Below are 144,179 nucleotides of genomic sequence, written 5' to 3'. Positions count from 1 at the left end.
GAAGTTAAGTCCCATAGTGCTCAGACCCATTTCAACCATTTGTTCTAAAACCACTATTCTGACAGCAATCTCTGAAAAATGAAAGACAGCCTTAGTAATATGGTTTATGAAACTAAATCTTGTACGGATGTGGGCACAAACGTAGTTTCCAAGACTGCCATGAAGAAATCTTTAAAAGGACTTATTGCTGTTCACATACAGGTAGGTTTCAGTAACAGAGAAACTCTAGTTTGTTCTGAACTCATGCAAATTTTAATCAGCATTATAATAGTTTCATTAAACGTAGGAGAAAAGGGTCCAAAATTCTTGTGAAGATTATCTGGTAAAAACCGATTCCTCAGCGCTATGAAGGGCAAAAGAAAGTGGTGTGACAAAAAACAAGCAGATGTTCCATTACAACTGCAGAAGAGTCAATTTCTGCGTTCTAGTGTTCAAATGGTCCCCCTACTGAGTTACTCGTTGAATGAACTTATATAGTCTCCTCGTCTCTCATCTTCTGTTTGTGACTTTGACACGAGTACCAGAACTATTCTTGTGGAACTGGTTCACTATCGATTCGAATGAGAATAATCCTATAATAAAATATTCACTATAAAATATGGACTCTTGCCTTTCTCCTCATAATCAATCCTATCTTTTATTTCACTAGTTTCTGTTACTGACGATATTTCCAGAAATCGCCTTACAAAAAAATCCTTAGCTTCTTTCCATTTTACTTCACTGACTCTTACTCTATCTAGAATGAACCACCGCATTTCCATTTCCAGATCTCTTAGCTCCCGTACGACATTAAGCCTTCTGATATTCTACGCTTGAGTCATAGGATGGTAGCCTCTGGTGTATAACTTTGTAGACTGTAATAGGTGCCATACTGTATAAAGCTGTTTAGTGAGTGAGGACAGTATATTTATCAGCGAAACAACACAGCTGGTGTGTCCTGACAATGAACGCATGACTGATTGCTGTCTGATTTAAATGTTTGCGACTCTGATTCTTATTAATATTTATTTGTCAATTTATGTTTTAAAACTGTTGAAAATAGAAGCAGACAATACATCAAGACACTGTGTGGTGCATAATAATGATGAGCGCTCTTTGACGCTTCGTAGAATGAATGATGTGCTCAGCCTGTGTGTGGGACAGTTGGCAAGAATCCGTTCAGTGGTTTGCGCTGTAATCAGACACTGTGGTGAGTAACCCTCAGCTCAGTTGTTGAAACAAACCTGAGAACGCTCATTATGGTATTGACCCTAAGAAGTCACACGGTTTATCTGTCTATGTAACTGCATGTTTGTAAAAATCTTTATATTAACCTAAATTTGAGTATTCTATATATTCTCCTATATAACTTGGTCAATTTCAAACGTACATGCTACTTGCTTACTACCTGAAAAGTAGCTTTGTGGAGGTTCAAAACATTTACCTTCCATAGATGTGACACAGATGGAGAGGGTGAGAGCAAATATTCGACAACAATCGATGTTAGTATTATTGGTAATTTGAAACTTTCCAAGACATCAAATTACCTTCCATTAGAAAAGTGGAATGCGCTTCACGAATGTGATGCAACTCCCAAAATGGTAAAAAGCAGCAGTCACTCGCCGTTTCCGTTCTGGCTTTATTAGATCAGATCCAGCTTTCGGCTAGTAACTAGCCATTGTCAGTGCTAAAAATACAAGAAGTACATAGTCTTAACATAGAATACAAAACTTACAGCTCGTGACATTATCTATATCGCTTGTACATTAAATTACGTACCAGTATTTCTGAGTTGTAATATATGCCCTATGCCCTAGTACTTCTACTCCTGTTGTACAGGCTCCTACCTGAGTTCATTAAAGATTTCTGTGAAATTATTGTTCGCTTTGCAGAGAATAGATCGGTTGGTTTTGTCGCACCTTTTATATGAACTATGTAATACGTAAACGACGATTGTTTGCTGCTCTTTATAATTTCGAAAGTTCCAACAACGCTTCAGTCGTAATAGTAGAAGGGAGTTTTTGGGCAGGGGTGGGGAGTATATTACAGTGACATACGAGCATATCTTATCTGTAACTCCTGATGCAAGTTTCACAAACCTTAACACACATATCTCTTGCTGTCTGAAAGGAATTACTACAACAGTAAGACATACCTAACACTCCCAGAGCTGAGGTTATGGACGGAAACGTGAAATAAAAGCATAAATCAGGAACACCCGAAGCATTTTCGGCCCAATTTGCTATATATATGACTCATTCGTGATCTTATCCAGGCGGAATTACAAGTTTCCTCAGGTTACCGGTGGAACTACATGGAAAAAAATGGTTCAAATGGCTCTGAGCACTATGGGAATTAACTTCCGAGGTCATCAGTCCCCTAGAACTTAGAACTACTTAAACCTAACTAACCTAAGGGCATCACACACATCCATGCCCGAGGCAGGATTCGAACTTGCGACTGTAGCGGTCACGCGGTTCCAGACTGTAGCGCCTAGAACCGCTCGGCCACCCCGGCCGGCTGAACTACATGGAAAAATTAGCTGCATATATATATATATATATATATATATATATATATATATATATATATATATATATGAAATATGTGTACAAATACGTGTGACATGTGTTAAAATATATGCGAAATATATACGTGTGTAAAACGTATGTGATATAAGCATACGCAGGCAGTGCCGCGCCCAAATAGGTAGTGTTTGCATAAAATATCCATTATTTAGGAATCTGACACAATGACGCGTATCTCTACCAGGTATGTACAACAAACGCATAGAGTAACGGTGGTCTAGGATAGCCTCTATGACTAGTGAGCAAAACGTCCTCAGTCTTGAGTCCAAACTTATCCACTGCTTAGATTTTGAATAAAAACTATCAGCAATGGCGGTTGAAAACATCCGGCATATCAATCTCGTTCTGTCAACGACCTTGACAAAGAGTGCGCGAGAGCAGACAGAGGTTCATGTCACTCCCTTGACTTTGGGGTAGGAAACTGCTTCTACAAGACGAAAGCATCAGCAATCATCAACGTCGTCAGGATCCATAAGGCAATGGATACCACTTCCTTAAAGATACATAAGGAGTATCCACTGGTTAGGTGGATTAGAATCGTAAAAGTGCCATAATAATCGCTCCATTGGATAAAGATTCTGTATTAGTCCCCACTTGATCGGAAATTTAAAGAGCCTGCAAAAAGTTATGCTAAAGCTAAATAAAGGTATAGTAGGGTGAAGTGAAACGGAAACAACACAGGAATTTCTGGTCAGATGAATGTAGAGTAATATCAACAGCAGAAGAAAATTGTATGACTGCAGTAGTATTCGTCTCGAATAGGAAGCAAAGGCAGAAAGAGAGCTACTATTAACAGTACAGTGACACGGTTTTTCTCATCAGAATCAAGAGAAAACCAACTACGACAACAATAGTGAGGTATATATATATCGATATCGCAAGCAGAATAAGAGAGAGAGGAAGTATATAAAGACACGAATGGATAATTCAGTAAGTAAAGGTAGATGTAAATGTAATAATCATGGGGGACTGCTATACGGTTGTAGAGGAATGTGTAGAAGAAAGGGTCACGGAAGGATCTTGGTTTGAAGCAGGAGAAACACTAACGCACTTCTGCAACAATTTTCAGCTAGTAATGGCAGATACTCTGTTTAAAAATCACAGTTAGTGGATGTACTTGGAAAAGTCCTGGATACACGGGAAGATTTCTGTTGGATTACAAAGAGGCAGACAGAGATTACGAAGTCACATGTTAATTTGTAAGGCGTACCCTGGAGCAGGTAGGCTCAGACCACAATTTAGTAATGATAAAAACTGGACTGAAGTTGAAGAGAATCGTACGGAAGACTCAGTGTGGTATTAAATGGGATGCTGAAATACGAAGGAACATTCACAAGCGATTCAAGTTCGCTGAAGAAGTAGATTCTGCGATCAGGAATACCACGTAGGCAGTTCCGCTGAAAAGTAGTAGACACCGCTAAAAAGTTCAAACACAGATGTTGGAAGAACAAACATAAGCACTGGAAAGGTAACTGCGAAGAGACCTTACGTAGCAGAAGAAACACTTCACTGACTGACGAAAGAAGAAAGTACACAAAGGTTCAGAGAAAGACAGGAATGCAGCAAAGTAAATCACTTAGGGATGAAACAAAAAGGAAGTGCAAGCAAGCTTAGGCAAAATGGCTGCTGGAATAAATGAAGTAATTTAAAAAGAAATGAACGTCGGAAGGAATGAGTCAGAGATGGAAAACTCGAAACAGCCTTTGGTGAAGTTAAGAGAAAGGCCGACAACATTAAGAGTGGAGTGGGAATGGCACTGTTAAACGCAGAGGTGAGAGTGGATGGATGTGAGGAGGACACTGAAGGCCTGTATGATGGTACGCAGGAAGGGGGGGGGGGATGGATTGTATGATCACGTGATAGAAGCAGAAGTTGACGTCGACATTGAACACACAGTATATCCAGTATTAGAAGAGCTTTGGGAGACTTGGGATCAAAGAAGGCGGACGTTGGTAGTAAAACGATTATTCAGGCTAGTGTATACAATCTATGAGATGGCCGACATCCCATCAGACTTTCGGAAACATATCATCCACACAATTCCGAAGACAGCAAGAGCAGATGAATTCGAGAACTATCGCACAATCAGCTTAACAACTTATGCATAAAAGTCGCTGTGTAGAATAATAAAGACTAGAAAATGAAAACAAAATTGAGGCTCTGTTAGGTGATGTTTTGTTTGGTTTTAGCAAAAGTAAAGGCACCTGAGGCAATCCTAAAGCTGCTACTGATAATGGAAGCGATTGCAGAAAAATCTAGACACGTTCATAGAACTTAACAGAAACAAAAAAGTTTTCAAGAATATGAAATGGTACAAGAGTTTCAAAATTATGATAAGAATGGGAGTATGTTAAACGGAAAGGTGGGTAAAATACCATTTTTAGTAGAAGCAGGAGGGAAAAGTAAGATTGAAAAATCAAGAACGAAGAGGGCCTCGGATTAGAAAGATAGTAAGATGTGGGTGCAATCTTTCGCCCCTACAGTTCACCCTATGTATCGAAGAAACATGCATCGAAGAAATAATGATGTAAATAAAAATAAAGGTTAAAGAGAGGGATTAAAATTCAGAGTGAAACGATATCAGTGACAAGATTCGCTGATGACGTTGTTATTCTCCATGAACGTGAATAAGAATTGCAGGATCTGTAAAATGGAAAAATCGGTCTAAATAGAAAATTGTGAGTTGAGAGTAAACCGAAAAAAGGCTAAGGAAAGAGAAATAGCAGAAATGGTAATAGCGTCAGTTGGTGATCACGAAGTTAATGAACTCTGCGACGAAGAAATTTCTGAGAATGTACATTCAGAGCACAGCAACGAATGACAGTAAATCATGGACTGTGGGAAAACCGGAACAGAAGAGGATCGAATTGCTTGAAATGTGATGCTAGAGAAGAGTGGTGAAAAATACATGGAGTGATAAAGTAAGAGATGAGGAGGGGCTCTCCTAAGAATCGGCGAGGGAAAGAACACATTGAAAACGGTTACAAGAAGAAGGGACAGGATGATACGGCGTGTGGCAGGACATCAGAGAATAACTTCCGTGGTACTAGAGGGAGCTGTAGAGAGTGGAGACTGGAAACAGTAGCAGAAGACAGAGATTGGAATACATCCAACAAATGACTGATAACGTAGCGTGCAAGTACTCTGTGAGATGAGAGATTGTTTTAGGAGCAGAAATAGGGGCAGGCAGCATGAAACCAGTCATAAGATTTATGAACAAATAAATATATAAATGAAATCGAGTTAATTTTTATACTTTACTTGATTAATGGAAACTGACATTTGATGATGCACTACGAAATTAGAGCGAGGCCGAGGTTGAAGACCGGCCGCTATACCAGAAAAAAACTAAGCCACGTGAGGCTCAGCGGACATTATCTCCCAGGCTGATTCCATTTCATACCAACAGCCTACGCAATCAAAGAATTTGTAAGTGGAGTGTTGTGGTTAAATACATTTGTATTGGGAAAAGCAGCAAATGCCACATGTGACACACTGCTGTGAGCAGCGTATATATGGGTATATACGGATTCCGAAATACATATTTTTCGAAAGCACCATCATCAAAGCCGTAAATACATAAGTGTACAAAAAGAAAAAAATTACTTTATGTATGGGTAATAATACTCTGATAAGTCTCTCCAAGTTGGCAACCTGAAACCGCAATAACTTGTAACACCTCCGATTTATGTATCCCACTCGATCGGGATCAGATAGCAGTCCAAATAAATATTAATTAATGTGACCGTGTACCTAATGGGGCTGGCAATCGGATTTGACTGCTACGGAGTTGTTACATTCCATTTTGTCCTTCTCAAATGCTGTAATAATGAAATGTCTGGTGACAAGAAGAACGCCAACATAGCTTCACTAATCAAGACCTATATTCGTCTCAAAAACACAAGAAAAAGGAAACAGCCACTGCCTTTGTCATACATATTTAATAACGGCTAATCTCAGCACAGGCTTCCTCGCTATTCATTATCGTCACACGCAAATTCAATCACTGTAATCCAACACTGCAATCCAACACTGCAATCCAAATTATGCCCGCGCGGTAGACACGAAACCAAGAATATCGGCACAGAAATGTCACTGATCACTCCCGTAATTGTACTTCTTCATTTTCCCGTATTATTCTAACACAAAGGGGTTAAACCGCGGCGATGGCCACTCCCTTTGTCGGTAAGCCTTGTATTTCAGCAACCGGCCTCCACACGGCTCGGCCCGCAACCTGGGAACTGACTTCAACTCACACTCGCTCTCGCAACACGACACACTATCGATTGTTTGCCCTGTCGACCTGTGCCGAGTGCAAACTTATAGTAAGGGCCTACGGACCCCTTACATCCCCGCCCTCGAAAACTTCTTTGGAGCCTCCGGCGTAAAAGAATCGGCAAGGAAATTAGACTTTATTGCATCTGAACAAAACACACAGTGTAAATAATTAATGAAATTACAATTCACTAAATAATCCCTCGACTGCGGTAGTGGGTTGCCTCCACAATAATTTCTACAAAAAGGTTATTACATCTCATAAACATGGCATTGTCCAAATTACAATTTTTTATATCAAACAGCAATAGTCCTCTATAGTCCAATATTGAATGAAATACACAACATACAATCAAAAATTATTACTTGAACACATGACATATGAATTATTATACTACAAATTAGTTGTTACAGGTTTTATACCCATTCTCAGGTAATCGTCGATATGAAATATGCAATTCTAATTATAATACATCAGAAAACACAATGTAAATAAACATTTTCCTTTTTGACATGTCCGTTTAACAACTAAATGTTCTAAACATGTCCTACCCAACTACATCAAGGAGCTTGAACACTCTCATTTCAGACATTTGCCCTAATCGAGTTCCCCTTCCTCATCTGGGTTATCTCTGTTCTCGTGTGAGTAGTACCTTTTCATGTTTTCCACATGTTCCTTACCATGCACTCTCTTTGTCCGTGCATATTCCAACTCCACAGTGTTAGGATGACCAATTTTTATAATCCTGTACAGTCCCTTATAAACGTGGTTAAATTTATGTATTTCAGAGTTTATTTTCTTTGATTTTGCATGAACCTTTACTAGTACCAGGTCTCCCACTCGGTAAGTTATCGGTTTCACTAGCTTGTCGTGTCTTTCCTGTCTTTTTCTAGCTTTCTCCTTCACACTTAATTCCACTAGCTCCAATTTCCTTTTCCCAAGTCAATGAACTTCCTGGTGGGTAGACTACCAACTCACGAAAAATACTCTCGGCTTCTTGATTGAGCAATACTTCACATGGTGCAAACCCTGTAGAATCATGTGGGAGGTGATTCCTGACCCGCTCAAATTCTTCCAGATATTCTTTCCATGAACCATGCTTCCTATGACAGTATGTTCGGCATAAACGGTTCAATTCCTTCATTGTTCGTTCTGCTGGGTTAGAAGTTGGCCTATACCTAGAAATGGCAATTTGCTCTATTCGGTGCTCATTTAGCATCTCTGTCCACTCCTTTGACCTAAATTGTGACCCATTATCACTCAAAATTCGCTTAGGAATACACACCTTTTGAAAATAGTCTTTCTCAAAATGGTTAATGATGGCTCTACAAGTGGCTTTCTTCAACGGGTAAAATTTTATGTACTTGGAAACCAGTTCTTCCACTACTAAGATTTGTGTGTAATTCCCTCGTGAGGCAGGAAGTGGCCCAAAGAGATCCACTGCAACTATGTCCTTAATTGCTGTTGGTACAATTGGATGCATATATCCTTTGTGCTGTACTGTAGTTGTTTTAGATTTTTGACAGGTGTCACATGTACTCAGTACCTTACGTATAGGCCTTCCCATGTTGAATGCACAATCTAACTTCAACTTTTCCAGACACTTTGCGCTTTACTATAGTGAGTATACCAAATTAATTTTTCTACCACATGCTCAGGCACACAGAGTTTCCAGTTCTCCTCACTCTCCTTGTTTCTTTTATAAAGTATCCCATTATGAATATAATAAAATGTGTGAATCCTTTCCTCTCCTGCACACCTGTATTTGTTTTTAATTGTCTTTAATTTCTCGTCCTCGTTCTGTTCCCTGCGCACATTCTTTAGGAACTTCCTTATGAATTCTTCATACTGTACTCCCTTCATCAGGTTAATCCCAACTCCTTCTCCTTCTGGCCTGCCCACCAACATTCCTCTCGAGTCAGCTGGTAATCTCGACAAAGCATCAGGTATTATATGTGTTGCTCCTGGTTCATAAATTATCTCGAAGTCATAGTCCTGTAATGCCAGGGCCCATCGCGTTAGTCTGCTATGCCCCAACTTGCTTGTGGTCAGAAATGTAAGGGCCTTATGGTCAGTCACTACTTTCACATGCCTCCCGGCCAAATAATACCGGAAACGCTTAAAACCCCACACAATTGCCAATGCCTCCCTTTCAGTAATCGAATTTTTCTTCTCCCAAGCATTTAAACTTCTGCTACCGAACGCTATTGTTCTTACACTCTCACCATTTCCGCTCCTCTCCATTTGGTACAAATGTATTCCTAGTCCATAGTCACAGCTGTCTGTTCCTAAATAAAAATCCTTGGAAAAATCCGGGTGGTATAATACACTCCTGGAAATTGAAATAAGAACACCGCGAATTCATTGTCCCAGGAAGGGGAAACTTTATTGAACATTCCTGGGGTCAGATACATCACATGATCACACTGACAGAACCACAGGCACATAGACACAGGCAACAGAGCATGCACAATGTCGGCACTAGTACAGTGTATATCCACCTTTCGCAGCAATGCAGGCTGCTATTCTCCCATGGAGACGATCGTAGAGATGCTGGATGTAGTCCTGTTGAACGGCTTGCCATGCCATTTCCACCTGGCGCGTCAGTTGGACCAGCGTTCGTGCTGGACGTGCAGACCGCGTGAGACGACGCTTCATCCAGTCCTAAACATGCTCAATGGGGGACAGATCCGGAGATCTTGCTGGCCAGGGTAGTTGACTTACACCTTCTAGAGCACGTTGGGTGGCACGGGATACATGCGGACGTGCATTGTCCTGTTGGAACAACAAGTTCCCTTGCCGGTCTAGGAATGGTAGAACGATGGGTTAGATGACGGTTTGGATGTACCGTGCACTATTCAGTGTCCCCTCGACGATCACCAGTGGTGTACGGCCAGTGTAGGAGATCGCTCCCCACACCATGATGCCGGGTGTTGGCCCTGTGTGCCTCGGTCGTATGCAGTCCTGATTGTGGCGCTCACCTGCACGGCGCCAAACACGCATACGACCATCATTGGCACCAAGGCAGAAGCGACTCTCATTGCTGAAGACGACACATCTCCATTCGTCCCTCCATTCACGCCTGTCGCGACACCACTGGAGGCGGGCTGCACGATGTTGGGGCATGAGCGGAAGACGGCCTAACGGTGTGCGGGACCGTAGCCCAGCTTCATGGAGACGGTTGCGAATGGTCCTCGCCGATACCCCAGGAGCAACAGTGTCCCTAATTTGCTGGGAAGTGGCGGTGCGGTCCCCTACGGCACTGCGTAGGATCCTACGGTCTTGGCGTGCATCCGTGCGTCGCTGCGGTCTGGTCCCAGGTCGACGGGCACGTGCACCTTCCGCCGACCACTGGCGACAACATCGATGTACTGTGGAGACCTCACGCCCCACGTGTTGAGCAATTCGGCGGTACGTCCACCCGGCCTCCCGCATGCCCACTATACGCCCTCGCTCAAAGTCCGTCAACTGCACATACGGTTCACGTCCACGAAGTCGCGGCATGCTACCAGTGTTAAAGACTGCGATGAAGCTCCGTATGCCACGGCAAACTGGCTGACACTGACGGCGGCGGTGCACAAATGCTGCGCAGCTAGCGCCATTCGACGGCCAACACCACGGTTCCTGGTGTGTCCGCTGTGCCGTGCGTGTGATCATTGCTTGTACAGCCCTCTCGCAGTGTCCGGAGCAAGTATGGTGGGTCTGACACACCGGTGTCAATGTGTTCTTTTTTCCATTTCCAGGAGTGTATGTCTGCACCATATAGCGCTTCCTTGATATTCTCAAACTCGGTTTGGCACTCTGCACTCCAATGCCACGGCTTCCTCGCCTTGGTCAATTCTCTCATACTCGGGGCATTAAGTACAGATCCTTTGACAAATTTTCTATAAAACTCACAATCCCCAAAGAGTGCTCGCAACTGCTTCTTATTATGGGGGGTCGGAAAATTTCTAATAGCCTCCATTTTACTAGGATCAGGATAGATACCCTCCTCGGATATTATATGGCCCAGGAATTTTATCTTTGATTTGCCAAATTCCGACTTGTCCAGGTTTACAGTTCCCCTAGTGGTTTCAAAAGCTGCCAAGATTGCATCCAATCTATTCAAATGTTCTTTCCATGATTCGCTTGCTATTAAGAGGTCATCCACGTAGACGGTGACCTTTTTAAGTAACTCCTCGCCTAGTATCTTATCCATCGCTCTTATGAATTCAGACACTGACACATTAAGCCCAAATGGCAACACTCTAAATTGATAGCACCTCCCTCCATAAGTAAATGCTGTATACTGGCGGGACTCTGTGGCCAATTGTATTTGCCAGTAACCAGCAGTTAAGTCGATACTACTAAGCACCTTTGCTCCTCGGAATTTTTGAATCAGTTCTTCTATAGTCTCAGGTTTGTCCCACTCCGGCTCGATGATTTTGTTCACTGTTTGTGCATCCAAAACTATCCTCACCTTTCCATCCTTCTTATCAACAACAAATGGGGGGTTGTTATGTTGACTGTTGGCCCTTTCTATAACACCAAGGTCCATCATCCTCTGTATTTCTTCATCTACTGCTCTTCATTTCGCCTGGGGAATGGAATACTGTTTTATATTGAACGGTTTATGGTTCTTTATCTTTAGTTTACACTCCACCCCTTTCATGATACCCGGTCGTTGAGAAAATACCTTACAACGCCTGTATAATACTGTGGCTAATTTCTGCTTAGTCCCCTCATCTAGGTGTGTCATCGCCTCCAACTTTTTACTGATCTTATCCTCTTTATGTCTATCCTCTTGTGCTAATCCCTCAAGGTATATCAACACTTCTTCTTCTAGTTCCTCTTCCCCATATCCCATAGTGGGTCCCTCTTCATGACACAAATTTATCCTTCTGAATTCCTCCTCTTCTTCGATTGCACTCCCCTCAGCAAACTTTAATCTCTTCTCTTCTCCCTTTCTTCCTTTGACCTTGATAGTACCTTCATCAAAACTCACTACTGCATCAACTTCATTCAACCAATCTATCCCAAAAATAATTGATGTGTTCAATCCAGCCACCACCAAAAATGTTGCTTCGTATTCTTCTCCCTCTAAGGTGATCAACACTTGTTCTTTAATAGGTTTACTCCTTGCACCCAATGCATTCACAATTCTCACTCCACTCACCGGGAAACTAGGCAAGCTACTGTTTGCTTTTAGTACCTGTTCATATATTCTCTTGGATATTGCACATGCTTCACTTCCTGTATCGACTAATGCCTCGATATTCAGTCCACATAGCTTGATTCCTATCATGGGTAGCATGGGTTCTTTGGGAATCCTACTTCTTTCTTCCAGTAGATCTTCTCTCAGATATCCAGCATTGTCGTGTCTTACTAGGTTTACTCTGGTCCTTGTAGTTCTCACTCCTGACCGGACCTCATCTGGAGTGTCATTCAGTTTTCCGGTCTCTCCACCTCTTCTATATGCACTGTGTCATTCATTCGCCTATCCCATCCTCTCTCCTGATCTCTTGGTTCTTCACTGCTTCTCCAATCATTTCTCCATTGCCGTTCACCACCATGGTTCCTGTACCTATGGCCACCACCTCTTCCTCTATAATTAGACGAATTATCAAAATGATTCCTTGGGTCATTACTTCCCCCTCGGTTTTGATCATTAGCTTGATTGTGTTCGTGGGATCGAACAGATTCCAACTGTTCCAGTATTTCCATCAAGACCTCCCTATCTTTAATTAGGCTCCCGGATACAGTTTCTTGCATTCTCCGGCTCATTCTTCTTTTTATTGCTGATATCATTACGTTGTTCCAAGGTCTCGTTCAATTCCCACAAATGTTCGGCAAACTCTCTCAACGTTCCTCTCCATGTACTAAGTGACTTGCGGTGGAGTAGGTCATCAATTGCTGCACACTGATGACTTTTGGACCAGTATTTCTTCAAGAATTCCTCTTCAAACTGATCATAACTAGTAGTCCCTTCCTTCTTCCTACTCCCCAATTGAAGGCCTCACCTTCCATTCTATCTATCGCAAATTGAATCTTGTCTGAGTCTTTAAGATGTGCTGGGAAAACTCCTTTTAACCATTTCATAAATATCATTGGGTGCAACCCTCCTTTCGGCCTAAATTTCTGCCCTGTGTTATTTTGGACGTACCGATTATCACTGCACATCAAGGTAACGACTCTACCTTCCTCAACGGTTAAAGTGGCATTGTTAATTCGTTTATCAATTTCTTCTGTCTTGCTCTCCAATTGCTGCACTCCCTGTTGTAATTGCCTGACCTCCATTACAACCCTCTTGTTATCCTCTTCTCGTTGCATGGCTATAGCATTTCTCAGATTGACAGCCAGTTGGTTTTGCCTATCTCCTATCTCCTTAACCACATCATTGCATTGTTTCTGCATTTGCGTCACCTCGGCGATCCTTATTCGGCTTTAGTTTCTTCAACATCGGCTTCTATCTTTTTTGTCAATTTTCCTTCCATCTTCTCCATGTCTCCCTGGACTTGGTCTATATTCCTCTCTCTCTCGTCGATGTCCATCTTCAGTCGTTCTTGTAACTCCTGCATTTCCTTCTTCAGATTACATTCCATCTTCATTTGTGATGTTTTGATCTCTTGTAAACCTTTCTCTAATGACGTGTTAGTTTCTTGTAAATCTTCCTTTAATGATTTGCAAAATATTTCTTCCCTTTCTCTAGCTTCTTGTAAACCTTTCTCTAATAATGCGTTATTTTCTTGTAAACACTTTAGTGATTCTCTTGTTTCTTGTAAACCTTTCTCTACTGATTCTCTGAGACCTTTCTCTAATCATGCGTTATTTTCCTTTATTAAGTCTACCAACATCGACCACTTATCTGCATCCTCTGAAACTGACTTATTTCTCGTCGTTTGTCCCGGTGTCTTGGGATAACTAGTTGAATGTGCTAATGGGCTATCTAATGACACTCCATAATCACTGATTCCCGAATCATCTCTGTCTTCCTGTCCTATCCCTTTCCTTTCAACTACTGTCTCACAAACCTGCTTATCTTCAGTAGACATGTTTGGTTTATTTTTAATGCACAGGCAAGTAATATAAAATAACCTCTAGTAACCCAAAACACTCCTAATTATCATGAAACTAATCAAACAGTACCTGCAGTATTTTCAGTTAATCCCAAAATTGATACAATACGTATGAATACTGAACATAACAACTCTCAAAACCTAATAATTTCAAATATCACTTCTCATATACACAGTTCATGTAAAATGTTTTAAATAAGATAAATCACACCACTCATAAAATCCATAACTGTAAAATCCCCAAAAACAATGAGCATATCTGTATAATTACCATTTAGACAGCGCAGTGTGCATAAATAAGTATGCTATATTTCAGAGTATGTTTCGCAAACTTTTCCGAAATTACTGTAATTGGGCACTTTTCCTAATGTGAAATTCCGTTTACCATTGTTTATTTACCACGAAGACTGCACACTACAATTTAATGTTATGTCAACGAGTCGTCTTCACTCACCAACTGACGTTACCACGAGTTGCGCTGTTTTGACGTTTGAAGTGGGCGTGGCGCTGTACTGCTGCCAGAGCCACGTGAAGTCGCGCTGAAGATCTGTGGCGAGTCATCGTAGTTCTCCGTCGACCGCTCCGTGGCGCTGCAGGCCAGCGTAGTTTGCAGTTTGGCCACTAGATGCTGGGTCGGCGCTCGGTGTCTCGAAGTCACTCTGCTTGCTGTGGCGGGACGTCGTAGTTCTCAGCCGGCCGCTCCATGGCGCTGCAGGCGGGCGTAGTTTGTAGCTCGGCCGCTAGATGCCGGGTCGGCGCTCGGTGTCTCGAAGTTGCGCTGAAGACCGTCGGTGTAGTACGTCCGTACTTGAACTACTCCTTGCACAGGTAGTTGGGATGACGTGTGAAATCACCTCACGAATCGAAGCTCTTTGGCGCAGCTGCTACAGGGGTCTGCGTGATGTCACTCAGCAATTGCATCGCCACATAAATTGTCGTCTGCATAACAGTTTATGGGTCCCCATGAGGTTTGCCCGATTTTCACTATTCAAAAGGCAATTTCATTCAAAATATTACCACTAAACACTTCTTTAAAACTTTCGTGACGAATTCTTAGTTCGTTTTGCTGTTGTAATGTTCACACGTCTCTTTCTTTAGTGTTCACTTTTCACAGTTTTTCGTGCGGATTTACGAATTTGCACATTATAACTAAGTTTATCGACACTATTATTCTTATCTAATATGGCAAGAAAAAGCAGTTTAGTCACAATCGTAAGATGCTATTACTTCGTATTGTTCAAAAATGCACTGATTCTTGTCGCGATTTTATAGTTTATGCTCTGTCCAGATCCAACATTGAAAAATATTTTCTCGTGTTAAGCAAGATAAAATTACCTATTGTTCTTTACTATTCTTCCGAAAATTGCACTTGTCCTTCCACGGTAAGCCAAGGGTGTAACATCTCCGATTTATGTATCCCGCTCGATCGGGATCAGATAGCAGCCCAAATAAATATTAATTAATGTGACCGTGTACCTAATGGGGCTGGCAATCAGGTTTGACTGCTACGGAGTTGTTACATTCCATTTTGTCGTTCTCAAATGCTGTAATAGTGAAATGTCTGATGACAAGAAGAACGCCAACACAGTTTCACTAATCAAGACCTATATTCGTCTCAAAAACACAAGAAAAAGGAAACAGCCACTGCCTTCGTCATACTTATTTAATAACGGCTAATCTTAGCACAGGCTTCCTCGCTATTAATTATCGTCACACGCAAATTCAATCACTGTAATCCAACACTGCAATCCAACACTACAATCCAAATGATGCTGGCGCGGTAGACGCGAAACCAAGAATATCGGCACAGAAATGTCACTGATCACTCCCGTAATTGTACTTCTTCACTTTCCCGTATTATTCTAACACAAAGGAGTTAAACCGCGGCGATGGCCACTCCCTTTGTCAGTAAGCCTTGTATTACAGCAACCGGCCTCCACACGGCTCGGCCCGCAACCTGGGAACTGACTTCAACTCACACTCGCTCTCGCAACACGACACACTATCGATTGTTTGCCCTGTCGACCTGCGCCGAGTGCAAACTTATAGTAAGGGCCTACGGACCCCTTACAAACTTCTCTAACATCACCAACATAAATAATTGCGTCCATTTATCATTTTTTTCTGATCTGTAATTTCTTTTTTTGTATCTGTAATTCCGGTAACATTGGTTTCTTTCCCAGAAATCTCGCTAATCAATTCTCCTTCTTTGCCTTTTACGCCCCTCATAATCTATGTTTCTAACTTTATTGTGTCCTTAAATCCAAATCGTCATTTGTTCTTGTCTTTGTAGTCATCGCAAGCTCCGTGCAGCTACTCTTCTGAGGTTCATGGGTGAAGTTTTTGTGTGTAAGGGACACCAGCCTTCTGCACAACCCCCAAAATGGTCGACCACGGACTTTCCTCTCAGGGTTATCTTCCCGTAGGAAGAGATGTTTTCACTATGACTAGATGTCTCTCGTGCATTACATTTATACAACCCCTAGAGGCAGGAGTACTTCACCCAACAGGTCAGCCATCATGGTGATGTACATCTCCGCCCTCACTGCCACTGAAGTCTTCGCCGCAGCTCTGGCAAGCCGCCGCCCCCCCCCCCCCCCTACGTACCATCACCTGCCTCAGGTGAATCAAGGTGTCTTAACAAGATGTTACTTCTCCTCATCCGTCTTCCCCAGCCGGGCTTGGGACGGTTCAAATGATGCAAATGGCTCTGAGCACTATGGGACTTAACTTCTCAGGTCATCAGTCCCCTAGAACTCAGAACTCCTTAAAACTAACTAACTAAGGACATCACACGCATCCATACCTGAGGCAGGATTCGAAGCTGCGACAGTAGCGGTCGCGTGTTTCCAGAATGTAGCTCCTAGAACCGCTCGGCCACTCCGCACCCGTGTCCACGCGTACGTACAATTAATAGTAATGACTGTGGAAAATTCTATATAAGTCAAAATAGATAGAAATATTTAAATTAGGTATTGCGGACATACTAGAAACAATGACACAAACTTATCCACAGTCTTCAACCACATGTTGACAGAAAGAACAATATTAACCAGATCGCCAATTCTGCACATAACACCATTGGCCTGTAACGCCGGAAATGCATATCCTCCTATTTCCATCTATTGTACTATTATTTTTTTTCCTTGTTTTGTTACCTCAAGATATGACATTTCTGTCTCTTTATATATTGTAATTGTTTTACTGTTTGTATATATATATTTATGCACTTATGTCGATGTATAATTGGTTTGTTTAGTAAATATTATTTGTATTTTTACGCTAGGTCTTGCCTAGGGAAAACTGCTATCGAACGATTACATCGATGGGTCGTGTGAAGAATCAAAATGTGTAGGATCTTTGGTAGTGTTAACTCTGCCGCGTGGAGCGCGGGCAGAGGGAGTCTGGCTGGAGTAGTGAGTGGAGCAGGTGTGTGGTGTGAAGCTCCCGCGAGTTGCCGCGCTTTCGGGGTTTGGCAGCATGTAATTGCGCTCGACTTGCGATGACATGGTGTCGCGGACAGGAAGCATTAGCTGGCGCACATCAAGAGCCCGTTTCGTCTGGTGACCGTGTCGAGAAGGCGCGCCAACATCCAGCTTCTGCAACAGCGACGGCCGACAATGAGTGACTGTCGCCACATCCTCGATCGACGGCTTCAAACCTTCAATCAACCAACAAGGAAGACTGGAAGCACGTAAAGTTTTAGAACTGTATGGCAGACCTCAGCTTTTCAAATTGTTCCATTTGCCTCGCAAAATTACAGCAACTTAGCAGGAACCTTTGTTGCTCATTGTCCCAATTGCATTACCAAGCAGGGTCCCTTCCTTTTCCGAAATGAACCCAAGTGTCGTTGAAATTCAAACGCCAGCATAATTCCATTTCAGTGCTTTAATTTCAAAGTTCAGTTAAAGTATTCATAGCTGGCTACAATACTTAGATTACACAAGCACAAATTAAGAGTGCTAGTTTTGTTACCATATTTTAGCTTACCTGTGACTGCAGCTCAGCTTGGTACGTACTAAATTTTACTATTGTTAATTGTTCAGAATCATTTAATTCAAGTTCAAAGTTAAATCTCTTATTTCTAAATTGCGTAGATTCAAGTAGCTTTTGAAATGATTGTTGAGGTAGTCCAAGACTAACCGTGTTTTACTGAATTTCGATGTGCTTCAGAAAGAAAGCTCACTATTAACTTCAGTCACTAAATTAACTTTCGATTTTCCGGTTTTATTAATTCTTTTGCTAAATTAAGTCAGAGTGCAGCGAAAGTTATTACTTCTGACAAACTTTCAGTTTTCACACTACACGTGTCAACCTTCAGTTGCCACGCTTCTAGTGCTAATTATATGTGTAGTTACCTTTCTTTTTCAGTTATTATAGTAATTGTCCTTAGGACTGGCGACCGTAATTTCCCCCAAATCTCAAATATCTAATTGCCACTAGTTAATTGTTAACGTAACGGCCGCACATTTACTTTCTTCATTAACTTTACCCCTTTTCAAAATTAATTTCCACCAGTTTCATTTGCATTTTTCCTTTCATTTAGATGTAACCCTTTCCTCCCTCTTTACCGACAGATTAACTTCGGTGACGATTGCTTCTTCCCAAATTTCCAATAGGTACACGCGGTTTAATTTTTCACTGTCATTAAGGTCGATAAGTGAGGGAGAGGTTACACGTGGCGACCTGGTGACAGGACAATCTTCAGTTTTGAGGTTGTTCTGGACACGAATTTTGTATGGTGCAAATCTCGTAACAAAGTACTGGTTACGTACAGGCCGTTACGTCAGCGAGAATAAGTAGTGGGAGTAATCCTAATTATATTTGAGATTTGGCATTTATATTGAAAATTATTAAAATGAGTGAAGGCAACAATTGCCAAAATTTGGTAGACTTGGATACGGTACAATCGGTCGAACAGTGGGAAACGCGCACTGCGGTACCCATTGTTCAGGGGCAGGCGGCTAGCATGAAAGACGCGACCGCCGAAACGCAACAAAGAGCAGAAATGGAATTCCAAACTTTAGAAAATGTTTCGGAATCGGAAGTGAAAATCAAATCTGAATCCCTTGATGACGAATACGGGGGGACAATTAAAGAGGAAGCCGCTACGGAAGTAAAACCGGTAGTTTCCGGGAATTTAACTGATTTATTGAATGTTTTGATTAACGAAATCAAGAGTCAATCGGCCAAGCAAGAAGATCAGGCTGCCAAGCAAGAAGCTCAAGCTGCCAAACAAGAAGCTCAGGCTGCCAAGCAAGAAGCTCGGGCTGCCAAGCAAGAAGCTCAGTCTGAAAAATTTGAACGGATGCTAGACAATCAGAACAAAGCTATTAACGTTGTTATCAACAATGTTGGAGTTGTTAACACAAAAGTTGATAAAATCAAAGAAGATATTGTTGTAATTAATACCGAAATCGGTAATCTTAAACAGGAAATGATAGGCGTTCAGGCGGAAATTGCGAGCATAAATACTCGTTTTAATTCCGAAATTAGCAGAATCGAGAAAAGTGTGGGAGAATCAGTTGCTCCGATCATCGAGAATAAGGTGACGGAACAAATTCAATTAGTGAAAAAAGAGGATCAAAAGAAGGTGGAAACTTTAAAGGCTTTAGTATCCGAAGTAGATACCAAAGTGACGAAGCAGGCTAATACCTGCGAAGAGAAAAAAAGGGAAGTAGAAACGCTTGCGACAACCACCTGCCAAGTAATTACGAGAGTGTCGGAATTAGAAAAGAAACTTGACGAAAAACAGAGCTATGTGCCAATCTATGCACATAGTTCGGAATTGTTGACGAAAGAGGAGCGGTTCGAACCCTTGAAAAAAGGCGGTATACACGCGACGGATTTCATTAAGAATTGTGAAAGAGTTTTACCCAGATCATGGACTGATGAGAGAAAAATTAATGCGATTATTGATGTGTTGGCTGGTGATGCCAAGCGTTGGGGCTTAAACCTCAACATTACGAACCTGACTTTTGACGAATTTAAAAATTTGTTTCTGGCTGAATACTGGTCAGAGCAAAAACAGCAAAGTGTCTGGCGCGAATTTGTCGTATCGAGGCCTTTCGATGCGAATTCGCGCGGTTCGATGAAGGAGTTTTGTGAGGGCTGGATCCGCAAGTTGGAATACCTGCGTGATCGCCGCACGGAATCCGAAATAGTCTGGGAACTCTACAAAAAGCTTCCAGATGATACAAAACGCTACGTAGGAAGCAATTACAGGACAATAAATGATTTCCTGGAAAGAGTGGAGGACGAGGACAATTGGCGCAATAATCGCGACAGTGGTAGAGGCCGTGGTAACAACAACGGGTACCACAGCAACCACAACAACGATAACCATGGGAATAATGCATACCGCAACCATGGCAGCAATAACAATAATGGTTCGGACCGTAATAACAATCGGTACAATGCAAATAATAACAGGAATGACGGAAACCAGTATCATACTAACGTGATACGGGCTTCACAGAATAGTAATAACGCCAGAGGGTGTGATCAGCCGCCTCAGCAGCATCCGAGGAGCGTATCTGCTGGGACGAGACAGGGAAACCATTAGCCGCGCCGGTGAGGGGCCGACCGGGCGTGGAGAAATTTTGGCGGCCCAATAACAGGAGAAAACTCAGGTGTCGTCGTTATGAAAATTCCGTATGGAATAATCAACGGCGGGAGAGTGTGCCAGTGTTAAGAGAAAGGAGTGCGCCCACAAGTAGTAGATCAGCTGTAGACACGGCAGTAGAAAATACATTCACTGTCAGTGAGAACAATTTAAGTAGTGTTCCGGAAATCGATTATAAAGTGGCAGCTGTAATACCCACAGCGGAACTGGAGATTGAGTTTAAGAATGATTCGCAAGTGTTGAGAGAAGATCAGATGTCGGATAAAACGTCCGCCATCGAGCGAGGGGATGCAGAGAGGGATGAGGTCTGGTTAAGGCAGTTCGGTCGCTTATACGACGAACTAAGAGATTATAGGGGCCTGTATGGGAGAAGTGTTTATGGGGAGCACGTGCAGGATTTTCAGCGTCTCGTCCCGCAGGAAGATAGTGTTTGTGAAATGATAGAAAGTTCTGGCCCTAACCGGCAGACTTTACTAGAAATAGTTGATGTTAATGGGGAGCACGAGCAAGATTCGTCGTGTCTCGTCCCACAAGAGTTGGATGTTGAAGTAGTAACGGAAAGTTCTGGCCCTAACCGGCAGACCTTACCGAAAGTAGTAGTGGTAGAAGTAGCCGACCCATCCGACGCAAACCTCCAGTTTAAACATTGCGAGAGTATTAAGGAGAAAGATTACGAAAATTTTAGTGATAGCCGGACACGATTGGTAGAAAAGCACATAGATTACGGCGTGTATGAGGTTAGAGCTGACGTTATGCGGTCAGACGGTAGCAGTGTGGGTTGCGCAGATCCAGAGGAAGTAATTTCAGATGCGACTGGGCACATTCCTCCAGGTAGATTGGCAGATGAGATCAATCTGGCCAAAGAGAAATCAACAAAGGCGACAATTAGTGAATTGATAGCAAAGCAACACTCACTAGTTGACAAGTTACAGGAAAAGGTTTCGGTATTGGAGGCGAAGCTACAGACTAAGCCTCAGGACAAACGTGTTGAAATTAAAACTGTATGTGAACAGAGGCTGAAAAAGCCGCCAGACAAGCCGAATTTAGGATCAAAGCCGGATGGTTTTTTCTGGAATGACCTGGATATAGACGAGGATTTACTGTGGGAAAATAATGAAACAGTCGAGGACAAGTGTAGACAGATAGTAGTGTCTGTTAATATGCACGACCTACAACTAAACGTGTTGATTGGCACCGGTGCAGAATTGAGTGATGTATTGGGGAAAATACTTGAGTTACTGAAAGACAGACCCGGCATCGTAGTTATGCCAGTAACAGGAGTGAAAATTATCGGTGCTACTGGGAAGGCCAGTAAACCGGTCACAAAGCAGATTTTTGTCAACTTCGAGATATGTGGGGCACGATTTGAGCAAGAGTTTGTCGTCGTGCCAGACTTAACTACGGAAGTAATTATCGGGTTAGATTGGCTATTAAAGTACCGTGCAGTGATTAATTGCGAAAGGAAAACTTTGACATGTACGTCCCAAGATAAAACAATAGTAGTTAGTTTTGACGAGGCAGGAGATGGTGTGCAAAGGCAATACCAGCCTATACACATTGTTAACTGGCCGAATGGTATTGACGTAGGTATGAATTTGAACTACTGTAATGTGAGGAATCTCGGCATTGACAATAGTGTAGAAAGTGAATTGGAAAGTATTGTAGACGGTGTGTCAAACGGAACACACGAACAAAGACGAGGCCTGTATGAAGTAATAATGAGGAATAAGAGTGTGTTTTCAGACAAACCGGGACTTGTGGAAGGATATAAATGCAAGTTGCATGTAATTCCGCACGAACCATTCTTCGTGAGACCGTATGCTATACCGCTGTCCAAAAAGGAAGCAATGCAACGGGAGATAGATAAGATGATCGAATGGGGAGTGATTGAAAGAAGTACGAGTCCATACAATAACGGTTTGGTCATTGTAGCAAAACGGGATGGTAGTGTGCGTATTGTGATTGACGCACGCACATTGAATAGGGTCGTTCAACGCGAAACAGACAGACCAGAGAGTATGGAGGAGATTTTGCAACGTTTTCATGACGTTAAGTTCATGACTAGCCTCGATCTGACGGCTAGTTACTGGCAAATAGAACTCGAAGAAGAATCTAGGCCATACACCGCCTTCTTGTTTGCGGGCAGGTGTTATCAGTATAGAGTACTGCCGTTTGGACTTAATATATCTGTGTCCGTATTCATCAGGGCCCTAGATAAAGTGCTAGGACCGGCTTTGAGTTCAAGATTAACTGTATATGTTGACGACCTATTGTTGGCCAATGCCACTTGGCATGACCATTGTGACCTGTTAGATGAAGTTTTTAGAGCATTGCGCCGTGGCGGAATGACTCTAAAGCTAAAGAAATGTGAATTTGTGAAGCAGGAACTGAAATTTTTAGGGCACGTAATTACCACTGCTGGTATTACGAAAGACCCAGAGAAACTAGAGGCAATAAGGAATTGTCCTCCACCCAAGTCTAGGAAACAGTTAAAAAGTTTTCTAGGGCTCACAGGATTTTACCGTAAATTTGTAAAAGGACAAGTGTTTAATGATGAAAATTTGAATAACCTCTTACGCAAAAATGTTCCGTTTGTGTGGACTGACGGATGTCAGACCGCTTTCGAGAGATTAAAAGACGAGTTGTTAAGATCTGACATACTATTTCATCCTGATTTATCGCTACCCTTCCATCTGGGAACGGATTCGTCGAATTACGGGGTGGGGGTAGAACTGTTCCAAGAGGTTGATAAAGGAGAGGATAAGAAACACCGGACGATAGCGTTCGCGAGTCGAACTTTATTAAAAAGTGAGCGAAACTACACGATTTCTGAGAAAGAGTGTCTCGCTATCGTGTGGAAATTCAAGAAGTTCAAGGGCTACCTTTGGGACCGAAAGATGATTATTCATACGGACCATAAGGCGCTCACTTATCTGAAGAATTGTAAATTACTTCACGAAAGACTGACTAGGTGGTCGCTGTATTTACAGCAATTTAACTATGACATCTATTACGTAAAAGGGACCGACAATTGCGTAGCGGATGCGCTGTCGCGGTTGCCCGAGTCTAATCAAGAGATATTGAAAGATGAGTCAGATGGAGTGGTCAAATTATACTATTTTAAAGAATTTGAGGGACGTAAATTGATAATGAACGTCTGTAAGAATCTACGTTGTCATCAGAACGAGGACGGTTGTTTAAATATGGTGAAAACCCGATATGACGAAAGGAGTCCAGAAGAAGAAAAATTAAGGAAGTATTACAAGATATACGATCATATCTTGTACATACGTAAGGGTGAAGATAGTAATATTTGGCGGGTATGCTGGCCCACCAAATACGTCACGGAAATAATAGACTACTACCATTTGGCGTATGGTCACTGTGGACCTAAGAAATGTACGGAAAAGCTGAGTGAAGTAGCGCATTTTAACAACATGTTAAAACGCGTTACTGACAGAGTGAAAACTTGCGATTTATGTCAGAAGGTGAAGGTTACCAACTGTACGAGTCGTGGTCCTATGCAAAGTATAAGGCCTAACGACACCTTTGAATTACTGTGCGTGGACTTGTACGGACCTTTGCCCAAGTCATCAGGAAACTTTGCCTACATTTTAGTAGTGCTAGAAGCTTTTTCCAAGTTCATCAAACTATACCCGATTAGGAAAGCTACAGCCAAAGCGGTCTATAGCAAGCTTGTGAACGATTATTTTGTTCATATTGGTAAGCCCAAGGCGATTCTATCGGACAATGGGGCACAATTTACTTCTAAGTTGTAGAATGAAGGCATGGAAAGTAATGGGGTCGAGGTGATCCATATTTCAGCTTATTGTCCGGCTGGGAATCCCGCTGAGAGGTATATGCGCGAGCTAGGCCGACTGTGCCGTACCTATTGCCATCACAACCATATAGCATGGGGCAAATATGTAGCAATATTTGAGAGAATTATGAACACCTTGAGACATGAATCAACGGGATTTTCTGCAGAGGAAATCCTGTTGGATGACAGAAGTAAAAGTTTAGTGGAAGAGATAATCAAATTCCCTCCACGGATTGACATTAGTATTGGTGTGAAAAAGGATCGTTTGCGAGAAGTAATGAAGCTAAAAGCCGATGCTCGCATACGTCGTCATGACGCTAAAGCGCGTTTTGCTAAGTTTGCAATCGGAGACTTAGTACTTGTAAAAGCTCATGAGAAATCGAGCGAGTTAGACCATGAAATCTCTAAATTTAAGTTTGTTTATAATGGACCATATAAAGTCATTGGTATTGATGTGTTGGCAAATGTGCCAACACCTTGTAGATAGAGGAGGCCGAAATGCACGCTATCTAACGCAGACGGGCGTGAATTCTGGAACAGGATAAGTAGTGAATGGTAGCAAGAAAAGTACGTTGCTTTGGGAATACTTAACTTTTATATAGTCCTTTGGTTTACAACGTTCTTGATGAGACATTTCATACGATAACTATCAGACTATGTAAAGCTAATGGCGCCTTGCTAGGTCGTAGCCATTGACTTAGCTGAAGGCTATTCTAACTGTCTCTCGGCAAATGAGAGAAAGGCTTCGTCAGTGTAGTCGCTAGCAAAGTCGTCGTACAACTGGAGCGAGTGCTAGTCCGTAACTCGAGACCTGCCTTGTGGTGGCGCTCGGTCTGCGATCACACAGTGGCGACACGCGGGTCCGACATGTACTAAATGGACCGCGGCCGATTTAAGCTACCACCTAGCAAGTGTGGTGTCTGGCGGTGACACCACAGGTATACCTCACACAAATGCTTATTGCTTAGAGTATCCAAGCTCTGGAAAACTATTAGGTATACGGAACATTGTAGACTTGAAATTGTACCAACCAAGGATCGATTAATACCACACAATGGGTAATTTATACAGTATGTAAAATAGAGTGTAAGATTTAACGATTTGCTAGATTACCATGCTTTTGACTGACCAAGGTCATTAAAGAAGTTGTAATTAATAAGTAATTAATTTTGATTAATCAATTTAATTTTAATCAATTTAATAATGATCTAATCAACTGAAAAATCCAAGCTGCTAGTTTAAGTTTTCAGCTGAGTCACAGTAGATTAAGGAATGTAAATATGATTTTGTAAATAGTTGTAAGATTTCATAAATATGTGATTTACCAGTCATTGCCGAAGTACTTAGACGCTGTTTTAAGTTTCAGGCTAGTACATGCGTGTGATGATGGACAGTGTTGAGTTATCTACTGAGATAGTGTTTATGGACTCCTTGAGATTACTCGGGAGTGAGTTTTTCCGAAAGAATTCAGTGAAACGGACGTTCTGGAAACGCCGTCACAAGGGCGAGTGAGATCAAGCATGCCGCACACGCGGGCGCCACAATACTGGCGAGGCGAGCCGCTGTCGGCTCTTGTGCCGCTGTTGGCTCTTGTGCCGCTGTCGGCATTCTTTGCACTTGCGAGTACTGAAGGCGGAATTGTTTTTCTTTCTGGACAGCTGAAAGAATTTTGCTATTAATATTTATGTTATTGTCGATCTGCTGTACATTATTTTCTTGTTTAGCGTTAAATAGATTCTCGTGACGAGAATATTAATTATGAAAAGGTTATATAAAATGTGTAGTCTATTTAATTATTTATTTGCGTATTTTGATCTACCTGTTTTTATGACCATGCACTCTAATTAATTTTGCAAATAGTATTCCATTTCTCATAGTGTTACGAATTTTAATGATTTTGGAATAGCTAAACCATTTTCTATATTTTCTATGAATTTTAATATGTTGTCAACCTGTTTTATTTTGTGCAAGATGACAGAGTGGAATAAGATTAGGAGTGTCTCCACTCAATTATTATGGTCTAAAAATTGATTTATGGTTAATTAGACGAATGCTAAATTTTGTTGATGTTTTGAGCATATGCATTTCCGCTGTTTCTTTTTTGCGACATTTTCTGAGTCTGTTTACGTTACACGAACATCCTCAGACAATGTGGGGCACGTGTAACGCCGGAAATGCATATCCTCCTATTTCCATCTATTGTACTATTATTTTTTTTCCTTGTTTTGTTACCTCAAGATATGACATTTCTGTCTCTTTATATATTGTAATTGTTTTACTGTTTGTATATATATATATATTTATGCACTTATGTCGATGTATAATTGGTTTGTTTAGTAAATACTATTTGTATTTTTACGCTGGGTCTTGCCTAGGGAAAACTGCTATCGAACGATTACATCGATGGGTCGTGTGAAGAATCAAAGTGTGTAAGATCTTTGGTAGTGTTAACTCTGCCGCGTGGAGCACGGGCAGAGGGAGTCTGGCTGGAGTAGCGACTGGAGCAGGTGTGTAGTGTGAAGCTCCGGCGAGTTGCCGCGCTTTCGGGGTTTGGCAGCATGTAATTGCGCTCGACTTGCGATGACATGGTGTCGCGGACAGGAAGCATTAGCTGGCGCACATCAAGAGCCCGTTTCGTCTGGTGACCGTGTCGAGAAGAAGGCGCGCCAACATCCAGCTTCTGCAACAGCGACGGCCGACAATGAGTGACTGTCGCCACATCCTCGATCGATGGCTTCAAACCTTCAATCAACCAACAAGGAAGACTGGAAGCACGTAAAGTTTTAGAACTGATTGGCAGACCTCAGCTTTTCAAATTGTTCCATTTGCCTCGCAAAATTACAGCAACTTAGCATGAACCTTTGTTGCTCATTGTCCCAATTGCATTACCAAGCAGGGTCCCTTCCTTTTCCGAAATGAACCCGAGTGTCGTTGAAATTCAAACGCCAGCATAATTCCATTTCAGTGCTTTAATTTCAAAGTTCAGTTAAAGTATTCATAGCTGGCTACAATACTTAGATTACACAAGCACAAATTAAGAGTGCTAGTTTTGTTACCATATTTTAGCTTACCTGTGACTGCAACTCAGCTTGGTACGTACTAAATTTTACTATTGTTAATTGTTCAGAATCATTTAATTCAAGTTCAAAGTTAAATCTCTTATTTCTAAATTGCGTAGATTCAAGCAGCTTTTGAAATGATTGTTGAGGTAGTCCAAGACTAACTGTATTTTACTGAATTTCGATGTGCTTCAGAAAGAAAGCTCACTATTAACTTCAGTCACTAAATTAACTTTCGATTTTCCGGTTTTATTAATTCTTTTGCTAAATTAAGTCAGAGTGCAGCGAAAGTTATTACTTCTGACAAACTTTCAGTTTTCACACTACACGTGTCAACCTTCAGTTGCCACGCTTCTAGTGCTAATTATATGTGTAGTTACCTTTCTTTTTCAGTTACTATAGTAATTGTCCTTAGGACTGGCGACTGTAATTTCCCCCAAATCTCAAATATCTAATTACCGCTAGTTAATTGTTAACGTAACGGCCGCACATTTACTTTCTTCATTAACTTTACCCCTTTTCAAAATTAATTTCCACCAGTTTCATTTGTATTTTTCCTTTCATTTAGATGTAACCCTTTCCTCCCTCTTTACCGACAGATTAACTTCGGTGACGATTGCTTTTTCGCAAATTTCCATTAGGTACACGTGGTTTAATTTTTCACTGTCATTAAGGTCGATAAGTGAGGGGGAGGTTACAGGCCCTGTAGCGAAGTGAAGCAGATGATGCATGGATATGAAGCTTAAAAGGATCTTTGCCGCTGTCGGCATAGTAACTCGTGTTTATTCTCATATAGTTGTTCTCTAAAGTGAATGTTTTGTGAGGTAAAAATAAAATAGTGTTTTGAAGAAACCCTTCCGTGTTCTTCAACAATAAGTACATACATAGCGAGTTTCGAAAATGGTGACCAATAAAGAAAGAATCAGAGAAATATACAGGGTGAAAGGTATTTAAACCGACAAACTCTTGGAGGTTGTAGGGGACATCAAAACAAATATTTTCCCTAATGTCATTTTTTCCTATGAGGAGTATTTAAACCGGTAGAGGAGATTTCTCTGGCGACAAATTAATTAAACCGACAAAAAAGTCCAGAGGGGACGTATCTGTGGATCGAGCAGGCCATGGTACAGGACCACCTCTGCCAATACACGTTTCTGGGAACCGTCGGTCCAGGAATCGACGCACACGACGACTGAAATGTGCCGGCGCCCCGTCATGTTGGAACCATATGCGTTGTCTTGTAGGGAGCGGGACGTTTCCCAGCAATTCTGCCAATGGTCTGGTGAGAAAACTGTGCCTGCCATTTAATGGCCTAGGTAGCAGATACGGCCCCGTTAAACAGTCCCCAACAACACCGACCCACACATTAACGAAGAACCACACTTCATGAGCGCTAGTAACTGTGGCATGTGGGTTATCCTCACTCCAAACATGCGAATTGTGCATGTTGAAGACTCTATCACGCCCGAACGTTGCTTCATCGGTAAACAGCACAGAGGATGGAAATGTAGGATGCATTTCACAGTGTGCCAGGTACCACTGCGAAAACCGTGCTCTGGGTGGATAATCAACTGGTTCCAGGTTGTGGACACGCTGTAAGTGATTGACAATTGCTCTCGAAGGACTGTTCTTAGATTCGTCTGATTCGTCCCCATGTTACGTGCAATTGCAGGAGGTCCCCGTCCAGGTAATCTGCTAAACGACCCGGTCTCACGCAGACGTTGGTACACAGCAACAAAGGTCGCATGAGCGGGATATGGCGATTAGGATAGTGTTGTTGATAATCCCTCTGTGCAGCTCGTCCGTTGTGGTGTGCTACATAGTACGTACCAACCATATCGGTGTACTCACTCCAGGTGTATCGCTCCATTAGCAAAAAGAGACAATGCACTACTACACTGGTGAACAGCAGTTGCCTACAGCTGAAGAGCGTAAAACGGCCTCCCCCGGTTTAAATACTCCTCATAGGAAAAAATGACATTAAGGAAAAATATTTATTTTGATGTCCCCTACAACCTCCCAGAGTTTGTCGGTTTAAATACTTTTCACCCTGTATATCGTTGGAAGAAATCGATTCGCTTACCCAAATATCGGCGGCTAGAGCTACGCCGCAACAGCGTTTTTTACAGCCAAGAGAACCTACAGACACTGTGTATCGATAACGTCTAATGCGGGAACGGTCAGCTTCCGCCGTTCTGGATCACGAGACAGCAGCTTTGCTTCACACTGACTGATTGAATTTTCGGCAACTTAAAATGATCGCAAATACTGATAAATTCAATACAATGGTAGCACACTTGAGTTTGGATGTCATAGAAATGATAGAGGACGCCTTGGGATTACAAAACTGCGTTTTGATCAATGAGGCATTCATACACAGGATACGTTATCACCGGAGCTAAGTTTACGAAAAATTTTTCAGGCTTCTGTACAGGACTATAAGTGTCCGTCGCTGATACAGCCCTTCTCATTTTGGCGGGGCCGGATCTCTTTCTCGAACAATCCTTACGGGTGCTATGGTAACGAAAACTTCCGGCAAACGACTGTAGTCTACCGTCCTAGCAGCACAGACAAATGCGCCGTTACAGAACTTAGCCAAGACAGCAGACATTTTCGTAAACAGTTTAGGACATGCCTGTAAATGTGCAACAAACAACGCTAGACGAGGAAGGTCCCTGAGGCAGACAGGGAAACAGACGAATATAGTATGAATTCTGTAACAAACTCGAAGGATTCACACTTACATCGCACGCCAACAGGATACATTGTGGAACAACCGGCAGCACAAGCAGCCAGGTTCGATATGCAAGTAGCTACCAATCAGCAACAGATACGTAGCCACAGCGGGAAGCGCAAGAATACTGAAGCACAACCATCGATGGGGCGATGGTACTGGTATCACAAACGTTCTGCGGACCTTGCTCGCCAGTTCATTCAACCTTGCAGCTACATTAAATGCAAAGACGGGCATTAAAGGGGGAAAATGCTCGTCAGCAAAGACACAGGTACCTGGAACAGTATAAAATACCCTACGTTGACCTCAAGCAGTAGTTTCTAAGAGTTGTTTGTGCCCGACTAGGTTTCGGGTGAGAAATTTCGGGTGGACACAGGGTCAGAAAGCAGTGTCTATCCAAGAAAGGCTGCATACACAAGGAGAGCAACAACCCAACATGTACTGACGGCAGGCAGCAATTCGAGAATTCTGACATACGGCAATATGTGACTGGAATTACAATGAACCAAAATTTTCACCTCTCGTGGACTTTCGTAGTTCCCTCGTCCTATCAATGGCGTAAACTTTTCATACAGTTATGACGTCATACTTGATTTAGTAAACTGTCCATTAGTGCCAATCCATGTAGGAAAATTTTTTGTACATGGCTGGTGCAGCAACCGTAGAATGGTATCTTCTTGTAGAAACAGTAAAACAGCCAAACAGTTGCAAATTGGAAGATTCATTAAAACACCTTTACCATGGTTTCAACGTTTATACCGACAAACCTAAGAAACTTAAAAATAACGTCTCGTTACGAATACAAATTGATATTCAGACATACTGGATTACATAGTGTGGCAAAGATACGTTACAATATAGCTGAAAGGCTTCGTCAAATGTAAACGTTCACCTGCACATTTAATTAAAACATACACAACGTCGTTATTGTCATATGGTACTTCCTAATCAATATACAGCTAATGCACTACCCGTCACATACACAACGCTTGGGTTAAGGCCAGTTTCTGGCAACAGGGAGCAATAGTGGCGGGTGCCAGCAGGGTAGGCGATAGTGACTGAAACCTCATCATGCTAAACTTGCTTCAAAGATTAAAATTATGACATTAAAAACAGATTATATTTAGCTGTGTATATCTTCAAAATTAATAACATCGCATCAAATAGCAATTTACCATATAAAGAGAGTCATTATGGCAAGAACGAATTATGTAGAACTGAATACTGTAAGTAGAAGCAATAGCAAAAGGCACCAGGGTACTGAAGGGGAGAGAAGGGAATGGTGACAGGGGAGAGGAATGGGCGTATAGGGAGGGAAGGAAAGAGGGAGATGAAGAGAGATATTGGTGTGGAGAGGAGAAAATGGTGAAACGTGTATAACTCTCAAATACAACATATCTGGAAAAACTGTGAACATCGAACCTCTAGAATTATATGTTCCATTACAACGTAGAAGAAATCAAATATCACTATCATTTCCATGCGATGAAAATGATCACTTTGGATACAGAGCTATTTCTCTGCTACTTTATGCAAATAGATATCTGAAACTATTTCGAAAATGTCTTCTAGTTTTGAGTTACACCTGTTCATTTAAAATGTATCCATCTTTGTGACTAAAATGTTTAAAATCTCTAAGTCTTCTAGCATGTCAAGTCTGTAACCTTTACTTTCTTTACGCTAAAGTCCTAAATCCTCTAGTCTCTGCGGTGTGTGTTGGAGAAGAAGCAAATGATCAGCAAAAGCGGAATTGTAGAAGTTTCCCACACCTTTATTTAGCAGATGCTCTCCATATCTTACTTTAAACGGTCACCCTGTCTCCCCTCTGTAATAGCTAGGGTAGTCACTACATACAATTTTATAAACATCAAAGTTTGTGGAACGATCTTCTTGTGTTCTGATAGTATGGATTAATTTTTTTTTTTAGACTATTGTTTACAGGAAAGCAACTTTGCAGCCATATTTCTTACTTAACAGTCTACTTATCCTGTGCGATGTATTTCCTAGCAAATGAATAGAAATAAACTTATTACTCTCACTTCCTGTCTTCACAATGCTGTTACCCAAAGGTGAACAGTTAACAGCTGTTTTTTTCTGTTTTTTTTTTCTTTACCATATGATCGACCAACCTAGGGTTATATCCATTGTTAAATGCAATGTATTTAATTACGGATATTCCTTTTTGGAAGCGGTTCTAAAGAAGTGCGCCCTTCACTATGTATGTCACCCTGGGAAAAATCGGATTTATGGGTTTGTTGATGGCTTGAGTCAGTTGGAATGGTATTATCTGCAGAAGTTGGTTTACAGAAAATGTCAAAGGTGATTCTGTTGTTAAGTAACCTTAGTTTCAAATCCAAAATATTATGTTCGCTATTATCGTTCTGTATGTCTTTTGTGAAAGTAATTTTCTCTTGATAATTGTTAAAAGTATGGAATACTTTTTATAGATTTTGATCAGTGCCATAAAACGCAATGAATATATTGCCTACGTAACGGGCGTAGAAACAAACGAAAATCTTCAAACTGACATTAATTTGGAAAGAATTTTCTTCTAAAATCTAATATCTGCTAAAATTCCAGCTAAGGGACATCCCAGAGCTAAACGCAGTTGTTGTTCGTACAGCTACCCATTGAACTGAGAATAACTGTAATTCAACTCTGTCTGTATTAAAGTCGATAGTTCAGATATTTGTAACTCTGTTAATTTTTAGGTCACTAGATATTATTTTCAATAATTTTCAGAGTGAAATCTACCGAAACATCTGCATATCAACTGAGAGGAAGCGTCGCACCGTATAATTTTTAAATTTTTATTAAATCAGCACTGTTTTTAATAGAGAAGTTGTTTTTGAATACGAAAGTTCCTTTGAATTTAATATGCAAAAATCTCGCTGATTTGTGATGTATCCTGTTAACGATCGGGCGAATCGGGTGGTTTTCTTCATGTGCTTTGAACTGGCTTCTCAAAATCCACGGCTTTGGGTACAAAGTAATCAACTTTTTCTTCTGAGGTTTCTTCATGAGATTTTTAGTTGTACCTAAAATATTCCTATTTTCTTTTTGTAATTTACGAGAAAGATCATTAAAGATTTCAAAGATGCTATTTTCCTCAAAAAATACTGACGTTTTGGCTGTGTGTTCGCTTTTTTTGGGTGATAACAAGGGTATTTCCATTATCAGTCCTTGTGACAGAGTCTCAGTGTTCCTTCATTTACGATTGTTGCTAGTAACAGTGCTTCTTTCTTTCTGTTGCAAATGCTTGTTTTTAGCTAATTTTGTTTTTTGTTTCTAAAATTTCACTGTATTCATTAGCAGTTGCGGTCTGTTTCGATTTCTCTGTTTTAGTAGCATCGACACCATTTTTAAGATCAACAATAAAATTATCTACCTTCTTAGAGTCATGTAGCCTAGTGCAAAATTATGTTTAAAATCATAATCTAACATGCCATTTTTCATAATTTGTGATACGTATCACGCTTTCAAACAATTTATATTAACAATTATTGGCCACTGGTGTTGTAGAAGCACAGTCTGAGGAATTTACGTTCGTATCTGTCTTTAATTATAGTTTTACGGTTCAGTAACCAATCGTAAATACCACGCCACATACTGTCTACACGAAAGTTAAAAATGTCTTTAAATGCCGTACTCATTCTGAGGTACGCTTCTCCATATAACCTTTCTATATTTCTTATAGAGGTCACTAATTCTGTTACTCATAATCTTCCGAACTAATTTGCCTTTAATTACTGGTTCTTTGTAGCACCGCTTCATACTGACGCAAGTCTTGACATAATCAGGCGTTTCATGGAGTCTATCACCATGTTTTAGAATTCTCAGTGAAATGTCCATATTGGTAGAAACAGGCATTGAGACCTGGGCAGGTAAAAATTTTAAAGTTTTGTACATGCCTGGAACAGCAACAGTAGAATGAAATCTTCTTGTAGAAGCAGTAAAACAGCCAATCAGTTGCAAACTGGAAATCTGCACTATTCAGTTTTACGTAATTTGTTTTTACCACAATGACTTCCTTTAGATCGTAAATTACTATTTGTTGCGGAAATATTAATTTTAAAGATGTACTCAGTTAAATATGAACTCCATTTAACGTCAAAATCTTCATTTTTACCTGTAAAGCTGGTTTAGCATCATAAAATTTCAGTCACTGCCGAGCACCCTCCTGGCGCGTACCACTACTGCTCTCTCTTGCGAGAAGCTCTCCTTAGCTCAAGCGTCGTGTACGTGACGCTAGTGCAGTAGCTGTATGTTGATGAGGAAGTATCTTATGACAATAACTATGTTGTACATGTTTCAATTTAATATGGAGGTAAAATTCTGTATTTTACGAAGCCTTTCGTCTATATTTTAATGTTCCTCTGCCGCAACATGTAATCCAGTAAGTCTGAATATATTTCTGTATTCTTTACGAGATATTATTTTTAATATGCTCAGGTTGTCCATATTTTCCTTCTGAAGACGACATTTTTACAAATGTTGAAAACTTGGTAAAGGGGTTTCCATAAAGTTTCTAATTTGCATCTTATTGGCTTATTATTATTTCTGTAAGAAGATTTCATACAGGCGAAGCATTGTCTACAATGCCTTCCGAGTCAGGCTGGTGACCATGGCTTTACGCACGAAGATGTTCGATACCTCTTCCGCGTCATCTGCATCCGTATTCAATGTTGTAATTCCATATCCACAACGACGCGGGGTATACACGGGTGCACTACGCAAGAAGAGCTCACAAGGGAACATCCCCATCGCACCCCCCCCCTCAGATTTAGTTATAAGTTGGCACAGTGGATAGGCCTTGAAAAACTGAACACAGATCAACTGAGAAAACAGGAAGAAGTTGTGTGGAACTGTGAAAAAATGAGCAAAATATACAAACTGAGTAGTTCATAGGCAACATCTAGGACATAGGCAACATCTAGGACACTACGAGCTCAGGAGCGCCGTGGTGCCATGGTAACGTGAGCAGCTGCGGAATGAGAGGTTCTTGGTTCAAATCTTCCATCGAGTGAGAAGTTTAATTTTTCATTTTCAGTTTATGTGACAAACTCTTATGTTTTCATCACTTTTTGGGAGTGATTATCACATCCACAAGAAAACCTAAATCGCGCAAGGTAGAAGAATCTTTTTACCCATTCGGCAAGTGTACAAGTTAGGTGGGTCGACAACATATTCCTGTCATGTGACGCACATGCCGTCACCAGTGTCGTATAGAATATATCAGATGTGTTTTCCTGTGGAGGAATCGGTTGACCTATGACCTTGCGATCAAATGTTTTCGGTTCCCATTGGAGAGGCACGTCCTTTCGTGTACTAATCGCACGGTTTTGCGATGCGGTCGCAAAACACAGACACTAAACTTATTACAGTGAACAGAGAAGTCAATGAACGAACGTACAGATCATAACTATGCAAAAATAAAGAAAGTAAACTTTTCACTCGAGGGAAGATTTAAACCAAGGACCTCTCGTTCTGCAGCTGCTCAAGCTAACCACGGAACCACGGCGCTCCTGAGCTCATAATCTCCATGATGTTGCCTATCTTGCCCATGGACTACTCAGATTGTATATTTTGCTTTTTTTTTCATAGTTCCACACAACTTCTTCCTGTTTTGTCAATTGATCTGTGTTCAGTTTATCAAGGCCTATCCACTGTGCCAACTTATAACTAAATCTGAGGGGGGGGGGGGGGGGTGCAATGAGGAGGTTCGCTTGTCAGTATGGCTTTACAATTTGGTTATGACAGGCAATGTTACGACACTATCCATGGACGGCCCGTATTCAATGTTGTAATTCCATATCCACAACGACGCGGGGTATACACGGGTGCACCATGCAAGAAGAGCTCACAAGGGTATCTGAAAATATTTTGTTGACGCCGACATACGTAGAGAGGAACGATCATCACAATAAAGTAAAGGAAATCAGAGCTTGCACGGAAAGATATTTCGTTTTCTCCCGCTCCGTTCGAGAGTGGAATGACAGAGAATTATTGTGAAGGTTGTTGACGAAACCTCTTCGAAGCACTTGAGTTTATTAAAAAGTATCAATGTAGCTGTAGATGTACTGCGTGACTTCCCTGCACTTACGGAACCTGCAGTTGCCAGTTGGAAATGCAAACATTGCGCACAACATCGTGTCCGTAGCTCTCAAAGGCAATTTGTCTTCTGTCGGCAGTGACATTTGTCTCCAGAGAAGCTGGTCACAGTGCCGACCGTTTCGACTTACTACTTGAAACAGGCACTGGAAATGGTTCCGATAGCGCAGGGTCATGGTAAATTCACATGATTCCAAAAGAAGAAAAAACCTGGAGTATATGTTGTGATTACAGAGCATTTAGTGCACGGACAATTCCTGACAGTTATCCCATTCCTAACGTGGTGGAGTGAAATAAAATCATTAGTAGGTCAACAACATTTCGATAGATTGTACGAAAGTGTCTTCTCAGATTCCCATGGCTCCGGCGGATATTAAATAAAACAGTAGTAACCACACCTTTCGAACTTTTCGAATAACATTTCTCACCATTCGCCGTCAGGAACGCTGCACAGATATGGCAGAGGTTCATACACGAATTGCTACGGAAGTTGGCACTTGCATTTTGTTACTTGGATGACATTTTAGTATTCTCTACTTCGGTAGGTCAGCATGCAGACAATCTGCGACAGCTTTTCCGCCGACTGCAAGGTTATGGCATCATTTTAATGAAGCGAAGTGTGACGTGGGAATGAGTAAATTTCGTTTCCTGGGATACTTAGTGTCAGCGGCGGGGTTGGCACTATTACCTGAACAAGTCGAAGCTGTGCAGCAAATGCCTCATCCCAGTAAGTACAAAGACCTTCACAGATATTTAGGTATGCTAAATTGTTTAAGGAGCCACGTACCTGGACTGGTAGTAGCCCAGGAAGCACTCACAACGTTGCTCACTGGAAAGAATACTACAGGCGACCGGAAGATTCAGTGAACACACAAGGCCGAAACAGTGTTCTGGGACCTCAAGGAACATCTTTCACGGACAGTGCTGCTCGGACATCCAAAACCGGGCAGTCCTACAGCCTTTGTGGTAGATGCAACCCAGACAGTGTAGGCACAGCTTTACAACAAAGGCAGATGGGAAGCGGAATCCACATGCGTCCTTCCCTAAGAATTTGACGCAACAACAAAAATGGAGTACCATCGACAGTGAACTGCTAACAATATACCTGGCAGCTCGACATTTTCGCACAGCTATAGAAGGGAGACATTTTACAATCTTCACAGACCTCAAGCCCCTGGTTGTAATTTCGCAAAGAAACACGGAGCTTAAGTCACGGCGTCAGTACAGGAAAGTCGAATATGTAACTCAGTTCACAACAGATATACGGCATGTAGAAGTACAGGAGAATGTGGTTCCTGATTGTCTTCAAGGAACTGTGCCCGTCTACGATCTAATCATTGGGACAAATTAACAACCGAGCAGCATGTCGATCCATTTCTATGCATTCTTCTGCACGAAGGACGCACGGGAATACAACTCAAGCGAGCACCATTTCCAGAGGTCTCGGAAGAAATTTGGTGTGACGCTGCAAGTGGTTAACAGCGACCCTGTATTCCAGAACAATATCACCGGTAAGTTTTCGAAGTGTTGCACAACCTAACATGCCCAGCTTTGCAAGCTACAGTTAAGATGGTTGCTACATAAGTGGTGTGGCACCCTGGTGCAAAGAGATTGTCGGGCATGGGCACGCACGTGTTTAACATGTCAAGGGGCGAAACTGGAAGGCATGTGTTCGCACCGATTGGGCAGTTTTCGACACCTGCAGCTACGGTTTCGCTTCTTCGTGTGGATATCGTCGGCCCATTGTAGACATTGTAGACATGACAACAACAACTCTGTTAACAATCATCGATCAGTTTACAAGGTTGTAAACAGTGGCAATACTTATCGATATATCGACAGAGTCATTGGCCAAGGGATCGGTACTCACAAGGTTCTCCAGCTTCGGCCTACCTCATGTTCTTACCGCTGATCACGAAAAAATATTGGAGAGCCAATTATTCAACGAGCTATTGTTGTTACATAGCTGGATCCATCTGCGCACGACAAACTATCGCGTCTCCAGTAACGGCATGGTGGAACGTTTCCATCGCAAACTCGACTTCGCTAATTTGTAGTCCGTCAGAGTGGGTAAAAGCACTTCCTCTCGTTTATTGGGATTACGCACGGCAGTAAACGAGGACACAGTGCTCTCCTGCGCAATTAGTTTATGGCAAACAATAACGGGTTCCAGTGGAATTAATTTTACCAGACTCCATTGTTGTTGTTGCTGTTGTGGTCTTCAGTCCAGAGACTGGTTTTATGCAGCTCGCCATGCCCACACAGCAAACAGCTCTCCATACAGCAAACTAAATCACAGTTTTGTACGCAGCTTGCAAAACAGCTCAGTAATCTTATTAGTAGCGTACAACTAATCAAACGCACCTGACATAATAGAAAAGCAATTTGGGAACTTGTGATAAGGTCTTATGGGAACAAACTGCTGAGGTCATCGGTCCGTAAGCTTGCACACTACTTAATCTAACTTAAACTAACTTAAGCTTAATAGGACACACACACACCCATTCCCAAGGGAGGACTCGAACCTCCGACAAGGGGAGCTACGCGGACCGTGCCAAGACGCCTCAGACCGCGCGGCTACACCGCGCGGCAGTAGAAGAGCAGTCGTGCATAGGGAGTTAGAAATAACGTCCCATTTGTGGCTTCGGGAAGATGCAGTTCGTCCCCCACTTATTTCGTCGAATGGTGGTTCTACATAGTGATAGCAAGGGAAAGCCACACCATGAAAATCGATAAAGACAGAGAACAAGAAACGGTTACCATCGAGAGGCTCGAACCAACATACACTCATGCAGGGAGAAGGATACCCTTACTCAGCTCAGGGGACATCGCTTTCTAAGGAGGTAAAGGGCAAGCCGACGGATAGTTCCGTGGAACAGGTGAAAACAGACATCGAGCTCGACACCTTAGCCACCTGACAGGAGCAACCTACGCCTGCAACCACTGTTTTCGCGAGAACCAGTCGGCAAGTAACGTACAAGTTCCCTCAAATACCGGGAGCGCCTGGCTTTAAAAATTAAGGGGCATGGGACTATGGCGACGTCAAACAGACGATACATCACAAGTGAATAGTGCTATCTATGAAGTTTAAAAGGATTATCTTTGCCGCTGTCTGCATAGTAACTCAGGTTGATTCTTATACAGTTATTCTTAGAAGTGTGTGTTTCGCGAGACAAAAATAAAATAATGATTTGAAGCAACCGTTCCTATTCTCTCAAAGATCCAACAGTGAAATTTTTAGAAGAAATTGAAATATACAAGCACACACGCAATATACGGACAAAATTCGTAACGAACATACCGACTTAAAACAGAAAAATTATGCTGTCAATTTTACTGAAATTTTGGTATACGATACGAGATAAAACAAATTTACGTGGAATGACAACACCAGCGAACATGAGCTAAGAATTTTTTACTACCACACATAATTCCATAGAAGAATAAGCCAGTTATGTAATCATATCACAACGTTGACTTAGCTGTCAAACTTACGAAAAATGTTAAATAAGTCTTAACGAATATTGCTCAGCAACAAATTTCGCTGCAGGAACATTACATACCTACAATTTCATCTGCGCTACACCTACGGTACGCAGCAGTACAGGATATTAGATAGCGACAGCGTTAACGATGTTTTATGGTAGTGAGTACCACGACAGATACACACAAAATTGTTATTAGTTAGAAATAGATACAGATATATGCACTAACAAAAAATGGTTCAAATGGCTCTGAACACTATGGGACTTAACATCTATGGTCATCAGTCCCCTAGAACTTAGAACTAATTAAACCTACCTAATCTAAGGACAGCACAGAACACCCAACCATCACGAGGCAGAGAAAATCCCTGACCCCGCCGGGAATCGAACCCGGGAACCCGGGCGTGGGAAGCGAGAACGCTACCGCACGACCACGAGATGCGGGCATATGCACTAACAATTCCTAATGTTTCACGTAGCTTCATAATGGCCGTGGGCCCGTAATTAGCTTTTATGAAGGATGGGGCCCCTCTACGCCCACACCAACGTGGTGACCAAACCAAAAGTTCTACTGTCACCTCCGTATAACATGTTAGTTTTTGAATGAGGAGTCACAGGATGCGAGCTGTGATGTTATCCATGCGTCTGGGTAAGATTACTCATTAACGTGGTCCATCAGGAGATAGAAAGTGGACGAAAGCGATCGAAGGGTAGCGGTTGGGAGGGCAGAGGAAAAAAATATGTGCCAAGGTAAGCGCCAAGGGAAAAAAACCTCTGTGACAATAGGACGGATAGTAAGGCCAGTAGCGGCTTGCTATCTGCGACAGTGCATACAATGTGTGGTTATGTTAGTGCGAGGTATCGTGCGTCGTTACCTTTGTCGTTGCGGAAGCTCGTTGTGGGGATTGCTGCAGTTGCTGCGTCCCTGTAACAGTTCAAGGTCGTCATACATTAGTGGGCGATCGGTCATAAATCGGCTCACAGACGGTGTAGGGGGTGTGTGTGGCCGATTTGCGTACTGTGTACAATACGGTTTCCCTGCGGTTGCCTGTTTTTCGGCGGGTCGAGCATCTAGGGTTACCAGTAGTAGCTGTGTTGCAGGGGCTCGCCGGTACTGTCGTGTTAGCGTGCTATGGGCCATGGATGTTTAGTTCCTTGCCAATAGTTAATAAAAAGTCTTCGAATATAGCAGCATTTTCTCTTACTACACATGTCATTACAGAAAATATTCTTGTCGTTTTGGCCAGCTTACAGAGGAATCGTCTGCTGTAGCTCCCTATAGGAGTCTACTATGTGTAAGTCTCTTCATCTCTTTTTTTCCTTTACTGAGTTTCGATTCCCCCCGAAGGTGGCGGGCTGGCAGCAGCTTAGTACGCCGCTCTTCAGCCTACAGAATTTTTAAAACATAAGAAGAAGATAATACACAATAAAAGTAGGCGATAAAAACGGTGACATAAATTGTAAAATGGCGGAAAATTGTGAAAGTTAAACATAAAACAAAGGGTTGGCGATGCTAATAAGATACACAGGAAGCAGACAGGGAAAATAGTAGACAGACAATTAAAAAAAAAGAAAAACACGGCGACAGTCTGGTTTCTGACCACAACGCTTCGGAAAAGAGGAACAACACGTAACACTCACTTAAAATACTGCACAAAAAAGTCGGCACGAAGATGACACACCACAGCCAAGTGCAGATGTGGGGAACCTGACAGATGAGGGGGAAAAAAGGGGAGGAGAAGAGGAAAAACGAAGTGTGGTGGGGGTGTCTTATTACTGTTTTCTTCTTTTTTTTCTTTATTTCTTTATTGAGTTTCGATTCCCCCTGAAGGGAGCAAGCTGGCAACAGCTTAGTACGCCGCTCTTGAGCTTACAGAATTTGTTTTAAAAAGATGAAGATAATAAATAATAAAAGTTGGCGATAAAATCGGTGACTTAAATGTAAAATGGAGGAAAATTGTGGAACTTAAAACCTAAAACAAAGGGTTGATAATGCTAATAAAATACACAGGAAGCAGAAAAAATAATAGACAGACAATTAAAAAACACGCCGACAGTCTGGTTTCTGTTCGCAAGAGATACAAAATTCACACCCAGTCTTATTATTGCAACCTCTGTTCCTTTAATCCTGTTAACTGCATTTCATCTTACGAGTATAATGCCTTTTCAAGACACTACCTGCCCCCTTCAGCTAACCTTTGAATTCCTTCTCCGTCCCTGTTAGAATTACGGTGTCAACTGTTGCCCGGCAACAAGTTCTATTGCTGAGACATTCCATATCGACAATTTCGTCTGCGCTTGTTATTATTATTCTCCCCGAACTTAAAACCCTTTCAAGTATCCTTCTCAGTTTCCTTTACTGCATGGCCAATTTAAAAATTGAACAACAGGGACTAAACGCTACAACCCTGTCTCACTCCCTCCTCAACTACTACTTTCGTTTCATGTCGTTCAGTTTTCTTTCTGTCCCTTTTGTACATAACTTCAGAATTTCACCGAGTATACTCCATTCGATATTGCCGCATCATTAGCAGAAGTATAGCAGGGTGTCTTATTTCTTATACGGTGGAGTGTTGGAACGTGGCCGATCTGTCCGCGGCGTTAATTGAATGTGCGGCCGGCGTGTGCTATTGGCCGCTGCGTTCGGCGTCCATCCGGCAGCTGGCGCAGCGGTCGCGGTCAGTGAGTATGAGGCTCCAGCGACAGACGGGCCAGTCCCGGCTCCCTCCTGCGTGCAGCGGGAAGAGGCTGCGCGCCGGTTTGACACCCGCTCTCCAAAGGTAGGACCGAGCAGCGCTGCCGCGAAGCTGATTCGACACACAGTGAAGGACCTCCAATCGTACGGCTCATGTAGCGCGGGTCCAGAACTGTCAGGGGCGGCCTCGAAAACCACTGCCAAGTTTTTAGCCCTACGATTGCAGTAACTTATGAAACAGGGCATTTCTTACTTAATTTGGCATGTAACTTGCCACTGTAGGTCTAATAATTGTAATTAACTAATAGCTAACCTATAAATCATGATTTATTTTGAATAAAATGTATAGTAGTAAACTTTACGACGGTTTAGTAGCAACGTAACATTTTTCTCCTCCAAGTGTTCTAGGGTTAAGGGAAAAAGTGAAAATAGTAACACTGTTTAAGACTGTGTGTCCATAATTCCACTAATACTGGAAAATAATAGAGCATTGGCATAAAACTGTGTGTACTTTCAGGAAATTTTTGAGAACGCATTTGTCGTATTCCTACATTATTCAACCACGTATTACATATTACAAATTTGAAAACTAATTTCATTTACGTCTTACGAACTTTAACTACACTACTGCACAAAGATTGTTTTACGTCGTTACCAAAGCACGCCTAAAAATGATTTGTTTTTACACCCTCGCACCAAACTCGTGGACTACGAAGCCAATAAATCTGACAATCATGTTGATGAAGGTTTCTCGGGTATTCAGCCGGGTGGTAGCGTTGATATTTCGCGACGTTTCGGGAAGTGTCATACTACCCATCTTCTGACAATCATAACTCGCTTTAGTTAAGGCTGATGATAATACAGCTCCCCTATTGCTGTTTTTATGATCCTGCCTTACCTTCCTATCATTAATTTTAAGAAGCGTGTCTCTACTACACTATATTTTTATACAATGTTTCAACGCTTTTCTGTGAAGTACAAATGGATACTTCTATGTTTAATCCGTTCAGAGACGCGAGTGTGCTCATTCTCAGTGTTAAGGCTTCCAGTTCCCATGGCTCTTCCAACTGGTGACGCGCAATGTTTTGTAACACAGTCTTGTGGAGCGTGTCTAGAAATTTTGTACTTCCGACAGGTCTAAACTTAATACGTTTATCACAAAAGGCATTATACTATGTAACGTGAGCTCTATGGATACAGGTTAGTGGCCTGAAGCGGTGGTCAATTGTCAGTTATGCTTGCCGTCAGTTCGATCGATGTAAAAGACTTGAAACTCCATACTCTTCCCATTTACTGAATACATAAAAAATTTCGGTCAAAAAGCTCTTGTCACTTGGCCAGTCTGAGTATGTAAGCAGCCAGAGTTAAGTTCTGGCCCAAATGACTTATTGCAGTTTCTTCTGAGGAGCTTTATTATTATTAGTCATAAAACCCAAGCTAGTGCTTAAATTAGTGACATTATCTTCATATTTTGTATGGAAGTAAAAGAATGAATTTTAAAAAATACGAGTAAACATTTTTCACTAGAGGTCGTATTATTTATCATTTTTGCAGGCCCACAGTAACTTTAGACTGCCCCTAGTTCCAACAAAATAAGTCTGTTTGACGGCCGATTTACCTCTACAGCCAACACCACTAACTAATCAGGTACTTAACGAACGTTCGACAAAAATATCCACATCTGTTAAAGTTGTGCCGGCCGTAGTGGCCGATCGGTTCTAAGCGCTACAGTCTGGAACCGCGCGACCGCCACGGTCGCAGGTTCGAGTCCTTCCTTGGACATGGATGTGTGTGCTGTCCTTAGGTTAGTTAGGTTTAAGTAGTTCTAAGTTCTAGGGGACTGATGACCACAGCAATTAAGTCCCATAGTGCTCAGAGACATTTTTTTGTTAAAGTTGTACAAGCAATCCTTTAATAGGTGTGCAGCGTAGAGTATTTAACGAATAATAATTATTCTCACACTTTACCCAACACTCCTTGTAATCTGGTTTGCACATTACTGTTTTCGTCTGCCTCACATTTTTTCCCCTTTGTTGATCATTCTATCGCCAAAATAACTATGCTTGTATGCCGTACCAGATGTCATACTAATTAATTCTTGTAAGTATTTTCCATAGGCTTCTTTCCTCCATTACTATTTTAATTTACTTTTCATTTCGTATGTTATCTGTACTATTAATTTTTGAAATCGTTTCGTAGCATCTAGTATCACAACCTTCCAGATTCTCATAACCTTTGTTCCATTTGCTTAGGGATATGGTGTCTTTTACTGCAAGAACTTATTAATTAATTACGTATCATTACTTAATTACATAAGGGCTATTTTATGGAAATCCTTCTCCACGACAGGCATAAAAACTATAGTGCAATCATTGATTCGGCAATTCTGTATTACCTTGTTTTCTCATCTTCCACAGCTCTCATTCTCACTTATGTTTTTGGCCCAGTAAGTGCTTCAAACAGTTACCACTGTCTGATTTTACTGAGTGCGGTACTTTGTATTTTCTATTTGCAATTTCTCTTTTTCTCTGATATGAGCAGAAATCTGAGGTGGTTATTTCTTTTCCGTTCTGTTTCTACATTTTAATTTAATGTATGTCTTGTGATGAATTTTCTGAACCTATAACAGCTTTGGGATGAAGCTAGAGGCTATAAATATTCTTCTTTGTAAACACGATGTTGTCGTTCCAGAAAAGAAAAGCACTGCTGAAGGAGAAGATGAAGAAGAAGAAGAAGAAGAAGAAGATGAAGAAAAGGAACAAAATTATCCATTAATCTTCAACGCTCTTCTCTATTTCGATAGTTGGTGACTATTGTCCACATAGGTTTCTAGTCAACATCCTTTAAAATTTGTCGTTGGTAATAACGCAGTTTGTTCTACAAGCAACAAGACGTACCAAGAAAACAATCATATAAATTCTTCAGCTTGAGCTGGTCTTTGATTGGATGGATCGGATGAAATTGTGAAATATAACAATCATTATGCTCGTCATGCAACATCTCTGGAAACAAAGTACCTGTGGGTTTTTGATTTTCCCAGCTTTCATAATTTACTAATGGAACTGAACTACTAGTAAAATATTTAGACTTTTGCGCTATACTTTCATTAGACACAGTTCCGGCTGTTAAACACTCGTTAGGTATGGTTTTTTCCTGTCTTACACAAGGGAATGAAGTATTTCAAGTCACTGGCATGAATTAGAAAGTTATATTCTGACGTGAATGAAAACCACAGCTTGGAAGGTAACTGCGGAATGGAGAAAGATTAAAATAAAACTGCGGAAGATAAGAGTTCAAGTTTTCCTAGAAACTCACTATAATGAGTTACTTGTAACCAATGTATTCATTCTCATCTTATCACCCTTGAATATCCTTCCGAGAAATTTAAGAACATTATTTTTGAAAATTTGTTAGTGCAAGTTCTAGTATACGAAATAAATATCATCGTCTACGATTCTCAGAACGGAGAGTGTGTTTTCTTGAATCCGTTACAATATTACGTCAGGTGCTTTAGCAGTCAGTCATGCTTCTACGATGTGGCTTCTACGTCTCTAATTGGTGCTCCGTGTACTGTTGATCTATTGCAAAACTACGTGTTCGGTTTTATAGTTTAAGTAGCTTGTCTCGCCGATTTAAAGAAACGATTACGTTTACCCCACTTAACGGCTAACGTAGCGTTGTTCCACGTCGTAATGTAGATGGAGATAATGATATTTACTAATAAGGCGAGACGCGTCGCTCTGCCTGGTGTTCTGTAAACTAAGGCCTCGTAAGCAGCCTACAGAGACGAGACAGACGTCCGTCCTACATTTGAATACAGCACTGAGAGGTACATAAGTACTGAATACAACTTCTCTACCTGACTGCAGAACACATAGGCAGCTCCTGACTGAGAACCGATCTTTATTATTGGGAAATATTCAGGGTGTCCCAGAAGTCTTTCCCTGGCTAAAAATATGCACAAGGCACAAAATGACGCATAGACAAATATCTTTTATTTTGAATCGCAGGTAACATGTTTAAGTTTTGCACACACACACACACACACACACACACACACTTAATAAATTTTGACTACTGCTTGGTAAACCTGGTTCTTGACATAACTCCAAAGGAAGAAATCAAGTGGTTTTATATCCGGTGATCGCGGAAGCCAGTTTCTGGGACCGTCACGCCCCATCCATGTCCCAGGAAATTTTGTATTAAATAGGTTGAAAATTTCTCTGAGCACTATGGGACTTAACTGCTGTGTTCATCAGTCCCCTAGAACTTAGAAGTACTTAAACCTAACTAACCTAAGGACATCACACACGTCCATGCCCGAGGCAGGATTCGAACCTGCGACTGCAGCGGTCGCGCATTTCCAGACTGTAGCGCTTAGAACCGCTCAGCCACTCCGGCCGGTTATTACAATAGGGACGAACATATAACACCCAATAAGATGGCGCACCATCTTGTTGGAAAATTAAGTCCGGAATGTCCCGAACATGTGGCACAATAAATCACTGAAATATATCGAGATAGGAATTGGTTGCGATTGCCGTTTCACTGAACAAAACAGATCCGATGATTTTATTGTGCGTAAGACCGCACAACACGTTCAGCTTACGGCTCTCTATGACGATCTCAAATAACAGAGTGGGCATTCTCGGACGCGCAAATCCTAGCATTGTGTCGGCTGACCGTTCAAATAAAATGTGTCCTCGTCTTAGAAAAGGACACGTTTCAGATACTCGACATCTCCTACTCAGTCCGCAGAGCAACGGTAAAGTCGTAACAAGCACTGTAATCCGTTGTTTGGAGGGACTGCACGATGGACTTTATACGTTTTCACGCAGGGAAAAGTTGTTCATGTACGATACTGTACACTGATGTCTTCGGGATCTGCAACTCACGCGAGGCACTGCGGGCTGACCTCTTGGGATGCTTCATAAAGGCGACTCTGAATGTCTGAATTGTCCGCGCGCTAGATCCACGTTGCCTCTTCTAGGGAGATCACAGACGCTTCCTGCTTCCTTAAACTTCTCGAACCACATCTTGATGCTTTTAATTTTTGGTGCCTGTCTGTGGTACGCCATCTATATTTTTCTCTGAATTGTTTTTAGTGACTTTCTCTCGTGATGCAAGAGGACAACCTGGGCTTTCTCCTGGTTTGGGTAAACGTTGTTTGCATATGGTCCCCGATTTCGCTGTTATGTCACAGGGCGCTATATTAAACAAAATAACAGTAAGAATGTATGGGCATAAAAACTTGAATATACCACATGCAATTCAAGATAAAATGTTTTGGTCTATATGTCATATTTTATGACTTACGAATGTTTAAGTCAGGGAAGACCCGATAGTGACGAAGTAGTTACCATTCAACAGCAAACAACAGTATTTGTCAAACTGGAAGGAAATGCCTGTTTAGTTTAGTAATGTCATGCTCCGTAGATCATTTTCACTATTACTTTATCGATATGATGTGGAACAACTCAGATTACAGGATATATATATATGCACACACACATGAATAGTGATTAATATTACTGAAATCTTTGGTTCTACACATGCAACTACATTTAGAGGTACAATTTTTTTTACGAGTTTTGGAAGAGAAAGTCGTCCATGGAGTAAAAGTAGCTGTCCAAAGGAATTGACTTTAAGCTAGATTTAAAACTTGATCTGCTACCTGCCAGACACTTTGTGTTGTTTGGCAAATGAGCAAATATTTTTGTTGCTGAATAATGTACTCCTTTTTGAGCAACTGACAGCTTCAATAACGGATAGTAAAGGTCATTTTTTCCTCTAGTGTTGTAGGTATGAACATCACTGTTCTTCGCGAATTGAGATGGATTATTTATAACGATTTTCATTAGCGAATATATGTACTCTGATGGTTCAGTTAAAATACCTAACGCCTTGAATAGATGCCTACCTGACGTTCTTGGGTGAACATCACTACTTGTGCTCACTGCTCTCTTTTGTGCAATCAGTACTTTATGTGTAAGTGGTGAGTTAGCCCAAAAATACTATTCCACAAGAGATTATTAAGTGGAAATATGCATAGTACGTTAGGAGGCTGATCTGTTTATCACCAAGACTAGCGATTATACGAAGAGCAAAACAAGCTGAATTTGTTTGAGAAGCTCAGTAATATGCTTCTTCCAGTTCAAGTTGTCATCAATGTGAACACCCAAAAATTTGGAGAAATCTACACTGTTAACTGAGCCCTATTCATATGCTACATGAATTGCCGGTATGACTCTATTCGTTGTACAGAACTGGATGTAGTGAGTTTTCTCAAAATTAAAGGAGAGTCCATTTTCTGAGAACCACTTAATATTTCTTTGAAAGACATCCTTAACAATATATTCAGCGGCTTTTTCTGGAATGGGATTTATTATAGCACTCGTGTCATCTGGAAAAATTACTAATTCTGCTTGTTGAACAGGAAGTGAGAGGTCATTTGCATGAATGAGGAACAGCAGAGGACCCAAAATTGAACCCTGTGGGACTCCCTTTGTGATAGCTCCACATTCACTAGAATTTACCACCCTCCCAACATTATTTGAGTTATTCAACACAACGTTTTGCTTTCTGTTCGTTAAGTATGATTCAAACCAGCTGTGTGTGTAGCCTTCAATTCAATAAAACCTGAGTTTTTCTAAGAGTGTGACATGATCCACACAGTCAAATGCCTTGGAAAGATGACAAAAAATAGCAACAAACGATAATTTGTTATTTAGGGCTTGTACTGTTTGATGGGTAAATGTGTAGATAGCATTGTCAGTCGAGTAAGCCTTCCAGAATCCGAACTGTGACATGCTGAGTAAATTATTTTCAATTAAATGTGAGACTTCTGTTGAATATATAACTTTTCGAATATTTTAGAAAATGAAGTCAGCAATGAGACTGGTCTACAATTATTTAAGTCACTCTTGTCCCGTTTCTTATGAAGAGGTTTGACAATTACGTATTTCAATCTGTCTGGAAAAATTCCCTGTGTCAGCGAACCATTACATATATCACTAAGGACTCCACTTATTAAATTAGAACACCACTTCTAAATTCTGTTAGAGACTCCATCAACACCACATGAGCTGTTGTTTTTCAGTATATTTATAATTTCCTTAATTTCAGGGGGGGATGTTGGTGCCATTTCTAAAGGTCTAAAGCCCTGGGAATGACATTTTTAACATATTTTTTTGCTTCTTCAACTGAACCCTTTAATCCTATTTTTGCTGCTCCATTCAGAAAGTGATTGTTAAAAATAGTTACAACTTGTGAATTATCACTCACGTCATCATTTCTCTTCAATGCTATAGTATGCTGTACACTGTCAGGCTGCCCCGTCTCCTGTTTGTCAATATTCCATATAGTATTAATATTATTATCCGCATTATTAATTTCTGTCAGAACACATAAGCTTCTCGACTTCTTAATGACTTTCCTTGAAATATTACAGTATCTTTTGTAGTTAGTAAGTAACGTCGGATCCTGCCTTATTCTGGCCTCTACGTACGAGTATATTTCCCTTTTCCTATTACACGATATCTTAATTCCCTTAGTAATCCATGACTTACTTGATTTTGTACTGGATTTTTTGGGTAACGTTTCAGGAGAGCAACTCTCAAACATTAAGACAAATTTACAATGGAAGAAACAGAATTTGGCATCAGCATCATTTTCTGTGTATACTTCATCCCATTGTACGTCTTCTAATGTATACTGTATACTGTTCGCATCAGTAAGCATCCCTGCCTTGTATGAACCTATTTACCTCCATCTTACAACTGTAAGGTACTATCTCTGAGACCAATAGGTTTAAATGCGTTCCTAAATACCACCACTTTTAAATGAAACACTGAAGTCAATTTTCAGGCTAAATATAGAGCAGAGGTTTCACAAGGCAAATAAAATGGCTTAAGTACTAAATAACAATGTTATTGAAATTGTGCAGGATGTACGAAAAATCACAAGTCAGGTACCCTATTTGCGTCTGCGCCATATATTTTCTGCTGTTAATCAGCCAGTTCTAACGAGTAATGCTGTCATAGAACTTAGCAACGGGAAAGCTCTTGTCCTCAGCGGCCAGCCAGCTAGCGTATCCAGACAGTTTTACTTGGGGGAGACGAGAGAAAGAGTTTGGTAACGGAATAACGGCTGTTTACTAAAGAATAAATCAACGAAAATACATATGAAGAACTTCACTTACGTGCTTCATTATGTGGTACAAGTCTTTAATTTGAATACCAATCCGTCGGTATCTATGTACGACGTATCTGATTCGTGACAATATTCTGAGAGTGCGTGTAGACTGCAATGGTGTTTTTATGGCGTTAATGGTGATAACAGGCGAAATACAGTTTCAGCATGTGCCTGATTCTTTTCGAATAGCGTCAAGAGAGCGGCTCATCTTAAGTCATCTGTCACTTGTTCTCATTCCAGGAGACACTGGAGGTGTTTCGTATGTGACGCAGCACATTTCATTAAAGTCTGATGATCAGCAGTGATGCTACCGTCTTCTCTTGTGCATCACATATTAGGGTGACTTTTTTTTCAGTCTACATGTTCCGAATCTGCTGGTTCTGCGTCAAGCACCACGGAACAACCCACTCCAACGGCTTCCGCTACGGAAACATCACGTAGGCTCGTATCTGTACCATGCAGGCAGAGCTGTAACTTTTATGTCGATCTTAGTAGCTTCCACTGTTACTAATGAAACAGCCTACATTACACTTGTCCGTTCTCTCCTGGAGTAACCGTGCTTACCACATAGCATTAACGGAGGACATCAAACATGTAAAACTGAACTGAAATTACAATTAAATCAAGATCCTAAGCTGCCGACAGGAGTTTATATACATCAACTGGGACAGTTGAAAACGTATGGCCCGACCGGGACTCGAACCCTGGATCTCCTTCTTCCATGGCAGACGCTCTATCCATCTTTTTTTTTTTTTTTTTTTTTTTTAATTGTTCTGTAATGTTCGTAGCGTTTGTTCTGGGCTGACGTCATAGGACATATGTTCAAGTTCGTCGTTCATTTCTATGCTTAGCTTTTTTTTATTATAGAGGGCCAGCGCCTCTCTGACCGAACACGGTGAGCTACCGTGCCGGCATCCACCCGAACCACCGAGGGCACAGAGTATAGTGCGACTGCAGGGATTTATCCCTTGCACGCTCCCCGTGAGACACCCATTCCCAACTTAATGTCCACACACTACATTCGTAGTGCCCTTGCCCATAACACTCATTACTTGCAGCAGACAATCTTACCGAGTCCTGTAAGAGCTCGGGTAATGCGTGTGCATCCGCTCAAGTCAATGGCCGGTTAACCTTAGCTATATGAAGATGGTATCTATTCTTTCGGACATGTCCGAAAGAAAAGATACCATCTTCACAGAGCAGAAATAAGGTTAGCTCATTTTGTACAAGGAGTCCTCAAAGTCCTGTTGCCATTTTAAAAACTCATAACTAGGAATCTATTAGAATGAACCGTTTTGGGTTATTGTAAAAGGTTACCAGCTCCCAGGTTTTCTTTTTGTGCCTCAATTTTTGTGCCCTACACGTCTTTCGTAGAACTAAAAGATATTATACTCAGGTGACGAAAGTCATTGGATAGGGATATTCACGTATACAGATCGCAGTGGCATCGCGTACACAAGGTTTAAAAGGGCATTGTAATAGCGAGGCTGTAATCGGTACTCAGGCGAGTCATGTGAAAAGGTGTCCAACATAATTATGGCGCACGACGGGAATTAAGACTTTGTAGCTACATGTATGGGACATTCTATTTCGGTGATCGTTAGGTAGTCCAGCATTATGAGATCCACAATGTTAAGTGTGTGTCGAGTATACCAAATTTACCTCTCACCTCGGACAACGCAGTGGCTGACGGCCTACTCTGAACGACTGAGAGCAGCGGGTTTTGCATTCAGTTGTCTGTGCTAACAGACAAGTAAAATGCGTGAAATCACTCCAGAAATCAATACCGGCTGCACAACGAACGTATGCCAGGACACTACTGCGAGATTTGGTGTTAATGGGCTATGGCAACAACGACGCACGCGAGAGCCTATGCTAACCGCACATCACCTGTATCGCCTCTCCTAAGCTCGTGACTATATTGGTTGGAGCCCAAAGGACTGGAAAACAGTGGCCTGGTCAGATGAGTCCCGATATCAGTTGGTAAAAGATGACGGTAGGATTCCAGTGTGGCGCAGAAACCACGAAGTCATCGTTCCAAGTTGTCAAAACACTGTGCAAGCTGGTGGCGGCTCCACAGTGGCGTGGGCAGTGTTTTCATGGAATGAACTGGGTCCTCTGCTCTAGCTGAACCGATCGTTGAAGTAGTTATGTTCGACTACTTGAAAACCATTTGCAGCCCTTCAAGGACTTCATGTTGCCAAACAACAATGGAATTTTTATGGATGACAACCGTCATGTCACGGGGTCGCAGTTGTTCGCGACTGGTTTGAAGAACATTCTGCACAATTCGAGCGCCGGATTTGGCCACCCAGAACTCACGACATGAGTCCCATTGAACATTTATGGGACATAATCGGGAGGTGACTGCGTGCACATAACCCTGAACCGGCGACACTTTCGAAATTACGTACGGCTATAGAGGCAACGTGGATCAATATATCTGGCTGAGTCCATGCTACGTCGAGTTGATGCACTATGCCGCGCAAAAGGAGGTCCGACACGATCTTAGAAGATATCCCACGACTTTTGTCACTGCAGTGTAGTGTAGTGTTCTACTCATGTTCAGTCTGCATTAGAGCTTCAGCAGTTCTGCTTCTTATTTAATTCGTGTTGATGAGTATCAATGTCATTGACTGGTGTTGTGTGGAAGCGATCTTTCACGCAACCAAACAGAAGTCTAATGGCGTGGCGCTGAGAGAGGGCGTGGACAATGTGATGCACGAGAAACTTGACTTCTGGCGACTGCGTTGAAATACTGCTTGTACGCTGACAATATGTGCTTGAAACACAATGGAACGTCCACCCCTGGAAGGTCTTTCAAATTTCCACTCTCCTTTTAGTTTACGAACCACTTCATTACACTTCATTCTGTGCGTAGTGACGTGCTACAATGGCGTTGATAACTGTGCAGTATCGTTATGACAGATTTGGATTCTGCATAGTAAATGGCGCATTGTGTCTTGTCCTCACTCCAAGTCAGATGTGCAACAAAGGGCAAAGGCAAAAAGAACTTTAAGGACCACTAAGCGTTTTACAACAGACTCCCTACCCTAATAGTTTTACAAGTGAATAAAACAAAGACAGTTTTCGTTGCGCTGAAACTTTATCTCGAAATTTCTATTACCAATATTCTCCTCCTACGGCCAAAATTTTTTGCCTACAACGTAGATAGGGAGGAATGATGATCATGTTGAGAAAAAGAGAAATTAGAACTCCTAAAGAATTTAGTTCGATTTTCCGACGTTTTGTTCTAGAGTGGAAGGGCAGAAAAAGTCTCAAAGCGGTTCTGTCGAACCATCAAGTTTGAATAACAGAGCAGTGTGGTAGATGTGTGCAGATGCAGCTGCCTTCTAGGCCAGCAATAGTTTGTAACGTTGTGATTACACCAACGGCTTATGTGGTGGGCAGTTGCTTTGGGGTTCAGCTGGTCATGTGAGTGTTGTAAGTGAGAGGAGTCATTGTGCCCTCATGACCTAAAAAGCTGGACCGGTTCAACCTCTGTCCAGCCGTTGCGCGTCCAGGTGCCGGTGCGGCACATGTGAGCAGAGAATAAAAAGTCCGCTCACGACTCGGCAGTACTCGTTCATTCATCAGCCTTGCTGCTTGCGTAATAACAAACAACTGCTTCGGCCCGCAGCTCAAATCTACGTGCGCCTAAGGCGGCCGTCTGTAATGGACACTGTTCGTTTTCTGGCAACACTGTAACACTCTGCTAACATTCCGTAATCTCACTGGTGGAAATTTCCATAGGCTGCACCTCAGATTAGAGTGTTTTTTTCTTCTCTTAATGTCTTCGAAATTACTGTAGATCTCGAAATGTGGAAAAGGGAGGGAGGGGCGGGGAATGACGCAAAAAGACCAAAATAAGACAGATTCGGCATAGTTGCCTGTCACTAGCTGAGTGTTCTGCAAGAATATTCATCAACCAGTTTGCGTAAGTTTTATATTATTATTTTAGTCGCATATTGTTTATATCAGTTTTGATCTTAATTTACATACATGTTGATAAATATGATGGAACTGCAAACATACCATCTTCTCAGAAATTCATCGATGGAGTATGTTATCAAGCATAAATGACTTTAGTTCGTTTTTAAAACTTTTTCTACCAGCACCTTTAATTCACAAGGGAGTTGGTCAAATATTTTTGTGACTCACCACTTTGTTCTTTTTTTCTGAGAATAATTGAGGCTATTTTAGTTCCCAGTATTTGATTTATGAATGTTATTGTCATTTTCCAATTGCGCTGATTCTTCACAGCAAATTGAAAAGAGTCATAGTGCTGCAAAGTATTGGGGCCATGTTACCCTGGGAACAATCAAGATGGTTTAAGGACAAGGGTCGACCATTGATATCAAAGGTCAGTTTTCTCCGCTCTCAGGCAATTGTGCTTATCTTCAAGGCCACTAGTCAATATTCTTCGTGGGACAAGGTGTCCATGTTCTGCAGAAGTTAGCCAATTGCCCGTATCACTTTCATTAATGACCTGCCATAATTTATTAACCAGTTATTCAAATAGACGTATATCATCATGACTGGTTCTTTCTACCACCTTTACTTAACACCCAATTATAATGACTTATCACCCAAAAATAATGAATCTCCCCCACCAGCCCCATTGTACTACTAACCATAAGACTGATTCATCAGATGTGTTCCGTCTGCCCTAGTGGATGGCTCATGATGAACCATCAGGCAGACTCTTCATTGTGTTGTCATGTACCTGAAAATTTTAGCCAGTTTCGTTTCTTTTAGCAATTTGCAGCAGAATATTATGCCCAATGGGATTTCTGCGATGTATGACTGTCTTCTTCCATTGCTGTCGACAGTTTTGTTACAGTACTCCTTATTTTACAAATTGCCCATTTTTCTATATCATAAATATATGTTTAACAGTTACTACACAGCATTATTTGAACAAATACATTTCTAAACTACTGACAGCTGACTATAGTCTTTGAAATTAATGATTAACATCGATTCGATGTGTACTAACCTCATGCATAGATGTGTGTTAAAAATGGCCCATACACCATAAGGTCGCCTAAGAAGTGTCTGATACTAAGACGTTACTATAGACTTGTAAATAACGATGGAAATTATGAACTTTTCTGCAGGCTGCGGTGGTCTCGCGGTTCTAGGCGCGCAGTCCAGAACCGCGCGACTGCTACGGTCGCAGGTTCGAATCCGGCCTCGGGCATGGATGTGTGTGATGTCCTTAGGTTAGTTAGGTTTAAGTAGTTCTAAGTTCTAGGGGACTGATGACCACAGCTGTTAAGTCCCATAGTGCTCAGAGCCATATGAATTTTTCTAGTCATGCCACAAATGTGATAAATCACTTTTACCACTAGGATAGGAAGTGAGGAGGAGGGACTCACTATTTAGTGAGTCCTTTATTACATAGTGCAAATTTACATTATGGTTCACTATGGGGTGGGAAGGGTGCACAGCTTTTATTACGCTGACCTTTGTCCCCAGTGGCCGGTGACTGAAGTGGAGAGAATGGGCACGATACGCACCACCGAAGGCTTCCACCAGACATGCCTGTTGAAGCAGAGAACACTTTGCTCGACATTGATACCCACCCACCAGCAAGATAAGACTTTCTTCTGTGCTACATGTTCCACCGCCACTACAGCTCCCACGATGTGGTGTGCCAGCTTACATTGCCACATCCCACCAAAGTCGGCTGCAGATTAAGTCTCTAAAATAATTCTCTTAGCATGTCCACTGGTAACATCGCGCTGGTTGAGCGGAGGGGGGAGGGGAGGGGGGTGATGAGTGATGGAAGGCTTCCCACACAGGATTGTGGTGGATGGAGCAATGAATCCGTTGTGCCCATACCAGCCTGCATCATGAGGCGTGTCGCTGCTTGCTGTGGAGCCCTCTGCAGAGATTAAGACGTGTTTAATGAACATTGTATCGCTGTAGGTTCTTTAAATCCAACAATTGCATAATTACTTACATTGACCTGACAGTTTTTGTAACAAGACCAATCAGCAGCCATTTTTACGCCCCTGTAGTATATTTAAACGATTAGTTACGGTTATGCCAATATCATTGCTGTAGAGATCGTCAGTCCTCTGCAGGTCTTCCTGTGAACTGCTACAGCTCGCTGGCCTTGCAATTTTCCTATAGAGAACGGCAACCTGTCAACATCTAAATTCAAGTATCGATTGCTTTTGATGCTCATCCAACTACCTGCTTTGTTAGTGAAGAAGTAGGAACTCTTTTATAAACATAAGCAACTTCTGCTCGGACGAGAAAGCATTAAGAGCACGGTTGATACGTATATTTAACCTTTAAGCAACTGCTATCATTGTAGTGTCTATCTACTACGATATCTAATCAAAAATAAGTGAGTGACGGATAATAATAGTATCAATATTGTAGCCATCAGAGATCCATGCTGACCTACTTAAGAGTTGTCAGGTGCATTTTCACGTCTATTTCGGCGGATATTTGCAACTGGTAGCTGCAGTCAGATCAAACAAATACTGACCATCACATCTTTAATGCATGTATTGTTCTTCATTTCAAACAAAACTGGTATCATTTGACATTCGTTTATCGGTACGTATTAACAAGGAACTGCTTACGTATACTCCAAAATCCCATTGTAGATTAGAGTCTTTAGTATGCAAATAAGGTCTGACTAAACCATCATGTAGAACCGATAGAGGTACTCAAAGTACCCTCCGCCACACACCGTCAGGTGGCTTGCGGAGTATGGATGTAGATGTAGACGTAGATGCATAACACAGGTATCCTTGATTCCATGTTCCACAAAGCTTCTCCCAAACGGTGTGTGGTGTAATTTCTCCTTGTGATAATTTCGTGAGCCGTACCTTAGGAAGTAATATACGCCGCCCGGAACATAATCTCTGGGATTTTTTAACAGTGAAACCTCTCCGCGATACACAACGCCAGTCTCGCATTATATTCCACAGAAGTCGTACCGACTAAAAGAGATAGTGTCATCCCTCACCCGATCTATTAATCTGTCCTGGTAAGTGTTCTTTGCTGATGAATAATATTTCAAAATCAGTCAAACATATGTTCTGTGAGCTACTTCTTTCGTTGATGGATTAATCCTTCTTGAAGATTGCTCTCAACCTGATACTCGCCTGTGGCTTATGTAGTCACTACTCTTTGTCACTCCTAGGTATTTTTTGTAGGAGTTATTGTTCTAAGCAGTTGTGTAATAAAACAGTACGTACATACTCCGCAAGGCACCCTATGGTGCGTCGCGGAGAGTATCCTGTACCAATACTAGTCATTTCCTTTCCTGTTCAACTTACAAACAGAGCGATAGGAAAAGATTGTCTACATGCCTCCAAACAAACCCTGATATTTCGTATCTTCGTGGTCTTTACGCGAAATGAATGTAGGTGGCAGTAGAATCGTTCTTCAGTCAGAACCAGATTCCGGTTCCCTAAATTTTCACAATAGTTACCTCGAAAAGAACGTCACTTTCCCTCCAGGGATTCCCATTTGAGTTCCCGAAATACACTCCTGGAATTGGAAAAAAGAACACATTGACACCGGTGTGTCAGACCCACCATACTTGCTACGGACACTGCGAGAGGGCTGTACAAGCAATGATCACACGCACGGCACAGCGGACACACCAGGAACCGCGGTGTTGGCCGTCGAATGGCGCTAGCTGCGCAGCATTTGTGCACCGCCGCCGTCAGTGTCAGCCAGTTTGCCGTGGCATACGGAGCTCCATCGCAGTCTTTCACACTGGTAGAATGCCGCGACAGCGTGGACGTGAACCGTATGTGCAGTTGACGGACTTTGAGCGAGGGCGTATAGTGGGCATGCGGGAGGCCGGGTGGACGTACTGGCGAATTGCTCAACACGTGGGGCGTGAGGTCTCCACAGTACATCGATGTTGTCGCCAGTGGTCGGCGGAAGGTTATGAAAGGTCCCCATTGAACAATTATACATGACTGTGCTTAAACTGACACACAATATTTTGTTAGCGCAACGCAATCTGACTTTCAAAATTCCTACAAAAGAATGGCCCTAACTAACATTAAACTATACCTTTCACAAATCACTTACCTCACAAAAATCTTCGCTGCTCAAGCTACTGCAATACGCAGTACCGTAGGGGACCGCACCGCCACTTCCCAGCAAATTAGGGACACTGTTGCTCCTGGGGTATCGGCGAGGACCATTCGCAACCGTCTCCATGAAGCTGGGCTACGGTCCCGCACACCGTTAGGCCGTCTTCCGCTCACGCCCCAACATCGTGCAGCCCGCCTCCAGTGGTGTCGCGACAGGCGTGAATGGAGGGACGAATGGAGACGTGTCGTCTTCAGCGATGAGAGTCGCTTCTGCCTTGGTGCCAATGATGGTCGTATGCGTGTTTGGCGCCGTGCAGGTGAGCGCCACAATCAGGACTGCATACGACCGAGGCACACAGGGCCAACACCCGGCATCATGGTGTGGGGAGCGATCTCCTACACTGGCCGTACACCACTGGTGATCGTCGAGGGGACACTGAATAGTGCACGGTACATCCAAACCGTCATCGAACCCATCGTTCTACCATTCCTAGACCGGCAAGGGAACTTGCTGTTCCAACAGGACAACGCACGTCCGCATGTATCCCGTGCCATCCAACGTGCTCTAGAAGGTGTACGTCAACTACCCTGGCCAGCAAGATCTCTGGATCTGTCCCCCATTGAGCATGTTTGGGACTGGATGAAGCGTCGTCTCACGCGGCCTGTACGTCCAGCACGAACGCTGGTCCAACTGAGGCGCCAGGTGGAAATGGCATGGCAAGCCGTTCCACAGGACTACATCCAGCATCTCTACGATCGTCTCCATGGGAGAATAGCAGCCTGCATTGCTGCGAAAGGTGGATATACACTGTACTAGTGCCGACATTGTGCATGCTCTGTTGCCTGTGCCTATGTGCCTGTAGTTCTGTCAGTGTGATCTTGTGATGTATCTGACCCCAGGAATGTGTCAATAAAGTTTCCCCTTCCTGGGACAATGAATTCACGGTGTTCTTATTTCAATTTCCAGGAGTGTATCTCTGTAAGACTTGCTTGTTGTTCGAGCCTACCGATAACAAATCTAGTAGCCCGCCTCTGAACTGCTTCCATATCTTCCTTTAATACGAGCTAGTGCAGGTCCAAATCACTCGAGCAGTTCTCAAGAACGGCTGCCTTTGAGGTCTCCTTTACAGATTAAGTACACTTTCCTAAAAATTCTTCCAATAAACCCAAGTCAACCATTCACCTTCCCTACCACATTTCTCACAAGCTCGTTCCATTTCATATCGCTTTTCAACGTTACGCCCAGATTTAAACGACATGATTATGTCTAGCAGGGTACTATTAATTCTGTATCGGAACGTTGTAGGTTTGTTTTTTACTACTCACGCACAATGGATTACATTTCTCTACACGTACAGTTAGCTGCCATTCACCACACCATCTAGAAGCTTTGTCTAAGTTATCTTGTATCCTCATACAATGACTCACGTTCCCGTGCTGCACAGCGTTATCAACAAACGATCCGAAAATTGCTGCCCATCCTGTCCACCAGATCATTGTCTACAGAAAATAATAGCAGTCCTATCACACTTCTTTGGGGCACCCCTGACGATACCTCTATCTTTAGTGAACACTCGCCATCAAGGACAGTATGCTGGGTTCTTCAAGCCACTCACATACCATCTGGGAACCTATTACATATCTCGTGCCTTCGTTAACAGTTTGCAGACAGGCAACGTGTGAAATAGAAACAAACACCGTCTGGGCAGGCCTTGAAGCCCCAATGATACCGACCAGCCGCCGTGTCATTCTCAATCCTCGGTCGTCCCAGATGTGGATATGGAGGGGCATGTGATCAGCACCGGTGACCGGTGTCTCTACTTCTCAGTCAAGCAGCTCCCCAATTGGCCTCACAATAGCTGAGTGCACCGCACTTGCCAAAATCACTTGGCAGACCCGGACAGTGACCCATCCAAGCATTAGACAAGCGCGACAATGCTTAACTTCGGTGATCTGACGGAAACTGAGTTTCCACTCCGGTGAGGTCTTTGGCTCACCATGTCATATGCTTTTCGGAAATCTAGAAATATGGAAGTTGTGATTATTGAAGTTTTCCCGGCGTACTGAATGTTCGATGAGGATTCGGAATTGCAGCCGGATAATGTTGACTTCTTACCATAATATTTCGGCTGGCAATCGTCCACCCGTCTTCAGGTGAGTGTCTGTCACTCACTCAGTGATGGACACTCAACTGAAGATGGCTGGTCGTTTGTCAGCCGAAATATTATTGCAAGACGTCAACATGATCCGGCTGGAATCCCGAAGCCTCATCGAGTATGGAAGTTGCCTGTTGCCCTTCACCCACAGGTCGCAGTATAGCACGTGAGAAAAGCCCAAGATGAGTTTCGCAGAAGCAAGGCTTCCCAAAAGTGCGCTAATTCTTGGTCACCAGCCTTTTGGGCTCAAGGAAATTTGTTATATTCGAATTCAGAATATGTTCAAGAATCTTGTAGTAAACCGATGTTAAGTAAATTGGTCTATAATTTTGCAGGTCCCTTCGTTTATCTTTCTTATACACAGGAGTTATCTACGCTTCTCTCCAGTGGCTTGGGGTTTTGGGCTGGGTAAGAGATTCGTGATAAATGCAAGATAAGGGCCAATGCTGTACTCTTTGTGAATTGAAGACTTCTGCCCCTTTGTATGTCTAGTCCGTTACATTTATTTACATCTATTGGTTGTACCAACCGTCGATATATACAGGCGCTGCTGTTACCTACTCATAGATAACCGCATGACCTGTGATTTGGTTTTATATGAGAATCAACACGAATCCGTATTGTATGCACTCCGTTACCCCATAGTTCTACACCGTCAAAACACCTACGCAGGGAGGACATTTAGTGGCGTATATCGATTGAAGTGACACATTGCACCCTTATGCGGTAGAGTGGTACATATAGCAAACGGTATGTACGGCAAATCACAAAATCTGTTCACGACTTTTTCATATATGCATATAATTACCATCCCACACCGCAGTCAGTGACCGATAGACTGCGATCTGATGGCTTCTTAGAGAAGCATCCTCTTACCTATCCCGCAATTGCACTCCCTGTACTGTTTACAATACACACTTTAGCCACAACATTATGATCACCTATTTGAAAGCGGGTTGGTCGCCCACTTTTGGAACGCAATCCAGCTGTGATGCTGTGTGCCACTTGCTAAGTTTCCAGTGGAACCAGATTCCTACGCACACGTCACACACTTTCCGTAATTTACGGGCAGCTAGTTTTTGGGTGCGGAGCAGGCATCAGACAACGTCACACTTGGGTTTAATCGGTTTCAGCTAAGCCGAATTTGATGGCCAAGACATCTACGTGAGTTCACTATCTTTCTCCTCAAACCATTGCAGCACGATTCTGGATTAGTAACACTGACAATTATCCTGCTGGAGAATTCCACCGCTGCTGAGGAAGAAAATCAAGCATAAGGGGTTGCAGGTGGTCCCTAATAATGTTTACGTAGTCCACAGCCGTCATGATGCCTTCGATTACTACCGCAGTTCCCATGGGAGCCAAGTGAATGTCCCCAGTAATAAAGTTGTGCTCCCACCGTCCTGCGTCCAAGGCATGTATGGTGTATGTTACAGCAGCCGTTCATCTGGATGACGGCGTATCTAGGCACGACCATCGACCTGGAGTAAGAACCGACGGGATTCATCCGACCAAGCAACACTATTTTATTGATTCACGGTCCAATCTCGATGATCCTGTGCCCACTGTAATTATAAGTGACGATGTTGTTGGGTTGTTGGGTCAACAGGGGAACACGTAGGGGGTTCCCTGCTGTGGAACACCACGTTCAATGCTGTGCTTCAAATCACTTGTGTACTGTCCTCATATCTGCCACAGATCGACGCCTGTCCCCCGTTTTGGAGAGCTGGAAAGCCTCCAATCCCTATGTTCTGTGGCGAGGTGTGGACGTCAAACTTCTTGTCTCCTACTCGTCATTTCGGAATTTTTCAACGACTTTCCATAGATGCTCACGACAGTAGCACGCCAACATGCGACCAGCTTCGCCGTTTCCGAAATTCTCGCTCCCACGCACTGGTCTACCGCAATATGAATTTTGTCAAAGTCGCTTAAGTGGGCGTATCTTTGCATTTGCGGCTATTATCGACGCTATAACGATTCACCATTGGTCTCTGCTCCGCTTATGTACTTCTCTTACCGTGTCACATGCCCTCAACTCCATCAGGCAGCATATAAACTCGCGCTGAGCAGTGGTAACAATGTTTTGGCTCATAACTGTACGAGGGTTGTCCAGAAAGTAAGTTCCGATCAGTTGCGAAATGGACACCACAGTGAAAACTCGAAGCTTTGCACAGATGTGTTGGGTAATGTCCCTAGTATGACTGTCGGTCGCATCAAGACCCTCTTTTTAGTTGTGAGCGCACTGTGAGCGAGTAAAGGTGCCTAGAATAACGATGCCTCCCGCCAAATAGGAGAGCTGGCTGACAAGCTTCGCCTTAATGAATGCAGCCCACCTAACACAACTGCTACGCACCTCCTTCTGCATGGCAATTCTCCGCCGCGCTCTGCAGGGGCAGTGAAGACGCTCCTGCAGCCTTTTCGATGGGAAGTGTTCGATCACCCAAACACAGTCCTAATTGGCTCGTCCTGAGTATCACCTCTGTTCACATGAAACGCTGGATACGAAGACAACATTTGGGCGCAGGCTACGCACTATAGACCAGCGTAGAGCATTACCGGAAAGCACAGGCGGCTGCCTTCTATGACAATGGTGTTGGAAATTTGGTATAACGCTCCGACAAATGTCTAAGTCGGAGCGGCGAGTATGTAGAGAAGTATCTGGAAAGTGTAACTAGCTCTTGCAAAAAAATGTTTCTGATTTTCGCTGTGGTCTCCATTTAGTGACCGATCGGAACTTAACAATCCTCGTATATGACATTGTATACTTGTCCTATAAACCACTCCTCTTCATACAGTGCTAAAGCCGATTGTAACGAAAGTCACATGCTACATGCAACCGTACTATAGGTTACTTCTAGATATTTTACACAAGTTACTGTTTCCACCAATAGTGTAATCGTAAAGTACAGGTTTCTTCTCCTACACGCGATGCTCCATAATTAATGGAGTAAATGCATACAAATTAAAATATGTGAAACTTTAAGCAAAAATGTCTAGTAATTATGGGCTCTAAAATGCGTACCTGAAGAGTTGTTGGCATTTGTTCATGTTTCGTCTATTCTACTGAACAAGTGCACATGGTTCTGCAGGTATGGATTTTAGAGTCCATGCTCACTAGACTTCTTAAGCTGTATGCGCTCACGTCATTAGCTATGATACACCCATTATATGTACCTTATGTTAAGACTTGAGGAATAAGAGTAGTTGTGGGAATGGTAGTTGTTTAGAAAACTTTTCATATTATGAGCTATGGAGTATTATGGCTCAAATGGCTCTGAGCACTATGGGACTCAACTTCTGTGGTCATCAGTCCCCTAGAACTTAGAACTACTTACACCTAACTAACCTAAGGACATAATACACATCCATGCCCGAGGCAGGATTCGAACCTGCGACCGTAGCAGTCGCGCGGTTCCGGACTGAGCGCCTTAAGGAGTAATATGCACACTCTACAGTTCACCCTACATTCTCCAACACAATTAGGATGTAATAGTACCCTCCCCACAAAATTCTGTTACTTAAACAACTAGTGTGATAAATTAAATTCACGAGGACTGTAGTTTTAGTGGAATATATGTTGATGTTGAAAATATAGGGAAAGATGAATTAATATCTCTCTGGAGCAATGATCAAAATAGAACTTGGTGCTACGCCTCTGATGACACACTGCGTATTATAGCTGATCGACTCTTTTTCCATTATTACTCTATATTCGTCTGTCATGTTAGTTTTCGTCATATACTCCAGTTTTAGTTCTCCCTAACATCTCAGATGTCTTTTGCACACACACAAGACGTTAACTGGTTCAAATGGCTCTGAGCACTATGGGACTTAACTCCTGAGGTCATCAGTCCCCTAGAACTTAGACCTACTTAAACCTAACTAACCTAAGGACATCACACACATCCATGACCGAGGCAGGATTCGAACCTGCGACCGTAGCGGTCGCGCGGTTCCAGACTGTAGCGCCTAGAACCGCTCGGCAACACTGACCGGCCCAACACGTTAACTACATTTAAAAAAATTCTTTAGCAAGGATATTTTTAAGTCCATTTGGTACACCGATGTTTCTTCCAGAGACCTGTTTGATGTTCGGTTTTTGGGGCTCTCAACTGCGCGATCATCAGCACCCATACAAAGTCCCAATTTATACACAGTCCAATTCTTACACAATCAAATCTAGCCAGTGTCACAAATGATGATGATAACACAAACACCCAGTTCCCGGGCAGAGCATTCATGAAAGTGGTGAGATTGAACTAAGCAAACGTTGGGAATTTGTACGAACGCTGATAACCGCGCAGTTGAGCGCTCCAAAAATCAATAAATCATCATCATCATCATCATCTGGACCACAGGGTCCCGGGTTCGATTCCCAGCCTGTTTGGGGATTTTCCTGCCCGCGGCTCGTGGTCTAGTGGCTATCGCTGCTGCCTCTAGACAACGAGCTAGACCTGTGGATTGACGCTTTGTGGGAACCAATCACTATTTCGATAACATCTATATTTGATGGTATTGTGAAGAATAACGTCCTAAAGCGATACACGCTATAAACCGCCAGTCTATTTGTGACGTTCTTTTGGTGATTGTGATCCATGATTACAGATCTGTAATCATGTGTGTTTACTACTACAACCAACCTGCAACTTCGTCGTGAGCTCGATGCTGCTCTACACCTCCAAATCACCTTCTTAGCAGCGTATATTTACTAAAGTATCAGATTCGCCGTCTTTTTTAATGTGATACGTCACTCTCATCGGATTAGTGTATTATGAATTGTTTCCCCCGTGGAAAGAATTGCCGTCTGCCTGGCACCTGCGTTTCCTAATTTATTCTTAGGCAGTCATTACACTCTGGGTCTGTTTAGGAGCCTACTACTACGTATTTCACCGCTGTCAGTGATTTAGTAATTTAATAGAACAGTAGAGTCGCTCTTCGTCTATTTATATGCGCTAGCTACGTTTATCTGTGTCCAGGTCCAATTGTCAAACACCCTATTTATGTACCATATGTTAAGACTTGAGGAATAACAGTAATAACAGTAGTTGTGGGAAAGGGGAATAATACGTGTAATGTATAGTTCACCATACATTCTCCAACACAATTGGGATACAAGTCTCCCCCTCTCCTCCAGCCTCTAGATAGATACTGTGTTACTTACAAGGGAACCTCCCCATCGCATCCCCCTCAGATTTAGTTATAAATTGACACAGTGGATAGGCGTTGAAAAACTGAACACAGATCAATCGAGAAAACAGGAAGAAGTTGTGTGGAACTATGAAAAAATAAACAAAATATATAAACTGAGTAGTCCATGTGCAAGATAGGCAACATAAAGGACAATGATAACTGATGAGCGTCGTGGTCTCGTGGTTAGAGTGAGCAACTGTGGAACGAAAGGTCCTTGGTTCGACTCATCCCGCGAGCGAAAATTTTACTTTCTTTATTTTCGCAGAGTTACGATCTGTCCGTTCATTCATTGACGTCTCTGTTCACTGTAATAAGTTTAGTGTCTGTGTTTTGCGACCGCACCGCAAAACCGTGCGATTAGTAAACGAAAGGACGTGCCTCTCCAATAGGAACCGAAAACATTTGATCGCAAGGTCATAGGTCAACCGATTCCTCCACAGGAAAACACGTCTGATATATTCTTTACGACATCGGTGATGGCATGTGCGTCACATGACAGGAATATGTTGTCGACCCACCTAACTTGCACACTTGGCGAATGGGTAAAAAGATTCTTCTACCTTGCCCGATTTAGGTTTTCTTGTGGATGTGATAATCACTCCAAAAAAAGTGATGAGAACATAAGAGTTTGTCACATAAACTGCATCAAATGAATGCAACGGTTTCAGAGTCGCACAGTTTTCCCTGTGCTCTGTCAAAACATATGTTTTTTTTTACGTTTTCAAATGTTTCCGTGCGTAGACCGTCAAATTGTGTATACGTCCAAGCAAATCTGAACATGTCCTGGAATTTTGGAGGGCGAAGTTGATTATGTGTGAGTGCCTGAACTTTGATAATTATCTGAAAATAAAAAATTAAAATTTTCACCCGATAGAAGATTTGAATCGAGGACCTGTCGTTCCATAGCCGCTCACGCTAACCACGGGACCACGGCGCTCGTAAGCCATCACTCTCCTTGATGTTGCCTACCTTGCGCATGGACTACTCAGTTTGTATATTTTGCTTACTTTTTTCATAGTTCCACACAACTTCTTCCTGTTTTCTCGATTGATCTGAGGGGGGTGCGATGGGGAGGTTCCCTTGTTAGGACGCAGCTCAATACATAGATCAGACTACTGCTTATTAGTATGAAAAAACGCATAGCACCATCACCATAGTTATAAATCACAGATTAATACTATGCACTTTAGTCGTGAAGACGAGTGTCAGGATAAGTATAACATGTTTGCTTAATCATTACTCTCCATGCACATCTCTCATATCCAAAGTGTCATGTAAACTTATATGTATTTCTATACGTCACTGTAGTACCAGGGCACTTATATCACGTGGTAAATCTACTAACGAGAGAGAGACTGCGTGCACTACATTTACGAGAGTACGCATCCCAGTAGTAGCAATATGTGACATATGTGTGTTTTCTCTACATCCATAGATTTGAGTTACAAAAGCAGCACCGGCAGCAGTGGCCGAGCGGTTCTAGGCGCTTCGGTCCGGAACCGCACTGCTGCTACTGTCGCAGTTTCGAATCCTGCCTTGGGCATGGATGTGTGTGATGTCCTTAGGTTAGTTATGTTTAAGTAGTTCTAAGTCTAGGGGACTGATGACCTCAGATGTTAAGTTTCCTGCTGTTCGTCCCCTTTACGCAGCCAACAAAAGCGGCGTTAAAGAAATATCGACTAAACATCTGCTACACAAAGGCCACATAACTCAAGCTTGGACGCAGCACCTTTATGTTCATAAAATTTCGGGCTTTCGTAATTCTAAGGAACTTGGTTGAAAATATTTAAAGTTAAACTAATTAAGCTTTATTGCCTCTGGAACACGTTACAAAGAGCTATCAAGTTCGTATGTTATGTCAAACAGTTACTGGTGTAAGGTAATGACTGTTATTACTACACGTTTTCGACACGAAAGCAGCCAGAAGTTGACCAGTCTGACCTGACTGATTTTTAAAGTTCTGTGCAGTTACTGAACCAGAGCTATTGGCGAGCTACCACATAAAGTACTTCAGTGACCTTCCGGGATTTTTAAAATCATGCCACACGGAGTTTAAGTACGACAAGAGAGCCCACACGCATATAAGTTCCAAACAAAACCAGGTAGAAATAAAGAGTTTCATTATAAGTCAAGTAGTGAAGTTTCACTATACTTATGATAGGAGCACCGACAAAATGCAAGGTTTACTTCATGTTGGCAAAAAATTTGTCTACTGCGCTTTTACATTGGCGTGTACTGTAACAAAGTACCTGGGAGCTTTGAGATACAGCACTGTAGCACAAAGTACCACACAAAGCAAGGGACATGCTTAATTTCTATTGGATGATGATTTAAGCAGACAATCAGAGCGCTCTAGCACTCCACTACTCGCGGTAATTCCTAAATCATCCGATAGCATCACTACAGTGAGCAGTTTACAAAAGAGATTCGTAGCTATGAAACCAAATTCAGTTTTAACAAAATGAAGTGCAAAGTTTCCACATAAATTAAATACTACTTGGTTTAACACATACATTTCTTTTGGTTGCTTTTATGCTAAAGCATGCTCTCTAAGACATACACTGACCAGCCAGAACATTATGACCACCGACTTTCTGTCTCTCTAAGTCCGTCAGGCAATAGCAGCGTCACCTGGTGAGGGATGACGGCTAATCAGAAGCATGGACGGTGGATGTAGTATCAGTGAGCCTGCTGTCCGTGTGTAGAATGGGGAAGGCTCGCGTTCTGCCTGCGTTTGACCAACGGCAGACTGTGATGGACCGGAGGCTCGGCAGGAGCATTTCGGAAACTGCGCGACCTGTCAGGTGTGCGAGGAGTGTTGTGGTGAATGCCTTGAAAACGTGGCGAAATCGAGGTTAAACAAAGTGCAGACGTCGTGGGGTTGGGGGGAGGGGACGGGGGCACCCGTCATTACAGATGTCAGACACACACAGTGCACCGAACACTCCTAACGATGAGTCTCCGCAACAGACTACCCATGCACGTGCAAATGTTAATGCCAAGACATCGGCCACTACTATTGAAATGGGCACGTGACCATCGGCTCTGGACGTTGGCGCAGTGGCAGTGTCGCGTGGTCCGATGAATCCCGATAACTTCATCATGCCGCGGGGAAGGCACAAATCCGTCGATTTTCAGAGGAACGGCTTCTTGACACCTGTACTGGGATTAGGAGATAAGCTGGTGGCGGTTGCTTTATGCTACGGGGAACATTGACGTGGGAATCCATGGGTCCTCGGGGGGCTCGTGCAAGGCACCATGACGGCCAAGGAGTATAGTACGCTGGTTGCAGACTATGTACACTCCTGGAAATTGAAATAAGAACACCGTGAATTCATTGTCCCAGGAAGGGGAAACTTTATTGACACATTCCTGGGGTCAGATACATCACATGATCACACTGACAGAACCACAGGCACATAGACACAGGTAACAGAGCATGCACAATGTCGGCACTAGTACAGTGTATATCCACCTTTCGCAGCAATGCAGGCTGCTATTCTCCCATGGAGACGATCGTAGAGATGCTGGATGTAGTCCTGTTGAACGGCTTGCCATGCCATTTCCACCTGGCGCCTCAGTTGGACCAGCGTTCGTGCTGGACGTGCAGACCGCGTGAGACGACGCTTCATCCAGTCCCAAACATGCTCAATAGGGGACAGATCCGGAGATCTTGCTGGTCAGGGTAGTTGACTTACACCTTCTAGAGCACGTTGGGTGGCACGGGATACATGCGGACGTGCATTGTCCTGTTGGAACAGCAAGTTCCCTTGCCGGTCTAGGAATGGTAGAACGATGGGATCGATGATGGTTTGGATGTACCGTGCACTATTCAGTGTCCCCTCGACGATCACCAGTGGTGTACGGCCAGTGTAGGAGATCGCTCCCCACACCATGATGCCGGGTGTTGGCCCTGTGTGCCTCGGTCGTATGCAGTCCTGATTGTGGCGCTCACCTGCACGGCGCCAAACACGCATACGACCATCATTGGCACCAAGGCAGAAGCGACTCTCATCGCTGAAGACGACACGTCTCCATTCGTCCCTCCATTCACGCCTGTCGCGGCACCACTGGAGGCGGGCTGCACGATGTTGGGGCGTGAGCGGAAGACGGCCTAACGGTGTGCGGGACCGTAGCCCAGCTTCATGGAGACGGTTGCGAATGGTCCTTGCCGATACCCCAGGAGCAACAGTGTCCCTAATTTGCTGGGAAGTGGCGGTGCGGTCCCCTACGGCACTGCGTAGGATCCTACGGTCTTGGCGTGCATCCGTGCGTCGCTGCGGTCCGGTCCCAGGTCGACGGGCACGTGCACCTTCCGCCGACCACTGGCGACAACATCGATGTACTGTGGAGACCTCACGCCCCACGTGCTGTGCAATTCGGCGGTACGTCCACCCGGCCTCCCGCATGCCCACTATACGCCCTGGCTCAAAGTCCGTCAACTGCACATACGGTTCACGTCCAGGCTGTCGCGGCATGCTACCAGTGTTAAAGACTGCGATGGAGCTCCGTATGCCACGGCAAACTGGCTGACACTGACGGCGGCGGTGCACAAATGCTGCGCAGCTAGCGCCATTCGACGGTCAACACCGCGGTTCCTGGTGTGTCCGCTGTGCCGTGCGTGTGATCATTGCTTGTACAGCCCTCTCGCAGTGTCCGGAGCAAGTATGGTGGGTCTGACACACCGGTGTCAATGTGTTCTTTTTTCCATTTCCAGGAGTGTATATCCCTTCATGACGACCATATTTCCCCCCATGGTAGAGCATTTTTTAACAAGGTAACGCGCGATGTCAGAAGGACAGTAGTGGGATGGAGTGGTTCGAAGAACACAGTGGCGTGTTCCAATTGATTTAGTGCCCCCCCCCCCCCCCCCAATCTCGCAAGATCTGTATCCAATCGAACACATTTGTGATGTGATTGAACTTGGTATCAGAGTTGATCGCACATGCGGTGTTAATACCCTCCAGCAGCCTACCAAGGCCGCATTACTTCCATGCCAAACGTCGCCGCTGTTATCTATGCCAGAGGCGGACACTCCGGCTATTATTAAGGGTCATAATGTTCTGGCTGATTAGCGTACATAGCGATTTCTGACTGCACAAGGAAATTTCCGACACGTACATCATACATAGTTTTCATAAAATGAAACATCCACACTTTAAGTATGTCCTCCATACACTGTCTGTCTCTCTACAACACTCACACAAAAAACGTGACTGAAAGACAATTTTGAAATTGGTTAGCATCATGTTTGCACCTTTTGTAATTTATTTGGTTCAAATGGCTCTTAGCACTATGGGACTTAACATCTGAGGTCATCAGTCCCCTAGAACTCAGAACTACTTAACTAACGTAAGGACATCACAAACATCCATGCCCGAGGCAGGATTCGAGCCTTCGACCGTAACGGGCGCGCGGTTCCAGACTGAAGCACCTAGAACCGCTCGGACACACCGGACGGCGTAATTTACTTATTTATTTATTTATTTGTTTATCATATCCAAGACATCGCTTTCCAAGACATCAGATCTTTAAGATTACAATAAAGAGAAGGCATAAAACAATACAATACATAATAGTGATAGAAGCGAAGATTAAATACAGTAAAATACAAAAATACAGTAAACAATGTTCATTTAAAGGAGCTGGTACGATTGTGACTGGGATCACAATCTTTATATCCAGTGTGAAGCCCAGTAAGTTGCAGCTTTACGGCCTTGTCGTTGCTGTTAGTAGGTCCTGTATCGTGCAAGGTTCGTCCAATTCCCTGCAGACTAGTAGGTGGTGTGGGTTTTTCAGTTCTCCACATTCGCAGAGCTCGTCCGTGCTGATATAGCCCCATTTATTCGATTTTATTTGCATCGTGATACACCCGATCTTTATCTATTCAAGGAGTTCCAGATCGTGTATGGAAGTTCGAAGCCGTCTGTAGGTTCTTCCCTGGAGCTTTTTCCTGGTCTTCCCGGTTACGAGTTTCGCCACAGTTCTCGTCGTGCTTTGTAGAAAACTCTTGCGTGATTTAAGTCTTCTAAGTTAGGGGTAGTATCCAAACACTGAATGCTTGGGATCCGCTTCTTCTTTTTGTTTCTCGATTCCTGCAGCTGTTCTCCTTCTCATGTCCGGAGGGGCTATGCCTGTAAGCTGGTTTGCGGGAGATGGGTGGAGTCACTAATACGCGTCCTGTGTCATCCAGAACTATATTTACTTGTTTTGCATGGGTGGAATTTTGCTGTTCAGGTGCCGAGTACTGCGCACCGGAGAAATATAACGCTAGAGTTGACGTATGAAGAACTGTGTGTTGTACTTCTCATCTACTATTTGTAAGCTTGCGAATTATGTTGTTCCTGGCACTCACTTTAATCTTTGTGCCCAAACAGTGATCCTTGAAGGTGAGAGGGCGGCCGAGTTTGACTCCAAGATATTCTGGTGTGTCGCAATGAGAGGAGACGCGCTGTCGCCTCCATACTGAGCTTTCTCCTGCGAAGGTGAAAAGCGCAGACCTGTGTGTTTGCTGGATTTGGCTTGAGGTGGTTGTCGTCATAGTAGTCAGCTATATTCTCAAGCACTATTGTCAGTTTTCTTTCCACCTCTTCAAATATTTTGCACTGAGCACCTATGACTGTATCGGCTGCGTAGATGAAGGAGCGAGCATCTGCACTAATCGGCTGGTCATTGATGTAGATGTTGTACATCAGTGCCGCAAGGACGCTGCCTTGTGCCAGTCCATTTTTCTGTATCCACCATCGGCTACTCTTTGTCTGCAGCGTAACAAAGTAGCGTCTGTTCTGCAGCAGGCACTGGATGAATTGTGCCTGTTGCTAATCCTTCGTGGTGATATATAGTTTTTCGGTATTAACTTATTACGCTTAATGGAATCATACGCGGCTGTCAGGTCGATAGAAGCTGCAACTGTGACTGTTCTTAGCCATCTTCTATGTTGCTGTGTGAGGTTCAGAATTTGTCCATAGCATGACCTTCCAGGCAGAAACCTGCTTTCTTTTTAATAATATTCTGGTCTTCATGTGCGGAGATGCCATTGAGAATCATTCTTTTTACGACTTTATAGAACTGGCAGAGGAGGGGTACAGGCCGAACATTTTTGAGATCTGTGGGACCCTTTCTAGGTTTTGGTATAGCTATTATCTTTGCCTACCGCCAAATCTTGGGATCTCCATTTCAAAGACGCTTTTGTTCATCATAGCTAATGACGACCGTCTGGTAGCGAGTACGATCATTTTTATTTACTCTGGGCGTAGATCATCTATTACAGTAGCTTTACTATTCTTCATTACAGAGATGAAGTCTTCTAATTCTTCCAGGATAAAGGGAGTGCCTAGATGGTCTTCTTCTTGAGTGAATCTCTGAAGCTTCTTTCTTGCCTGTTTGCTGTTGCTTTTGCCATTGAGTAGGAGCTGATGTTCTATTTGATATGGTGTGACCTTATATGAATTTTGAGTGTTAGTTGGGGAGTGACTATTGGTGTTTTTAAGAACTATATAATAATAAATAATAATAATAAAGTCGCAGTATCAACTGATACTACACTCCTGGAAATGGAAAAAACAACACGTGGGGCGTGAGGTCTCCACAGTACATCGATGTTGTCGCCAGTGGTCGGCGGAAGGTGCACGTGCCCGTCGACCTGGGACTGGACCGCAGCGACGCACGGATGCACGCCAAGACCGTAGGATCCTACGCAGTGCCGTAGGGGACCGCACCGCCACTTCCCAGCAAATTAGGGACACTCTTGCTCCTGGGGTATCGGCGAGGACCATTCGCGACCGTCTCCATGAAGCTGGGCTACGGTCCCGCACACCGTTAGGCCGTCTTCCGCTCACGCCCCAACATCGTGCAGCCCGCCTCCAGTGGCGTCGCAACAGGCGTGAATGGAGGGACGAATGGAGACGTGTCGTCTTCAGCGATGAGAGTCGCTTCTGCCTTGGTGCCAATGATGGTCGTATGCGTGTTTGGCGCCGTGCAGGTGAGCGCCACAATCAGGACTGCATACGACCGAGGCACACAGGGCCAACACCCGGCATCATGGTGTGGGGAGCGATCTCCTACACTGGCCGTACACCACTGGTGATCGTCGAGGGGACACTGAATAGTGCACGGTACATCCAAACCGTCATCGAACCCATCGTTCTACCATTCCTAGACCGGCAAGGGAACTTGCTGTTCCAACAGGACAATGCACGTCCGCATGTATCCCGTGCCACCCAACGTGCTCTAGAAGGTGTAAGTCAACTACCCTGGCCAGCAAGATCTCCGGATCTGTCCCCCATTGAGCATGTTTGGGACTGGATGAAGCGTCGTCTCACGCGGTCTGCACGTCCAGCACGAACGCTGGTCCAACTGAGGCGCCAGGTGGAAATGGCATGGCAAGCCGTTCCACAGGACTACATCCAGCATCTCTACGATCGTCTCCATGGGAGAATAGCAGCCTGCATTGCTGCGAAAGGTGGATATACACTGTACTAGTGCCGACATTGTGCATGCTCTGTTGCCTGTGTCTATGTGCCTGTGGTTCTGTCAGTGTGATCATGTGATGTATCTGACCCCAGGAATGTGTCAATAAAGTCTCCCCTTCCTGGGACAATGAATTCACGGTGTTCAAAAAATGGCTCGGAGCACTATGGGACTTAACATCTATGGTCATCAGTCCCCTAGAACTTAAAACTACTTAAACCTAACTAACCTAAGGACAGCACACAACACCCAGTCATCACGAGGCAGAGAAAATCCCTGACCCCGCCGGGAATCGAACCCGGGAACCCGGGCGCGGGAAGCGAGAACGCTACCGCACGACCACGAGCTGCGGACTTTTCACGGTGTTCTTATTTCAATTTCCAGGAGTGTATTAGTGAATACATTAGATACTTTAGCATCGTTTTTAAGTATCAGTTAAATTACTATGATTTTTTGATAAAATTGTGTATCTCTGGAATTACTGAAGATATTAAACTGAGATTGTTACAGTTCTACTATTAATACAAGTCATTATATGGAATGATAAAAAGATAGCATAAATTTTAATACCACCTCTTTAGAGTCACAGGGAATGTGCAGAGTGAAATCATATGCAAGTGGTAGGCACCTCAAGCTGTTGCAGCGAACAGCGACACCCGTTGTGATGTGAGCACTACTACATGACATGACAAACATAAAGATCGCTTACTTCATGCGAGGTGGAAAAACTCAGAATAATTTTCCACGTTACACTATCTGTCTGTTCTGTACACGAAAGCTTTAATACAACCAAGTATTCGACACATCGTTTTTTCTTAGTATATTGTTTGTAGGAGCCAATCTCAGTTCGGTAATGTCTCTATATTTGACGCTGTGTGTCGAACAATGATTCTCTTGCTTTAATATAACTCTACCTTATTGCTGGCATTTAATACAATCAGACAGTTCTTCAAAGGGTCAGACACGCGCAATCCATTCCATAGTCTAAAATCATTACTTTAGGTACATTCTTTAGCCAGGAGAGATGTAAAAGTTCCACGGCGTCCTAGAAATTAGGCGTTTATGGCACCCAACACAACGTTTAGTCATTTGAGTTGCCGAGAACTCCGCCCCAACCGAACAGACACCGCGGGAACTACCAAGTCCTGAACTCGGTGGACAGACCAACAGGTGGCAACAGCATTCTGTCCAGGTCACCACGTGCCGTGCATGTGGGTAACAGAGGCCGATGACGTATCGTTCCCTTTTCCTGCATCTGCAGATTCATATTTGGAGACCAGGCCAACATGGATCTTTCTGCGAGGCAGCAATTTAAGCCAGCAGATGAACTTTAGCAGAGCACCTCCATCGCTGCGAGAAACCGACCAGAAGACCTCCGCTATGCCTCTCTCTGGACTCGACACCAAATTCTGGATAACACACCACCTCCTTCTGGAGTCTGAGCTTTATCGCCGATGTGATAGCTGGGGCTAGGCATAATTTCAAACGTTTGTTTTCTTAACAGACAAGATAAGGCTAAGACTTCATTATGTTCGCCTATTTCTACTGGACTCAGAAATTTTTCCCAATTGTTTAACCGTCGATTCTTCTCTTGTGAAGTACTACTGTAAGATACTTTGAAAGCGTTTAGTTTCAGCGTTTTAAGCCACAGTCCGGACATTGTTTCAAACCCAAAAATTGAGGAATTTGCTTCATGCTGAACATAATGTTATTCGTATTTGAAGATGTAGCTCACCTTTAGTGAGTGTTGTAATTCATACCACGTGTTGAACCACTTCATTATGTTTTTTTCGAACTTGTGAACCTCAAGTTTGTTTGTCACTGAGGAATTATCATTTGTTCGTTCGCTCGTAGAAGATTTTTTTTTAAATTTCCGACTACAAAGAATTTTACAGCCATAATACATTGAGGATTTTGTTCACATTGTGTTATAGTGGGTATCTCCCTGGGGACAGATATATCAAAAATTTTCTGCTACAGAAAATGTGTTGGGGCACATTAAAAAGTGGATAATGTGCTTACCGACAACTTTGTTGACTTATAACCTTGTGATCTGACATATAAATATATTATATATCTATATTCTACATTTTCAGCCTGTCTTAATAAATAGGCTTATCCTCGTCTACAAAAGCATTGCCGTTTTCCTGATACTATTCTTTGCCTCCCCCCCATGAACCATGGACCTTGCCGTTGGTGGGGAGGCTTGCGTGCCTCAGCGATACAGATAGCCGTACCGTAGGTGCAACCACAACTGAGGGGTATCTGTCGAGAGGCCAGACAAACGTGTGGTTCCTGAAGAGGGGCAGCAGCCTTTTCAGTAGTTGCAAGGGCAACAGTCTGGATGATTGACTGATCTGGCCTTGTAACAATAACTAAAACGGCCTTGCTGTGCTGGTACTGCGAACGGCTGAAAGCAAGGGGAAACTACAGCCGTAATTTTTCCCGAGGGCATGCAGCTTTACTGTATGATTACATGATGATGGCGTCCTCTTGGGTAAAATATTCCGGAGGTAAAATAGTCCCCCATTCGGATCTCCGGGCGAGGACTACTCAAGAGGATGTCGTTATCAGGAGAAAGAAAACTGGCGTTCTACGGATCGGAGCGTGGAATGTCAGATCCCTTAATCGGGCAGGTAGGTTAGAAAATTTAAAAAGGGAAATGGATAGGTTGAAGTTAGATATAGTGGGAATTAGTGAAGTTCGGTGGAAGGAGGAACAAGACTTCTGGTCAGGTGACTACAGGGTTATAAACACAAAATCAAATAGGGGGAATGCAGGAGTAGGTTTAATAATGAATAGGAAAATAGGAATGCGGGTAAGCTACTACAAACAGCATAGTGAACGCATTATTGTGGCCAAGATAGATACGAAGCCCACACCTACTACAGTAGTACAAGTTTATATGCCAACTAGCTCTGCAGATGACGAAGAAATTGAAGAAATGTATGATGAAATAAAAGAAATTATTCAGATTGTGAAGGGAGACGAAAATTTAATAGTCATGGGTGACTGGAATTCGAGTGTAGGAAAAGGGAGAGAAGGAAACATAGTAGGTGAATATTGATTGGGGGACAGAAATGAAAGAGGAAGCCGCCTGGTAGAATTTTGCACAGAGCACAATATAATCATAACTAACACTTGGTTTAAGAATCATGAAAGAAGGTTGTATACATGGAAGAACCCTGGAGATACTAAAAGGTATCAGATAGATTATATAATGGTAAGACAGAGATTTAGGAACCAGGTTTTAAATTGTAAGACATTTCCAGGGGCAGATGTGGACTCTGACCACAATCTATTGGTTATGACCTGTAGATTAAAACTGAAGAAACTGCAAAAAGGTGGGAATTTAAGGAGATGGGACCTGGATAAACTAAAAGAACCAGAGGTTGTACAGAGATTCAGGGAGAGCATAAGGGAGCAATTGACAGGAATGGGGGAAATAAATACAGTAGAAGAAGAATGGGTAGCTTTGAGGGATGAAGTAGTGAAGGCAGCAGAGGATCAAGTAGGTAAAAAGACGAGGGCTAGTAGAAATCCTTGGGTAACAGAAGAAATATTGAATTTAATTGATGAAAGGAGAAAATATAAAAATGCAGTAAGTGAAACAGGCAAAAAGGAATACAAACATCTCAAAAATGAGATCGACAGGAAGTGCAAAATGGCTAAGCAGGGATGGCTAGAGGACAAATGTAAGGATGTAGAGGCCTATCTCACTAGGGGTAAGATAGATACCGCCTACAGGAAAATTAAAGAGACCTTTGGAGATAAGAGAACGACTTGTATGAATATCAAGAGCTCAGATGGAAACCCAGTTCTAAGCAAAGAAGGGAAAGCAGAAAGGTGGAAGGAGTATATAGAGGGTCTATACAAGGGCGATGTACTTGAGGACAATATTATGGAAATGGAAGAGGATGTAGATGAAGATGAAATGGGAGATACGATACTGCGTGAAGAGTTTGACAGAGCACTGAAAGACCTGAGTCGAAACAAGGCCCCCGGAGTAGACAATATTCCATTGGAACTACTGACGGCCTTGGGAGAGCCAGTCCTGACAAAACTCTACCATCTGATGAGCAAGATGTATGAAACAGGCGAAATACCCTCAGACTTCAAGAAGAATATAATAATTCCAATCCCAAAGAAAGCAGGTGTTGACAGATGTGAAAATTACCGAACTATCAGCTTAATAAGTCACAGCTGCAAAATACTAACACGAATTCTTTACAGACGAATGGAAAAACTAGTAGAAGCCAACCTCGGGGAAGATCAGTTTGGATTCCGTAGAAACACTGGAACACGTGAGGCAATACTGACCTTACGACTTATCTTAGAAGAAAGATTAAGGAAAGGCAAACCTACGTTTCTAGCATTTGTAGACTTAGAGAAAGCTTTTGACAATGTTGACTGGAATACTCTCTTTCAAATTCTAAAGGTGGCAGGGGTAAAATACAGGGAGCGAAAGGCTATTTACAATTTGTACAGAAACCAGATGGCAGTTATAAGAGTCGAGGGACATGAAAGGGAAGCAGTGGTTGGGAAGGGAGTAAGACAGGGTTGTAGCCTCTCCCCGATGTTGTTCAATCTGTATATTGAGCAAGCAGTAAAGGAAACAAAAGAAAAATTCGGAGTAGGTATTAAAATTCATGGAGAAGAAATAAAAACTTTGAGGTTCGCCGATGACATTGTAATTCTGTCAGAGACAGCAAAGGACTTGGAAGAGCAGTTGAATGGAATGGACAGTGTCTTGAAAGGAGGATATAAGATGAACATCAACAAAAGCAAAACAAGGATAATGGAATGTAGTCTAATTAAGTCCGGTGATGCTGAGGGAATTAGATTAGGAAATGAGGCACTTAAAGTAGTAAAGGAGTTCTGCTATTTGGGGAGCAAAATAACTGATGATGGTCGAAGTAGAGAGGATATAAAATGTAGGTTGGCAATGGCAAGGAAAGCGTTTCTGAAGAAGAGAAATTTGTTAACATCCAGTATTGATTTAAGTGTCAGGAAGTCATTTCTGAAAGTATTCGTATGGAGTGTAGCCATGTATGGAAGTGAAACATGGACGATAAATAGTTTGGACAAGAAGAGAATAGAAGCTTTCGAAATGTGGTGCTACAGAATAATGCTGAGGATTAGATGGGTAGATCACGTAACTAATGAGGAAGTATTGAATAGGATTGGGGAGAAGAGAAGTTTGTGGCACAACTTGACCAGAAGAAGGGATCGGTTGGTAGGACATGTTCTGAGGCATCAAGGGATCACCAATTTAGTATTGGAGGGCAGCGTGGAGGGTAAAAATCGTAGAGGGAGACCAAGAGATGAATACACTAAGCAGATTCAGAAGGATGTAGGTTGCAGTAGGTACTGGGAGATGAAAAAGCTTGCACAGGATAGAGTAGCATGGAGAGCTGCATCAAACCAGTCTCAGGACTGAAGACCACAACAACAACAACAACATTCTTTGCCTTGCACACAGAGCTCGTGGACTGAAGTTAACTAGTCGCACACCCCTAGTTTGTTTAAATAAATCCTAGCAAACTCTAGCTCTACGTATTCATCCATAAGCTAACAGTCGTCTACTCGGAGTTATTGCAATAGACCAAGGAGCTTATCCATTTTCACATGGGCAAATTATAATGGTATAGCAACACTAGTTTCTTTTTGACAACGTGTCCCAGAAAGAATATTCTGTATTGGGAATATGACAGGAATGCTCATTTGAAGCAAAAATCTTCATTTGGAAATATATCGTGTTCCGAATGGTTTCCGAGATAGAAGACATTTCATGTATTTTTGTTTTTGGGCTAGTGGCGTTCAGTTAGTGTCTAGGCCACTCAGCCTCTTTGACATTTCATTCTAGGCCAACCCACATCATTGCTTTCAGCCTCTTTCTTCAGGAAGTATTTCTACCACTAAACTAGCCCATCGAACGTACAGTTGCTCATGGTACGTTGAGGTAGTAGTGTGAGGGATTGGGTGTGTTGGATAGAAGCATCAGTTAGCCGTGTTTATACACGCTCTAACTAAAATGCCACTCATCTCCACTAACGAAGAATATGCAGATGTGGAGTATATTTGCTGCTTTTGCGTTTGTAGTGCTCCTCTTGCTGTCTAAGAACACTGTCGGCGCTTTCCGGCAGGTCGGATTCTTGATAGCAGAGTATTTACCGGACTTTTCAGCTCACTGCGTGGAACAGGCATTCTTTTAAATTCCGATTTTACTTCTAAATGTGTAGTTCAATAACCTCTGTTGGAACAACAACACATTCTTAAAATGATGCACCGTAGTCCAAATACTGAAACACGGCCACTTTTTGCACTTACCAGTCATTCGCGAACGTGTGCGGTAAACACTGTATGGGGAAAACTTGTACAAGTTTCACATGCAGCATGTCCACAATCTTCACATTGCTGACAGCGTCATACGACTTTGTCACTAGTTGAATGTCTACCACTATTTGCTTCCATTACTACTATTCACTGATGAAGCAACGTTTACATGGAATGGCATCAGCAACAACGTGAAAACCATCAACTTTGGTAGAGAGATGATCGGTAATATGTTCAGGAATGCAGTAACTTTAGAAGAGACAATGACGGGACAGAATTACTTGCATTTAGTGGAAAATCGTTTGTTGAACACCTGAAGGACGATCGTTTAGCTACGCATACTGCAATGTACTGCGAACCTGAAGGAGCCCTCCACATTTTATCAGACGAGTGGGGGACCATCTCAATCACAGTTACCCTAATTACTCAATTGGTCGTGATGGTACAATTAAACGGTCACCACGCTCACCAGACCGTAAGGTGCTGCCCTCATTAGGGAACGTGCAGAGGCACTAATACAACCAGCGTAACACGTTCTCCCAAGAGCACGAATCTGCATCTATGTGATTACTCTGCAATTCACAATGAAGTGCCTGGTATAGGGATCATCAAACCACCTGCAATCTGTTTCTCCGCCGTTGCATTCTCGAACGGTGCGTGGGAGAAACGGGCATTAACTCTTTCTGTGCAAGCTCTGACTTCTCTTTTTTATTATCATTTCTCATTATGTAGATGGGAAAAATAAAGTATTTTCTCAGTGTGAAGATAAAGTTGATAATCTAAATTTCACGAGAAGATCCTGCCGTAACGAAGACCGCCCTTGTTTTAAAGATTGCGAACCCAATTCATGTATCTCTCCCCTATCTCGCGATAGTACAAGACAAGCTGCCCTCCTTTGAACTTTTTCAGCAGCCACCGTCACTTCCAACTGATGAGGATCCGACACCGCACGGCAGTGCTCCAGAAGAGGTCGGGCAAGTGCGGTATAAGCAATCTCTCGTTGGTATAACTATTGCACTTTCTAAAGGTTCTGCAATAAATCGCAGTTTTTTGTTTCCTTCCTCCACAAAATTTTCCATGTGATCGTTCCAGTTTATTCGTAACTGTAATACATAAGTATTTAAATGAATTTACAGCCTTTAGATATCTGCGATTTATCGTGTAACAGGAATTTATCGGATTGCTTGTAGTACACATGTGGAGAACTCCCCACTTTTCATTATTTAGAATCAATTGCCACTTTTCGCACCAAAGACATAGCTTGTATAAATCATTTTACAATTAGTTTTTATCATCTGATTACTTTACAATACGGTTGATCACAGCACCATTTACAAACAATCTAAGAGAGCTGCTCAAACTGTCTCCTGTTTCGTTTCGTAGATCAGGAGCAGCAGAGAGCCTATGAAACTTTCTTGGGGAACGCCAGATATTACTTTTGTTTTGCTGGGTGACTTTCCATCAGTTAATACAAACTGTGAACTTTCTGACGGGAAATCACGAATTCAGTGGCACAACTGAGGCGAAACTCCACAAGAACGCGATTTGATTAGAAGTCGCCCGAGTCGAATTGTGTCAGAATCCTTCCAGAAATCTGTAAATATCGTATCGGTTTGGCACGACAATCGATAGCACTCATTAATTCGTGAGAATAAAAAGCTAGTTGTGTTTCACAATAACATTTTTTGAATCCCTCCTGACGGTGGTCGAGCGGCTCTAGGCGCTGCAGTCTGGAACAGCGCGACCGCAACGGTCGCAGGTTCGAATCCTGCCTCGAGCGTGGATGTGTGTGATGTCCTTAGGTTAGTTAGGTTTAAGTAGTTCTAAGTTGTAGGGGACTGATGACCTCAGAAGTTAAGTCCCATAGTGCTCAGAGTCATTTGAAGCATTTGAACCCTCCTGGCTATTTGCTAATAAATCGTGTTTCAAATGTTCAAATGTCTGTGCATTCCTAAGGGACCAACTGCTGAGGTCATCGGTCCCTAGCCGTACGTATTGCGTAAACTAACTTATGCTAATAACACCACACACACCCCTGCCGGAGGGAGGCCTCGAACCACTGGCAGGAGGAGCGGCGCAATCCGTGACACGGCGTCCCGGACCACGCGCCACTCCGCGAGGAAAAAGTTTTTCTTCGAGGTAATTCATATTGTTTGAATTCAGTACATGTTCCAGTATCCTACTGCAAATCGACGTTAGTGTTATGGGTTGGTGATTCAGCGAATTGCTACTATTTCCTTCCTTAGGTACTGTTGTGACTTGGGCTTGGACGGCGATGGTGAGGGAGAGGGGCGGGGGGTGGGGGGGTATATATTCAAACACGTATTCATTCATCGATACTTCGTCTAACGCATGTTGTGGTGTATTCTAAATTAGTATCTGTTCTACTTGTGTACATCTGACGATGTATTGAATAATACAGAAAATAAGTATCCCTTTTCAGTACATAAGTTCGAACTTGGATACAGTTCGGAATAGGACAAACGTCCAAACGATGTTTCCTGCTTCAGATGATCGATTCTGTGATACCCCTGAATACTGACCATTCATACTCGGTCACCTTTACTGCCTTCAAATGTTCTCCAGTGCATCATTTAAAATACATTTCTTGCTCCTGTGTGGTAGAAACGCTAATTTCGTTATAACACTCTGACACTACGTCTTCAGTTATATGGGGTGTCATCTCTCACTCATATATCTATAGTGTCCGTTAAGCCACTAGAGCCCCAGAATTTCTATCGCAAATTCCGACTACTTCAACTGTAAAATATGTATCTCTGAATCAGCATAGGCAGGGAACTAAAACTGATGTGTGATAGTGGAATCGTATATTTCTTCCACGAATGCATCTCCTTTACAGCGTCGAGTCACTGCTAGCTCAGAGTGCTGTGCAAGCAGTCTGTGGAGTGCTTATCCACGTAATAAAGCACTTGTTTACCTTTGTATACATTCACACATATATTTATAAAATTAATTTTGCATAATATTCTTTATTTAATCTGTTTTCTGGAGAACAGGGCTCCTCCCCTCCCCTCCTCCACTTGTGAATTGGCGGGAAAAAGACTGGAGAGGACAGTGCTGTCATTGTGTTTGGTTGGAAAATGTGTTCAGCTGACAAGGTGTTGGTGTTCTGCAGAGGAGAGTTTAATGTGTGTCTTATCTGTAAGTGATAATGGATGAGCATAGGGGTAACTCTTTCCAGAAAACAATGGTGATGCAGCGGGATGGATTGACTCACAGACACTATTGCCTCTGCTGGAGCTGTTGGTGTTTTTTGAAATGGCCGGCCAATCCACGGTGCAGGTGACAACTTCGTACTTGTCCACTACTCCAGACTAAATTAACCACAGATGCTCGCCATGGTGCATGGGATTCAGCTGGGATAGTTCACAGAGGACGGTTGAAACTGGTTTTGTTCTCTGGGAATCAATAGGAATGCGGCATTCCCCCTCCCCCACCTGAAAATTGGTGAGAATCAATAGGAATGAAGGAATGCTACATCTGCTCACATGATCCTGAAGTCAGGGGCTGTTCTCTCAGTTCTGGTCAGTGGAAGAACGATTTGAAGCCAATAGCAGTTAAGATCATCTGAATCCGCCTCACAGAAGAGTAAAAGTAAGTACATGTGGTTTAGATCCATATCTTCGTACAACTCCATGTCTTTGTCTGTGGATTCTTTCTTCTTCTTCTTCTTCTTTGTTCAGCGACCCCCTGCATGTTAAAGGGCTGTTTATGGAGTTGGAATTGAATGAACAGTGTCACATAGAACCCTACATCGATCAACAAATGACCACCGACTATTCCCTATCCCATTCATACCTGGACATTTACTTTGCTTTACCCGACGCAAACCACATCATTAATGTACAATGGCATGGCACTGATGGTGAGATCTGGAGGTCGATTCATTTACCTGCAACACTCCACCGTTACAAACCTGTTTGGACTACAGATGGTGTTGTCCTTTTTCTTGGAAAACTGAACAGATGACTGCATCATGTTCAAACTATGAGTCAAGACATTGTGAATTTTCTGTAGTAAGTGTTGTGTGCATGCAGACGATTTAGAACACTGCAGCAAAACGATGTCAAAAGAAGCTAAAGGAACGCAACAGTCTGAGAGAATTCTGTTTATACACGAAAGCTTTATTTGCTAAATTCTGCACGGGTGAAAAGTGAACCATTTGATTTTGTCTCATGTGTATCTTACGTACGGCAGTTGCTTAAAAATATGTATACTACCGCAAATTTTTATTTTTCTCACACCTCTTACAATAACGTTTCTATCAGTATTTTCATTGCAATGTCTAGAATACTGCAGTAGCATCAAGCAAGCTGTCTGAATCACATTAATACCACAGTTAGTCCTTAGTACTTCTGTCACTGTTAAACTGAATCACAGAACAAATATATATGTATACCGGGTGAGCATTGCAGCCCAGTTGGTGACATATATTTTCTATCAAAGCCTAGGTCTTTGTTATGATCAGCCTAATGATGATGAAGAAGAAGAAGAAGAAGAAGAAGAAAAAGAAGAATGGGGTACTCCTACCAACAAATAGTCCCAAGTCATTGCTCACACATCCAGACAGTCCACTTTGAGCGTGTATGTGCATTTTCAAAAATGCTTTTTCAACCCGTGCACCATTTGCTGCAAAATATTCTGCATGGTGTCGATGGTATAACATACACAACATTCAAAGCCGTGAAATTCACCCACCAGAAAATGTAAAACCAAACACCATGTTCATATTTGATGATGTCACTGTGGAATACCAGGATCAAATTCTGTTATTTCTCTTTTTGTCATCATATGGGTGTTGACATACTTTATTTAACTCAAATATGTTCCAGAATCCTGAAGCAGTTGGTGAGGAATTCTGAGGCGATAAGTTAATAATAATAAAAAGTAACAGCAGGAAATATTAGAATAGTGTTCGCCAACTTTTATTAGAGCCTGTAAACTATTTCTGTGGTCAGCCAGAAAGCGATCATATTGACCATAGTTCCCAACCTGCAAGTCCACATTCTTGTCCATCCCGCTGAAAGAAATGTTTATATTCTCTATTTTCTCAGCGGGATCAGGACTATGATAATAAATGAATTTGATTTCCAATTGATAGATTATTTGGTAAAGTGTCATACGCACAGCATTGCAATGTTCATTCTGTTCATACTAATAATTTTCTCTATCCTAAACAGCGCCATGAAAAGTTCAGAGGCGATCTCTACGGTAAGTGCCTATTAAATTGTCTTTCCCCCAGACTTCCGATAACCAATATAACTGTCGCCTCAAAAGTGGAAAATAGTCACCAATTGACACGATGATTTGTTAACCTTACGGGTGGCATACTAACAGATACTTCCGCGAAATCTAAATGACCCGCGACTGTGTACAGTCCTCGCGATTTCGCTTCCTATTTTTACCGAGAATATGGGTTTAGTTAAGGTCTGGCCGTGACGTCATCCGAGGCATCGCGTGCTCTGGCGTTCGACTAACGCAGATCGTAAGGTGGCTGGGTGCGAAGTGAAGACTAGCCTTGCCTCTAGGGCTGTATTTATTTATGAGCGCAGGGAACTGCCAAGGGAACACCTGTCATCCACTCTACGCCCACGCTAGCAGCCTCTAAACGGTCGCTTTTTCAGACACACAATATTTTATAGCACTGTCACGAATCAATTTAGAATCTTCACAATTTTTTTATGAATGTAGTTAAGTTCGTTACAATCACAGAAAACGTTTTAGCTCGCCTGCATTAAGACTTTGCCGTCTAGAATTTTTAGAATGGAACTGACATTAGAACATGATCTCTGAACTACAACTTTGAGACCTTACATTTGTTATTATTTACATCCAGGCCTTGAAACTTGTTATAACTCGATCACTTAACAGGTTTCATCGTGTGCTGTAACCCAAACTTTCTAGCATTAATATAACAGACACTTCAGGTATTACAAATAAGGACGTTTTTGTTCAGAATTTAGTTTTCTGCAAATTACTGGAAAACTGCTAGAGGTAGCTCAATGGGGTTACATAGTTATTATTTTTGTATTGAACTGAAGCTTCATACAATGTATAATATTTAGGGCCCTCAATTTTTCTTAAAAACGTGGACTGTGACCAAAATACTGCTATAATCACGTTGAGACTTCTACCAGTTAATTTTCACATACATCTGTATATTATGACCAGTTTTTGGGGTCATAGGTTTATTATTTAGCGCCACTTACTTTTTTCTTAAAACGGTGTACTTACGGAAAAATATTCATCTGATTAATCTGAGATTTAACAGTTTACACATCAATATATTAAAGTACATGCTGACAAAGTTTGGAAAACCAAGTTAATTTCATTCTTAAATTATGGTCCAATACTTCTGTGCTACGCACAGATACGTTGTGGTGACGTGGCACTCCCAGCAGTGAACTAGGGTAAGTCCCGTCACACTCGCTCGCCTCTCTATAGCTCAAGTGATACAGCGTTTATTTCACCATAGGATAATGCATACCTCATTATAGCCTACAAACAAGAAAATCTGAATTGAAAGCACATGTACCTAGCTCACATAGGAACTGACATGTCATTCAGTGCATTTGCACATATATGTGGAGATTGCTGCAATCACACACAGTACAGAATTCTTGTTACTAATAATACAAGAAAACTGAATGGTGCTACGTATAGACACAAATTCCAGGAGTGTATATATAGTTTATGTTGTTGTGAAAGAGGTGGGTACGTTACTTATATATTGCACCACAGACAAGTTGGCATGCACCCTGGGCACTCCACGAGGGTGTGTATACATAGGCAGAGGATTCGTCTTGACATAAATGGAAAATTTCACTGTTTTTAACGTAAAGTTAAGAGTCTAGAGACATATATCCAGACCCTTCTCGGACTGATCAACGAATTAGATGCTACAGTTACCCTGTTTGAAAGCAATGTAAATGACTTAACTGTAAGTGTTCATAGAATAGGACGGAATGTACATGATTTGCACCATCAAAGGAGTTTGCTAAGTATTTAAAAAGATATCCACTAAACATAAGGTCATGGTTGCATGGAAGGCTGTTCAAAAGAAGTTATAACTGTTAAAGTTGGAACATTTGTATTGAGAGTAGACACTGAGAGAAACCTTTAAGCCAGTTACCGAATCTATTGATGAAGAATTAGCGAAACTACAGAACGACGATGGCATCGCTGACTTCATTAACCATCACAACGACGCTAGGATATACACAACATTCAGTGTCGGTGATGAAAAACCATAGATGTTGGACATGCTGCCAGTAAGTTTAAAAGAAAAAGAAAGCTATAAAACAGATGATAGAGAATTTCAAAGAACAGTTGGTCTCATGGACCTCATTTTCCTAAATCCCCAACTGTAAATTATTCACCCAAAACCATGGAGATATATGGTGAAATACCGGTGCAGTGCGAAAACGGAACCATTATAAAACCTTTATTAGATGCTCGATATAGCATTAGTGATGGTATTGACAGCCAGCATAAGAGTATCAGAAATCGAGCTTTCACAGTATGTACACTACTATGATCCCAATAAGCTAATAGATCGACTATAGCTGCTCACAGTATCAGCTGTTGTTGGTAATACTGCTCATTTGAGTAAGGTTGTTTCGGTTATCTCCGAGATTACAGAGAGAGAGAGAGATGTATAATAGAATAAATATGGAGACAGTAGTTAGAGAACTGCACAAACCTGCATGCAAAACATACCCTCATAAGCGTGTTAGGGAGCAAGGTTTGGATGATTTATAGCAAGACGATCTTGTAGACATATGGGAATATTCATATGTGAATAATGGATTCAAATACATTTTAATGGCCATTGATACATACTCTAAGTTCAGTTGAGCATTTCCATTTAAAATAAAAATGGAAGAGATGTCGCTGAGATATTTGAGTGTTTGTTGCAGACAGGGTCGATTTGATGCCCAGACAACCTCCAAACCGATCACAGTGGTATGGAATACATCACTACTCAACATTCACCCATTTCCAATTGCGCTGATTCTTCACAGCAAATTGAAAAGAGTCATAGTGCTGCGAAGTATTGGGGCCATCATGGAACATCTAAACAGAACAATAATAGTTCAAGTGTGACGCTTTTTAATCTTAGCGGTTCACACAAATGGACTGATACCCTCCCAGAAGTGTCAGAATCCTTCCAGAAATCTGTAAATATCGTATCGGTTTGACACGACAATCGATACACTCATCAATTAGTGAGAATAAAAAGCTAGTTGTGTTTCACAATAACATTTTTTGAATCCCTCCTGACGGTGGCCAAGCGGTTCTAGGCGCTTCAGTCCGTAACCGCGCGACTGATAAGGTCGCAGGTTCGAATCTCGCCTATGGCATGGATGTGTGTGATGTCCTTAGGTTCGTTAGATTTAAGTAGTTCTGAGTTGTAGGGGACTGATGACCACAGATGTTAGGTCCTATAGCGCTCAGAGCCATAAATGTAAAGTGAGTGATTTGGTGCGTATCTCAACACAAGACAGCATTTGAGAAGTTATAGCTCGAGTGAGACATTCACAGTTTCCAGAGAGCTGAGAACAAATACCAGAACTTACATCGTAATGGATAGTAGTGGCACCGAAATCTCAGGATGCTTTTAACTGAGGAATTGTAGAAGAGCTCAGAACCACATGTGGTTCTCATTGAGTACGTCACAAGGCATCGAGGGAATAGAGCTCTAGTTAAATGGCTAGGTTTTCCTGCAAACAAAGCAGCTAGACTGACAACGACGAATTCCTGTATAACTGAGTACACATAGTGCAGACAGTACAGTAGAGTAACATGTATGATAGGGGATGGTGGTATTCTCGACAAACTTCCAGTCCAATTGCACATTCTCGAGTATAATTAGCGTGCAACTGGTACAAAGCTTCAAACACGTTTGGGTCGTAATAACAAGGGGTTTAACCTGCTTTACGAGGTGTTTTTGGAACATGACGCTGCATATGCAAAACCTCTCAGGCCGTCGTGCTGGAGATCAAATTTTAGCTGATAGAGCCAAGGCAATGTGTGTGAGAAAGAATATTGGTATATGGCAACGCATTGCCCAATTTGTAGTTAGGCTTGGGTGTGAATTTCAAGCAAGTTATTGAACGGCTCACTTAGTGCACTGAAGAAGAAGGAGGAGGAGGAGGATGAGGAGAAAATGCTGAAGAGTAAGTAGCTGGAGCAGTGATATCTAAAAATTTACATCCTGACAGCAATATGTGCAGGTAAAAGCGTCCTGAGGCAGTATGGTAAGAAAAATGCAAATAACATCCACTATTTCGACTCATTTGGAGACCTGCAGCCACCAGAACAGCTAGAACGATACTTCACTGACAGAAGACGTGTATTCTACAATTTTCATCGCTACAAAGACCTTGATATTCACCTGTTTGGACATCTGTGTATCATTTCCCTCGAAATGTCTGACACTCCTCTCCTTTTTACGTGTGTCAGATGTCAGCAAAAACACCCTGTGAGTGTATTAGCGTCACTAGAATCAGTGACTGGGATTAGGAGTGGACCCCTATTCTAGGACAGAGCACATTGTTTTGTTGTAAAATTTGTTTATTCCTATTTTGTTGTTAAAGAAGCACATGAGTTTACGTAGATCGTGACATGACAATTTCAGGACAGTTGTCAATATGACACATTACGTCCTGTTTAGCAGGAATAACTCTGAACACAAGAATATCAGATTTAAATAGGTTCTCTACAAGATTTTTCTTATACACAGTTAAGTTGGCCAATATTACAAAAAATCATCAGATTCCGGTTCTATGTTTGGTACTGTTTAGGATGACGATTAAGTCTATGGAGGATGGTTAGTTTTAGTGACAAGATGAGTAAAATGTTACTCAAGGTTGCTAGAGTTCACAGTGGACGCAGCCTGGTGAACCAAAAATTTTAGGTCTCTAGCGGCATTTACCTTTAGCTGCGACGTTGCTTCATGGCTGTTCACGCCCTCTGAAAATCACGTATAACGCTAATCAAAATCTTTACTGATTTTATCATTTGAAACTGTCCTATGTTTCTCGTTAGGCGAGAAAACATGCACTCATCTCTAGTCTGGAAAATATGGCGATATACAGGTGCATAGGTGGAGCAGCGTCTATACTTAAACGCCCTCACAGTTCTCGCAAGAATAATTAAATACGTGGCTGTTTCGTTTCTCCGCTATAGGAGCTCAACGACTCTTCAGCTAATTTCTAGCTGAATGTCAGCCGAAATGAACGCAGTGTTAACAAAAAATTCCTCTTTTGGCGTCGTATAGATCGTGATGCGCCCTATTCTACACGTGACGCTGGTTCAGAGGAGGGTTCCAGAAATTTTTAGTCTTATCTTTCGTAGCAAACTGTTACTCACCTGTGTCCTTTCCTGCTCCGTGTCACGGCTTTTTCAGACCAATGGAAGCGTTCCTTTCATCTTGTGGAAACTACCTCTGCCAATCACAAAGGACCTATCTTTAAACTGCGTCGGAATATCGCCGCTTTTTACTCCTTCCGAGTTTATCGCAGCCAATCTGACATCTTGGGCCCGCTCCTGACGCCTAAAAGTTACTCGCGTACCATGGCATTTCACGCGATCAACTCCGTCGCTGGTCTGTTTGTATCCGTCTGGAAATTCCCCAACGCAGTTTTCTAAAGAATTTCTCCATCGCAAGCAGCACTGCTCCGCTACCTGCTCCCTCAATGTGTTGCTCGGCGCTTTTGTTGTCCCTCTCACTGTGGGCGACCAATCCATTTTAGGAGCCTTCCAATGTACATGGGCCGCGATTGTGCAATTCGCGTCTACCCCCAAAATAAAAGGTTTCTTCCAGCAGCTTTCTTCCCCTTTTGTTCATTGACATGCAGGGTTTGGTTTCGGTGTGTTAATACAGTCGATTCGAGTGTCATCTCTTTGCATTACTTACTGAACATTTTGATAGGCAAATCTGCTCATTAGCATTGAAGTATGTCAGGTGATCTATACTTCCACTTGTTACGCCGTACAAAATCTCCTGGAAGATGCGAAATCGACATTCATTCAAGATGCCACCTTACAAATCTTTATGAAGAAGCACATATAAGGAGGGGCATTTAGCATCCACTTGCCAGCTGAGGTTGAAATGTAATGTTGTATATTCTGACATTAGAACGATCGTCAGTATTACACACGAATTAGTTCCCACCGATTGATTTTAGCAATGGAGGGTGAAGTACTGCACCCACTGGCCTCGAAACATACAGTTGCATCCGAATATCACAGAAGCTAACAATAAACTTCACCTGGAAAGTAATGGCAGGAAAGAAATTGTGCAAATGTAACCTGATGTATAGAATATTAACAATTTAAATGACGTTTTAAAATAGGGTTGACAAGGAACTGTGCTACATGCAAACATCAGTAGACTTAAACCCTAAATAAAGACAGAAAATGCAGCCACTGACTTGAATGTAAAAGTTTCAGTAGGACGACTACTTGGTTTCAGAAAAGCACAAGTTTTGAAGAAGGACCCTAATAAATACACTGGAAGAGTAAATGAGATTTACTGTGTGTGCACTTCAAAAACTGCTTCAGAGATGCTTTGAAGATGTGAGCAGATTGTTATGAATGCTAAACAGGAACGTGTTCTGGTATGGAGTGCAACGGATAACAACTCATACATTCAAGTAGCTTAAGATGGGAACGAGATCACTACCAATAAAATAATGTGGAAAACTTCTCACTTCACTGTATTGAATTAGCAGCGTTTGAAGCTTTTAAGAGTTCAGAATGCCAGTATATTTTTACCATTAACTTTCCGGTAATGAAAGCTTTTTGAGTACCCAGTGTTACCGACTGTACTCAGAATTCAGATCAATAGAAGAGGTCATACAGCGAATGATTTCAGAAAATTTGATAGTTGCAATTTAACTAATGCCAGAGTCTACCTGGACCCTGAATTCAACGTGTATAATCATTTACACTGGCAGTATGAAAATGTATACAGTGTAACATTTGACATGGGAGGTTCCGTGCTTCTTACTATGAAGAGGAAGGATGTCTATTAAGCCTATGGAAATTTAAGGAGCAGCTGCCAATCAGTGTAAAAGACTGCTTGAAAAGAGTGAGGTAGTTAAATCTCTACCCAAAGACGTACCAATCGAATGTGAATCTTCAGCAAACTGCCCACAACTCAATGCATCGTATGCTCTACATCTACAAGACTGTGTAAATAATTATTTCCGCTCACTGGTGTTGTGCAACAAGCTGTGTAAATCAACAGGTGCCCAGCCATACCCAGAGCATTCCACAATGACATCTTGAGGTGTGAACATCATTGCAGACGCTCAGGTTCTCAATCATGATGAGTGTAGACAATTCGTATTTATAGAAGCTGCATTCACAGCTTGCACAGAAGATGACTGTGTAATACAGACATTCTCAGCGAGTATAGAAGCGCTGAGGTCTTCCAGGGATGTGAAATGTACTACAACAAGGAGGAGTGCAAAGTGGTTAACACATTTCTACCACGGAATTCACTGGGATGATCCTTGTACACCCTACAATGATGTCACTTCGATTATTTGACCACACACATGCTATCGCCTATGTCGGTGGTGAAGAGAAGATAACGTCGGTGCATTGAATATTAAAGTTTTTTGCTGTTCAAGACCTGGAATTTTACAGTTCTCCTGCTTTCTATCGATTCAAGAAGAAGAAGATGTGTGAAAATAGTGTAATCTGCTTATGTAAATGTAAAATTACTCTTAAGCTGAATGAAAAACAAATGGATTTTTACCTCACAATCAGTGTATTTTTCTTTCACACTTAGCTAGCATATACCTTTACCTATATACCACGTCCTTGGTTCTCCTCAAGCACAGAAGATACAATTTTAGTCATGTTTGCTGTATATCTCTGAAAGCATACATGGTTCCATGCAACCATTACATATATTTTGTTATTCTCCATCATAAACTGAATCTCATTAGTGGTTCTCGCGTTTAAAAACTAAGGTCATTTCTGTCTTGCACATCCTTTACACATGTAAAATTGGGATAGGCTTTCTGTAAGAAAAAGGTGTATGGTAATGAATTTTTTCGTATACTCCTTTCTAACATATATTTGGTTCCTGAGGTACAGTTTGGTTCTTGAGGTACAGTTTGGTTCTTGAGGTTCAGTTTGGTTCTAATATTCAATGCAGAGTTACATTTTTACACAATAACAAAAAAAGTCACTGATTGAAATATTTGCAGTTTTCAGATGTACAAATCTATGCTAAAACTAATACAGAGATACTTTTATTCTTACACTACAACGAAATTTCACAGTCCCAGTGGTACCAGTTACATGGCTGCTACACAACAAAACAACAGCAACAACAATTCTGATGGACTGTGAACTATGTATAAACATCTACGTTTTAAGCCTAATCAGACTAGGATGGCAAGAGGAAGGGAAACTGGAAACTATTCTATTTACATGACATGCAAGATATATATGATGTACAATATTTGTCACCACACGTGGTGCGCAGATGTCTTAGAAGTACAGCTACTGTTGACGAACGTGGTGTGCATAAACAAATATTTACACACACACACACACACACACACACACACACACACACACACACACAAACACAGTTACTTATGCTATAATAAAAGTGTCATACTATTCTGCAACAATTGCACCCAGTATCGTTCTTGCAAGGAGAGTTTCAGTCCCATTATCACAAATAACCCTATTAGGGTTATGAAGAAACAGGCCGACTTTAGATTGCTTCACAGTGTACACCTCATGTTCTCTCGATCAAATACTAGTTTGCCACACAATGTGCTGCAGCTGTGGCGCAACACTGCGAACACCACTTTACACGCACTGCAAATAGTTTTGGTTGATAGGGCTCTCAATGCTGCACGACACACGCCCTTAGCGCGCCTCTGGACTTCACCTTCCAATGTGCGACATGCGTACATTTTTGCTTGCTGACCTACAAGCTCCACAATCACTGACTCATTTGCTTTGTTTTTCATTGCGCTGATAACTTTCTTTTACCAACTAAAATCGCCTAACAGCCATATGTTTTGAGAAGTTATTTTATTTAGACTACCAGTTTTGGTCTCTCAATGATGTCATCTTGAGGCCCCTGCTCACTCCACGTATAGACAACCAGATATGTCGATACTTAGATACTGGAGCAGTCAATATCTGGATTCCGCAAATTTGTTTTTGGAGTGTTTATTTGGAAGACTTGGTCTTCTTTCCAAATATACCACTGTATTTCATATTTTCGATACTTTTCCGTTTCCTGTATGTAAATGTACAAGAATTACCATTCAACAGTGATTTCGATTCCACCACCAAGAATTTACAAAGTGTCTGCAAGATTATTTGTTGCTCTTCTTCTTCCAAATACCAGCCCAGAAAAAGGTAGTATTAGCAGAAAGTGCTAACTTCCAGAGTCAGCTATTATATACACTAACAGAAAGAAGATTCCAGAGGAGATGGAGTGCTGATTTAGCTATCTCAAAAACAGCTTTATTCGTGTGTTTACTGATTCTTAGTAAAAATCTACCTGCATCAACCTCCCCGCTATTACAAACAGATGTATAACTAGGTTTTGTGATATAGCTCAGAAGTGGATCCACACATGTGAAGTCAGGGAAGAGTCTGGAGGTGAATCACATGTGTCACGCGAGGATATTATTCAGGGTGGATTCACTAGCATTCCACTAGCGTTAGGCCAGTCCACTAGTGTTGCATCTGGGACACTATTTGAAATGGATAATAATGCAAATTGTCTATGTAAGTGCTTACAACAGAGTGAAGGCAGTTCGTTGAACACTGCTGTTACTTCTATCTGTTACACATAGCTTGGAATTTTAGGTCATAGACATACATGGAAGATGTGATAGCTGCAGTTGATCAGTACTCTGAGTACTGCTTCCGCCTGTTATATACATCTGTTATCTCCAGACTGTAAAATAAGCTTTGATGGTCACTTTGACAGTATTCCGTGTCATCAGCATACTAGAAATTCCGAATGGATGTCATCGTTGTTACATGGTTATGAAGGTAGATTTTTGTAACAATCAATAAACATAAAACTGTGTAGGGAAAAATCAGCACTCCACATGCACTGGAATCTGTGTGTGTTTTGGTGTGTTACTGGAGTTCAATCTTCTGGGTTGACAATTGGAAGAAGGAAGAGGAGCAAGTAATTCTGCAGACATTTTGTAGTGTCTCTGTAGTTTTATTGACGAAAGATGGATTTCAAAAATGTTCTGGGAAAGACAGCTATACGGCAATAGAAATCGCTTAGGTCTGAAGCACACAGAAAGCTCAGGGCATTGAAGACGAAATGGCTGCAGGAAAGAAAGGAAGAAGTCGAAAAAGAAATGATCGTCAGGCGAATTGATCCAGCAATCAGAAAAGTCGAAACGACCTCTGATGAAATTAAGAGCAAGGGTGCTAAAATTAAGACTGAAAAGGGAATTCTGCTGATAAACGTTGAAGAGAGAGAGAGCAGATATCCGGAAATAGTACGCTGAAGGGCTCTGTGAGGGGGAGGACTCCGCTAATCACATTTTGCAAGAAATTAGTCAATAGGGAAGACACTGGAGACCTAGTGTCTGAGGCATAATTTAAAAGAGCTCTCGAAAACTTGATATTAATATGTAGCAGAGATAGATAACATTCCATTGGAATTTCTAAGACCTTTGGCGGAAGTAACCAGCAAACGACTGTTGAAGCTGGTGTGTAAAATCTGTGAGGCTGGCGGCGTACGATCAGATTTTCGGAAAAATATCATGAACACGATTCAGAAGATAAGGGCGAAAACTATTGAGTAATCAGCTCAACAGCTCATGCATGTAAGTTACGGATAAGAATAAAATGCAGAATAACGGAAAAGAAAACTGAGAATCAGTTAGATAAGTTTGGCTTTAGGAAAGGTAAAGGCACCATAGAGACAGTTGTCACGTTGTGCCCGGTGATGGAACCAAGGCTGAAGCAAAATGAAACACGCTCATAGTATTCGCCGACATTGAAAAAGCAGTGGAGCGAGATGTTGATAGTTCTGAGAAAAGTTGGAGTAACGAAAGGAGGGGTAATATGCTGGTGTAATATATACAGAAGCAAGAGGGAACGACAAAAGTGAAAGACTAACAACGAAGTGCTGATATTAAAAAGGTTATAGGACAGGGATGCAGTCTTCCGCCCCCGCTGTTCTGTCTATACATCAAAGAAAGATGGAAATAAAAGTTCAAGGTTGGCATTAAAATTGAAGGTGAAAGGATATCAGTGATACGATTCGCTGATGACATTCCTATGCTCTGTGAATGCGAAGATTTCGTTCACAGTGGTAAGGAGAAGTGTGCTGTAGAGCCGTGTGGCAACGGTCGTCTTAGGAAAGCTGGGCAGCAGCAGAAATAAATTGGAAAGACAAAGGTGATGACATGTAGCAGAAAAGAGATTTTGAGAAACTTGACATCAAAACTGGGAATGAAGAAGTAGACGAAGTTAAGGAATTCTGCTGCCTTGGTAGCAAAATAACCCACAAGAATAAAGCAAGGAGGTAATAAAAGGCAGACTAGTACAGGAAAACAGGGCATTCCTGGCCAAAACAGTTCACTGGTACCAAACATTGCAATTACACTGAAGCGCCAAGAAACTGATACAGGCATGCTTATTCACATACAGAGATATGTAAACAGGCAGAATATGGCGCTGCGGTCGGTAACGCCTATATAAGGCAACAAGTGTCGGGAAAAGTTGTTAGATCGGTTACAGCAGCTAAAATGGCAGGTTATCAAGTTTTAAGTGAGTTTGAAAGTGGTGTTAGCTCGGCGCACGAGAGACGGCATACGGCATCTCCGTGGCTGCGAGGAAGTGGAGATTTTCCTGTACGACCATTCCACGAGTGTACCGTGAATATCAGGAATCCGATAAAATATCAGATCTCCGACATTGCTGCAGGCGGAAACGATCCTTCAGGAACGGGACCAACGACGACTGAAGAGAGTCGTGCAACGTGACGGAAGTGCAACCCTTCTGCAAACTGCTGCAGGTTCCAATGCTGGGCCTTTAACAAGTGTCAGCGTGCGAACTGTTCACCGACACATCATCGATATGGACTTTTGGAGCCGAATGCCCACTCCTGTACCCTTGATGGCTGTACAACAGAAATCTTCACGCCTCGCCTGGGCCCGTCAACACCGACATTGGACTGTTGATGACTGGAAACATGTTGCCTGGTCGGGCGAGTGTCGTTTCAAAGTGTGTCGAGCGGATGGACGTGTACTGGTATGGAGATAACCTCGTGAAACCCTAGACCCTGCATGTCAGCAGTTGAAGTTGGTGAACCCTTTGTAATGGAGTGAGGCGTCTGCAGTAGGACTGATACGGGACCCGTGATACTTCTAGACACGACTCTGATAGGTAGCACGAACATAAGCATCTTATCCTGTCTGATCGCCTGCATCCATTCATGTCCATTGTGCATTCCGACGGGCTTGAGCAATTCCAGCCGTAAAATGCGACACCAGACACGTTCAGAATTGCTACAGAGATGCTCCAGGAACACTCTTCTGAGTTGAAACACTTCCGCTGGCAACCAAACTTCTCAGACATGAACATTATTGAGCATATTTGGGATACCTTGCAACATGTTGTTCAGAAGAGATCTCCACGCTCTCATATTCTTACGGATATATGGACAACCCTACAGGATTCATGGTGTCAATTCCCTCCAGCACTAATTCTGCGTGCTCGTGGAGGCCCTACATACATTAGGCAGGTGTACAAGTTTCTTTGGTTCTTCAGTGTACACTGAGGAAGAAATATCTGAGAAATGTGGTAATTGTTACATTTATCTGCGATAAAAATAATTGTTTATTTTGGAAAATGAGTGTTGGGACAAAACTGTAGAAAGCAATGGAAGAAGACACTCACACATTGCAGAAATGCTGATGTGCACAATCTCCCTCTGAAAACTGCAAAAAAAGAACAAAATTGCGTAAAACATTCAGGCACATGACAGAATATGAATGAGGAGTCTGTCTAGTGGTTAGTCACAAACCTTTCTTTACGACAAACTGACCAGCAGTGATGAAGCAGTCATGATTCATGGTCATACAAGGGAACTGGTAGCGAAAAATTATTATTTTTGGTAATAAATCATTACAATTGGATATAAACAATGGTGATAAAAGTGAGATGTCATTAACAATCGTAAGTTATCATTATTTTCACTAATGGGATAATAAATTATGACAGTCATTTATGAACATGCGAGTAACAAGTGACTGACTTGTATAAAACAGTAGACGTCTGTCTGAGGGAGAATATCAACCGGTGGACATGAAGCTAAGGATAACTGCTTGAGAGCGGAGGAAAGTGATCTTTGATTTCAGAAATAAGAATTGACCCTAGGCCTTAGATCATCTTGATTGTTCCTGGAGGAACATAGTCCCACTACTTTGCGATGCTGCCGTTAGTACAACGCATTAAGAATTTTGATAGAATGAATCTCAATAAAGATTAGTGGCTCATTTTCATTTGTTAAAGCCCTCTTAAGTAGCGTTAAACTAACAGTTTCGTTTTGAGTTAACTTCCCACAACTGAGAAATTAGAATTTGAATCCATCTTCACTGTTTATTCGTCATTAATTTGTGGAAGCGCCTAAACAATGGTAGTTGTTACTGGTTCGTTTCAGTCCCGAAGAGAATTACATTAATGAATGATTTCGGAAGATTTCCTGACTATATAAATATGACTTCCAACGTATCCATTTTTTTTTTAATTTTGAACGGCAGTTTAAACGACTTTCAAGCTACTGTCTTTCCCATTAAGTTTACAAATTTCATATGAATATCATTGTCTTTCCTAAACTAAAATCATTCAGCGCTGTGTCAGACACTAAATTCTGCTTATTTCGTGCAAATCAGCTCTTTCGATTGGTTCCATTTCTGTAATGCTTAGCACAGATTTCCTGTCTTCTTTGTCTTCAATTAACGAATGTTCCTTCCACTCCATCGGAGTAGTGGTTGATAATCTTGTAGATCCTGTTAAGTTTCACATAAACAATGCCTACTGAATTTATTTACATTTTTCTTATGTGTAAAACAGATTTTGTTTCTATTCCACATCCATTTTATTTTATTTATGAGGGGTCTATAGTTGTGCTCTCCAGAGCGATTTTCTTTCCTTATCAACACTGTACACTAGCGCGGAGTATAGAACAAACAGAATCAAATAGCACGCGGAACCGAGGATACGGTGAGACGCAAAAGCCAGGTCTGTATTAGTCGATCTCCGCGTAAGAAATAACTGGCCCCGTCTATCGCGGCTAACAAATAAACACATGGCTCCATGATTATGCTCATATGATGCTTCGCAGATGGCATCCCTAATAGCTTTCCGCTGTACTACGCCGCAAGACCCAAGCCAGTTAACGTGTGCCCATGTTTACACTGTCCACTCACATTAATGCGGCCACCTGTCCAAAACATGAATAACTAGCTTTTGCAGATGCGGAGGAAGAGCGTCAATGAGTTTCCGGAAGGTACCAAATGTATTACAGATCCGTGATGACGCCAGTGCAGTGGCCAGCTGCGAGGAAGCACTTCTAAACACCCTCTCTAACTTTTAGCTGCATTGAGCAAACTTAACGAACTAGGTGTCAGCAGATAGCTCTTCAACAGCAAAAACAGTTCTGACATTTCCATTAAAGCAATAAAATTTGAGCTATGAGCAGGAATTTTCATGCTGAGGGTAAGAAAACGCATTTTAGTGCATAATAGACTGCAAAACAGTAAATATAGTGGCAGTATAGTAAATGAATGGTCTATAGACATTTAATTCTCATTGGGTTTAATACATATAATACGTAATGCTAGTGTTTGAATAAAATCATGTATTATTTGCGTCGTTATAAAACACTAAAGTGCTTAAAAGTATTATAGTGTCTTGCGCAAATACTCAAAATGAATTTGTTCACGTTTCAACTGGTCGTGGAACCCTAAAACTGATATCAATGTTAATGTTGACTGTTTCACTGAATAAGATTCAAATTACCCAATAATCAAAATGTCACAACGGAAAATCTGGTGAAGTTCTAGCCCTAAAATATATATAACACTTGTGGCGGTGGTACGTTTATTATAATTTAATTAGTTATAAGATTAATGGGAAACCAACGAAAGATGTTACGCTATATTTTCTGATAAAAAGACGTAAACGTAATTTTAACAGCTTAAAGTAAACAACTCGCAAGCACGAAGGTTGCAGAGTGTTTATACGTGTTACGGTGTCATGTACTCCCACATGTCGCCAGCAATCGCAGTCTGAACACTCATCTCGAAAAATGGCTGAAGCTGTGGTGATCCATTTGGTGAGAATTTCCTGTAGTACATGCTTGGGGGCTGGATGATTTGACACCGCTTTTGCAGAAAACATAGTGCCGGTCTTTAGGAGAACTGACGGGAAAGTGAAGCTACGAGGCTGGTTAACTGCAGCAAAAACAAGCGGTGGAGCCTCTCTCCTGAGAGAAACATCACCTGCAGTAGTGTCTGCACTCGTGTCGGGTGAAAGGGATGCCGCCAGTTGTCACGCAGGATGCACGCAGCGACACACGGGCTTGGCGTGCCATTGCCTAGAGCTCGAGGAAACTTCCTGCTGCTTTTGCAACGCACATGTAAAAATACCAGGTGGTTCTAGTTAAACTTTCCCTATTTACCATATTATAACACGGAAACTAATTACTGTAAGAGAACCAAACTAGGTAGCATTAATATCCACACTATGGGGTGCATGATTTGCACGCGTTACAGTGCTACCGTCCATTTACAACTATGGTCACCAGTCGCTGTGATCAGTCATCGTGACGCATAGTCTTACACAACTTATCAGTCGCAGTGCACTTGTTGATGTCTCTCCGGGAAGAGGCCGACGACCGGTTGCACCACATGTGGTTGATGAAATCGCTGTTATTATGGCAGACAATGCTGCGCGCAATTCCCGATCGTTAGGTTCAAATGGTTCAAATGGCTCGGAGCACTATGAGACTTAACAGCTGTGGTCATCAGTCCCCTAGAACTTAGAACTACTTAAACCTAACTAACCTAAGGACATGACACACATACATGCCCTAGGCAGGTGACTGATGACCTCATATGTTAAGTCCCATAGTGCTTAGAGCCATTTGAACCATTTTTGAATGAATGAGTCCTGTCTGTGCAAACAGTTCGTAATCAATAAACATGTTTGGTTAAGGCAAATATCGTGGTAGAGTCTCTATCGCAGTTAGTTTGCAAAGTACATAAGCAAATAGCACGCTAAATAGAACTGTTAAATTCCAACTCCCAGTTTAATAGCGACAAGGAACATAAATAAATTCAAAGATAGCATGTTCAAATTACTGATTATTTCGACTCAAAACACAGCTCACAATATATGGAAGAACGCAGTTATTTACGCTTGAACCACGTGGCATTCTGTACCACAGCGTAGCAAAAAATTTACCCACAAATTATCCAAAATCTCTAAGAAAATATTAATCGCTCAGTGAATGAGGAAATTATTTAGTTCGTCCCTGATTCTGATGTACTGTAGATAAATCGATTTCTGACCCATGTAAATTGACATTTGATACCACATAATACATCTATCACTCGTAACGGCACAGTATAGCCCTGAATTCGTTGTACCGACTTAATACGCTAAACTGCGCTGTGCTTTGCATTACCTCATAATTCGTAGCTCTTAAGGAAGAAAATGCATGAATAAAATGGCGTGGCAAGTTTTCACATCAGTTTTGTCCACAACGAAAGTTTCAGCACAAAGCTGTACGTTCAGACCCAAGCAGCAACCGCCAGCCATCCTCTCGCTCTAGATACAGTGGACTCTTTCTTGCGGCCAGAGTCGTTTGTCCATTATAGTTAACGCCAGAATTACAGCAACTCCGTTTAGGGCCAGAGAGTATTATTCACTCGAAAAGTGACATCACAATAGTGTGTTACCCGAATGCTCGGACGCCATATTGATTTTGCCGTATTGACCTGTCTTGTAACCTGCCGTACGCTATTTCAAGGCAACAGCTCACTGAAGATTTATTACAAACAAATCATCCTTATTACTAAATGTCAGTTAATGACCCATCAACGATATAGGTCTTCAGGAAATACTGTGATAACCGACAAAAAAGGCGAAAATCTTTTCTCTTCAGCATAGCATAGTAGATAAGGTTGTGGACTACAGAGTTGAAGGAAGGAAGTTTGCGTGCCTCTATATTAATTTTTGTCATCTAGGTGATTTTAGAGTTTCTTGGATTTTGTAACGTCTGATTATAAAACGAAGAATGAAATAGATATTTGGCTGTCTCTTTCCGAATTTGTTGCTATTTCCGATTGTATAGTTAGGTAGGAACGTAAGACGACAGCTTAAACTGCTGCCAGGAAAACGAGATATGCTTACAGTACACAAAGATCATGAACAGACAGATACTTCACATATTACAAACAACTACAGGCAATTCCAGCTGGTACAATTCCACCGCTAACGACATGGCGTTTGTACCATTCGAACGCAGACCATGTCTTACAGTGAGAGGTCGCAGTGACCGTCTATTGAACGAGACGCTGCTATCCAAAGAACGTTGCATCCCGACTAAGAAAAGACTGAGTTCATTTCAGACATCGACTGATGGCACAGAATGTGTTAGCATAAGCAGTCGCGAGCTGGAAAACGCGAAACATTGTAAAAGCTGAATACTGACACAAAGTTAATCATACTATTCAGTTCATTTCCTAAGACGTTACCCAACGATTAGAAAGAAACGCAGTATGGACAGTATTATACTGAAGCTGGGACAACTCAGTTCCAAGATCATTTACTGGCTTAAAATGTGTTCTAACGGTCGACAGCCTAGCCAGGCAACGAAACAGTGAAGTATTTGAAAAGCAGAAGTATGAATTTTATCTACTTTCTTGTCACTGTTTAAGTTGCTTCTTCAGATAAATATCACTCCACCTAAACTATATTGGTGCAGACACTAGAATTTCTTTTTGACTATTAAACCCTTAACGCTTTTAAGAGAGAAGACCAGTAGATAACTTCAAGGAAGCTAAAAAAGGGCCCTTTAGCAAATCACCTACTATAACAAACCAACTTAAATACTAAAATACTTAGATACTAAAGCATACACTTTTTATACTGAACATTCACTTCAAGAAAATCTCTCTCTTACTGGAATTTACTTTCAAAAGCTATTACTCTCATTATTTACACAAAAACAATGTAAATGGTGCCTCTTCATATTAAGTTGGCACTTCATAAGTCTGTGAAAAAGGATACTCGGATCAATCAAACACCAGGAAGGACCACTATATAGATGTATGGTTAGGATGAAATAATATGGTGAATCAGGTTCTTTAAAGTTCAAGAATGATTACTGAAATATGAAACACAGTTTAAATTAATAGTTCAAGCTGTAAAAAAGTAGAATACCAAAAAAAATCTTATATGTTGGCTATAGGCTTGGGTGTGGCGGACAGTTGTAGAGGCTATACTACCTACTATACTACTCTGCAAGTATCTTGCTGAATGGCCTCAATTTCTCTTCTTGGCGTCGTTCAGTTTTACCTACAGTAACACAACAACTCGCAGCTATACCGTAAGCGGTTTGCAGTCTTCATCCGAGGCATTTTTGTGCAAATTTTCGGGCAAAGCTTCTCCTGCTCCATAAGGGTGTTGCTTCAATCATTCCTGCCTACAGACTGTGTGTCTCACTTCCCGCGCTTGTTCTAGGTACCGCACCAATTCGCCCTTGCCACCTTTCCCACCCCCCAGAGCACACTGGCTTTTACGTAACACCCATTTCTTACATTGTTCCTAAGCGTGACTATTTCTTACAACTGTCAAATTTACATCAACATGAATAGTGTATACACACAAATATTTTTAAATACAGAATGTCATCAGAAAATAATTTAACATAATAAACAATTCACGTAATACTTTACATACATTACAATGCAAAGTACTTCAACCTCCAATATAGTACACTTTACTTTACATATACAGAAAATTTAGTGCCAATATACGGAAATTTTAAAGCTAAAATTTATAAAAAAGTGTGGATGAACCATAAAAAAATAGTGTTACAATAAAAGCGCCGACCATGGTAGGGCATCTGACCATGTGCATCATCAAAGACTACGAAACAGATTATTTGTATGATGCACTACGATAAAGTGTCACCAGTTTCTCAACTGGTCGGACAAGACCTCAACTGGACTGACAGAACTTAGAGCTTAGTGGATACCATTCAAAACTTCCTTCGTACTTAAAAAAAGGACCATAATTAAGAATAGTACGTGTATCATCCACCTCGGCAACCTGTGTCACTGACATCTAGACGAAACTCAGCAGAGAGGCTGGTAAAGGGTTTGGTGCTGCCAGCATCTGTGGCCAATCAATTTGCCTTCTGTAAGGACGTTGTTAAACTCGTATTCCAGCATGAAAGCTTGCAAAAATTGAATCTGAGGCTGTCGGTGATCACGACGCCAATCAGATGCAACCACAAAGCTGCGGGGAAAAGCTACTTCATATGGCAAGCTAACCCTTCCGCAGTAAACGAGACTACGTCTTGATATTGGATATCTTGAGATGATATTCATATTCTATGTAACATGGATGTTTATGCAGGCGAACGAGGAACACATCATTTTTGATGCAGCAGTGAACTGGAAGTTTGGTCATGTCGAGCACTAAGTATTGCAACGTTGCTACTTGGCGGTCGCACATTACAGGATGCTGGTATACGCTTAAGACTGCAGTAACACGTAGATGTATGTTTGCGCTTGCTGGACCCGACAGAATGCAGGATAATATCCGACACTGATGACGAGCTGATGAGTCACACTGTTTAGGGAAATCTAGTCGACATTTACAAATATACACATACTATAAAAAAGTTTGTATGTATGGCTATGTGCGCATGTGTATATGTTTCATATCTCCTACTAAACCACAAGACCCATTCCGACGAAACTTGGTATACATATCCCTTAATGTCGAGTAACAATCGATGTGGGCTAAGAACCACCTACCTGTCATACCTCAAGAGATAAGACGTCTTAATCAATGAGATCCGTGAAAACTACCGAATTATGCATGACGTTTAAATTTATTACTTTTGCGCTACTAACTCTACAATCACCAGTGGGTATCTACATGTCCCACCGAATGTACCTACATAATTATATCATGGTACCGCACATAGTTCAGAAGGTATGACGTCTTAAGGGGAGCTGGAGGTGGTCAAATCCAAAAAATTACGATTTTTTTTTTTTTTTTGCTACCGAAAATTAATTGCAACATTCCTCTTTAATGTAAACTTTGAATTATTGTTCTACTCGCCCTAGAAGTGGAGTTATTGCCATTTTCCCCCACGCCTGCAGAGGAAATGGGCGGCCGCTGAATGCATCTAACACCCTCTCATGACTTCCTGGCGAACTGCTTGGGATTTTCTCTGCCTGTTTCGCATACAGCACCTTATGTTACGCATACAGCGAGTGTGCAACGGTTGGCTACATTGTTTTCTGTGACAAATGAAGCGCTAAGGGCGCGGAACATCGTCTCTTTGCTGTTTACCGTTTCGAATTAGTTCAGTGTTGCGCCTGTTGTTGGTAGTATTATATTTCTTGTGTAAAGCGTTGTTCTGGTTACGATGCCACGTTTTAGTAACCGTGTATATAAGAAGAGGAAGAATGTAGGGAAAAGAAAATTGACACTAATACCAAGTTGCGATACCACAATTACTGAAACAGTGCGTTCTTGTGCTAAGCAACAAATGCCTGGCCATGGCCCTGTGACATCTTCTAGCAAGAAGCTGACTGTTGGAAGTGACAGATTTCGTGAATATGTTAGTGACAGTGATGATATTAACGAAGTACTGAATATTGGATTATTATCTTCTGTGCTGAAAGAAAGTGTTCTGTGCAAAATGTGTTCAAGTGTAGGAGTGGGACTAGAGATAACAAAGCAATTTGGTTTAGCTTGTGAAATGAAGATAATCTGTGCACGTTGCTAGTATCAAGTGACTTTCTACAATTGACATGCCAGTCTCTTTGGTGAAAATGGACGATCTAGAGTGTTTGATGTGAATGTTCGACTTGTGTACGGTCTTCGATCCATTGGAAAAGGGTCTGCTGCTGGTAAACTGTTTTGTGGTATTATGAACTTGCCATCGCCTCCAAGCAAATTTGGGTACTACTGTGAACTGGTAGGATCCTCTGTTGAAGATGTGGCTTTGAAAACCATGAAGGAAGCAGTGGAGGAATCTGTAGAAATGAACGGTGGTTCTAGGGATTTCGTAGTGGCATTAGATGGTTCCTGGCAAAAGAGGGGTCATAAATCCCTGAATGGGGTTGTAACTGCTACTTTTGGTGATAGTGCAAAAGTGATAGATGTTGCAATATTATCAAAACATTGTAGGTGCAAAAATAAAATCAAAGGAGAGCACAGTGGAACCTGTGAGGCAAATTTTAGTGGATCAAGTGGAGCAATGGAAGTGGATGGAGTGAAACAAATTTTTGAATGCTCAGTTCCCAGATACAACGTTAGGTAGAAATACTACCTTGGGGATGGTGACTCCAATGGTTTCAAGACTATAGGGGAACTGAAACCATATGGAAATGAATTTGTAGTTGAAAAGTTGGAATGTATTGGGCATGTGCAAAAGCGTATGGGTGCACGGCTTCGAAGGCTCAAACAAACTTTGGGTTCAAGTAAGCTCAGTGATGGAAAGACAATAGGAGGGAGAGACAGGCTTACTGATGAGGTGATTGAACGTCTACAGAGATACTATGGGTATGCTATAAGGCAAAATACTAGTAATGTTAGTGACATGCGAAAAGCAGTGTGAGCATTGTTCCTTCATACTGCCTCTTCCAATGAATACCCTCAACACAGCATGTGCCCAAAAGATTCCTGGTGCAAATATAATGCAAAAAAGGACTATGATCACAAACATGGTTTGTCAGCAGCTGTGATAAATGCAATAAAACCAATTTTTCATGACTTAGCACAGCCAGAATTGTTACACAAATGTCTACAGGGAAAGACACAGAATCATAATGAGAGTGTAAACAATTTGATTTGGAAAGTGATTCCTAAAAGGGTTTTTGTAAGCATAAAAACACTGCACTTTAGCATTTATGAGGCAATAGCAACCTACAACCAAGGGAACAGTGTGAAGTGTGAAGCTCTGAAGGCATTAGGATTTACAGCTGGGGTGAACACTGTACGAGCACTAAGAAATATTGACAGAGAAAGGATAAGAGGAGCAGAAAGAAGAGAAAGGCATATGAAGTATGATGGAACAACAGGCCAGAAAAGAAGACAGAAGACGAAGCTTTTGGAGGATGAAGAAGAAGACCCTGATAATCCATCCTATAGTGCAGGAATGTATTGAGAAACTTTGATAGCCATTTCCCGTAAATTAGAATTTTTCGAATATAAGGAACATTTTCTCAAAATCCACTCCAGCTAGAGAGATGAAATTTTTATACAACACTCCTAGTGGTCAAACTTACATTGAAACACAGCCATTTGGCAATATGTTCAGTAGTTTCATTTCAGTTTAATTATAAAGCAATTATTTGTAAAAAAATTGGGTCATTAATAAAAAAAATAATTGGAAGGAAAATAGAAAAGATACTCCAAAATCCATCTGTCATAATTGCAATACTAAATCACTCTATATGTAAAAAAAATTCAAATTTTTCTACTTGGTAGTTTATTCATAAATGTTCCTCAAACTTAGTGATTTTAACATGGGCAGCATAGGCACCTCCGGCTCCCCTTAAACACAGATGAATGAAAAACTGCCGCATCATGAGCGATGTTCTATAACGTACAGTCTTAACAACTGAGACATTCCTACAGTCAAGTCAGCTTAAGGAAATCCCTGACATCCGGCAGCGCTTTTGACAGATTTCAACTGCGATGTCCAAATGGCTGTAGGTGAAAACAATAGCCATCTATAGAGCTACGAAAGAGGCATTGTCATAGAGACGTTTACAAAGTCGCGTTGTACACACGCAAAGCAGCTGCGCCCAGCGTACTTGAGCTGTTTGCGGTCAGTTCACACCGAGAATAGGTAATAATTTCAAATGTGCGTTCACAAATACGTGTAAACGAATTTTTGCCATATTACACTACATTGTTCACTTTTTTATTTCTGATTGTAAATTGGCAAAATTAACATCTATGTAACGCCGGGTTTGTCTGCTAGTATGTAATGTTAGCATTTATGAATATCAATTATGTCTATCAGTTTTCTTTGAGCAAATCATCAAAGCTATTATTTATCTTATGTCGAGTATTTTTTCCGTTTCAGAAGCCATGCGTTTCCTGTTTCTCATCTACAGTGTTGTGCTGGTACCAGTTTGCTTGCAGCAAGAAATATCTTCCACTGACATTCAACAGGTATCTGGCTATTACATACGTTATGACTATGTAAATTTCAGGTAAATAATTTCATCCCCTCAATCTAGTTGCAACGTGGCGTTTACTCGTAATTATATCGTTTCTGTGTCTTTAGTGAGGGATTGCCTCACAAAATCCCAATACAACCATTGAAGGTGATGCTTATTTCACTTCTTTATTTGCTGTTATGATTTCCCTAAAACAACTTCATAGCAGTAAAATCTAATCAGTTCTCACATCCCTGTCAGAGAAAATATAACAAGTATGAAATGTTCCAAGTATGAACTAGGAACACTTAAAGAGCTAAATAATTCCAACTGTGAACATTTTAGGTTAGGCTTTACCGGGATTGCTACTGATACCGAATGAAAATTGTTAGCAGTCACTGTTTGTTTGTACCCACAACTAAATTCGATGGTTTAACCTCCATCATCAGTTAGATTTAGCATGTTTCAGTATAACATATGGGTGTATTGCGTTATTACTTTGGGGTAACTTGTGCCACTGTCTAGTGGAGAAACAAAAACACTACTTCAGAATGTGGTTCTGAGGAGGTTTTTCGAGTAAAATCTAAACGTATGTCTAAGCGTGAAGATAAACAAGTAAAATAGTACACCTCCAGTGCTCACAGGCTTCTTTCTCTGATGTAAACCATCATATGTAAACCGCCATGTTTTGTAAACTGTCATATTTTGTAAACAAAGATAGTATCTGGAAACTACCACATGCAAAGAACATCTAGAAAAATACACTCCTGGAAATGGAAAAAAGAACACATTGACACCGGTGTGTCAGACCCACCATACTTACTCCGGACACTGCGAGAGGGCTGTACAAGCAATGATCACACGCACGGCACAGCGGGCACACCAGGAACCGCGGTGTTGGCCGTCGAATGGCGCTAGCTGCGCAGCATTTGTGCACCGCCGCCGTCAGTGTCAGCCAGTTTGCCGTGGCATACGGAGCTCCATCGCAATCTTTAACACTGGTAGCATGCCGCGACAGCGTGGACGTGAACCGTATGTGCAGTTGACGGACTTTGAGCGAGGGCGTATAGTGGGCATGCGGGAGGTCGGGTGGACGTATCGCCGAATTGCTCAACACGTGGGCCGTGAGGTTTCCACAGTACATCGATGTTGTCGCCAGTGGTCGGCGGAAGGTGCACGGTGCCCTTCGACCTGGGACCGGACCGGACCGCAGCGACGCACGGATGCACGCCAAGACCGTAGGATCCTATGCAGTGCCGTAGGGGACCGCAACGCCACTTCCCAGAAAATTAGGGACACTGTTGCTCCTGGGGTATCGGCGAGGACCATTCGCAACCGTCTCCATGAAGCTGGACTACGGTCCCGCACACCGTTAGGCCGTCTTCCGCTCACGCCCCAACATCGTGCAGCCCACCTCCAGTGGTGTCGCGACAGGCGTGAATGGAGGGACGAATGGAGACGTGTCGTCTTCAGCGATGAGAGTCGCTTCTGCCTTGGTGCCAACGATGGTCGTATGCGTGTTTGGCACCGTGCAGGTGAGCGCCACAATCAGGACTGCATACAACCGAGGCATACAGGGCCAACACCCGGCATCATGGTGTGGGGAGCGATCTCCTACACTGGCCGTACACCACTGGTGATCGTCGAGGGGACACTGAATAGTGCACGGTACATCCAAACCGTCATCGAACCCATCGTTCTACCATTCCTAGACCGGCAAGGGAACTTGCTGTTCCAACAGGACAATGCACGTCCGCATGTATCCCGTGCCACCCAACGTGCTCTAGAAGGTGTAAGTCAACTACCCTGTCCAGCAAGATCTCCGGATCTGTCCCCCATTGAGCATGTTTGGGACTGGATGAAGCGTCGTCTCACGCGGTCTGCACGTCCAGCACGAACGCTGGTCCAACTGAGGCGCCAGGTGGAAATGGCATGGCAAGCCGTTCCACAGGACTACATCCAGCATCTCTACGATCGTCTCCATGGGAGAATAGCAGCCTGCATTGCTGCGAAAGGTGGATATACACTGTACTAGTGCCGACATTGTGCATGCTCTGTTGCCTGTGTCTATGTGCCTGTGGTTCTGTCAGTGTGATCATGTGATGTATCTGACCCCAGGAATGTGTCAATAAAGTTTCCCCTTCCTGGGACAATGAATTCACGGTGTTCTTATTTCAATTTCCAGGAGTGTAGAAACATTATCTCTAAGTACAAAGAATATAGGCAATATCATAATATCATTATTTTGCAATACGTTTTAAGGGCTTGTGGAGATATTTGGTTTGCTGAATACATACGTTGGAATAAATATTTCATGGGTTATTCAAATCCTTTTCTGTCAAGTTTATTTAGCTTGAATTTCAAACTGGTCTATTTTGTCAGGTGACATGTTGCATACCTTAAATACAATATGTAGTTATGCGCCAAGTGTGATAAAATTACATACAGATAACAATTTTGTCTGGGATTCAGAAATAGGAGTCAAAGCATGGAGGCAGAGAGAGAGAGAGAGAGAGAGAGCACTTTTTAAATTTAATAATGTAGGCTATTGTTGAAAACAATGGTGGTACTATTGTAAAAGTTGTCACTTAAGATGGATTATTCAACTTGTTTTCTTTGGTGTTTGTATGTTTGGAGTGTTTTAAGGATGCCTAATCTCAAACGACCTACCTGTCTGGCCTATGTAGAAACACTCACAATCCAAACATTTGATTTTGAACACATCTATATGATGAAGTGGATTACCTGTGTTGCTGTTGTGAAGTTGATTCTCCCCAATCTTGTTGTCAGTGGTAAGTGATATAGTTATGGGCTTTTGTTGGAAGACAGTGGCGATCTGATGTCAAACATTACCTAGAAATGGGACTGTATGGGAGACATTATTTTCCTTTTGTTTTTTCTAATGAGATTTCTTTGCCACTATCGAGTGTTTTAGGATGTCTTCTGTGGAGCTGTTACAGCTATTTGCAACATCTGTTTGTTTTATTATTTCAATTTAAGAGAGTGGTAGTTGGATTGCTCTGTTGATCATGTAGTGGACTGCTGCCGTTTTATTGATTGTGCAGTGACAGGAGAAGCTGAGGGTAGTAATATGTGTTTTGGAAGGTTCTGATAAATTTCGGTCAGGTGTCTATTATTCTTTATTGTAAAGGCGAGTTCCAAAAAATACTGTTACCAGTAGGAGTATGTCAGTGCTGCTGAGAGAAGGTGTGTAGAACGTGCGTTTCTTTCATCTGTTTCGGTTCAATTTGGGAGGTAACTGTTTTTTCATAAGGTTAGCCAGTTTTTTCTTGTGCGTGGCTCTCGTTTTCTGTACAATAAACTCGATATACTTTCTGACCTTTTCAGTTATGGAATCATATTCTACTCTATGAATTAACTTTCCAAAATGTAACACTGTACTGTAGTGCTGTTTTCTCATCGCTTGTTTTTTACTGTGAAGTTCTGTTTCTTTTTTCACTCATTGTTTTCACACGTTTTTTAATGTTTTATTTGCAGTGTTTGTGTTGTTCTGACGTCAGTCATGACATAGATTGGAATGACGCTGGTTTTGTGACAATTTCTATTGAAGTGAACGTGCTGTATCATCTCTGCAACTTTTCCTGAGGTGTTTTTGCTTGACTGGGTGGATTAACTCTAAATGCTAACACTTTAGGTCGACTTTACCGTGATTGTTATTGATATCGAATGAAACAATAAGTTTATTGTCACCAGTCACTTTTTACTTATGTCCACAACGCATTTCGAAGGTTTAAACCACCATCATCAGGTGGATTTAAATATGTATGTTGTGTTACGATTTTTGGGTAACTTATGGCACTGTCTAGTGGAGAAACACAGATACCTGAGCAAAGGAAAGGACTGGCACATCAGATGAAGCATTGAAGAGATTTTCATACAGTATATATTCAGAACTTCTTGGAATATAGCCCTGTGCTCTAAGTGGATGTAAGCGTGCCTCACCATCCTGCCTCCGAAGCGATAATTGGAATTCGAAAAAATTGTAATACACCTGTGGTTTAAATTACTCTGAGAGAACACTGAAAAACATAAAGAAAAATGCCCTGATTAAAACGCCATTTTGCCTCTATGAATTTTGACATATGAAACTACCTATATTATTACAGTGCCATGTGACTTCATTTCATGAATAACTTAACACAGAGAAGACTTACTACAAGAAACGGTTAAACTCGACATTGATAATGCTTAATTCATTAATGTTAAAGTTTTCTAACAAAAAACTACTATTTCACCTAGGAATACTTCAATATGTCTTACCTTACAGGCAAAACAAGTACATTGAGCTCTTACTTGTGATTCGAAACACTTTCCTACAAAAACCGCAAAATTATTGAATATTTGAAGAATTCTGCATGGAACATGACATATGTGTTGTTCTGAAGATTTCGACGAAAACGTACCATCTAGAACCTGTTAAAATCTTACTAGAATACTGCAAACAATCTCACGCTCACTGAATGAATGCACAACATGAAATGAATTTCCTATTGAATAAATAGCTATGCTGAAGGCAAATGATCGCAGAATGATCAACATTACTGAATAATTTAAGACCATGGCAACATGGCTCCTTGAAAATAACCGTCGTATATTTACCCTCGATTTATGATGGGCAGTCTTGGAATAAAAATAGAAATCGCTTGTATCACTTGATTATTGTTGGAGCCAAAGGTAATCGTCTTACACGAAAGAACGTAATTGATGTTACACGAACACATGTTGGCTATACCCCAGCAAGACTAAGATTTCGCTCACAAAATATTCAGGAATGCAACGAAAATGCGAAGAATCAATAGATGAATGAACGGATTTACACTAATCGGTTACAAATCAAATGCGCCGAGTAGAGAAAAGGAATTCTGGCCCACACTAAACGAATCTGCTTATGCCACCAAATTACTTGCAGTGGCTCAGTACAGACGTGAGCACATTACATCAGTAGCACGTTTGCAGTAAATATTACCTCATTTGCCACCACTCATGCATAGAGAAACGCAGATCGCAGTTCTCATAAGTTTTCACATACAAACCCAGGTCGTAATCACCAACAGCCCTTTCTGCCTCACTGTATATCAGACGACACACACTTCACCCTTACCAGCCACACCATGCCACAGACAAAAACGGAATCGAACGGGACAGCTTCTTTGTTCCTACTTTTCGTTTTTTCTTTTCTTTTCTTTTTTTTAAGAAAAATAAAGCCACGCTGTCAGCACTGACTGCGTTTAATTTTTCATAGTCGAGCCACCATTAACACTGTATAGTGTCGTTAAGGTATAACATTGCAGCTAAAGCAGGAGTGACTACTCCATCGATATCGACAAATGGGCAGAGATCATCAAGCAAAAACTGCTTGCTAGTAAGCAAACATATAAAACATGAGAAACTGAAAAATTAAAATTATAATTGGCAAGATCCGAAAGTATAAATTCGGTTTAACACATTCGTTACAAATAGGTATTGTAGCTATTGCCTCCTCTGTAGAACTCCATCTTGTATCTCGAAGTGCAAGGAAGATATATTATTTCTTCTACACCACTTAACAGTTTCATTGCCATTTCCTACATTTTTAATATCGGCTGCAAGCACTGCAGATACTGGAGCCAAATGTAAATAGCTGCCTTCAGCAAATTTAAGATATTAACAATGAGTATGAAAAATATTTAATTTCGAAATTTTCTGTTTAATGCATTATAAAGGGATACAGCAAAGAGCTCTTTGAGCTTGAAACTGGAAGCAGAATAATATTTTACAGTTCATGGATTCACAACTTTGCAATTATTCAGAACTATTATGTAGAAGATAAATGCTTTGACCAGTCATAACCTAATGAAAACCAAAATTTATTTTGCATGTATAGGTTTGCACATGGGCTCATTTTAAAACAAATTCATACATTTATATTGTGTTCCATATCTTTTACAAGAGTTTTTACATCTAATCGCCAAAAATCAGCTACAGTCTTTGTGCTGGAACTAGTTTCGATAGTATGTGAACGTCTATGGTGTAAACAACATGCCTGCAATTTTAAAAATATGTATTCTCAAGTCTGTCAGATGATGGCATTTTGTTGGAACTCGTTACAGCATAAAGATTTTCGCAGATTTGTGGTGATATATGTGAAAATGCCACCACCTCTAAATCTTATATACTGCATTAGTGTTCAAATCAGAAGCATTGTCTAGAAAGGAGAATATATTTCCTGAGCAGAATTTCGAAAATTTCCCAGGAGGATAGCTTAGTTACGAAATATTGGCATACGATCAATAGTCAAACATGTTACGTAATTAGAATGCTTAAAAGCTCATGTAATATTAAAACAGTGTTATGCATTTATTTCTCATTCATGCACAGTTTATTAAGATACAGTGTTCAGTTTTGGGGGAACAACAGCCTAACAAAACATTCATTTAGTCTGCAAAAGAAGGCAGTCAGAGCAATAAAAGGTATAGGATATAGAGACTCTTGTAGGCATGCTTTCAAATAATTAAAAATCATGACACTACCACTCTTATACATATATGAAAGCATATGTTTCTTAAAAGAACACTAGGAATTTTCTACATTAAACAGAGAATTTCACAACTACGAAACGAGGAATAGGAATGATTTCCACAGAGAAATTCATAAAAGAGCTATGTATCACAAAAGTGTACTATACCAACCCAAAATCCTTTACAGCGTTCTCCCCAAAGATCTAAAAATAATACCAAAACTGCACATATTTAAAAGAGAAGTAAAAAACATGTTATTGATCAATAGTTTTTACAGTATTGAAGAGTTTATGAATCATTGACAATAAAAGCGCAGTTAATATTTCCCTGACATAATAAATATGTGTAACTGCTCACATTTAAATACTTGCTGTTTCTATGAAATTGTGAAACAGTGTTAATGTAAGAATGGAAATAATCTTTGATGTGAGAATCACTAGCTTTTTTTGTATTTTGTTGTCCTACTTGCATATTTTTGTGGTAATGTTCTTATAGTTCTATTAAAATTGTAATATCTAAGTGACAAGTAAATTCAATTATAAATTTTCATGTACATGTATTTTAAATTGTAATGTTTATTAACAAGTCCTACGTCATTTTGATGATGTACTACAAGGACGCTAATAAATTGAATTGAATTGAATTGAATACGATATAGAAAATTAGAGAACTTAGAAAAAATGAATGGGTATCAAAACCGGAACACCTTCACGATCGAACAGCTAACTGGCAGATGGTTACAGTTAGTTATTCACAGGCTTAGAAGCTACATGGCTCACTCTTTACGGGATATTTAGAAAATCTAGTGCAATCGATCTGACTCTTGAAGAACAGCTGGAATGTGTAAGAGAAGAGTCATTGGTGACGACTGGCGAACTGCTATACGTGTGCCAAATATATTCTAGACAAGCTCCATGCGAATCTAATACCGAGATGATTGACCAATCCAAGGTGTCAATTCACCTATCAGAAATTCGTTCTCCAATGCATTTCACTGGAAAGAGGCATTAAATACAGCTGCAATACTTCGTCTCTGTACCTCCGGTTGTTAAAAGTGACCTCCGGCCACCAGAGAAATTACGAAACTACATAAGCCTACGAAACATGATTATTTTGCACATCAGAAACATAACACCTCCAAAGTCTTTTCGCTTAACCATGTTCCAGTGACTGTATTGTTTACTTGTTTCCATACAGAGAATCCTCGAAGTGGAGCTGGATATGAATCCACAGCGACCACATTCTCCCTCTCATTTATGGTCAATATTAACGTTACTGATCCCACAATAAACTGGTCAGTGTTTGCAGTGTCGTGAACTGATGAGACGCTTTGAAAAACTCACTGTCAGACATCTGGCCTTCATAACATTTGCTCTGAGCCGTTGGTACACTGCTACTTCTGAGGCAGATGTAAACTTTTCTGACAGTTATGTAAGACTAGTCATTTGGTTCCATTATGTTAAGGTCAGGTGTCTTCCCTGTTGCTACTAAACTGCACTTTGGCAACTTTATCTTGGACTAAGACGAAAATTTCCTGTTGTCTCGAAATCGACAGGAGGGCCTTGGTTCATTCAGTGCTGATGAGACTGCGCTATACATTTGAAATATCTCAGGGCGGCTGAAAGTTACGCTTTGTGACGAAAAAGTCCTTATTGCTTCGTTATGACATTACATTGTATGTTTTACTAAAAACCAAGGAAGGTGGTATGGGTCTGATACTTTGTTTTATACTATTATGTCCGTCTGAACCAAAAACCACTGCTTTTTTTTTCTCGTAAAACACAACTCAGGCTTGTGGCGAAATCTTGATGCTATTCTACAGTGACTGTTGATCTGGTCATTACCCATTTTTCTCTTTCCTTGTTTAAAATTTTTGGACATTAATGTGTATCTTTTCCACCATGATAATAGAAAAGTAACAACACAAAAATTTCCATGTACTTAGATGTTAAGTTATAGACTATGTTTCGAAACCATTTGAAAATGCAACAAATACTACATGCAACAACATGATGCAAGTACTACCTTTCATCATTGTGGTTAAGGCTGTTATTATTTTCGACCATTACATTGAACCAGAATTCCGCGACAGAAATCAGTGTATCAACTACATCTGCAGTCATATTAGTACATTCTAGGGTGTTTTAAATATGAAAAGCTTTTGGAACTTTTAAACGGGTGGAAGGTATATTACAGTTAAAATATTACAACAAAATAACAGAACTGAGTACTGCATTAAGTTACAATGTCTTTTAATATGCTTTGACTTGAACGTGTACTACATTATGAAATTAGAACAGCAGAGGACTGTCAATACATTTAGGACTAATCGCTTTGTGTGTGCACACATGTTGCAGCCGACGTTCTCCCAAGAGATACCCGTGGCCTCTGTAAACTACTGGGCTTCTCTGAACCGCAAGAAGCGCAAGATCTACAGCCTCAAAATAGGCAGCAGCTTAGGATTCAAGCAAACTGCGCTGAATGTTATCTTTGGGGTAAGTCTCTACCGGACGCGTCCTTGGTGCTGTGGCTTGTTACTCAAACCGTTCAATAAAATGTCTTCATGCACTATAAATACAAATAAGTAATGGCAACCAAAAGAATGGGTCTAGGATGAAATTTGGAATGACTTTGAAGATATCTATGATGTACAAAAATTACTATTTAGGCAAGAACTTACAATACTTCTAACACTAAGAGCAAAAACAATTATAGGGTTAAGTCTGTAGTACATCATCTCTTCCACACCCATCTCATGATTGGTAACGGAACAGTTCAAAAATGGATCAAATGGCTCTGAGCACTATGGGACATAACTGCTGTGGTCATCAGTCCCCTATAACTTAGAACTACTTAAACTTAACTATCCTAAGGACATCACACACATCCATGCCCGAGGCAGGATTCGAACCTGCGACCATAGCGGTCGCGCGGCTCCAGACTGTAGTGCCTAGAACCGCTCGGTCACTCCGGCCGGCTGTAACGGAATTAAAGCGAGTGATTACTGATGGTTGAACGTTAATTACTTTTGTTTATAAGTCACTTACTCGGGAGGAGTGGACTTCACATCCAAGTCCTGTCTTTCAGATTTAGGTTTACGTTGATGAAATTAAAGATATAAGAAGAGGTTCTCTTAAACATTTTCCATCATAACCTATTCCAAGTTTACATGTCGACTATCGACTGTCTTATCGATGAAATGTTAAACCCTGACTTTCAACAAAAGTCGTACATTCTTTTGAAAGAGAAAAACAGTGGCCGGTTAGTGATAAGTAAACTTTAATAATTGGACAATATCATGTGTTCTGGAATGAACTATTGCATAATGTGAGTTTTGGAGGAAAAGCTACTACATTCTACATGTGAAGACGTTTCCAGCTTCCACTGAGCCTCGCCTCCCTGGACAGCTTCTCAGTGTCTTATTTGGCTGTGATGTTTTGTGCTGCAGCTGTTTCGGTAACGTATTTCGGCAGATTGTGTTAATGGATATTTTATCCACCTCCTCCCTTCCTCTTTCTCTCCATCCCTCTCTGTCCCCCTCGCTGACACTTTCTACCTATCACTCCCTCCTGTCGTCATTCCCTCTCTCCCTCATCCCCCTCTTTCACTCCACGCTCTCTCGCTCTCCCCCATTCCCCTCTCCCCCTTCTCCCCTCTCCCCCTGAAAGAAAACTCTGCATTTGCATAGATTCATGTTTTTAAAGAGAATAGATCCAAACGTTACTGTACAAGCTGTGCACAGAATCGTATAGATGACATAAATTTACTTTATTAATCCATATTGTGAATCATAATAAGCATTAAAAATTATTTGCGATTAGATAATTCTATGTATATGTGCTAAGAATGATCGCTGTCGTTTTATAAAATAGTTTCTCCTATTTTAGAGAAGCACAAGTATATCAAGAAACAATAATATCTAGGGAAAAAACTAAGAGCACTAGATCCACAAGAGTGATACAGCTCTGCTGTTCTGCCCACAGAGGAGCCAATCGAGACCGGCAGACTACTGTAGCATCCAGTGCGTTATGGAGGGGCATGGGGGTATTCCCTCCACTTTCCCAACCATTGTCGATTTGCCGACCTCGGAGCCGCTACTTCTCACACACGTAGCTCCTCAGTTGGCATCACGAAGCTGAGTGCATCCTATTCCAGCTCTCCCACCGAGGACGTCCCTGGCAGTACCAGAGTATGAAGCTAGGTCCGCAGCTACTAAGGCGGACACAATAACTGAGGATTTATTTGTGGACACAATAACTGAGGAATTATTTGAAAAAGAGCTTAATACTTCCCCAAAACATGATACGTTAACATATGCATTACTTATTGGGTCATATTTACCTAAATAGAAATGTATGTGTTCTCCGATGCTCTTCCTCCATTCGTCACTGTAATGCAGTTATAGAGCTACCATGAAATCATGAAAACAAAGCAGTATGGTACAGTAGGCACTTTATCGGCACTGATGTAATGCTATGTTAGTAGCCACAGAGGTGAAGTTGCAAGTTGTTGCATGCTTCACTCATAAATATATGTCTGAGTGAAGTTAAATGTTATTATCATTAATAAAGAAAAATATTATCGTGTAAATAACCTTCAAATTGTGTGCTACTCACATGAGGTTTCTATATGAATTACTGAATTTACTCATGGCACTTTTTTCCCTGTGCATCTAATGACTTTCAGAAGTCAAGTTAGTAATAAACTAAACTAACTTAAGATTTTAAACCTTAAATTGCTGATTTACCCACGTGCCATCAGAATGAAATGAAAACAGTGAATAGGGGGAGTATGAATGTGAAAAGTGACGTACTTAAGTTTACGAAATAATGACAAGTTCTACAAAACCTTTACTAACTACAACTTCCCAGAGAACCAGCTCTGTACATAAATGTGTACTTGTACAGCTCTGTACTTGTACATAAATGACAAGCACAATTCAGTTGAGGAGCGGTGTTTGACTGACAAAGCGTACATAAGGACGGAAGCTATACAAATTCTTCCTTCAATTAACTTCATTTACAACGCTATCTGACTTCGTTTACATGAATGCATTGTGAGGTGCAACTCTAATGAAATGGAATCAGCTAAGGTCAACTATACCACAAACTATGGTTCACCTGCGAAACAGGGAACTGTAAATATCATTTAACAGCACTACGCTGGTGCAGCAGTGCTTTAAAATTTGACCTTGATTTAGGCGGAAACAGAAAACAGCGCACTGTGGATGACGAGTGGTGTGCTGTGGCAGACGTAATGTTCTGATGTGTCCACAAAAATGCGCAAAATACGCGATCTGGATTTCTGATTATCAGAAAGCGGGAAACATCCCAAACAAATGGTTCAAATGGCTCTGAGCACTATGGGACTTAACATCTAAGCTCATCAGTCCCCTACAACTTAGAACTACTTCAACCTAAACAACCTAAGGACATCACACACATCCATGCCCGAGGCAGGATTCGAACCTGCGACCGAAGCGGTTTCGCGGTTCCAGACTGAAGCGCCTATAACCGATCGGCCACCAACGGCCGGCGGAAACTTCCCAATCAGAGCCCTAAAATCCCGGCAGATTTCGATGTGAGGTACACCAGTTCGCTTGTCTGGAAAAACCAATTTGATTACAGGCACGGTTGTTCGCTCTAGAATTTCGAAAACCAGACGGCCGACTGAGGGTGAATAAGTTCACCTTCGTGACACACAATATGTCCAAAATGATATGCAGTTCCACTGTCATATTGCTGGAAATTGCCGTAGGCTCTAAGTCCACCACAAGATACAGACAAGACCACAAGATACAGACAACAAGTCTCACGCACTAGCGAAAGGTTCGAAAACGAAATCCAATAAGCACAACCACCTTTCACCAACCGAATTAGCAAAAATAAATAAATATAAAAATTACCCTCGCATTGCACCAACCAATCAAACTATGCTCTACTCATTGAATCTACCCTCTTGATTCTTCTGTTGGTCTGCTAGGCAATTCAGATACAGCACTAGGGTTCCCAAGCAAGGGAGCAAGCCTCTCCTTTGCATATAGTGAGAGGAGCCAATCAGCGCCTCCAAATTTCTCTTCCGAAAAAAAAGCAGACTTCAGAATAGAGAAGCGCCGTTCTCACAGTAAGCAAGGCCACGTTTTGGCAAAAAAATATCTCCCTACAAGGGACCCTAGTCCTCACTTAATTTAAGGAGCGATCTCAGCTTTCTGGGCCGACCGTTTCTAATTTCTGAAAGAAAGCTGTTACGCTTTCCAGACAGTCGTTCCTGTCAAATATGTTTCACCGCTCACTAAATGAACCTGACGACTTCATAGCGTCAGGGACGTTACAGTGCTACTTCCACTAGACACGTACACCAGCTGCTCTGGCCACATCAACCCAGCTTCTAACAAGAGAATGCATTGAGTTCTATAACCTTCCACTGTATGCACAAAAGCTCAGTTACAGCAATCTCTGTTAAATGGCTTTCTCCACCCATTTTTAGGCCAGCAGACTTCCACAATGGCCTGGTGTCTGGCCCAGGTAAAATGTTTTGCAAACCAGTGCACTTCACTATGTGAAAGAAAAGAGCTTCAGCCGGAAGTCCCTCTGCAGATATGAAATTCTGAACACTGTTTCCCAGAATCACTTGCATGGCCAGATCGCTGCGCTCAGCAATTATGGCATCCAATTTGGCTCTCTCCATGTTCTCGGTTGCCTCTGACATGGCCCTGCATGTACAACCTCTCTACAGATCACACATGTAGTTACGAGAACATTGTGCCCACAAATCCCTCTTGCAGAAAAAGTAATTAACGCACATAGCAAATGTTGTGTCGTGGCACATCGAGATCATGACCTAAAACATGAATGTTAATCTGACTGTGTTGTTAAAGTGAGAGAGTTATGCGTCGCCCCTCAACGTTGTGCAGATCATACTACGACCTGAATGGTTCAACTGTATTTTGATAACTTTGCTGATACTCCGCATTTAAACTTCAGTGTCGTGTAAGAGAGGAATGTATAAGACAGCAATATCTACATTAGGAAATATGATTGACAAGCTGAAGTATCATGATCACCTGCTTAATAGCTTGATGGGCCAATGTCAGAACTCAACACAACAATGCTTCGGCATGGTTTGTATTCGATATGTCCTTAGGAGGTTCCGGAGGTATGTGGCACCATATCACACACTGACACGAGAAGTGACACACATCGAAGAATGGCGTCTTTACTTTATATCACTGAAAAATGCTTGTAAAGTTGCCCTATGTGCATGAAAAACATTGTCACTTTTACTACCAACAATATGTACTTGCAGTTTAAGGAAACTCATTTCAGTATAAACATTCTTATAAAAATAATCCTTCGAGTCGAGTTTCTCAGGTACTGCACTTTTTAAGTTTTATCACTGTTCCTGCTAGGCTGTCATATGTCCATGCACATGTCACGTACTTCCAGGAAATTACGGGCCTATGGCTTGTGGGGACGGAATTGTCACCCAATAGTATCCAAGATAGGTTTAGTCAGGTTCATATCAGGCTAATTTGGTGCCCAAGACATAAACAGCAATTCATTATCATGTTCCTCAAACCACTTTAGCATAATTTTGACGATGTGGCACGTGCAGTTTTTGTGCTTGAAGATGCCGTCGCTATTGCAAAAAACATAAAACACCCAGTAATGCGGGTAGTCCGCTATTGCGTTCACAGATAGTTGTCACGCTGTCTTAGATTACTACCGCAACCCTTACGCATGCTCAGGTAAATGTCACACGTAATACAATACTGCCCTCGTCAACACGTATGCAGTGTACGTAACATAAGTCTTTAGCTCAAATAATTTCTGATTGTATCCTTGAATTAATGAAAAACAAGAAATTCAGTCAAAATATGTCATTTTCTTCACTCCACTGCTCGACGCGCCTTCTTTTTTGCTGTAGTGTTTCCTGTTATCTATTATTATCTTTCCCAAATTATAATGTATTTGTTGTCTTACTTTCTTTCACAAATGTGGAACAATGTTTGTGTATCATGTGTTTGCTTATGTACACACTTCGAACATTATTTCAAAACTTGTCATCTCAGTGCTATAGTGTTTCAGCTGCATCAAAATAACTTCGTATGTAGAATATAAGCCTCATGAAGATAAAAAATATTTTGTCGCCTATTCAATTCTTCGTATGATGTAAACATGTATTTCGCAAAGTGCATAACAGTTTCTAGGATAAACATGTTGTGGCAACATTTTTGAAGTTTTTGCACACTATTTCGCGTCTCATTCGTGGTCTTCGTATTGCTAACTTAGTATTTCGGCTGAAGAAATGAACAGTTTGTTGCGGGACGTCGTGGAATGTTCTCGCCTGAGCGGCTTTAGTTTCATGAAGCTCCGATAGGTAGAGCGCTACATACGAGGCAGACCTGGCAGTGAACAAAAACATGGTGAGTCGTTGGTGCAACAAATGAATCTGAAATATATTGTGCCCCCTCAGGAAACTGAAGAAACTACGTCAGCGTACTCGTCACACAGAAATGTAAATGAGCCACTCCTCCTCCATGACAACGCAAGGTGTTACACAAGACTCTGTACCCGAGGACAGCTCAAAATACTTCACCTGACTCTTGTTCCTCAGTCACCCTACAGCCGGATCTCTCACCTTTTGATTTCCGCCTGTTTGGCCTAAAAGCATGCACTCCGGGATGCGGTACATGGGTGATGGTGGCGGGAGGGGGGCAGGAGGATGAGGTTTGGCTTCAACGTCGGCCAGTGGAGTGGTATCATGCGAGCTTGCCGGTCTCCCAAGTAAGATAGCGTAATACCATTCCATTGAATGAGGATTACGTTCAAAAATACGGTTTTGTAGGCAAAAGAGTGGGGAATGATATTGTGCAGTGGAATCCTGAATGAAAAAAAACCTTCTTTCAGAAAAGCAAGTGTTGCATTACTTACTGAAAGCTCCTCCTATACATCTGCTCCCTAATACTTACCTAAAATTTGTCGAAAAATACATCACCTCATACCTAATACTTCACTAATATTTGTCGGAAAATAAATCACCTTATAACTTAATACGCACTATCTCCATTAATTAGTTGGCTGACTTACGCGTCACCTGAGAGTATCTCCACAGTCATAACTCAACTCTTTCACGGACTTGCTTGTCGCCTATTAAATCTTCTAAATACCACAATAACCTCATTGGCAGGACATCTCTTGCCTACGAATATCAACACAATTCACACAGGCGAAACACAAGGCGTCTAATAAACTCTTACTATAACAGTATACCAGTTTTTATACCTAATATAACCTTCACTTTATAATTATCACAATCCAGAAACAATCGCTTCGTTACACTTTCATGCCCACTTACTTTGTTCAGCAAAATGTGTTCCTTCTGCTGCGGTGAATTTATATAATACTGCCTGCTTTTTGTGTCATGTTTCTTAAAAGCCTTCATGATTGTGGATAGAAATCTTAACTAGTTTGTTTTATTTAAAGAAAAATGTTCGCCCAACCATAAAGTGTGTTTATTCACAAGTTGTGTTCTATTAATGCCTTTGTCTACCCACCTTAAAAAAAAAAAAAAAGAAAGAAATCTACAAGATGTTTCAGATTTAGTTCAGTCAACTGACTAGTTTGGTTACTGCTAATACAAAAATAAATGTGTGTTATCTTAACTAAGAAATGCTTTCACTGGTTGATTTTCAGTAGCAACTAGTCTAGGTATAGCCTATTTCAAAACTTTTTATCCATTCAGTTTGCTCATTGCAGAATAGCTTAACATATTAGTGTAATATCACATGTCCATAATATTACGCCGTATTCATATAGCGTTCATGTATGCAAGTCGTGTGGTGGTATATAATGTCGAGAAATAGAATCTTACACTTCTATCACTTCAATTTACCTTGCCCACTTTTCTTATAATTTTGCCACATTTTGTTATCTACTTTAATGCATCTGATAAAGAAGAATATTGAAGATGATAGATGTGGTTCTGAATTTAAGAAGAGGAGGAACTGGCATTGCGAAGCAAAAATGAAATATTGTCAGTTAAGTTGGGCATCTGGTAATTGCCAGTTACCTGATATAGCAAAGAGTGTATGCTCTCTGAGATGTGAGTAACAATCATCTGCTGCAACTCAACGACGTTGTATTTACTTCTGCTTACTACTGCTCCCAGATGAAAATCAACAAAATTGTGTGTACTTTCGGTATCCACTGTTCTCAATTGTGCTGCTGTAAGGATACACACAACCCACTGAAATTGTTTCTTTTGTCCAATGCATCTGAATGATGGTTTCTGACACATAGTCAGAATTGTACGTTTCTTTCTGCAGACGCAGCGTAAACGTTATATGTAGTAACTCAAAATGCTGTACCACTTACATTAATTCTTACTTTCTCCTTTTTCCCGATCACACCACGAGAGTACTTTGGCTTTAAATTTCATTGTTAGTCCACAGTATCGTTCACAAATTTGGTAGATTCCCTCACTTTCTCCTTGACTTCTCTCAGACTAAAATGAATTACATCCGTGTGGTCTTTACAAAAGGATTCCACACTGGAAATATTACTATTAAGTTTACGTATTTCTTTAGACACTGAATCGAACCTTGTATACTGAAGTGGATGATCTATAGAATCGAGTTCAATAAGAACATTGACTTTCGTGTCCAAAGTTTGAATGCTAATTGCAATTACATTTATATAGTCTTTATCAACTGATTATCTATCAGTCGATCAGCAATGCAAATTCGACATTATCCCTCGGGCACTTTATTGGTACTAGTGTACTGCCATTGATCATTTGTATCACAAGATCCAAATACCACACTTGGGGTGTCAAAATTTTGACTCCTCAGTCTAATGCATCAATACCAGTTTCAATTACACTTCTGACATCTTTACTAACTTACTACACGTTATCAATGCTAGTTCAATTACCAATTGTCCCACAGACACCGAATAAATATGTGAGCACTGCTGTGTATAATTAATACAACTTTTACTGTAGTGACAAATTCGTTTTCCTTAGTGGCCCTTTGTATTACTGCTATCGCCTCTAAACCTGTTTCTACTTTTGTTAAACTATGTTCTTAGTATTTAAGATGATCCTGTAACTTTTTATTAAATTATTCTCGCTCTTTTAGCCCTGTTTCCAATTTTTGGTTCATTAAGGTCATAGCTTGCATTAGTGCGTACAACACTACTTCTAATATGAAACTTAGACTCTGTTCCACTACAATATTATTTTCCTCACCATTATTCTCATTTAACAAAGTGTTAGCCGACCCAGTACAATGGCTTGAACTTATCTAAGTATGTGATATCCGTTCTTTCCGACATGTCCAGAAAAACACCACAACATATATAATTATCAATTAGGTGTGAAGAGGAAAGATCCATTCTTTCAGTGTGGATGTACATCAAACCCGATCTCTTGTGGTAACCCGGAATAGCCAGTGAGGGTTTCATGGGTAGGCGAGGCCACGCTGTCAGTGGGTAACAAGCTGGCAGTTGGGGCGCATGGGAAGTGTGATCGAATGGCTAAGGCACTTAAGGTGACCACCCGCTTTAACGGGAAACAAAGGTTTGAGTCCCATTCCAGCATAAATTTCCATCTGTTACCATTGATTCACTTCAGTACACAAACGCAGCTGCCATTACCGAAAACCTTTGAATGGCTTAACCTCTCAGCTAATTTGCAATGTCATCATCAGATATTGTGTCTCCGGCATCTTCATTCAAATCTTCCACATCTTACGTGATCAGGTATGACAGACTCTTCATTTTCAGTACAATCATTTACAACATAATCTAGATTTTCATACATATTAATTCTAACTTCGTTATTTGTGATTTGTAACTGATCTGCAGGAACGTCACTACCATTTTTAACTTGCACTCCTTCCCTAGTTCTAATAAGGTATCTTCTTTCCCCTTCACTTGCCATTTTTACAATTTAAAAGAAGTTCAAAATTATTTCGAAGTTTTTTAAATACAGTAATTACTACAGCATACACTAAAAGCTCTGTTTACTCAGTTCGTGCTGTGAGCCACTGCATACGTTAAAGTACACTATGCAAAGCATAACACTCAAATATGGCGTTATCTGTGTGCCACCATCACAAAGATCTCACTGTAGTTGATATGCCATGCCAATGCAATGTCTGGTGCTGATACCATGACTACATGCACAGCCTGTATCGCCTGACAACGTGTGTCGTTCGCCGCTCCCTGCTTTCCCTTGTTTCCTTCTGCGTTGCATGGTTCCCTTACACAATGAAATATTCTTAAAGATGCCACTCACGTAATCCAGCCACTGTGTACATGAATGTTAATCATAAAACAGTCTGAGATATACTGATACTGAGTCATTAGCACTTGTTCACACTCAGCAATCGTTGTTACGCAATAGAGAGTTGTTCATAGGACAAGTTCGCACAGGGAAAATATCAATCAATCACAGTTCACTCTCCTTGCTAGTAAATTACTGCCTCATGTACCAGAGAGCTTTTATCCTGTGAAGGAATTCCCTATACGGGATGCCTTGTATGCCAGAGCAATAAGACAGGAAGTGCTGTTTTATAACTAATTAACTATTGCAACCAAATAGAAACAATAAGTAGTGTTCAGTCCAGCTAACGTCCTGTGTATTCTCTCCTGTATTACTACAGGTTACAAACGTTGGTTGGAATCTGTACTGTGGATGCAGAACATGCGAGGGGCCTAGTAGTCCTCTGCCACATTAAGGCAAAACACAATTTACAACTGCCCGTCCGCTTAGTGTCTTCTATAGGTATTCCTTTGCAGAAGCTGCACTAAGATCATAGGTGCGAGTTTCTTGACGTTAGGCTGTTGAGTTTCTAATGAACTGAAGGACATGGTAAGCATCAATCAGTGGCTATTTGCTGATGATGATGTAGTGTACAGGAAGAGCTGTCATTGAGTATCTGTCTCAGGGTGCGGGGTGACCTAGACAAAATTTCTAGTTGGTGGGATGAATGACAGCTTGCTTTAAATATGGAATAATTTAAAATAATTAGAGATGAAGAGGAGAAACGATCCCATAAAGTTCAAATAGAGCATCAGTAATTTGCTGCTTGACACAGGCTCATCTATCAAACGTTTAGGAGAAACGCTGTAAAGTGATACGAAATGGAATGAGTTTGTATAAAAAGTAGTAGTGAAGGTGAATGGTCGGCATGGTTTACTGAACGAGATTTAGGAAAGTGTGGTTCATCTGCAAAAGAGGCTGCATGTAGAACAATATAGCACTGCTAGAATGTTCGGGATCCTTACCAGGTCAGATTAACCCAGCGGCAGCCGCGCTGAAGATAATTATCCCAGCAAGCGAATGCAGCACTCAGTGCCACCTAACATAAAATACCAATTAACTGATAATTTTTGTAGTTCTCTGGTAGAATTTATTGAAGGGGTTTTGAGTTACAAGTAAGATCGTTACAACCACAGATTTCAGTACTATTACAGAACATTAAATAAAGTCTTACAACAATTTATAGTGAAGAGAAAAGGAAATACTATGTAGTCATAATAAGGAACAAGAAATGCAATTAAGGAAAAAATATCGTAAACAAGTATCAAGAACCACACTCTTTGTTTCTCTGGAGAAGGTCTGCAGTCATTACAATGCACAACGTTGTCACTGTGTTGATTGCAAGCAAATCTTTTGCAACTGTAGAAAGTCACAGCAGTTTTTTTTTCCTTTTTTCTTTTTTTTTTTTGCCATCACAAAGATAGCACCTTCCACACCTTGTAACAACCTCTTCGTTACTTACGGGGATTAGTAAATAGGGTGACAGAGATCCTGGGATGTAAAGTAAAGAGTTTGGCCCTTTCTTCCATCTGGCTCGCCATTAGAACTGAGCCCAGGATTGTGGGATACGTTGAAACGTCCCCTTTAAACAATTTATACAAGACTGTGCTTAACCTGACACACAATATTTTGTTAGCGCAACGCAATCTGACTTTCAAAATTCCCTACAAAATAATGGCCCTGACTAACATTAAACTATACCTTTCACAAATCACTAAATCACTTACCTAACAATAATCTTCGTTTCTCCCACTACTGCAATACAGCAAGCGCCACTACTGCCAGCTAAATGAAAGATTCAAACTACTAAAGGCACTAACTACTGATAGGGATAGTTAGCAAATGAAAGATATTAATAGAGAACAAACAATGTATTTACCTTAATATCATCACATGTCATAATATATATATCAGTTCATGACAAATTATAAATCTCCGCCATCTCTCTCCCCACATCCACCACTGCTGGCGGCTCAAGTGCATTACACTGTACAAGCAGGCATTTATTAGGGCAGGTTAGTCATTCATTTTTTTCACTAATAGCAATGCAATAGCATTTTTTGTACAATGGGGAGAGATTCATGTGCAGTTCTTCTTCTGATACTTTCAAGTTTAGTTGTAAATAGCACAGGTTTCACCTCCACTAAAACGTTCTTTTCCTGAACCTTTTATCTGAATTATTTGCGAAGAACAGCACTTGGGAATTAATTCCAGTCATATCCAAATATCGGAAAAACAATGCCAAATGCCATCATTTTGTTGTCCTCTGAGTGGATGGTTCCTGGGATTGAAGGGACCAGACTGCGACGGTCATCGGTCCCTTTTTCCAAAAAACTAAAACCACCCACAGAGAATAAAAAACGAACAACAGAAAAGGCGGCAGACGACACAGGACAAGAAATACTTAGAGATCAGACAAAACAAATTAAAAGCACACAGAGTGTGACGGTGGTTGGCCGACCATAGAGATAAAAAAGGAAAAGCCAACCACCGAGAACACATTAAAAAACACAGTTTAAAATCAGAGGTGAAAGGCCAGAATCAACACAATAAAACATAGACACTCAGAATAAATGATAAAAAAAAACCTGCCCGAATAAAACGCAAAACTAAGTCCACCAAGGCAGAGTCATCTGTTAAAAGGGCAGGGAGCGTGTCAGGCAGTGCGAACGTCTGCCTGAGCACAGCTAAAAGTGGACAGTCCAATAAAATGTGGACCACCGTCAAAACGGAGCCGCAGCGATATAAAGGTGGGTCCACACGTGGCAATAGGTGGCCGTGCGTCATCCATGTGTGCCCAATGCGCAGCCGGCACAGGACAACAGACTCCTTGCGAGAGACCCGCAAGGAGGAGCGCCACACACCGGTAGCCTCCTTGATGGCCCGAAGTTTGTTTCGTGGAGGCAGGGCGCGCCATTCAGTGTCCCAAAGTTCCAGAATTTTGCCGCGTAAGAACTCTCGCAAATCAGTCTCAGGGAGGCCAATGTCCAGAGATGGTGTACTGGTGGCCTCTTTCGCCAGGCGGTCAACATTTTCATTGCCGGGTATCCCAACATGGCCTAGGGTCCACACGAAGACCACAGAGCGGCCGCAACGCGTAAGAGTATGCAGGGACTCCTGGATAGCCATCACCAGACGAGAACGAAGGAAACACTGGTCGAGAGTTCGTAAACCGCTCAGGGAATGGCTACAGATCACGAAGGACTCACCTGAGCGGGAGCGGATATGCTCTAGGGCTCGAAAGATGGCGACCAGCTCAGCAGTGTAAACGCTGCAGCCAGCCGGCAATGAACGTTGTTCGGAATGGTCCCCTAGAGTTAGCGCATAACCGACACGACCAGCAACCATCGAGCCGTCAGTGTAAACAATGCCAGAGCCCTGATACCTTGCGAGGAGGGAAAGAAAGCGGCGGCGGAAGGCCTCCCGAGGGACTGTCCTTCGGGCCCTGTGCCAATTCCAGCTGAAGGCGAGGGCGAGGCAGACACCATGGGAGTGTACACAGAGGCGCCCGGAATGGAGGCGAAAGAGGTAAAGCCCCAAGCCCGGAGAGAAGCTCTCGGATACGGACCGCGAACGGACATCCAGCCCTGGGCCGACGTTCTGAAAGATGGACGTGCGACTGTGGGAATAGTAGCCGATAGTTAGGATGCCCAGGCAAGCTGATAACATGTTCTTACTGTGTTAGAGTCGCATAGGTTTTTGGGTGTGGTGTTTAATGCCCGTTTGAGTTGGCTGCCTCATATTCGGCAGCTTAACAAGGCGTGTTGGCGGCATCTAAATGCTCTGCGATGCTTGAGCGACACCAACTGGGGCGCCGACCGATCTAACCTGTTACGGCTCTACCAGGCATTAAGCCAGTCTCGTCTGGATTATGGGAGCCTGGCTTATGGCTCAGCATCCCCGTCACCGTTGCGGGTGCTGGACCCAATCTTACACAGCGGAATACGACTTGCGACCGGTGCCTTCCGGACCAGCCTGTGGCGTCCACACCCGAACAGCGACAGCCTCTAAATGTGTTTGTAGAGGGGCAGACGCGCTGTGAAGAGAGTTAAGGACACCCTTCCATAAGCTGCCCGGTTCTTATAATAACCCCGATAGCCAAGGAGGGCTGGGGTTCGCATTGCTGGAAACCAAGTTTCCTGAATAGCAATGCAGAAGAAAGGGTGAAGGCTGATAAGTTGTCGGAGCTCAGCTAGATGGTGGAAAAAACCGCTGCAGTTCCACTGGAGTAAGAAAGTGTCCATGGCTGAGAAGGCGCGAAGGGACTAGGAAGGCAATTTACGCCGCTTGTTCACTCGCTGCCACCGATTCAGAACCCACACGAGTGACATCCATGGCGTCTGAGGGACCGGCGAGACCCAGGTCTTCAGCAGACGCCAGACGCAGACGCGGAGCTTGTTGGAAGTGGTGAGATGGGTGCCAGCGCAATGTCGGGATTCTTGGGTACTTTTTTCTTTTTCAGCTTACTTCGCTCTGCCTTCGGTGGTTCAGGCTGGGAGGGCTTCACTGGGTCAGTCTCAGGGACAGACGACGACCGTGATGCCCTACAACCAGGGACCGGTGGTTGTTTGAGCCACTTGCGGGTGTCCGCTTTCGTACCAGTCGGAACTTGCGAAGGGAGGTCCCCAAGGGACCCCTTCCTGGCGAGAGGAGCTGAAGAAGTCTTACGCTTCTCCAGCTGGGAAGGGGGAACTGGTGTCCTCGATGGTTGGGGGGGCGTTGCTCCTGAAGTAGATGGAGCAGGAGCAACAGGGAGTGTAGTGCCCCCCACCATCAAGGGGGCAGGTGTGGTTCTCTGGCTCTGAGAGCTAACGGTGTGTGGTGCAGCTATAGGAACTGTAACAGGAGCGACAGTGGCGGCATAAGTGGACGTCATTCATACTGGATGCAGTCGTTCAAACTTACGCTTAGCCCCAGTGTAGGTCAGCCTATCCAGGGTCTTGTATTCCATTATTTTCCGCTCCTTCTGGAGAATCTTACAGTCCGACGAGCAAGGGGGATGGTGCTCCCCGCAGTTGACACAGATGGGATGCGGGGCACAAGGAGTATCAGGATGAGACGGTCGACCACAATCGCGACGTATGAGGCTGGAAGCACAGCGAGAAGACATATGGCCGAACTTCCAACACTTTGAAGCACCGCATTGGGGGAGGGATATATGGCTTGACATCACAACGGTATACCATCACCTTGACCTCCTCAGGTAACATGTCACCCTCGAAGGCCAAGATGAAGGCACCGTTGGCAACTTGGTGATCCCTCGGACCCCGGTGGACGCGCTGGACGAAATGGACCCCTCGTCGCTCTAAGTTGGCGCGCAGCTCGTCATCGGACTGTAAAAGGAGATCTCTGTGAAAAATAATTCCCTGGACCATATTTAAGCTTTTATGTGGGGTGATAGTAACAGGAACATCCCCCAGCTTCGTACAAGCGAGCAAGGCCCGTGACTGGGCAGAGGATGCTGTTTTTATTATGACTGACCCTGACCGCATTTTCGGAAAGCCCTCCACCTCCCCGAACTTGCCCTCTAAATGTTCTACAAAGAACTGAGGCTTCACAGACACAAACGATTCCCCGTCAGCTCTGGCACAGACGAGATACAGGAGCGAATACCTTTCGCTCTCATTCATAACCTTTCGTTCCTCCCATGGTGTGGCCAGGGAGGGGAACGATTTGGGGCCATACACATTAGACTTAAAGTGAGCTTTGCAACGCTTAGAGACTGCTGACGGCTGGCCACCAGCGAGAGATGATGTACCACGCTTCATTGCGGGTCATCCGCCCTGATGCCACCTACTACGACCAAGGGCCCTCCCCACGGGCGCCACCCAGCCACAGCAAAGGCCACCTGGCAGGATGGCCATTGCCGGGAGTCCCGATGCCCCATGGAGATAGGCATCTACTCCTTGGCATACGTGGGGAGTTAACGGCGCAGGCATCAGTAGAGCGAGCCCTGTGTTGTCAGGGGTCTACAACCAACAGGGTACATGGCAGCCCGACCACAACAGACTGGCTACCGTGCTGGATTTTAGGTGACATGTCGTCCATGGTTTTCATCTGTGCAGATACTGGCACTGCTCATCGCATGGCGGAAAGTGCACGCAGGAACGTATCCATGCCCAAGAGATGGAGAGCGGGCAGGACTGCAATGCAACGACGAATAAGCTGGCGAAAGTTCTCAACGCAAGATGGACACAATGCACCAAGTAAGGCGCCCTTTCCCAATCGGCTCGCTCTTCAGAAAAATTTTGAGATATGGAGGTCAAACCCGACAGGGGGCTATCACATAAGACCGAAACGTTTGAGACTCCTTTTAGTCGCTTCTTACGACAGGCAGGAATACCGCGGGCCTATTCTAACCCCCGAACCCGCAGGGGGGCCTCTGAGTGGAGTAGGATGTACACATGTAATCAATGGTTTCCACGCCACCTTTGTTTCAATTGCTGTCCAGATTTACAGCACACTTCCCTGTAGAAGCGTCAATTTCATCAGTTTCATGAACTGACGACAGTAAAAGTACAGCCTTGTTTCTTTCCGTTTGGCGCGGAACAAGGCAGAAGTTATCTTGAAATCCGAAGAGACAGTTTCCAGTTTCTCGCAACCTGTTTGAAAAGGAACAAGGAGGAAATTCTTCCGGATGTTTTGCCAGTGTCCCTATGAAGGTCAGCCATTTTGTAGAAGATACTGTCCTAAAGGGTAACTGCTATAGTAGCTGTCCATAGTTACATTCATGTGAGCGCCCTTGATTGATTCAGCTAATCTCATCTCAATATCCATAGGTTGGTTAGATGCAAGATAAGGTCCAGGATTCTGTCTGCCACAGTATACTTCGATGTTACAAGTGTAAAATGCCTTGCTATCGCACAATGCGTACAACTTCAGACTATACTTGGCAGACTTATTGAGCATGCACTGTACAAAGCCACAATGTCCACAAAAACGAACAAGAATTTCGTCTATGGTTGTGAGCTCCCATGGGCTGTAGTTATTTCTGCAGTTGTTCAAAAATGCAGAGTGGAGATCGCGGTTGACAGCAATTTTGTCAATTGTAAGTCACTCTTTTCTCATTGGAGTATCATTAAACCTCAGTGACCAGAGCAAGCACTGAAAGCGTTTGTAGCTAAATGCCGCCCTGAGCGATTTGACCTCAAAGCAATGAAGAAGTGTGCTGCTAGTTTTGTTACAGGTAGATTCAATCACTATGAGATTGCTACAGAAATACTACGTGAACTCAAGTGGAGACCTGGGAGAGGAGACGACGTACATTTTGTCGAACATTACTGAGAAAATTTCAAGAACCGGCATTTGAGGTTGATTGCAGAACGATAGAACTGCCGCCAACATAAATTTCGCACAAGTACCACGAAGAGAAGATGAGAGAAATTAGGGCTCTTATGGAGGCATATAGATAGTCATTTTTCCCCTTGCTCTATTTGTGAGTGGATCACGAAAGGAAATCTAATGGTACAAATAGGGGTCTCCTGGACGTCACGTAAATGAATCCGCACTTGACAGTGCTCCACATGTATAGGGTATTTCCACGACAACGTTATAAACTTCCAGTTTAAGGTAAAGTACCCCAGTCCAGAAAGTAAAGCGATAAGCGGAAACCTTTTTGATATTTCAGACAATGAAATGCTATACCAGTACTTTTTTGCCAAGATCGTAGGGCAGACAACCTTCAGAAATGGTAGTATGGACCAAAAGAAGAAAAAAAATGTGTAGTAAACCTGGGCTCTAAAATGCGTACGTTAAGAGTATCTTAAGGCACCTTCGATACTGGGAAGCAAATCTCTTCCACTGAACAAGTGACCATAGCTCTTAACGCATGTACCTTTTGAGGCCATGCTTACATTATTTTCCTTGTTTTGGTCCTTGCTACCATCTCTTGGCGTTGCCTACCCTTCAGTCTCAGCAACATCAGAACCGGTATATGAAATTCTATTATCAGAGGATTTTGGAACTTTGGCACCGTTCGTTCTGGACCAGGAGCCCTTACCACACAATGATAAAATGACCCTTGCGCACAATCCCTGAAAGTCTGGAACATCATCTCGGAGTGACCCTGTATACTTCATGATATTCTTATCACCTCTCCAGCTGGAACATAACATCAATTTGACGTAAGATTTTGGCGGTCCAGCTGGCCGCCATCGTCAACTGAGTAAGCCGTGCCACTAACTCGCCGAAACTGAAACCAAACACGCAGCGGTGACTCCTTTATACACCGCGTGAAGGTCCACGGTGCCTGCACGAACATAACTGCCCTCTAGCGCAAAGCACGACGACGCACTGGTGGTAAAAACTCGCGGAAACGACAGATCGGTACCACTGTTGGCACCTTTTGGTGATCGAAACAAAAACCATTGTTTTTTAGTGTCAAACAAAGTTGGGTTCCAAATGTTACTTGAAGGATACCCCTTATCTCTGATTATAATATTGCCAGATAGCTAGATTTCAGCACGGGCTGAAATATTGTGTCCAGATGATGTTACGTTCCGGCTGGAGACGAGATATGAATGTCATTACTTACTACGCAGGGAAAGTTTACTAAACCACTACCTGCACACTTCCTCCTTAGCGCGTCATGACGGTAACACCAGCAGGTGGGTTCCCGTCCCGTGGTGGGCAGTGCTCATCATGGTTTAGTTCATCGGTGTTTATTTTTTCAAGCAAATGATTTGATTGTTGCCAACAGTTCACCATTTATGGCTCTTGTAAATCTGATAATCGTAATCAGACGTATTTTTTCAGCGACTGGTATTTTGTAGTTGTATCAATGTATCAATCCTTTACCTTTTCACGTATTAATGTTCCAAGTAAATGATTTTGATGAATGGTAAAAGCTACAAGAAACGGACAAGGTGATGACAAATTAACGATGTATGGTTAAATTTTAAAGTAACTATTTGCGTATTGATCAGAATGAACGTTGACCTTGTTTTTAAATAAGGTGTCTTAGAGCTCTTTTGCATCGACCACGGGAAACCTCTCTAGGGATGTACACTTGGGCAATTTACGTTGCGTGTTGCAGAGCGGCAGGGGCACGCGGCCACCACCAGCGGCCTCCACCACGACAGAAGTGCCGCAGTTCGACCGTACACGCGTGAAACTGGATGTCCCTGGGGACCTCGTCCTGATTGGCTACCGTATCACCAGCAATATCAGTAAGCTTATCGGAAGCGTCTTCCTGGTAAGTTGCAAATGTTAAAAGATTTACTACTACAGTTGTGACCGGATGGACTAGCTGGTAAATAAATTTGTGATGTTGACGACCATAAATGAAAATACTTGACATAACCTAGCTATTCTTTTCGCGAAATACTTTATTCATTTAGGGATGCAGTGTAGAGTGTCTTATTGTGCATAACCTCCTTAGAAAGTCGATGTAATTCTTCTGTCGTACGTACCGTCAAATGGGGTGAAATTGACCGACTTTGGGCTTTAAAATGAAATAGTTCTTAAACCAATAAAATTATTTCTTTTTCCTTCAGAGCATAGGTGGTGAACTTCACTAATAAAGTTTTTGGTCGTTATTATCTTTTTCTGAATAGTAGCGGCTCCGGGCAAAGAAAACCATCATAACGACCGGGAGAGCGGTGTGCTGACCACACGCCCCTCCTATCCGCATCCTCAACTGAGGATGACACGGCGGTCGGATGATCCCGGTGGGCCACTTGATGGAGTGCTTTTATTACCTTTTCCTCCAACAGTTCATGGTTGTGTTTTAATTTTATCCCACCTGATAGTGAAGTTGACCATTTATTTATTATATGATAATTATGGATTGATGACAACTGCAGGGGGACTCTAATTGTTCAGAAACCTTATCAATAACTGTAAAATAGATCTTAGAATAAATAATTTTTAATGCTAATTTCAGGGTAACCGACAGAGAAAGTGTAAGGACAAAAAGATCACCTTGTGTTTTGCCAGTACAACCATGAATCATGTTTATCAGGGTTCTTTTGTGACTTTTATGCACTTGGCTAGCCTTGTTAATGCTTATTTCCCATTTAAAATTTCTGTGAGAAAGGCTATGTTTCTCCAATTCACCCGACTTACTTTCGTAAGCACGCGGCATTTTCACACCGGCAACTCTTACGATCTCAACTGTATGATACAAGAAACAGAACTGCAATCTACATCCCTCACTGCCGTTTAGTGACAAAAAAAGAGCTATCGAGTATCGGACCTGATTTACGATTGGATTCAAGACTTCTTTGTGGACAGAACGCAACACATTGCTCTTAATGGAACAAAGTCGACAGATGTAAAGATAATTTCCGGAGTACCCTAAGGAAGTATGATAAGGCCGTTACTGTTCACAATGTATGTGAATGACAGATTAGAAACCGTCAGATGCTCTTTAAGACTTTTCGCGTTTGACGCGGTTATCTATAACAAAGTAGTGACGCCAGAGTACACATCGATTTGTAGAATGACCTTCTGAGCGTTGATGTATTGTGGAAGCTCAAGCAGTTGACCGTGAATGTAAATAAATGACGGATACACAGAAAAAATTTCCACTACTGTACAACAGCACTATTGGTGACAAGGGCTGGAAACAGTATCTTCCGTAAAATATCCAGGAGTAACTATCAAGAACGACCATAAGAGTTATGAGCACATAAAACAAATAGTAGGAGAAGCAGATGCCAGACAGAAATTCATAGGAAGAATCATGTGAAAATGTACAACTTATCCACGAATGAAGTGCTTTGTAAGGAGCTTGTTCGACTGATTCTTGCGTACTGTTCATTAGTACGGGTTGCTTAGCAGGCAGGACTAATACAAGAGATAGAGAAGATCCAATGAAGAGCGGCGCGTTTCGTCACGGGATCATTTAGTCAGTGCGAGAGCGTAACAGAGATGCTCAATAAACTCCGTTGGCAGATGTCACAAGGGAGGTGATGTGCATCTTAGGGTGGTTTGGTAATGAAACATGCAGATAAAGCTTTCTGGATGAGTCGGACAACATATTTCTTCCTCCCACATACATCCCGCAAAATGACCACGTCGAGAAAGTTCAAGAAATTAAAACTAATACAGAGGCTTTCAGATACTCAGTCTTCACACTTGCCATTCACACTTGGAACTGGAGGGGGGGATCAGTTAGTGGTACCAAAGGTACCTTCCGTCAGACGCCGTTAGGTGGCTTGCGGAGTATAATTTAGATTTAGATATCATTGTTCTAGACCCTAACGCAGTGGTTGATAACTGGATACAAGGAGTACCAGTACGATGTTTTTAGGAAAGCATTTAGAGTTCCGGTATATGAGTTATAAGCCAAGGAAATCTCCCAAATATATTGGTCGTACCTGAGGGACTGGAGCTAATTTTAAATCTACTCGTGGAACAATTCGTCCCAGAGAAAAATGTGAAAGCCTCGTGGATTTTTGAGTATCTGTTTTCGAATGTAATAGAGTAAACTCGATAATTTTCTCGAGATGAATGTGTAATACTAGCGTCGTTCCGTAAGTAATGCCCCACATATTTTTTATCACAACATAATTAATGTTAAGAATCATGATTTGGTGAGAATATACATCAACATGTCTTGTCCATGTCCTATTGTTCCGCGTAGTCTCCATACGTTCTATGGACGTACGCCAACGTTATGGAAGAGCATCTATTCCCAGATGGGAAAAACTCTTGTCCCGTAGGCTTAACTATGTTCTCACTTCATGACTGACACTCTCGTCATCTTCAAACTGTGTTCCCCGCAGAGAATGTTTAAGCGGCCAAAGAGATAGAAGTCCAGGGATGCCATGTCTGGACTGTAGGGTGGATGAGGCAGTGATATCCAACCCAATTTGGCGAAGTTTTCCCGGGTTCTCAGACTTGTGTGTGGATGTGCATTATCGTTGAAGAGCAGGATTTCTGCTGAATTCTTGATCGGTCGAAAACGTCGGAAAGGCTTCTTGAGTCTTCACATATGCCTCTAAATTAATGATTGACCCTCTTGACATCACATCGACTTGAATGACGCCATCACAATCCCAGAAAACCGTCACCGTGACTTTTACGGCAGATGGAGTTGCTTTGAATTTGTTCTTTTGTGGTGAACGAGGATGATGCTACTCCATGGACTGCCTTTTTGTTTCCAGCGCGAAGTGGTGCACCCAGCTTTCGTGACCCGTAGCAATCCGTGACAGAAAGGCCTCTCCGTCGGTCTCAAAACGCTCCAACAATTCAGGTGAAATGGCCTTTCTTTGAATCTTGTGGTCCGCTGTGAGCATTCGTGGAACATCTTTGAATATCCGGGAGCCTCGTTCATTGCAGACGCACTTCCAATGCTGACCGACAACTGTAGAGTCAATTGTCGACTTGTGATGCGCCGGCCTGCACGAATAATGGCATCCGCACGATTCAGCACGTCTGGAGCAGTGACTGTGACAGGACGTCCCGAGCGTTACTTACCATGGAGCAATGTTTCTGCATTTCCTGATGCTGGAACTTTCTTTACCCATCGCCCAACTGTACTCCTATCAACTGCGGCATCGCCATACAGTGCACACAAACATTTATGGGTGTACACCACGGTTTCTTTTTCTGCACACAAGTATTCAATAACAGCACTCTGTTTGTAGCGTGAGTCGTATGTAGACGCCATTTTGACGCTGTACTACAGCACTGCCATCTGCCAGAACGGTTCGAAACTTCACTCGCGCACAGAACAAGCATCAAATGTGAGGCACCAACAAGGATGTTTGTCATGTATATTAATAGTTTTTTTTAAAAAATGAAGGACAGTAGTTACTGAACGACCTTCGTAAGTAGCATAATATAAATATACTAATACGTTTATGCTGTGAGTCAGGGCATGAGTCAGGGCACCGCTGTAAAAATAACTGTTGGCTATTCCCACAGAACACAGCGGAACGCAAACAGCAGCTGGTGGAGGCGGCGAAGCCGTTCATCGCGGCGAAGCTGGGTCTGGACATCAGCGCCTCCTCCTTCACCACGACTGAGCCCATCGAGTCGCTGGTGCCGCGCGTTGGACTTCCACTGGGCGGAGAGTCCGCAGGCAGTTCTGCAACGTCGCCACAAGACAGCTCTGTTAACAGGACAGATCGCTCCCGGTTAAGGGCACTGTAACATGAATTACAATTTTGCAATTGGAATCGTAGCAAGTTTTCAAATTCTCAAGGCAGTTACTACTGTTCCCTGATTCTGTAGAAGAGATTAAAGTACTTGTTCTCATTGTAAATAATCTTGTTTTTTCTAATAATACATTATTTATGGCAGATTATAAGACAATAAGTGACAGAATGGGGGGCACGAGCCGCGCGGGATTAGCCGAGCGGTCTGGGGCGCTGCAGTCACGGACTGTGCGGCTGGTCCTGGCGGAGGTTCCCTTATTATCCTTAGGATAATTTAGGTTAATTAGTGTGTAAGCTCAGGGACTGATGACCTTAGCAGTTAAGTCCCATAAGATTTCACACACATTTGAACATTTTTGGGGCGCACGGCTTTCAGAAGGGGGTTTCCTTGGGCAACCGGATTGTAGAAATGGAAGTTTTTGTCTCACTATTCGGTTTCTACAAAGTCAAACGACCAGCATCTGGTAAACAAAGTACCAGCAGTACACAGAGCAACGACGTGACAGGCTACCAGCAGCTCTGCAAAAGTCTGACATTGTTGTTGTTGGTTTTATGGTCTTCAGATCTGAAGACTGGTTTAACGAAAGTCTCCACTATGATACCTTCGGTGCAAGCCTCATCATCTGTATGCATTTTAGCTTGCTTACTGTCTATGAACCTTTATTTCCCTCTAATTTTTACCTTTCACACTTGCCTTCATTGCCAAATTGTAGATTTCGTGACGCCTCAGCATGTGTCCTATCAACCGATCTCTTCTTTTAATGTGTGTCAAAAATGTCTTTCTTCTTCGAACTCGAATCGATACACCCTCAATCCTTATTAGATTTACCCATCAGGTCTTCAACATTCTTCCGTAACACCATATTTTAGTAGCTTCTATTCTTTTCTTGTGTGAACTGCTCACCCTCCACGTTTCACTTCAGTAAAGGGTTGTACTTACGACAAATATAATCAGAAAATTCCTAACACTGAAGTTCATATTAGACTAACAAACTCCTCATTTTGAAGAATACTTTTCTTGCTATTGCCAGTTTGCAATATCGTGTCTACTTCTGCTACAATTTTGCTCCCCTTATAGCAAAACTCATCTATTACTCAAACACAGTCTAATTCCCTCAGTATCACCTGCTTCAATACTCCCTGAACTTTAATTCCGCTCCTAAATTTCTCCTTGCTTTTATTTACTGCTTGCTCAATGGACCGCCTGAATAACGTCGGGTGTAGGCTACAGCCCGTTCTCACTTCCTTCTTAACTACTGCTTCTTTTCCACGAGCTAAGACTCATAATATTATAGTTTTGTTTCTGTGCAAACTGTAAATATCCTTTCACCCACTGCGTTCTATGCATTTGGGGAATCTTTTGCCAACACCTTGACAACCAGTAGCATCCACTTTGTTTTATTCAGCTGGTGAGTATTGTGTCCCTGTTTGGATCAATAGCCACTACATGGATATTGTTGACGTCCATTTCAACCAACCAATAAAATTAGTTGCGGAGACTATCAGGAAAATTCCCGCCCTTTGGCTATCCGTTATGAGCAACATACCACCGCCCTAAATCAAACGCCTTGCTGCTCTAAAATCTCAACTTCAAAAATTTTCTTATAAGCTAGTAATGAATAGTCACACCGGTTCTATACAACTTGCCAACTAATATAAGGAATTAAGACTGCACCGAGCGAGATGGCGCAGTGGTTAGACACTGGACTCGCATTCGGGAGGACGACGGTTCAATCCCGCGTCCGGCCATCCTGATTTAGGTCTTCCGTGATTTCCCTAAATCACTCCAGGCAAATGCCGGGATGGTTCCTTTCAAAGGGCACGGCCGACTTCCTTCCCCGTCCTTCCCTAATCCGATGAGACCGATGACCTCGCTGTCTGGTCTCCTTCCCCAAAACAACCAACCAACCAAGCAATTAAGACTGCAATTCAGAAGTCCCCAAGCGAGAACAGCATCGCAACTGCGGAACTTTACTACAGACGAGCATTGGTGATCACAATGGAGACCGAAAGCTAGAAACAGTAGTCTCATACAAGACCCGACAGTCAGTCGCCGGTTTCGCCCGGAGCAGAAGCGTATAATGTAACCTCAATGGAATCTGCACTGGGCAGGGAATATGTTAATCAGCTGCCACTATCTTGTTTTGTTTTTATTTATCAGATATAGTTTAATATGTTCGTTTTTTGGCTTTTCCGATTTTAGTGTGTTGAATTACGCAGAAAGGGAAGCTTTTCTGATAACAATGTTTTATCTATCAGCCGAGATTAAGTTCAGTCATTTCAACATTAGTCTGATCTTTCATGAACGATATACTTTCGACGGTATAATACATAGCGCTCTGTGTTCGTAAATGCCCAACATACAGAAAGATCCACTAGACCTTCTGTGCTGTCTTATTGTGGTGCGTAAACCTCTCCTCCCTACAGAGGTAATCTCGCATTTCAGTGAATAATATATTTCGTAACTTCCGCATAAAGTAAGCGCGCTGTTCGCCCAGTAACGATACATTTTGGCTATATCAGCACGCAGTCTGTTCACTTACATCTTGTTTCAGAACTATTGCTATTCTTGCCTCAAACTCTGACAGATGTCTTTTTGGCTCCCTATGAGATATGCAATTAAAAAAGACAACGATTGTAATAGTTTGATGAAACAAGGCTTTATACTACTTGTAATATTTTTCTATGTGATAAATACCGTTTACTGAAGCCAAGATATAATGTCCAAGCTGAGACTCTCGACTATATCGCAGGGTCAACATATTTCTTACCGCCGGTGTGCACATATAAGTGGAAATATAAAACGACTGTAGCATTAACCTACACCATCAACAAACAGTGTCCACTACAGTCTGTGACTCATCCATAGTTACTTTTATTCTGTAGCTGTCCACCGTCTACCAG

General features: G+C 42.1%; 1 protein-coding gene across 2 annotated transcripts; it reads left to right on the top strand.

Annotated features, from left to right (window-relative positions):
* The first annotated feature begins 42,422 nt into the window (after positions 1-42,422).
* LOC126474080 (uncharacterized) lies at positions 42,423-141,363 on the top strand. 2 transcript variants are annotated; one of them, XM_050101490.1, is made up of 6 exons: positions 42,470-42,512; positions 43,982-44,074; positions 109,249-109,337; positions 118,200-118,337; positions 137,204-137,362; positions 141,043-141,363. In XM_050101490.1, the coding sequence occupies exons 3-6, from the start codon at positions 109,254-109,256 to the stop codon at positions 141,268-141,270; spliced, it is 609 nt and encodes a 202-aa protein (XP_049957447.1). In that variant the 5' UTR covers positions 42,470-42,512; positions 43,982-44,074; positions 109,249-109,253; the 3' UTR covers positions 141,271-141,363. The 2 variants fall into 2 exon arrangements, with proteins under 2 accessions (XP_049957446.1, XP_049957447.1); XM_050101489.1 differs by lacking the exon at positions 43,982-44,074 and having other exon boundaries at positions 42,423-42,512.
* Positions 141,364-144,179: the final 2,816 nt, after the last annotated feature.

The sequence above is a fragment of the Schistocerca serialis genome, chromosome 4 (assembly GCF_023864345.2).
Source record: "Schistocerca serialis cubense isolate TAMUIC-IGC-003099 chromosome 4, iqSchSeri2.2, whole genome shotgun sequence".
NCBI lineage: Eukaryota > Metazoa > Arthropoda > Insecta > Orthoptera > Acrididae > Schistocerca > Schistocerca serialis.
The sequence above is the reverse complement of the archived record's forward strand: the minus strand, read 5'-3'. Positions and strand labels throughout refer to the sequence as shown.

Excerpts from the sequence above, each read along its gene's own strand:
- LOC126474080 (XM_050101489.1), top strand. The coding sequence starts at position 109,254 with ATGCGTTTCCTGTTTCTCATCTACAGTGTTGTGCTGGTACCAGTTTGC. Across the intron at positions 109,338-118,199 it reads CTTCCACTGACATTCAACAG|CCGACGTTCTCCCAAGAGAT; the intron begins GTATCTGGCTAT and ends CACATGTTGCAG. Across the intron at positions 137,363-141,042 it reads TTATCGGAAGCGTCTTCCTG|AACACAGCGGAACGCAAACA; the intron begins GTAAGTTGCAAA and ends CTATTCCCACAG.